The 144,179-nt window shown below is 44.7% G+C and overlaps 1 protein-coding gene and 1 non-coding gene across 3 annotated transcripts; one reads left to right on the forward strand and one right to left on the reverse strand.

Annotated features, from left to right (window-relative positions):
• Nucleotides 1–11,417: 11,417 nt before the first annotated feature.
• HUNK (hormonally up-regulated Neu-associated kinase) lies at nucleotides 11,418–116,793 on the reverse strand. Of its 2 annotated transcripts, none has more exons than XM_017662664.3 (11): nucleotides 114,599–116,793; nucleotides 68,437–68,729; nucleotides 56,773–56,828; nucleotides 51,178–51,313; nucleotides 38,929–39,056; nucleotides 33,321–33,456; nucleotides 28,274–28,436; nucleotides 24,738–24,821; nucleotides 20,966–21,013; nucleotides 17,062–17,242; nucleotides 11,418–14,661 (listed from the first exon to the last, which is right to left on the reverse strand). In XM_017662664.3, the coding sequence occupies exons 1-11, from the start codon at nucleotides 114,857–114,859 to the stop codon at nucleotides 14,003–14,005; spliced, it is 2,145 nt and encodes a 714-aa protein (XP_017518153.3). In that variant the 5' UTR covers nucleotides 114,860–116,793; the 3' UTR covers nucleotides 11,418–14,002. The 2 variants fall into 2 exon arrangements, with proteins under 2 accessions (XP_017518153.3, XP_036870705.2); XM_037014810.2 differs by lacking the exon at nucleotides 114,599–116,793 and adding an exon at nucleotides 92,231–92,318.
• A 25,474-nt stretch (nucleotides 116,794–142,267) lies between these two features.
• Nucleotides 142,268–142,374, forward strand: LOC118971768 (U6 spliceosomal RNA). Its single transcript, XR_005060423.1, has one exon. It is a non-coding gene; the product is annotated as a U6 spliceosomal RNA (small nuclear RNA).
• The last annotated feature ends 1,805 nt before the right edge of the window (nucleotides 142,375–144,179 follow it).

Consider the following 144,179-nt stretch of genomic DNA (forward strand, 5'->3'; position numbering starts at 1 on the left):
ACGACATACAAATGGACAATGGGCAGATCATCTAGGAAAATACAACTCTGATGCTCAGCCTCTATAGCAATTAGTGCAGATGGTCAGGGCTTGGTCAGTGACTGACAACTTCCCTAGTTTTGCCCTTTGCCTTCCCTACCTTCCAACTCAGAACCAATCAGAAAAGGCCAAATATGCTCCCCTCACCAATCACATAGAACATCCTGCTTCTGTTTAGCCTGCCTCCAGCTCTCCCAATTCCTCCGCCTGAGACAGGACCCTTTGCCTCCACCAGCACCTCCCTCCCACGTGTGCAGACCACCACCTGAAACCTCCCTTTGCTCACCATAAGGCTGTCCCACCTCTCTGCCTGCCATTGAGTCTCTGCCAAATTCAAGTGATGGTTCTAACTCCTTTGCTACAACAAGCACTCATAAGTAGCCTCTGATTTTCCTTGCTGGAATGTCTTCCTTATTTCCACACCTGGGATTTGTGGGTATATTACTTTGCTAAGGCTGCCATTACAAAATGCCACAGATTGGGTGGCTTAAACAGAAATGAATTCTCTCACCGTTCTGGAGGCTGGAAGTCCCAGATCCAGGTGCCTGCAGGACTGGTTTCTCCTGAGGCCTCTCCCTGTGGCTTGCAGACAGCCACCTTCTCCCTGGGTCCTCACGTGGTCTTCCCTCTGTGCTCGAGCATCTCTGGTGTCTCTCTGTGGGTCAAATTCCCTTTTATAAGGACACCAGTCAGCGTGGATTAGGGCCATCCCTAATTACCTTTTTAAAAGCCCTGTCTCCAAACACAGTCGCATTCTGAGATGCAGTGGGGAATAGAGTGGGTCAGCTGGGTAAGACAGAGTTGTGTGAATGCCATCTTGACGAGCCATGTCTCTCCCTTGTAAAAATGTGTTACCCGTTTATAGATTTTAAATGGTTTGTTTGCATCAGAGCTGGGAGGTTAGGGTGACAAGATGTGAAAGTGGGGATAATGGGGTATTTCCAAGTCAGTATTAGGATGCAGAGAAGAGTCTGGGCCTTGGGATATGGCCTAGTAAACCATGTGCTGAGGGAGAGTGGGCCAGGTAACTGTCCCAGCTTCTTGTATAGCTGTCGCATTTTCTTGCCAAATTTGTAAGGTTATCACAGAAAAGTTGTCAAATGGACATACATATATTTGATAAACAGGACAGTGGCTTTGCCATGCAACCAAATTCCATGATCACTTGTTTCCAGGGTGGTGAATGGACCTAGAGGAGGAGGCAGTGGTCTGGTTGCCTTCTGTGAAGGATGTTGGCACCCAATGTTACAGCCCTATTTATTTCCCAAGCCCTCCATTTTTATGTTTAGAATGTACTTGAGGGCTTATATTCAAGATTAGGGGAGTGATTTTCCTTTCTTTTGGTGCCCTGCAGCCTTCCACTGGTCTAATAATCAGTACTTACTCTCAGTGCTATTCATTCATCAGTCTCCCCACCCACCCAGCCATCTCCTCCCATTCACCTACCTAAACATGCGGCTATCCATCCATTTGTGTGTTTAGATCGTGGTGTAAATACACAGGTAACACAGCACCCCAAAGCCCTGGAAGACACAGCAATGTGTTAACAATTACCACACAGCGTACTCAGCACAACACATAGAGCTAGTACTCAAGAGGATGGGATGAATCACGCTTGGGAAGGTGGAAAGCACATACCCTCTTCCTTCAAATACTCCTCACAGATCAATTTCCTTCTTTCTAGTATGATCATCACCATGCCCCTCTCCCTGTGGCCCAACGTCTAAAAAGGGGGGTTAATAGACCCCAGACACCCCTGAGCAACCCCAGGCCCTGCCTTAAGACCGGGCTCTTCGTCTGGGGTGGCAGGAAGAGAACTGACCATAGGAGCAGATGTTGCCGCTGCCAAGTTGTGACCTCTCCAGGGCCTTGTTTCTCCCTTCTGGCCTCAAATCCATCATCTAGAAATGAGGGAGGTTGACCCTGAACTCTGCCCCATAAAATTATTCCCTGAAATGTCCAAAGCAGAGAGGACAATGAAGACTAGACTCCGAAGAGTCACTCCGATTTTGCATCTGAATACATAACATGCTAGTTTTAAGTAATAAAGTTTTTAAAAATTAACAGTGAGTTATAAAAACTCTGCCCCAAGAAGCTGCTTCATGCTTATTCTAAGACCTGGTGTTTCTCATTGCTCTTTGTAGACTGCCAAACTCTCGAGGGACTGAGCCCAGGGCTGAGTGACCCCCACGGTTCCTGTGGTTCTGTGACTTGGTCCTGAATGCTCTGAACGTGAAGATGGCTCATGTAATTGAAGTGGCTGTGGATGGGAAGGACTCTGAATGGGCTCATCGCGGCTCTATGACTGAAGTGGCACAACTCATTTTCAGTGCAGGGGACATTTGTCCAATTTGTGGTGACACTGGGTCACTCAAGTATGAGTAATGGTGATGATTTGTCTACAAGGCATCACTCAGCTTCACGTCCGCTCTAGATTTAGATTTGTTCCCTAGGACTTTGAATAAGCTCTTTTTATAAGCAAGAGCCCATTTTTGAGGCCATTCACAAAGAGCAACAGGGAACGTCTCGAATGGAAAATGATTTGCACACCAGGGCCGTGCTCTGTTCTCTACAAATGCAGGCAGGGGTGAGTTCCAGAGTAGGGACTAAATGCGAGCAACAGACTCACAACTGGGTCGGCTCTCCTGAAGCGCTGCCATGTCCAAGGATGGCAACCAAGCCTGGAAACCTACCAAAAGCAATACAGGAGCAGCTAAGAGAAAGGCCAGGGTCTCTCCCCGCCTCCCAACTCCCCTCAGCTAAATCCTCTCCCTAGCCCTCAGTTAGTTCATCACAATGATCAACGGACTCTTTCTGAGCACCCACCAGCCCAGGGAACACAAAAGGTGCTCTTTTCTCTTTTTTCAGGGTCTGAATTCCTAAAATGAACATTTGTACTGTGTGACTGAGAAGTCCTGGTGTGCCACTTGGGCCAGTTACGCAAAGTCACCTGCAAAATAGAGCCAACATGGCCCCTTCACAGGGCTTGTGGGAAGATTAGCATGCCCACCAGGTAAGAATGGTTTCCATTTTTAAAAGGTTGCAATCAAACAAAAAGACTGCAAACACAAACAGGACAGGTTGCATGGTAGTCTGCTAAGCATAAAACATTTACTATCTGGCCCTTCAGACAAAGTTTGCAGATCTCTGGCTGAATTCAAGGAAGAGAGATACTTGGAAATTACTGGCACACAGCCTCACACATGGGGGCCACTTTGAAAAAGTGAGACTTCATTCCAAAAAAGACAACTTTTGGGGGGTAACATAGTAGTAAGACAAGGGCAAATGAGATTCAGCATATGAGATGAAATTTGTAAGATTTATAGAATATATAAATATTTCTATTTGACCTCCCCCATGTCAGTCTGTGAGGGCTGTCGTCACAAAATACCACAGACTTAGAGGCTTCAACTCCAGATATTTCTACAGTTCTGGAAGTTGAAGTCAAAGATCCAGGTGCTGGCAGGTTTGGCCCCGAGGCCTCACTCCTCGGTGTGTAGACAGTCTTCTCACTGTGTCCTCACCTGGCCTTTCCTCTGTCTGTGTCCCTCTGTTTATCCAGGTCTCCTCTGCTTATAAGAATATCAGAGTCAACACAAATCAACATAATCAGAAATGAGAATGGAAAAATCACGACAGACTCCACAGAAATACAAAGAATTATTAAAGACTACTATGAAAACCTATATGCCAACAAGCTGGAAAACCTAGAAGAAATGGACAACTTCCTAGAAAAATACAACCTCCCAAGACTGACCAAGGAAGAAACACAAAAGTTAAACAAACCAATTACAAGCAAAGAAATTGAAACAGTAATCAAAAAACTACCCAAGAACAAAACCCCGGGGCCGGACGGATTTACCTCGGAATTTTATCAGACACACAGAGAAGACATAATACCCATTCTCCTTAAAGTGTTCCACAAAATAGAAGAAGAGGGAATACTCCCAAACTCATTCTATGAAGCCAACATCACCCTAATACCAAAACCAGGAAAAGACCCCACCAAAAAAGAAAATTACAGACCAATATCCCTGATGAATGTAGATGCAAAAATACTCAATAAAATATTAGCAAACAGAATTCAACAGTATATCAAAAGGATCATACACCATGACCAAGTGGGCTTCATCCCAGGGATGCAAGGATGGTACAACATTCGAAAATCCATCAACATCATCCACCACATCAACAAAAAGAAAGACAAAAACCACATGATCATCTCCATAGATGCTGAAAAAGCATTTGACAAAATTCAACATCCATTCATGATAAAAACTCTCAGCAAAATGGGAATAGAGGGCAAGTACCTCAACATAATAAAGGCCATATATGATAAACCCACAGCCAGCATTATACTGAACAGCGAGAAGCTGAAAGCATTTCCACTGAGATCGGGAACCAGACAGGGATGCCCACTCTCCCCACTGTTATTTAACATAGTACTGGAGGTCCTAGCCATGGCAATCAGACAAAACAAAGAAATACAAGGAATCCAGATTGGTAAAGAAGAAGTTAAACTGTCACTATTTGCAGATGATATGATACTGTACATAAAAAACCCTAAAGACTCCACTCCAAAACTACTAGAACTGATATCGGAATACAGCAAAGTTGCAGGATACAAAATTAACACACAGAAATCTGTAGCTTTCCTATACACTAACAACGAATCAATAGAAAGAGAAATCAGGAAAACAATTCCATTCACCGTTGCATCAAAAAGAATAAAATACCTAGGAATAAACCTAACCAAAGAAGTGAAAGACTTATACTCTGAAAACTACAAGTCACTCTTAAGAGAAATTAAAGGGGACACTAATAAATGGAAACTCATCCCATGCTCATGGCTAGGAAGAATTAATATCGTCAAAATGGCCATCCTGCCGAAAGCAATATACAAATTTGATGCAATCCCTCTCAAATTACCAGCAACATTCTTCAATGAATTGGAACAAATAATTCAAAAATTCATATGGAAACACCAAAGACCCCGAATAGCCAAAGCAATCCTGAAAAAGAAGAATAAAGTAGGGGGGATCTCACTCCCCAACTTCAAGCTCTACTACAAAGCCATAGTAATCAAGACAATTTGGTACTGGCACAAGAACAGAGCCACAGACCAGTGGAACAGATTAGAGACTCCAGAAATTAACCCAAACATATATGGTCAATTAATATTTGATAAAGGAGCCATGGACATACAATGGCAAAATGACAGTCTCTTCAACAGATGGTGCTGGCAAAACTGGACAGCTACATGTAGGAGAATGAAACTGGACCATTGTCTAACCCCATATACAAAGGTAAACTCAAAATGGATCAAAGACCTGAATGTAAGTCACGAAACCATTAAACTCTTGGAAAAAAACATAGGCAAAAACCTCTTAGACATAAACATGAGTGATCTCTTCTTGAACATATCTCCCCGGGCAAGGAAAACAACAGCAAAAATGAGCAAGTGGGACTACATTAAGCTGAAAAGCTTCTGTACAGCGAAAGACACCATCAATAGAACAAAAAGGAACCCTACAGTATGGGAGAATATATTTGAAAATGACACATACGATAAAGGCTTGACGTCCAGAATATATAAAGAGCTCACACGCCTCAACAAACAAAAAACAAATAACCCAATTAAAAAATGGGCAGAGGAACTGAACAGACAGTTCTCCAAAAAAGAAATACAGATGGCCAAGAGACACATGAAAAGATGCTCCACATCGCTAATTATCAGAGAAATGCAAATTAAAACTACAATGAGGTATCACCTCACACCAGTAAGGATAGCTGCCATCCAAAAGACAAACAACAACAAATGTTGGCGAGGCTGTGGAGAAAAGGGAACCCTCCTACACTGCTGGTGGGAATGTAAATTAGTTCAACCATTGTGGAAAGCAGTATGGAGGTGCATCAAAATGCTCAAAACAGACCTACCATTTGACCCAGGAATTCCACTCCTAGGAATTTACCCTAAGAACGCAGCAATCAAGTTTGAGAAAGACAGATGCACTCCTATGTTTATCGCAGCACTATTTACAATAGCCAAGAATTGGAAGCAACCTAAATGTCCATCTGTAGATGAATGGATAAAGAAGATGTGGTACATATACACAATGGAATACTACTCAGCCATAAGAAGTGGAAAAATCCAACCATTTGCAGCAACATGGATGGAGCTGGAGAGTATTATGCTCAGTGAAATAAGCCAGGCGGAGAAAGAGAAATACCAAATGATTTCACTCATCTGAGGAGTATAGGAACAAAGGAAAAACTGAAGGAACAAAACAGCAGCAGAATTACAGAACCCAAAAATGGACTAACAGGTACCAAAGGGAAAGGAACTGGGGAGGATGGGTGGGCAGGGAGGGATAAGGGGGGGGAAGAAGAAGGGGGGTATTAAGATTAGCATGCATGGGGGGGAGGGAGAAAGGGGAGGGTGGGCTGCACAACAGAGAGGACAAGTAGTGACTCTACCACATTTTGCTAAGCTGATGGACAGTAACCGTAATGTGGTTGTTAGGGGGGACCTGATATAGGGGAGAGCATAGTAAACATAGTATTCTTCAGGTAAGTGTAGATTAAAAATTTAAAAAAAAAAAAAAGAAAGAAAGAAAGAAAAGGGGGATTACTCCTTAACAGGATAAAACTATTGGTAAATCAAAGACCAACGCATGCTTTAAATATCCTTAATGTTGATCACTTAAAGGGTGTCAGATGATCAGCTATGGAGGTACTCTTTTCTGATAATATTCCTTTCTCTTAATTAAAAAAAAAAAAAAAAAAAAAGCAGTTACTGTGTGCTGACCTCCAATGAGTTCTGCACAGTGGTATAGAGGGCATGTCAAAGTGTGGGCAAAGGGTCTGTTTGTTTCTACGCAGAAGATCAAGGCCTAGCTTGGATACCCAGAAAATGAACTAAGATACGATATGAGGAGGAGCTTCCGGCATCAGCACTCTCTGGAGGACTCGTGCCGGGGGATGATCATCAAAAAGCCTCCACAGGGATCCGGACGATGCTGCGGTTGTGGCTGCATCCAGCCCACCGTCTCCTGGACTTGCCATAGGAATGAGGAGGGAGATGTCTAGGCTGGCATGTGTATACAGTGAGACAACGAATTTGACCGGATCTGTACTGTTGGAACTCAACCAGGAGTTGGGAGGAGTGCAAGTTGTAGCACCCCAAAATCTCATGACTATAGACTTTCTATGGTTAAAAGAACATATGGGATGTGAACAGATCCCAGAAATGGGCTGCTTTAATTTGTCTGATGGTTCAAGTACAGTTGGAAAATATCCATCATATCATAGATAAATTTTCACAAATGCCTAGGGTGCCTAAATGGTTTTCTTGGCTTCACTGGAGATGGCTGGTAATTATAGATTTGCTTTGTTTATGTCACCGTATTCCTATTATGTTAATATGTGTGTGCAAATTAGTTAGTAGTTTAAAACCTATACATACTTAAGGTACTATACAAGAAGATATGTCAAAGAAATAATCAATCCTCCCAAGTTTCCTTCATATGCTACATCTATAGCTTTTCTTCTTCCTTCCTAATTACAAACCTTAAATAGAATTCGTGCCTCATATCGAATTTACCGAGTATCATAATTCCTCCAGGTGGTAAAGATACCTCGAGACAAGTGCTGGGCATAGAAGCCACAGGGCATAAATCTGCAAAGAAGTAAAAAGCTAACCTTTGCAAACAATATGGCTTCTCTCTCACTTACCAACTTTACATTTCCCTGTATGGCCCCGGAAGATGACTGGTTAGCCAGAGACGGGTAAGATTCCTCAAGGGAGGAACAACCTAAGACAGGCACAGTCGCAGGGGGGCCATCAGGTGAGAATTTGGGGATCAACAGAGGTGAGGCTCAGAACCTCACCCCCCCTGCTTTGAGAGAAATCTTCTGCATCCGTGGATGTCTTGCTGCCCTTGTCTAGCCTGGATTAATACTTAGTCCATAGGCACACACCTGATCATCTGATCATCTACATTTGCCTTCTTACAGCACTAAACTATGTTTTCTACCTTTATCTTGCATCTACCTACCACTTCAGCATTTTATTAAAAATAAAAATAATAATAATAATAGGAGAAATGTGGGATCAACATATAAATCAAGTACAAAAATCAAATGAATATTCATATTTGACCTGATGGTTTATAGGTCATATTGCATGATCAAAACCGAAAGTTTCTGTGATGAATGCCCTTGTACAGTTCACCATGTAAGAATTTATTCACTCTGTAAGAATTCGTTCACCATGTAAGAACTTGTTCGTTATGCTTCAGAAGATTGGAGACTGACGAGAATTAGGCTTGAGATGGATTAATGATTGTACATTGAGCATTGACCCCCCTATACTGAATTTTATTGTTGTTAACAACCATTTGATCAATAAATATGAGAGATGCCCTCTCAAAAAAAAAAAAAAAAAAAAAAAAAAGCAGAATCTGTACGCATGTCCCGGCTTTAAAATGTCCAGCAATATATACCCAAAAGGATTGGAAATAAAGACTCAAACAGATATTTGTAAAAAAAAAAAAAAAAAAAAAGGAACAGGTTATGTTGGTGTTCAAAATTCACCTGAGAAATGCTATTGTTTAGATTTTTGCTTCTGGCATTAGTAAAAGGATAATTTCAGTGTCCACTTCATGTATTGTGATCTCTTTTTACTGCAGGGTTTCATAGAATGAGAAATGGATCGGTAGGGAAGTCTGAAGCTTGTATTAAAGGTTTAATTCACTGAAAAGTCAAGACAATTCTGGGTGAGGAAAAGAAAGAATATTTTCCTCAATAAACTTTTCCTTACAAAAAGGAAAAAAAAAAAAAAAAAGAATATCAATCAGATTGAGTTAAGGCTCACCTGCCGGTGACTTTAACTTACCTCTTTAAAGGCCCCATCTCCAAACACAGTCACATTCTGTAGTACTGGGCTTTAGGGCTTCAACATATGAATTTGGAGTGGAGGGACACAATTTAGCTCATAATACCCACCCTTAAATTAAAAATTAACAATGCTTATCCCTTTACTCAGAGCAAATAATCCTTATATATTAAGAGGAGCCATAATTGTGTTACAATGGGAAAGGCCAGCCCAGTTTTTGTACCTTCTCCATGAAACATTAACTGTAACCCAAATATCCATACCCCCCTCCCCCATTTCTCAGTCTCTTACTCATATAGGCCAAGACCATAGGGACTAGTTTCAGGCCTCAAAGAGCACTCAGGAGCCAGTGGAAAACTCTTCAGCTTACCCTTTCTTTGCCATAACAGCCAGAGCAGCTTAGTTTTTAGTGGATGGAGCCAGAAGCCTGAATCCCAGAGTCACCATGTGGAAGACAGCTGCTCTGGAGTCAGTTGAACTGCACAAAAAATGGTGTAAGAAATAAACCTTTATTGGGCAAGTCACAGAGATCTGGGGTTTAATTTATCATCACAGCCAAGCTTAATCCATCTAACACCCTACGTGGCAGAGAGGAGATGAAACCTGAGGGTGGGGTGGTGGGAGGCATTCTCTTCTCAGACCTGCCATGAATTCACTGCCTGACTTTGGATGAGAAGCTTTGCTCCAGACCCAGGCTTGCATCCTGCCCTATTCCAGCTGGTTATGGTAACAAGGCCTAGAAAGAATAAATTTTTGTTATTCCTCAGGGTTTAGCATAATTAGCCAAAGGCTTTCTCTTCAAAATAGCTTTTGAGCCATCTTCTAAGCAAAGAATATGTGTGTAAATAGCTCAGGCCCTTAAGTCAGCCACAGATAATGCAGCTTCCTGGCACTGTTCTCCCTGAATATGCCTTGGTTAGTTCTACATCGCTCAGTTGATCTCTGAGTTTGCTCTACATTCAAGCTACACTACACTCCCAGAGCTGGTTCCCCCAAATGCTCCTTATCTGCACACCAGCTCAGACATGGATACACCTGCGGAAAGAGCATTTCATGGGCTGAAATGCTCCCTCACCCCCAATCCCTTGATGCCACAAACATCCAAGCTCAGATATAACTGTGTGTCCTGAAAACAGGTCCACAGAAAACAAGCACAAATGTATACTCCATTTGTCTTTGGAACCAGATGTCTGAAAACCTCCCTTGACAAAAAAACTGCCACAAATAATACACTCATTTACTACTCAGGAAATATACTCCTTTCATTGAAAAGTGATGACATTAAGTTGAACCAGCTCCCAGAACTGCTCTGAATTATTCTTACAGTGCCTGTAGCACACACAGGGTCCTACAAAGAAAACAAACATAGTAACTAAGGGCTTCCAGAGCCCCCTAAAAACATCAGGCTTGCATTCTTTCTGAACTTGTTTTACTTTCCAACATGGCTATATAGAAAATGTTTTATTGGTTTAATCTAGTAAAACCCAACAGCCTTTTCACAGCTGAAGTAAATAACAAGGCTACCCAGGGGTTGCTGCTTACTTGGGAGAACTGGTGAGAAAGTCTTTCTCCAGCTTCAAGAGTCGGTAGTACACAGAGGAAAGCACAGAATGCTCAGTCTCAGGAAGTGACACAACTTCGAGAATGACTTAAAAATGCAAAAGACCTGGCCCATGTGGGGACCTTAAAGATATCTATTGTAGAAATGGCTGGATCTATTGTGGACTCTCCCCTCTGTCCAAAGCAGCCACACACTCTGATTTCTCCATGTTTTAGGGTCCTGCACCCCAGACCTGCTCTGGGGCCAGCTCGCTCAGGGACACTAGGGAGTCCTCAAATCACTTTCTGTTCTAAAAAGTTCTGACTGCGAAAAGAAAACATCGTCATCAAAATTAGATATTCATTCTTGCCACCCACCCCCTGGCAAACTTCGGAGAGAGCTTCATGTTGTGGAAACTGTGGACCTCTCACTACCTACCATGCCAGTCTCTAAGCCACACTGTACAGGGAGAAACAAGGGTTTAAGTGAGGTGACATGTATGAAAACCTTTTTGTGAATAGTTACGATGTCGGAACTGGGACAATCCGACAGCCTGACCCTCCCATTCCGCCTCCTCTCCCCTCCCCCACCCCCACCGAAGCCTAAAACAACAAATCTAGGAGTAATGTTCACAGATGTCATCCTTTATGTGCCATTTTCAGAGTCTCCATAGGAGACGCTGATCCCCCCATAAAAGAAAAATGCTGCTACGTCCTGAACTGCCATGTGCCATGTGTCAGTCAGACCGACTTCCACAGACGCACTTGTTGCCAAGTGACATGAAGCAGGGATCCTGGAGCAGAAAATGCCCTCAAATACCCCAGTACGCGATTTCCACTTGTATCCTGTCCATTGCTGGGCCAAGACCTACACAGAAAATGGTATGACTCTTTGTAACATACTCAAAACTTTTAAGATGTATCAGCAAAATAAATGAAGCAGTCACAGTGAGGGAAAAGTGTATTTCACAGTCATTATAAAAGTACATATACTTAATAATGGTGACATAGATACAGTCCTTACTTATGACCAAATCATACAATTAAAGTTGACTTTTCCTCCCGATTTCAGACGATGATAGCTCAGAAACTTCCGTCAGTTACTACAGACTGACTGAGATCATGGGCACAGATGGATGACACACTCGGGGTTCAAACAGACAACACGCTTCATACTTACCAAAGGGATAGTCAAGTTTTCCATATAAATATAATAAAATAATAAAGAATTTAACACTTATTCTTTCACTCAATTTCATAGATTTGTCAGGTGCTCACATACAAAAAATACAGTTTACCCCCCTTCCTCACTGCCCTCATCTCTCACTGGGTTGGGAATAAACCTGAGTTCACAGTTCAAGTTACCAGTGGCAACGTGGTCAGTTAGTTGTTCGACGGTCTGCAGCTGTTCTTGAAGCATGCGAGGAATGAGAAACATGTCCCAGTGAGCTAACAGCACTACAGAAACACTCATGTTCTCAAGTGAAGTTGGATACGAGAGACAGACATAAAGGCCTAGAAATTCACAAGGCACAGGCACACGAGCCTACGGAGCGGGATGCTTACAGCGGGCCACCGTCTTCACCAATCGAAAGCCAAATGTTTCATGTCAAATGGAGAGAGGGGGTCTTTTTCAGAGGGGGTCCTTTTCAGAGGCTTCTTTTCTTCTCTGTACTTAAACAGCTCTATGTTAAATGGAAAGCTCCAGAACCCTGTCGGAAGCCAGACATAAGAGTAACACCAACAGCCAAGAGCCTGAGTCCCGTCTAAGAGGCTCTAGAGCTGGGATGATCCCATCCAGGGGGAAGCATTAGCTCTAGGACCTTACCAAGGTTGGCCACCTGAGCGTGGCAGTGCTTCAGGAATCAGCCCGAGATCGGCTGTCTCCTTGCTCGGTCAGAGACTGGTAGGGAAGAGGAGGTCACCACCAGTAAACGAGGAAGATGAAGAACCACCCCACTGCTCACTGGTACAAGCTGTCTGCCAGTGGAGACGAAGGTGGGCTTTGTAATTCTCATGGGCCATGGTCTGTTTCAGAATCAGTGGACTGAGAGGACCAGCCCTGGGGTGGCTACGGTGGTGGTTTCTGGTCACACCTGCACTGTCAAGAGCTGAAGACTCCAAGCTGCTGTATAACCTGTGTTTTGAGCTAACCACTATCCAACCTGTGCTAAGTATTCTTCTCTTTCTAATCCTGCTCATGACTGAGCAGTCCCCACTAAGTGCCAGGGCCCATGTGGAGACAGCCACCCTGCAGGCTCCAGCTAGACACAGTCAGACAACACTGAGGTCCACAAAACGTGTACACAGGGACACAACCGGAGACGCATCTTTGGTTCGATCCTTGGCAAAAGGTGTGAAAACAGAACATAGGCTCAAAGCCTGTTTGAGGAACACTGCTTTGCTCAAAGAAGACATGGTACTGTATTTTTAACATGATCACCATCAGGCAAGCCTGCTCACAGCTCACAGCAAACTTCCAGATGCATCAAAATTCAACCCAAACATTTGCTTTTTTTCTAAATAACCAGTTGTAACTCTGCTCAACGCCTTCTGGAAGGATGGGGCTATGTTGATAGGATGGAAAGAACACAGGGTGTCTATCATCATGCCCCTCCTACAGGCTATCGTGGGCCACAAGCTACTAAAAACATTAGTTGGTGAGCTGTCATGTATTCCATGCTCAGTCGCTCATGAAAACACAAGTTTGATGGAATCACTTCTTGTCTCTCCTACCAGGTTTTAAAAAATTGTTACTTCAATCGAAAAGCATCAGACAAAGGAAAATCATCTTTGGAGAAGATAATTCCACCATTAGTAGGTATCAACCAAAAAAGAAAGAAATCTGTCAAAACCTTGCTTGGCAAATGAGTGTCCCCTGTGATCTTTCCTTTCATCTGGGTCCCCACCATTTGGAGCAGTCTTTGTCCAGCCACCCCTGTCTGCTCAGAGGGGTGGTGCTGGTGGTAAAGTCTTCTGCCTAGCTTCCTCTGAGGTTCCTGGGGTCTAGTGCAGTGGGTCACCAGCTCTCACCAGCCTGTAGGGATTCATCTACAGGAAAGAAGGAGAGCAGGGCCTGCAGGAGCCACTCTATGACGCCACCGTCAGTCCCCATGACTGTCGCCAACTGCTAAAAAGAGAACAATTCCATGAGAAGCACATATAAAGCCTGAAGTGAAGAAAGATCTGGAAACAGTCTGTAATCTGAGTAGCCCAGAGGTGGATATGTAGTTTTCAATCCCAAGCCCAGCAGAGGGACGTGAGCGGAGAACCAGTGAGTGGGTGGCAGGAAGAGGACATGAATGACTGAAATTTCTGCATCTCCAGAGGTCCCTACGACAGACTGGGCTGCACAGACTTGGGTCCATGGATTCAGCTGGGACACTGCATGGCAGGAGGAGATGAGGCCAGGAAGGACACTCCACACTGTAGGCTGCAGGCCTTTGAATCCTCACACCCTCATGGATGTGTGGAGCTCTGTTTGGTTGCTTTCCTTAGAAACACCCAGAATCCCGCCAGGGGCCCAGGTTAGCATTGGCCCTTGACCCCATCTGCCATGTCAAAGGGGAGGCTCACAGGGGCCATGGGCTGCAGCGGAGGCATGCTGGCCTCCAGGGGCCTGTCCACGGAGGGCTGCAGGCTCTGGTGCCGCTTCCTCAACATCTGTCCGATGCCCATCATGGGGAATCTGCCTCGGCTTTTCACACAATTTGGGCTCCCCAGGGGCTGTGTGGTGCTGATACTGGGAACCGCAGGTGGGGAGCACACACCCTCCTCTTTTGGGGGGCTGTTCTTGTCTTCATGAGCAAAAGACACCAGAGTGGGATGCAAAGGAGTTTGGAGAGGTGATAGGCCTCCAGCCAGCAGGACTGGGGAGAGTGCCCGCTCACCCAGACTTCCACGAGCCAAGCCCCCGGGTGAGTTTAGAATCCTGCAATGATGGGTCGGGGAGAGCAGGTCTGTGTGGTCCTCACGGTCCACAGACTCGAAGGAGCGTGCCATGTCCAGTAGCAGGGGGTCTTCCCTGGCGGGGATGCCGGTGCTCCCAGGCCCCTGCTGAGGGGGCTCCAGTCTCTTGACAATCCTGGGGGTCCTGGGCGGTGGGATGGGTATGAACTCCATGGAAGAAGAGGCCACACAATTGGTGTCTGAGGTTTTGCGGAAAATATTGCGGCAGCCAAAGGAATCTGCACCCAGGAAAGCAAAGGAAGTCATAAGGATAGCCCCATGGACAGTGTGCCCTTCTCCTGCCTGCTCCTCCCTCCAGCTCAGCTGAGACGGCGCCGTGCCCAGGGAGCTCGGAGGAACTGGAAGCAAATGGCTTCAGCACCTGACTATCCCCGCAGAGGACCAGAGAGTCTCCCTGGAGTGGAGGGGAGAGAAGGTTGGGACAGGAAGTCTCCTGGGTCCCCATTACCTCGTGGTACCACTGAACACCTGCCCTTCTTTTGGTTGCTCCAAGAGCCGAGAGCCTTTGGATGAAAAAGGTACGTGGCTTAACAGAACAACACAAAACTGCCAGAGGCCACTGCCCAGCTTCCTGAGACCTGCAGATTTGGCCCTCAGATCACCCACATCGGAGGCGTGTATCCCTCATGACTTTCTTTTAATCTTAAAAAATACATAACGTAAATGTACTGTCTAGAACCACTTTTAAGTGTGCAGTTCAGAAGTGTTAAGTATATTCACTCTGTTGGGAATCAGACCTCTTTATCTAGCAAATCTAAAACTCTGTGCCCACTAAACACTAATCCCCAGCCCCCCTCCCTCTGCCCCTGGCCACTGCCCTTCTCCCTTCTGTCTCTGGAGTTGACCACACTAGGTGCCTCATGTCACAGGCATCCACAGCACCTGTCCTCTTGTGGCTGGCTCCCAAAAAGGCTCCCTCATGACCTTGGTCTCACCAGAGCCTCTTCCAATTCTGAACAGCAGTGAAACTCTCTTCGTCTATATACTTAAGGCAACAAGCCAGTCCCCACGGTTTCCATCCCAAGTTGGCACAGACTGGAATCCAGGTTTGCAGTCTGTGCCAGAAAATAAAGGGATACCCCCACAAATTTGGAGCTGAGGGAAATCAAGCTGAATTCCTTGGGAACAAGCTCTGTCTTAGCTTCCTTTTTATGCCATCACATTTTACAGGCCCCCATGGGGGCCCAGCTGCAGGAACAAGCTGTTGTCCACCACAGTGATTTTGGGAGCAGCCGAAGGTGCTGGGAATCCTCTTCCCCTTATATAAATAAATACACAGATGCCGAAATAAATCTCTTCCCTAGGCCAGCACAGTGCCTGAGATTCACCAGCAGAAAAAAGTAAAATTCCATTAACAGCTAATGTCTCCAGGGTTCCAGCTGGCATGTATGTATCCCCTCCCTTCCAGGGGTTGGCTGCCTGCTCCCAACCTGTACCGAAACCTCTTCCCTGCCCGGTCCTGCGCCCTCCACTTCCTCAGAGGTGTGCATCCTGAAAGGATACCTCCCACATGCGCCTGCCAATCTCCATCTCCCATCAGCCCCCAGGCCCCTGACCTGGACACTGTACTGGTCGCCAGCCTAACCTTGTGAGCACACATACCAGCTCCTCTCCATCCCACCATCTGGAAGGCAGCAGCTACACTGGTCAGGACAGAGCCAGGCTGCCTGGTTGGAAATCTGGATTCTACCACTTACCAAGCTCTCTGACTTTGGACAACTCTGTGCCTATTTCCTCCTCTCTGAAAATGGGGGTGAAATAAACTCATGGGGTGGAGAAGAGCTTGAAACAGTGCCTGCCACATAGTGAAAGGCATATGTTAGCCATTATCTAAGCTCCAGGAGCTTCTAAGAAAGTATGCTTTCAAATCCCAGGATGAAGGAAAAATGCAAAGGAACAAGTGACAGCTGGCCCAGGAAAGTACCAAGGAACTAACTCCACCTCTGGGGTGGCAGTTACCCAAAAATGTACAGTGCCAGCCCAGACTCCCTTGGTGATAGCCAGAGGGTGCCACTGTTAAGGGCCCCAATTTGCTGCTGATTACAAAGCCAGAAAGGAGGCTCCACCTACTAAGGAGGACCAGCAGAGTCGCTGCAGTGGGGCTGTTCTCCTGGCGAGAACCAGGTCTCCCCTAGTGTAAGCCCTTTTCCTATTTAAAACAGAGAGACTGAAGACTGAACTCCACAATCTCTCCCATCCCCCTGCAGAAATAAGAACCTCTCCTCTACCCCACGGTTCAGCTGCAGGACACCCCTGGCTCCCTGGGCCCCCTCTCCTATTCCTCATGGCATAAGCCTAGACGGTGCTTCCTTCCCGCATCCCTCAGTGTTCGTCCCAGGGGAGGGATACTCGGTTGTCAGTTCCTGATGCACTGGACACTGACCCAGCCAATGTGTCTCCCTCCTTTAATCCACCAAATAGCTCTGACAGACAGGCTTCCCTTCCCAAGTGAGGGAACCAGTCAGTATCCTCGGAGGGTAAGGAGCCTGGGCCACAACAGGCCACGGAGCCCCACAGCAGAGCCCAGCCTCCGTCAGTCACACCCCAGTGCCTCTCAGGGTCCCAGCGACCACACAGCTTGACACGAGCAGCCTGGAGGGGACCCCGTGCTGACCCACCTTTGTCGGGGAAGCCGGACCTGGGGGCCTTGCGGTCCTTGAGCAGGGCTTTGGCGCTCTGAATCTGCGAGGCGAGCGAGGCCGAGGGCTGTTTGTGTGAGGGCGGGTTCTTGTCGAACTTCTTGGAAAATGGCCGATGAAGAAAATCCCCTCTTCTCTCTTGTTCTTTGGGCTTTTCATCCTTTAAATCAGAAGCAAACGTATGTACTCAGATGCACACGATAGTTAGTGAAGTAGATGTGAGAAAGCCCAGCTTCTCAAAACTCTGCTCTCAGCGCTGAACAAGAGAGGAACCGAGGCCCAGCAGATGCTCCAGGGCACCTGCCTCCCTGTCCCTGGGCTGCGAGCGGGCTCAGGGCGTCCCCAGCAACCTGAGCCACGCCGCTTCAGGTTTCCAGCAAGAGCAAGGTCATCCCTAGGAGGTCAATCATTCTAGAACAGGCTGCATGAACAAGCAGAGGAGGACTTCTGGAAATCTGCCATCTTAGTTAAAGTTGGGCCCTAAGATGCTGCCCAGGGTTTGGTTTGGTAGAGGCAATTTTACAAAGAACACTGTAACCACTCCATCTTCACTTCAGTTTTCGCATTTTCAGTCAAGCCGAGGAGGTAGACAACAAACTCACGGAGCCCTGAGCACCCTGGTGAGTTTCTGACCCTTTTCCACCCTCTGGTCACATGAACCCTTGCTTGTGTACTTAAGACTGGCGCTATTCAGCCATGCTTGCTGTAAGCCTTGCCTTATTGAACTCGATTATGATTCCTCTGGCGGGAATGAATTTGGCTCTTTTATATATCTTCAACCCCACAGCCTCTGGCATAAAGCCAGACATGTAAAGACAGTTTAACAAACAGTTACTGAAATGCTAAAAAAGAAAAACAAAAAGCCAGTGGAAAATTAACAGATTTAAATTGAGTTCAAGCTTCTGGGAAGAGTAAAAGTTCTTTTTCTGGCCCTAAACACTGTGTTTGATGTTTCTTGTTCAACAGGCAACTGAATCCCTGGCCTCACCTCAAATGAGGGAGAAAAAAAACAGATTTTTGCATTTTTGCCTTAAACTTTAAGAGCATTTCCAACTCGAGAGAGCTCATCCATTTTTCACTGATGTTGAGAGGCTTCTCAGGGAAACATCTCATTGTGCCGGTCCAGCCCTTTCTAAGGAGGATTTCAAAGCCTTTCCGAGTTGGAGTTCATTATGTCCTGGTTCTGAGCGGGAGGAAATGGGATGTGGTCATGCCCAGCCAGGCCTTGAGTGTCACTGTGAGGGTAACAGCTCCCTGTGGTCTGTACCCTGGCTGAGGTGGCTCGTCCCCGGTGGAGGTGAGGCAGGAAAAAGTGGAGGCCAAGTTTCTGCAAAGTCCTTCCCCAACAGCTGAACAGCTGCCACCAGCCTTTCCTGAGGACACTGGGAGCCAGACACTGCACCAAGGGCATGACCCACAGTGGGGCAAATCCTGCTATCCCCTCTTACGGAGGAGGGAATGCCCAGAGAGGTTAAATAATTCACCCAGGAGCTGATGTTCTTAACCCTTGCCTCCTGGCCACCCTCTGGAAGCCTGGCACAGGGCCAGGCGAACCCAGCAGCAGAGAGAAAGGTCGACACAGCAGTGGCCAGGGGCAGGGAGCAGGCTGCAGCTGTGGGGCTCCAGGTCGGTATCTGGGAAGCCACAGAGGAGGCCATGCGCTCCAGGTCATTGTATGGATGCTAAGAGGCAGGAAAAGGGGCTTGGTCAAGGCCAATCATAGGGCACCACCTCTCCCTGCTTCTGTGAAACCTCCCCGGGACCCCACTCTCTAAGGCAAAGGAGAGCCAGCTTCCACACACTCTCTATCCCAAGCCTCAAAGGGGACCATGCCAGGCCTGTCCTGAAAAGTCTGGCAGAATCTCCTCCTTTTGCCCCTTTCTCTCTATCTCTGTTCTTATGAGAAAAGCCACCAATTCTACCTATTAACACCCTAAATAGAGAAAGAAAAAATCAAATGCACTTTTGCGATACACTGTCAAACAGTATTTAGAAGAAAAGATGAAACTGCAGTTCCCCCCTTTCCAGGATTTTAGAACGAAGCCCACTGCCTCCTCTGGGCTGCTCGGTGAGCCTGCGCTTGGCACTGCAGGCGGCCTCACAGGCTCACCTCCTCTCCACTCCACTCTTCCAGGTTCTCTAACACTAAAGGACCAGGACGTAAAACTTCTGGGGCCAGTGTTTCCACCCAGAAGACTTCATTAGCGTCAAGAGGCATACACGGTATGTGAGTTTTCTGCAGAAAGAGACCAATGCTGACCCTAAAAATCTCTCCTGTAACTGACCAAGGGGTATTTGGCAAGGAGCAGCCCACTGTGGGGCAGAAGAAAAGGAAAATAGGCCGAGGACTGGCAACTCAAGGAAACCCTGCTAAGGCCACCCTGTTCAGCTTAGGTCCCAGGGTTCTGCACCTTGGTGTTTCCTTCAACCTCCTCTTCCCCCTGCAGAATGCCTTCCCCCAGCCTAGAAGAATGGGTGATTTCATAGTGCCCAGGTTCTAGGGGGATGCCATGAATTCGCCACCTGACCACTCTCCACTGGGTCGGTCCACAGGGAAGGGTCAACAGCCCACAGGAACCATGTTTGTTCACAACCAGCCAATCACAGTGCCTTCCACACACAGGTCACCAAATACAACCTGCCCTCCAATTGTACCTTTTCCTTTGCACAGCCTATTTCTCCAAGAGATTTCCTAGGAAGCAGGATGTTAAATTGCCTTATATAACAGAAACAGATCTTCAGAGGGACTGATTATGCTCCCTTTTCAACATGCCTGCTCCCACTCCCACGCTCCCCTCCCAGCAGAGCTGCTGCCCGCCAGGCCTCCCCGGCTTCCTTCTGATTCACTGGGGCAATGCCCCCACACCCATGTGTGCCTGAAGGTGGTGAAAGAACTGAAGCTGTGTCCGCAGGTCCTCTTTGCATTCTCAGGCCAGTTCCAGACTCTCAAGGCAGACCAGACAGGGGCCCACAGAAGGCCTCAGAAGCAAGCCCTACACAGAACAACTCCCTATTTTCTTTAAACCATTTCCTACCCACTGCACATGTGCATGGACAATCACCAAACTGGACACTTTGAAAATGTGGCCTGTAAAGGAGTATGTACCCTTTAAAAACTGTGGACTCTTTGATGTAGGAGAGGAAGAAGCCAGTGAGTGGTGACCCACTGGGCTTCTGGAGGGAGATGTCTGCAGGTCCCACAGCCAGCGGGAGAAGGAAGCTGGTCCTTGACAGGAGACCTGCAACACTGTTTGCTGTGACTCCAGGCTCCTGCCTTCCAAAGAGCCACACCTCACTCCCTTCTTTCCTGGGCTTGCTCATTAGGGTGTGGCAGGGTGACCTGCAGCAAGTCACATGCAGAGCCAAGCACGTAGTTACAGCAGGACAATAAAAAAAAGTCAGCTAAACATGGAAAGCACTGATCTGATCTGAGGGAATTCCAATAAACCCACCCACAACAGGAATCTGCATGTTTTAACTCAGGACAAGGACAGGGGTGTGCAGAGTCCAGAGCCCTGGGCAGATATCCACCAACCTTTAAGGCCGTATGTGAAAGTTAACTTCATGTGTCAATTTGGCTAGGCCATGGTACCCAGTGTTTGGTCAAGCCCCAGTCTAGATATTGCTGTGAAGGTATTTTTGAGATGGGATTAAAATTTAAGTCAGTAGGCTCTGTGTAAAGCAGACTACCCTCCACAATGTGCAATCAGTTGAAAGCTTTAAGAGCAAAGATTGGTGTCCTGAGGAAGAAGAAATTCTGCCTGTAGGCCGCCTGTCAGCTCTTCCCTGGATGTCCAAGCATGAGACTCACACACACCACCCCCCTTTGGTTCTGTTTCTCTGAGAGCTCTGACTAATCCATCGTAACCCCCCGAGTTCTTACCTGCACAACATGGAATTCAAGGTCTCTCGTCCAAGTGTCCAGGGAGGCCTGTGAAAAGCAGCATTTTTCAACAACTCAAGAAACTGCACCTGCTGTTGATTCCCTAAACTCTCTCTCCTACCACTTGCAGCTCTGAGAATTATTCATTTCAATGTTTATAGACAAGAAACCAAACTACTACACTGTCATGGAAGCAGACAGCAGATGTCCTTATTCATGCACTAAATAGACATTCTAGGTAAGCTTTTTATTAAGAAGTCTAAGACATGTAAGGAGAAGTGCTCCACTGATGAGTGAGCAGTTCAGTTTATCTTCTCCAACAGCAAAAACACACATGGAAACAGCACCCAGATTGTGAAACAGAACCCAGCGGGCATGAAAGTCCCTCCCACCCCCACCAGTGTTACCTCCCAGTCCCCAAAGGTAACTTCCATTCTGATCTCTAACAGCACAGATTCTTTCACCTGATTCCAAACTTCATTTTTAAAAGTTATATAGATTTTGAAATGAGATAGAAAGTAAACATTCTACTATTTTACCTTTAAATTTATAGTCCTTATTGCAGGTTGAACTCTATTCCCTCAAAATTCCCACTGTGGAGTCCTAACCCCCAGAAACTCAGAATGTGACCTAATTTAAAGACAAGGCCAGAAAGGCCCCTCCTGCCCTCCTTGAAGCCTTGAGGTCAGGGGAGTGTGAAAGCCTACTCTCCCATACCTCAGAGAAGTGGCCTGTTGGTGACCTCTATAGAGGTCACTGGGTTAAGATGGGGCCATTGGGGCGGACTCTAGCGCAAAGTGACTGGTGTTAGGGGGAAGGCCATGTGAAGATGCAGGCAGAGATCGGGGTACTGCTTCTCTGAGCCAAAGAACGCCAAACATTGCCAGCAACCAGCAACAGCTGGGGAGAGGCCTGGAGCAGGTTCCCTCTCATAGCCTAGGGGGACCCAGCCCTGCTCACACCTTCCACTCAGATTTCCAGCCTCCAGAGCCATGAGACAAATACACTTCTCAGCCCCCAGGTTTGTGATGCTTTGTTACATCAGCCCTAGCAAACCGACCGCATGACTTTTCTTCCAAATTAGTTTCATTTTACATTCTCCTACAAATTAACATTATTTTTAAAAACTTTGAACATAGGAGCCATGGCTCCTATGGCTATAAGAAGACAGTTTAAAAATGATAACTGCCTTGCCTTGAGCCCTCAGTCCTCAAGGGCTTCTTTTTTTGGAAGAGATGTCCCAGGGGCACATGCCTGAGGTGTTTTAGATGAGAAGCTGTCCCACTTCTACAGACACATTCCCTGCCTTGTTCAGGAAGAAGTGATAGAAAATGCGGTAAAGGTGTAAAATCATAGCACTGCAACCCCCAGAGGGAAGTTTTTTTCAACTTAATTCAGCTCCTCTGTCTCCTAGGAGAGAAAGAACTGGAACTAAGAACAGGAGGTCTGCTTTCTGTGAGTGCAGGGGCACGGCCCTGGGCCACGCCCTGCCGGCTATGCACAGTTAGCACTCCCCTCCACCCCTGCCTCTCCCACCTGGGCAGTTTCCCTTCCTGCACCACCTGACGGCAGCCAGAGTGAAACCACAGAGTGGATGTACCTAGAAAACCTGGGTTCTTTCAGACTTTCTTAACACTTTTTCTAACTGGCCCCATTCTACTTCCTAGGTTCCAACAGGGACAAGTCAGATACTTCAGTAATAGCCTGTAACTGAATCAGCAGATGTATCATTTCAGTTTGGAGAAAACAAATGGATCATAGGAAATTGAAATGCTATTTTCCCATGAGTGTTCCCATTTAAACCCTAACTGTTAAATATTTCAACAAATGTTTAAAACGCTCACCATGTGTTTTTAGGCCAAAAGAAATAATTATCTAAGAAAAATAATCTGGATGAAAAAAGAGGGCCCTTTCCCACCACAGTTCTGAAACTTTCAAACACACAGTCGCAGGGGCACAGGTATGAGGGTATCCAAGGAGTTAGGCATCAGCAACGTGGCTTAGAGGCCATGGAGGGCACACACATGGGGGTACTAAGTGTGCCTCAGTTTGCATGATTACTTGAGGTCCTAAGAACCAAATGCAAACCAAGAGGCAGGGGGCCTCACAGTGAGTCTGTACCCCTGGACCCCAGCCAAGGTGACCACCTTCAGTACCACCTGGAATGGCCCTCTTTTCCCCAGTTGCTATCCCAGTTCTATCCATTTTCTGAGACTCAGGCCAGGATCCACTTGATTCTTCCCTTGTTCATTTAGCAAATATCTATTGAGCACCTACTTCATGCCAAGCATCCTGTAGGCTCTAGGGTTACTGGGAGGCGCAAAAGGGACACATTCCCTGGTCTTTGGAATTCACAGTCCAGCGGGGGAGAGAGACATTGAGAAAACAATCCCTGAACAAACAAAACACTGCAAAAGGGGTACAGTGAACCCCAGGATGCAGAATGTGGTGTGACAGCCTGTACTGGAGGGATGTGACCCAGGGGCAGAGGCCAGATAATGGCAGAGGACCACGAGAAACTGACCCTGCCATGGGATGTGGAAATTAACTCAGCAAAGAAGGATGGGGAGAACACTCTGGAAGAGGGAACAGGGTGTGCACAGCCCTGGCAGCCAAGAGAACATAGAAGTCTGAGAGGCCCGTAGATCTGAATACAAAGCAAGAAGCAGAGCTGTGTGTGCGGGTCTGGGGAACAAGGCTGGAGAAGTGAGCAGGAGCCGGTCCAGTTCATGACATGGTGGCCATGTCAGAGTTTGCCTTCCAGGTTAGGGAAGCCTTCCAAGATTTCGAGCAGGGAAGTGACATGATGCTGTTTGACTGCAAATAGCAGCTGTTATTGCCCAGGCCTCCCTACAGACTCACACTCAAGAAAAAGCCCCAAGAACTTCTTTCCTGGTGACATTCGGGGCTTATGGAATCAGAAGGAAGCCTAAGTAGGAAAAGGGAGGAGGGCACAGCAGCCCACTGGCCTCACACACGGGGAGTGGAGGGAGGATCCTTGGGTGTCCTGGGAGAGGCTCCAGTGGCAGGGGACATGGGGCACATGCATGTGGCTCCCGAGGGAAATGGACATAGGTCTCGGGGAAAATCACTGAGATGCAGAGGAGCCCCACTCGATGAAACAGCAAGTAGGAAGTCCAGGGACGGAAGAATCTGGAGTTCCCAGGCATAAGCTCTTTACGAGACTAACTTGGGGTGTGAATTTGGGGCAATATGCCAAATGACACTAGCATTTACTCTGAAATGAAAGAATCTTGGTATTTCCTCAAGGCATGTGCATGGGGGCATCAGGTTACCAGGGAGAGTTGCCTGGAAAAGCTTGCTTTCCTCCACAACTTTTTCCCATTCCTCCTCTGTCTTCTGATGCTTTGAGTTATGTTCACTTACATATTTTGAGCATATCATTTTCACCTTTTAGAGACCTGACAGTGGTTTCCAACCTTGTCTCCCCAACGGAATTGTCCAGGGAACTTTAAAAAAGAAAGACTGACCCCTGATTCCATACCCTGAGATGTGATGGGATCCGTCTGAGGGGCAGCTTGAGCCCGCAGACGTCTAAAGGCTTCCCAGTGATTCTAACGCGCAGCCACAGCGCGCTGAGTGGTGGTGTCTCCACGGCAAACCATCTCTCAGAGGCTCAGTTAAGTGAGTAGGCCTTTGCCTTCTCCTACTTCTGTGCCCCACAATAACTGGTTTCCTTTCCACTCTCCTCCCTAGATGGAAATCCATTCTCCCTAAGTGGTCCTGAGTTCTGCTTTGGGGAATCACTCACCTCATAGGGCTCCTTGGTGGGCCTGCCCTTTTCGATCTGGTACAGCTGGGTCTTGTAGTACATGCTGTCCTGGATGTCAGATTTCTACCAGGGGAGGACAGAAAACAAGCATGGCTTAACTCACAGGAAGCAGAGATGTCCATTAAGCAGCCATTAACTTTTAAAGCCAGTGCTCGGCTGACAGAGCGCCGACAGTGGTTGTCAAGCCGGTTAATCACAAGGCAAAGCCTCATCCGAGGCCGGCCTGCAGGCAGGACGCCCTGGACCCAGAGTCAGGTGACCTACTTCTGGTACTGGCTCTGCCCAGGCGACTCTGGGCAACGTCTCTGCTCCTTACTGGCCTCAGTTGATAAATCTGTGCAGTGAAGCCTACTCTAAGATGGGAAAGCAGAAACCAAGTGCACAAGTGAACAATAACTTATTCTACTCAACTACTAAATAGGATACCAGTCCTGCTTATTTGCTGATTTAAAAATAAAACCTTTCTCCCACTCCTCCTCTGTTGTCTGACACTTTGAGTTACACTCACTTGTATTTCTGAGCATCTCATTTCCACCTTTTGAAGACCTGACCGTGGTTTCCAACCTTGTCTGCTCAGTGGAATTATCAAGGGAACTTAAAAATAAAAAAAATGACCCTCCCCCAATAAAAGTCACAACAATTCATAATAGAGCTTAAAGAAGATGACAGACAACTGCACCTCAGATGACTCTGGTGTCTGACTGAGGTACAATCCCGCCTGGTGACAGGCAGAACTAAATGATTAATTAGTTGATCAACCAAAATATTCACAGAACCCCTTCCAGGCTCTCCAGTGTAAAATCCATGCTTTTTGGTATTAGAAGGAAGAAATCAGAACCAAGAGAGAAGGGGAGAAATGACCAACAATTAAGTATGCAATCTTACTTTTTTTAGTTCTACAGTTTCCATTTCAAAATGATAGATGGTTTGTTGGTAATTGGTTGATGAGATTAATAACTGGGAGAGTGTATATAGTGCAATTAAATTTGCCATGCATGGAAATTACTGTGCAGACCAGCTGTATGTCTGTGGGGATTAATTCACTCTAGTTAAAAGCAGCCATTGGCCTAGACCCTGGTTCTCAGACCAGGTACATCCTGTGACTTAAAGGTTAAGTGTTAAACATGACAAAATAAAAACCTTCTCCAGTTAGAACTACATTCACTGAGTTTCCAGGGAACAGTCTCAGTGGACAAAGCCCTGCTCAGCTTTAGCACATGTCAACATTTGCAGCCCTGATGCTGGGCAAAGAAGAGGGGCAGAAGCACAGCAGATAACAAGGTACCCAGACAAATCAAGACACAGCCTGAGCTTCCAGAAAAGTAAGGGTGTAACCAAAGTTTGTATCCATGGATGTAGAGGTAGACACAGGGCAAAAAGCATTTAAAAAACTAAAGTCCCTCCATCTTATTGGTCAGCATTAAGACCAATAACCAGTTCTGCCACAGGAAGAATGTTTGAATCTGAAAACTTAACTCAGGGGAACAGCAATGTCATCCTTTAAATATGTGAAATCATGAACTTCACAGTTAGTTTCGTGGGGACACTTTTTCAAAACTAACTTTTGAACAACATTCAAAATTTGAAAAAGAAATCAGTGTGTTGATCCTCTTTTCTTCCTTCTACCTGACAGCCATTTATATTCATAACTATTGTTCCTCTACCATGGTGGTCCCCAAATGGTGTGACCTTGAGTGACAAGTGAAAAAGTTGTATCTACAATATATGCATCTTTATTTATAAATTATAAGCATGTACCATTGTACTACTACATCGCACACTAGGAGTTTAAAAGGAAAAGGTAAGAAAGTGATGTGGGACATACGGTCTTATAAGAAAAATGAGAAACACCTTCAAGTACAATGTCCTAAGTTCAGTCATCATGGGAGAACAGAGAATCTCTGTGTGGTAAAAAATATTTTCTTAATCATTCCTTCTCACATAATAAAATGATATAAATACTATAGTATGTGTCAAAGGGCCTGTCTTTCTGGCCTCAACTTCTCTCCTGCAGTAGCTTCCCTGCAATCATGACACCATCTCTAAAATCTAGCCTCAAAGCTGAGTATTTGTCCTCAAGTGTCATCCCATCCCTGCTCACACAGAGCACATTTTTTCCCCATGAACACTGGTCTTATTTTTTAAAGCCTTTTACTGTTGAGAAGGCGCCTTCTCATGTACATCTTCCCTTTGGTGCATCACCAAAAAAAGTAGTTCTGTGGCTAATTTCCTGTTGAAGCAAAATCTAGCAATACCCTAAGCTGAATCAGCTTAGAAACATCTGTACTTTCACCCAACTGTTTAACAAACCTCCTGACAAGCTGCTCCATCCATTCAGCAATGCTTTCTAGATGTCTCCCAAATCCTTTTTGCTAAAGAGACACATTCTGACCACCTTGCCTTCTGGGCCTTATTTCGGTCATTTCTGCCATGGCAGGGAGAACATTGCGTCCCCAATTACAGGTGAATTTTCATCTCTAGCTCTAATATAGAAACCTCACAAAAGGTTTCTAAGCCTCTTGTTCAGCGGAATTTTGTGAAATAGTGGGTTGACTATCACATGACTTCTAATAGCACTGAAAAAACCCTAGAAGTCTGTCCTCATGTTCTGTTTCTGAAGCATCTTCCTATCAGTGATGACCCCATGCAATCAAATCAAGGCCTTCAACACAGGGTGAAGGTCATCCTTCATAACAGCGAATGCAAAATCAAACTTTAGAGAGGCTTCTTGGCAATTCTGAATTTCTCTGGCTGACTTCATTAGATCTTGTCAGCCTCCCCCATTCTGAGCAGGAAAAATAGGCGTGGTATACAGCATGCATACTGTTTTCTTCACATAATTATTTCTAAGCCATTGTCCATTTGGACAGAGATGATTTAGTCGAGACTAGATAAGGAAGTGTATAAATTCCCTTGCCCAGGCTCACGTATGAATTGCTTGTGGCAGAGGATGAGGAAACCAAGCTGTAAGGGTAGTGGGGTCCGCCCCAGGCTGAGGGACTCCCAGCTGTGACTCACATGTGACACACACCAAACACACCCACATCCAGGCTAAGAGGAGGGGCCGGGGTCAAGCTAGGGAAGCTCAATTCCATTCTTACTTCTGAACAAGTAATATCAACAGTGGCTTTCTCATATACCCTGCTTTAGGGATCAATGCCTGAGTGCTCCCCAACTTCTATACCAGAGAAGTCCCCAATGCCTCTAACATGGGGAACCTAAGGGGCTAAAAGACAGCAGACAGAAAAGCTAAGGGAAAAAGAAGGGGGGACTCTGTCACCGTGCTGACCAGGGGTAATGCCGTGGGAGAGTATCTGAAAAACATCTCAGGTGACAAGCATTGGCTACCTGAGAAGCAGCTTTTGCTACTATTTTCTCCCACATTCAGGAAACTCGGTCTCACTTTAGTTTAAATTGACAGCTTAGATCAAGTGTTGGTAATTGGGCAACACTCAGCATGGAGAGCTCGTTTCTCCACAGAGACCAGAGAAACCAGCCACGAGGGCCCCACTCACCCCTGACAGGTAGCGCTCAAGTTTCTTGTTCAAGAGGAAGTAGATGGCGAGGGTGTGGCAGGCACGGTTGGATAGCACAGTGTTGATCACGTCGCTGTTCTTGTAGCCCAGCTTCTCCGTCATGTGCAGCACCACACTTGGGCTCAGGTCCTCCAGGGAAATCCTGGAGCAGTGAGAGAGAGGACGGTCACCTCTCCATCTTCACGGAGAGGCCTGGGGCATCCCCGGGATGCTCATAAACACAGCGGCATGGAGCCCCTCACAGGCCCTCTGTAGACAGTCAGGGACATGCATCCATTCACTTAGCTTTTGTATGGAAAATTTTGCAAATACAGAAAAGTAAAGGGCACAGTATCATTACCCTCTGCAGTGTATACTCCCAACACCTGGACACGCCAGTTGTGAATGCTTTGCTGCACTTGCTTCATTTACCATTAGTATTTTTTGCTTAAGTATTTTAAGTCACAGACATCATGATATCTCATTCCTAAACATTTCAGTGTGCATCTTTAGAAACCAAGGACATCTCCAGCAGAGCCACGATACCACCGACACACACAACATTTTAATAATCTCCTAATATTCTCTAGTATCTGGACTATATTCACATTTACCCAATTTTCTTTACAATTTGACATTCTTTCTGGGTACTCAGGAGTCAGTCCAGACCTTGTTTAAAGGAATAGTGTGAACTCACAGAGAGCAGGTTAAAGCTTCTTCACAGGAGGACTATGATGATAAATTCCTTGGGATAAAACGGCAAAGATGTGAATGCCAGACATTCATTTATCCACTCACTCATTCATTCAACAAGTCCCTGCCTCACAGAGTTTAGATTTCAGTGGGAAGAGAAATTCATTTAGTCTTTATGACAATCTCATGAGCACGTACCATTATTACCACGTTTTACTGTGGCCCACAGCAGTGAAGTCACCTGCTCAGGGTCACACAGGCAGGAAGCAGCAGCCCCAGATTCAAAGCCATTCAGGCAGCTCACAGTCTAGATGCTAAACCTCTACACTCACTGCCTCTCAAATAAACAGACATGTAGACTGGCTGCGGAGAAGAAAGCTGAGGAGTATGTATGTGTGTTGGCAGCGGGGATATGTCATCAGACAGGCCCTTCTAAACCCCTTAAGAGAGACACAAATAGGGCATCTACAAGCAGAAGTAAGTACCTCTGGCTGCAGAACTCTACAGCCCTAAAAGGTCTGAAGACATTTTGGATGGAACCTCAGAACCCTAACCACACACTACAACCTCACCATGGTACAGAGGAGGAAAGTGACTTGCCGAGATCACACAGGCCTGCTGGTAAGGCTGGCAAGGCCGACCTGGGTCTGCTGACTGACTTCCACCGTCAGCGTACCTGTATCTGCTCTCCCTGCACTGACCCTAAAGTGTGGCCACGAAACACACGTCCAGAGACCATGAAATCTGCCTTCCTCTCTCCTGTTGGCCACAGAATCCAGCTGGGGGGTAGGTGGGGGTGTTGGATAACTAGTGGTAAAAAACTATAGTGTTTGTTGAAAAAGCATACAATGGCCTGACTTTGCCAGAACACTCAACACAGAAAAGGGCTGTTTGACACTACCTGGTAACTAATGAGTGTGGGAGTGGCCATGCCCCTGGCCAGTCAGACCACAGCCTCATGGCCTTGTCACCGGCTCATCAGATCAGGACCTTACGACCCTGGCCCTAGCAGATCAGCTCCGGGTTCCCCCAGACGGCCCATCCCTGAGGAGCGGGTCCCGGGAGGAAGAGTGCTCCAGGCGTGGGTGCCACCAGGCAGGGCTGAGGAGGAGGTGAGAGGAGGGAAGTGAGCAGGCGCAGACACCCCATCCCTGCCCTTCATGTTCGTTGTCTTCAAACACAGGAGAACTCTGCCAAAGTACAGACCGCAGACTGACGCTCAACTGAGAAGAATGTTTTAAACATTTTCAATAAGCAAAGCCTATACTTGGTCCCCTCCCGTATCAGCTATTGAATTCGTATTATCACTCCTCATTTGAATGATACAGACAATAGTTAAATGTTCCAGAACACTAGGTATAATTCTGAGTACATTCATATTATGGTTTTAGACCATTCTGCCCTAATTCTGTCCTGTCTTCCTAATGGCCTCCTTCCCCTCCCACCCATCCCCAGGGCTGAGCGGAGTGGTGAGAGACTGTCCGGGCCCCAGTGGGGAGCCGGGGGGGAAGCAGCCAAGGTGTGCTCTGTCAGACGGTCTGCTCTCAGAACAGTGAGGCAAGCCCAGCACACAGCACACAGCTACTGACTGACTGGCGTGAACATTTATATAAAAAGTCTACTTTTAAAGACATTTTCCTCTTGCCTTTTGGAGATCAACTTGGGAGGCCCAAATGACCTAACAGAAGGCTTTACAGAAGAGTGATATGAAACACAGGACCTTTAGAATCTCTTTCCCAAAAGTAAAACATTGACAACATCCAAAATAACTAGATCTGGGGCTAGGTGTGCTGGGAAGCCATAAAATACACATTATAAAGAAAATGTTTCTTTCCCTGGTCACATGTTCTTAGCCCGCTTATCTGTGTGCTGTTAAAACCAGAAAAATAATTACCAAAAGTGTATTTTTTCTTTTTTTGGCTTTAAACATTTTTCAAAATAAAGACTATAACTAACATGTGCCCTCCACCAACAGTTTAGATTCTGGTTTTGTCACTTAAAATCTGAACACTGATTTGCCTCTGGTATAAAATGAGTTACGGGCCTTGTATACACAGAAGACATGTAGCTGCTGTTTCCTTTAACGTACAAGATCTTGACCATTTTTACTGCCTTCCTAACCAGCTCATGTGCAGCCTTTATGCTTCTGACCAACCTAAATGCAAAAATTACTAATCTGACAAAACCAGAGTAGGATACTTGACTTGAAGATTTAATCTACAAAAGCCTGTCTACACCTGCGGAAAAGCTACAGCCGGAGACAGCCCAGCACGTGTCTTTGTGAATGAAGATGTGGGCCAGCAAGGAGGCGGAGGCTGTTTCTACTACCAGCTCCTCTTCCTTCCGCAGCTGCCACCTTGAGTGGCTTGATGATACCCATTTAGGCAGTGATTACATTAGCTTAGGGCCCCATCTGGCTGCCACCAACAGCCCCTCCCTTAACAGAAAGCATGCCTGTGTGCTATCCATATGAGCGCTGGCAATGAGGCATGGCCCCTCAGCCTTGCTTTCTGTCTCGCTGTTAGGGTAGTATTTCTGGTGTCTGTTTCAGATCCTGGCCTAAATCAAGCCAGTGTTGGAAACCAGCAGTCTATTTCCAGGTTCCCTTGGTAACCTAAGTAACCTAGACTTTGTGTAGATGACCTCCCATGAGTAATTCAAATGCTAGAATTCTAGATGGCAACTGAGTTGAAAACACCTCATCTTTGGCCACTGCAAGTGTAAACTTGGCCCAGTGGCGTGGATGCCGATCCCAGAATGTCCACCCACACCCCGCTAAGTTCTTCTAGAACTTCCTCCCCAAGACAGAGCTCTGTCTGTTCCATCTCATTTGGAAAACGCAGCAGTGCAGCTTCCGTAAGGCATGTAGATGATTCCAGACTCCTGGGCATTTTGAAAATACAATCACAGAGAATGCCTCTTTCCCTGCCATCAGTCCCCATTCTCAGTGGTTTTCTTGTCCTCGGCTGAGCTTCAGACTTAGAGTGTGCAGGCCACTCTAGGTCCTGAGGAAGAAGTGGGTCCTAGTCCTGGAAGGCATTTTACCCATGTGGTCTTCAAGTTTGCTCTAAAGTCACCAAGGTGAGGGTCCTCATGCCCTCCCTCCAGTCAACAATATGTCAAATGAGTAGGAAAGAAGTATAGGGAGATGTTCTCCTAGCTTGGTTTCAAATCTGTAGTCAGCAGCCCAGCATGCAGATGTGTGGGTCATCGAGAGCAGCCCCCGTGATTCTGTGCCATGGAGTCCTGCCTGGAGGCCTTCCTTAAAGCCTTGTCCTTGTGGAAAGCGCTACAGTGAAGCCCTCACAGAATCCACAGGGATGCATGGCTGGCCGGAAGCAAGCGACTTCTTCTCTTGCCTCTTCTTCCTGCCCCTGACACTTCCGGTGGTGTGAAAAACACCAGAGCAAAGATGCAGCAGAAGAGGAGCCCAAGGGGGGGTTTCTAGGCAAAGAGGGGGAAATTCCACCACCTCCTGCCTGATGCTGGCAGGAGAGCTCAGGAGTGGATCTCATGTATGTTTGCTCATGCACACACACTCACACACACACTTACAGACATGTACACAACAGACACACACTCATGCTCACATACACACAGACACACCATTAATATATACACACACAAATACACTCACAGACATACACACGGCACACACACACTCACATACATATAACATACACTCAGACATATACACAACAGACACAGACACATAACATACATACACTCATAGACATACATGACAAACATGCTCACAGACACATAACACATTAACATATACACACATAGACATATACATGACAGACATGCTCATACACACATATACAACACACTCACATACACGTAACACATACCTACACACACTCATATAAACACACATACACGCTCACAGGCATATAACACACACTCATAGACATATACACAACAGATACACATGCTCACATAGACATATAACATATACATACACACACACACACCCTCTCTCTCTCTCTCTCTCAGGACATAGCTAGTGTAAAGGGTACCTGTGTGTGAATTAGAAAGAGGCACGACTCTGGGAAGATGCAGGCCTTCAGGAGTGGGTTTAACAAGGGGAGTGTGGTCTCCACCAGCCCCCTCAGCTGGCACCCCCTGCAGGGTGCCCTCTGCATAACCACATGGGTCGGTCCAGTCTCCACTTTCTCCTGCGCACTGAGGTGGGCCTACCTGTGCGTGTGTGGGTATGGAGGACGGAGGGCAGCCAAAAGAAGACACAACTTTTCCTTGAATCATGTACAGCTTCCCATCCAGAATTCTTCAGGGCTAGTAGGCAGGCCCCACAGGGCCCATGAAGGGGCCCCTGCATGCACTTGATTACCTGTTGGGATGGGTGACGGTGCATGGCACTTTGCCAGTGTAATTCTCATTAAGCCAGCGATTCGCCAGTGCTTGCTGAATATTGGGCCTCTTCACAGGGTCTGGCTCCAGGAGAGAGCGCAGGAAGTTGACGGCTCCTGTGAAGACATTGGGCAAACACACCCTTATTACAAGCTGAACACAGATGCCACTGACACTCGGGGCAGGTGGCCTGCCACCTCTCCTCAGCCACTGCCAACCTAGATCTACTTTCTGGACCCCTGGGTGCCACAAGTCCAAGGGGTCTAAGATATCTGTCCAAGGGATGCAACGGGTACATGGTAAAGCAAGAACCAATTCAGGTCTCCCCATGCACTTGCCAGAACAACCTGTGGTCTTTTCTTGTGGTCCACCTGTGAAGGTGAGTGAAGGGGTTCTACTACAGGCTTGAATGGATGAGAGAAAGTGAAGAGAAAATACTTTCTCAACCACTCAGAAAGGAACCAGAGGGTAAAGGCATCCTGACTTAGACCCTCTAACTCGGAGAAAAAAACATTAGTGAGAATGTCTGGTATCTTAGTCTAGGTGATGATTACACAGGTCAAAATGCATCTAGCTGTATACTAAGATGTGTACATTTTACTGTATACCCCTCAATTAAAAAGAAAAGTAAAAGTAAATTCAGACCAACTGTAGACATGTTTGGGAGAGTCTACTACTCCCAGAGGAGACCAGGGATGGTAGAAATCTACTGATATCTCTGAGGGAACAAGGATCCAGATCAATAGAAAATAAGAGGGACAATACCAGCAGAGGTCAGGCACAAGTGTTCAGTGGGTACAGCATGGCTTCCGGGTGTGAGAAAAAAAAAAGAAAGAGAGAAAGAAATCAGACCCTCTAACTTGGCCTTCACCATGTGGCACCCAGGGTGTCTCAAGCAGCCAGAGAGGTCCTGCTTTCTTTCTGGTCCTTTCTTTTAAAGCCATTCTCCATGGCCACTCACAGACTCAGGGACTGTGATATTTTCTTATTCTATATCCTGTTTTAATAGAGCATCATCATACTGTCTTTGCAATATACAAAATATTTTGGTGTGTAGGTTTGTACACAATATCCAGTTTCCATAATACCAAGTTTCCAAATCCTTCTCTCCAAAGTTATTTTTTCAGTTTTCTAAAATAACCTTTCAAGAAAAAAAACAAAAAAACAAATCTCTCACTTTCTCATAGGCTTCAGTTGTCACTTTAACACTGTTCTTTACAAAATGATGGGTGTCATTTCTGTCAACCCATTTTTTGCGGGGTAAAAAATGAAGCTATCAAAAGAGGGGCTGATGGTGATGCCAGAATCAACCCAAAAGAAAAATCTTCTGCTTGGTCAGGCCCCCAGGTCACCCCTCTAGGTGGGTGTCTGTACAATTGATGAGATCACCAGAAGGTCATTTCCCTTTAAGAGTGTAGTGGGTAAAAATACACATGTAGATGCCAGAGCAGTCATGAGGTACATTTCATACTCTAAGTTTTATAGCCAGGTCTCCCAGTAAAACATTCCTAAAATATTCCTCCATGATCTGAAAAGCAAACAGATCATCAAAAAGAGGTGCCTCTTTTTGGAAACTCTATCTCCCTTCTCTTGACTTCCCTACATTCTAAGAGTCATCTGGATGCTTACTCCAGGGCATCTATTGATCAAAGAAAGATGTGGACTTAAAGAATTGAAACATGGAGCTGTGAGTTAATGATGTTTCTGAGGCGCCCCTGTCACTTACCCTCAAAGGATATGAACAAGCCAGGCTACTGCCAGGCATTTTCAGATATGACTAACCAGAAGAGCTAACAACAGTCTGGATGCGTGTTTTTGTTCTATTTTCAGAACTCTGCATCTTCATAAATTGCTGATGAGCACAAGTAATTTTAGTTAGAATCTCTACTGACATATTTTATTTCTTTGAACATCAAGAACATTGCATTACTATCCAAAAAGGACTTTGAAAACACCCTTAGAGCTCTTCAAAGTTTGTGTTAGAGTCTTGAGCATCCCTATATCTCATGAACAAAGTGGCTTAAAGTATTTTCACTGTCCCAGAAAGCATGGTGTGCATGGTCACCCTTCTAAGCTAGCAACTGGGATCTCCATTCAAGCCTAAGGGCAGAGATGACCCACATGGGGTGCTCCCTCTCCATGCTCCATATCACACACAGTACACATGCCTCTGGTGCAAAACCTAGTTTCCTCCGTGAAGCACTAGCTTTGCAAAGTCTGGACTGGCTTGTGCAAATATCAGGACACTGAGCTTAGGGACAGGACCAGAGGACACAGCCAGAGCCATGGGACTTTTTGCATTAGTATAGCCTACTGGATACAAGTGAGGTCCTATCCCCACATGAGGCCCGTTCCCTCATCACCTCCTAGGCAAAAGCACCGAGAGTTACCTAACAGTCGAACCTCCTCAGAGATCTTTATTGACACTGGTTCACCCCCAACAAATGCCAACATTTAACCTTCAGCTTCACTTCAGCAACTTCACGGTGCAAAAACCTCCTGATATGAAGTGACTGTTTGAAATGTATTGTAAGTGCTATCACTGAGGTGTAGAGATGGAAAGGTAAGCTGTCTGAAAAATGTGTAGAAGTCATGAAAGGCATTTGCAACTCTCTGATATGCAAGTGCCAACAAGCAGAAAGAGACAGTCTAGAAGTGAGAATTGAAAAGGTCCCAAAAACTTAGTTTCAAACTACATAGTAGAGACGAGTGGAAATTCTTCAAATGCATGCACAATGGACTCACAAGGGCAATAACATTGTTTTTTTTCCAACTCAAATTGACAAAAATTCTTCCAATTTAATCTAAAAAAAGAGTAGTATTATACAATAGACAGAGATCATTACAAATATGAGTGACAGAATCATTAAATGAATACAGATGAGTTAGTGAGACACTTAATGACATTGGCATATTTTCAATTTGGACATTTCAGTTTTGACATTACTCAAAACATAAGGACAACAGATAATACCCCCAAATCTGGGTGAGGGGGAGCATCTTATACTAAACAAAATAAGGAAAGGGAGAGAAGCAGCCCAGCATAGTAGGAAAATACAGGTTTGGGGTCAAGCAAATATGAATTCAAAAACAGGAAAGCTCATCATCTGAGGGTCAGTTCCATTATTGATAAATTAGGAATAATAGTTCTTACCTTAGACGGTTGTTATGGGAACAAAGGATAACATGAAAAGCACTTATACATGGCCACTCGATAAATGGCATCTACTCTTGTTACTGTTAAGCTAATATTTGGGGATATAAACAAGAAGGTACCATCCAGTATCACGGTTGATGGTGGGCCAGGCTGGCTGGAAGGGAGAAGTGGTCAAGTTGGTGAGGTGCATATTGGAGAAACAGGGGCCTGTCAGAGGGCAATGACTGGTCCCCAAAACTGAAGTCGTTCACTCAGTAAACACAAAATGATGACCTGGGCCTCCTCAATGGCAGGCCTACAGCTCCAGGCCCCATCACCCCAGAGCAGTCAAGTGAATCCACAGGTTGCCTTGCCAGGCCACATACTTTAACACAGAGTCAGCAACCTAGATTCCCTGAGCATTTATTATGCGCAAATGCTATGCTTGCTACCTGGCACCAAGGGTTAAAGCCTTATTTGAGGAAAAATATGTATGTATCTAATAGTTAAAAAAAAAAAGTAGCAAGGAGACGGACCCTAGATTTCTTAACTGGAAAAGCAGATAGAGAATTGCAATTCATGCTTGTTCATGTTTGACGAGTCAGGACAACAAAGTCCTGTAGGAATGTGAGGATCTTAACAAGCACACACAGAGCCAAAGGCCAAAGTCAGAGCTGCCTGCTCAGAGCAGGAGCTGCGCAGGGTTGGGCGCCGACTCCAGGGATGCTGAGTTGCAGAGGACATTTCTAATGTATCTGCTTAGAAATTTCCTTTTGACTATTTTTTAACATCTTCAGAAGTGTAACTTTCACTTATTGAGGGGCAAATTTAATCTTCACAATCAGAAAAGACTTCCAGCTCAGCCTACTAAGGCTGTATAATATTACTAGGTTTAAAACAGGTTGGTTCTAAAGCAATGAGACTGATTTCTGGTGGTGTTGATCTACCACCCACGCCCTGCTACCCAAACCAATCCAGGGACAATGTAAGCTGAACTGCCTGCTCCTCCCCCAACAGCCTGTGACTCAATAGATATATCTGGCTTTCTGCCATCTAGACACACAGTAGGATTGCTTCCCCACCCCCTTAGGTTGGTTGAACCCATGTGACATGTTTTAGAAAGTTAGGAACAAGGAGTGGAATGTTGATGAGACACTTAATTGCCGATGAGAAATCACCCATAGTTCTATTTCCCTCTGCATGGACCGGATATGTTTGAAGTGGTGGCTCCTCCATCAGTCTGGGACCCTGACTGACTAGCATGGACAGAACCCTTCGAAACCTTGATCCAACTCTCAATAGATATGTGGCATGAATAAGAAATTAATTTTTGTTACCATAAGCCTCTGAGATTTGGGGGCTGTTTATTACTGTAGCAAAACCTGGCCTATCCTGACTAATACAATGAGAAGCAGTATTCCAGCTCCTCAGAGTCTTGGCTGGGATTCAAAGGGAGCACTGTCTGCCTTTTCTAGGCATGAGGGTACAAGAGACTTCCATGCTCCCTAGCAAAGGTGGACATATGAATCAAATTAGGTAATTACATGCAAGAATGTATGCATTTCAGTTTGGATTCCACTTGGCAAGCATAAATCTAGGGTCAGTTTCATGGATGGCTTTATAAACACAAAAGAAAAAACATATAACAGTAGTAAAATTAAAATGCTATGTTTTAATCGTAAGTAGAAATTAAGTAATTACTTTTTGTGTATGTATGGTCACATGCCTTATCTCAGTGAAGCTGAGTTTATTTTAAAGAGCCAATTAAATAATCAAGACCAAGCTGAAGCCAGGAACTTGAAGTGAATTGGGATCCAAACAAAACAACAAATTGTACTAGTTTACTGGCTCTGAAACCAAACCTTAAAATGAACTGTTCACTGAAATGTGAACCAGCTAAAGTTTGAACGGACTTTCCAGACACACCTGATGATTCAGTCTAACCAAGTAATTGAACCTTTATGTTTTTAAAAGCTTTTGAACAGGTTCAAAAATACAAATAGCAAAACAAATCAGAGACCAAACTGGGAAGAAACTAGTATTTCCTTACAGAAAATTGACTAAGGAAGACACAATAGAAATGTAATTATAAACGTTCTTTTCGAAGTCAACATCGTAATATGGTGAGTTTTAAAACAATCAAAACTACTATTTTTCCACTAAAGAACAGATCCTTTTCATACGTGGGTTCTGTGCAGGAGGAGGGAGGAGAAAGGAGGAAGTCAGGAGTTCAGTATTATAATGGAAAAGGAAAGGATCAAGATGAGATGAGGGGAGTGGCTACCTAGGGATGGGAAACCCGACCACTCTGAAGTATTAGATTTAATACAAGAAGAGACCTGACATGGGGAGTCCTAACACCACTGCAGCAAAACAAACACTGCTTTACAGATGAAGCAAGTCTGGTGGGAGCCCAAGTCCTGAACCGAGTCCAGAGAGGCAGGTGTGTTACCTGTGGAGAGCTGGGTGGGGAGAGGGTTCATTTCCTTGTCCACCATCTTCTGGTACAAAGCCCTCAGGCTAAAAGGCTCCACTGTGAAAGGCAGGGTTCCAGTCAACATGGCATACATGTTCACACCTCTGAAAAGAGAGACACAAAACATGAGACCAGAATAAGGCCCCCAGAGGGCAAGACAAAGGGCGCCCAGGCTTGTGATGCTTCAATCCTGTCACCTTTGGGCTCACCTCAAGAGGCCTTCTCTCTGGAACCCTCAGCACCCCACTGAAGTGGCAGAAGTGAAAGGCATGGCTTAAAGCACACTTGTGAAGGCTGGGACAAGGGACTATGGGGAGAAGAGGAATCTAAAGAGCGTCAGGAGCTGCCCATCTAAGGAGGGGCAACTATGCTTCTTCTGGAAACAAGTCCATACCAAATTATGTGAAAAATTTCAGACGGAAGTTAGAAGCCTCGAATAAAAGTAGTCTTGCCATTATGTGGTTTTCCAGGTATGGTTTACAAGGTGGAGACTGGAGGAGGCCAGACCTAAAAAGACAGACCAAGACCCTGCATGGGAGGGCAAGTCACAGCCTAACCAGCATGCTCTGGGGGCCGCTCAGCCCTTCAAAGCAAAAATCTCCTACACCAAACTGGCACTGTCCTTCCCTTGAACTGTTTTGTCCTGTAACTAGAGAAAACCCTTGGGGGGAGATGTTGCCTTCCCCCTCTCATTTTCTTCGTTATTGTTTATTGTGAGATTCTGCCACCCAGCCTTGACCCAATTTATCAGATGTGCTCGAGATACTTTCTGAAAGGGCTTACCTACTTACATCCAAAGCCAATTGAGAGAACAGCAACATCTTCTTGGAGGATTTTTATTTTCCTGATGTGCAAACCTAACAGCATTTTGATGAGATTTCCTGATGGGAATGAAATGCCTGCCTGCCAAGAAGTCTCAAGTGTTCAAAAGCACCCAAGGGAATATGTTTTTAAACAGGCAATAGGATTTCCAGTCAAAACAAATCCAGGGAGACTGATTGAAATTAAGACCCATGAGGCCCAATTCCCCTGAGCTGCCTCTGAATTACAGTGCTCCAGATCATGACAGGTACAGAGCCCACCAGCTCCAGCTAGAAATCATTCTCAAAACTGCAGACATGTTAAGACTCTGTTCCTGCTCTGTAACTCACAGTCGAGTTAGGGAGACTAGGTAAGCATTCAGCCCACAAATCCTTGTTGGCTGGCTCTCTGCCCCGAGCATGGTGCTGGGCAGGGTTGCAGTGACCCAGACAAGGACCTGCCATCTTGACCATTCTGGCCAGGACCAGAATGACGGTCAACAGGTTAACAAATGAACAAGCACAATTCTTTGAAGTGGTGATGAGGGCAGAGGGGATAAGAAAATGCCTACCTGTGTTGCTTTGGACCACAGTGGAGTTCAATTAAGGGAGAAAGAGGTCTATCATAAGTACTGGGAGACAGGAGGCCTCTCCGGTGGTGAGTACTTGTGTGTGAGCTTATGTTTTTGGCTGGTTGTGAGGCTGGGGAACAGAAACCCCACCGAGTAAGAAATGCAGACAAGAATGAACCAGGCATACATGGAGCTGTTCAGAGCAGCATTTCTCCAAGTGCGGTTAGTGGAACACGTTCCCAAGGACAAGAATAGATGTTGGCTGAATAAAAGTTCTAGGGCCAAATAATGTGGGGAGTAGCCATCTGGTATTAAATGGATGAAAGGGGTCCCAAATGAGAATCAGGAGAAGGGCAGGAAATCCACACACTGGCAGCAGTGGAAGAAGAAAGGTTGACGGGCAACAGAGATGTTCAGAGGGGGTGTGCCAGGTACCAAGTTGGAAAGCCGGACCACCGGTGGTAACAGTGAGAGAACTGAGGAAGCTGGGCAGGAGAGCCAGTCTGGGGTGGAGGGAAGGAACAGGAGCTCGCAACACGTCTGAGACTCACAGGCCCCCTTTTGGAGAGGGCTGAGATAGAGCTAACCATCCCCGCTTGAGGACCCTCGGAGACTGTAAGAGAGAATGCTAAGAAGGTCCCCAAATTGTCAAATTGTTGCATTCGAAAGGGTCTTGGACATGTGGCTTTTATGGACGGGAATCCCCTCGAACACCCCACAGAGTTGTTGGGGACCCCTTAGCAGTCTTCAGGACAAGCTGTCTCCCACATTCCTAATGTTGCTCATTCCATTCAGGCAACCCTGTGCACAAGGAAAGGTCCCCAGTACTAAGCCAGCCTCCACCTTCTACACAACAGTGTGGGACACAACCAGTGACTGTTCCTGCTCACCTGTGCCCAAAATCTCAGTCTGACTTCACACTCAAAGCTGAAGAGCCAGGTACTTACACAGTATTATTTTTTGCCACAGGTAAGTGTTTTATAATCCCCAACCTGTATGACGTTCTGAAACTGAGGTACATGGACGCACATTCAGGGGTCCAGCAGCTCTCCTTTTGATCTTCTTCTGGTGATCAATTAAAATCTTCTACAAAGCCTGGCCAGGGACATCAGCCATCACCATGTAACCAAGTGTACCCTTTGTGGCACATACTCAATTTCAGTGCCTACTTTTGCATTTGTCTTTACCAACATACAAATTCTGCCGAAGTACATCACTTCTATTGTCACAGGCTAATGAGAAAGGAGCAGAGGTGGACTTAATGTGTCAACGATGTTTCCATCTGTGGCAGAGAGTGTCCTGACGATCTGAATGGTGCAGGGGTTCCCAGAGTGGTCCTCAGACCAGCAGCTGCAGGTAGGAACTCACTGGAAATTCACATTCTTGGGCCCCACCCAGACCTACTGAATCAGGCACTGTGGGAGTGGGACCCACAAGGGTTTTCACAAGCCCATCAGGTGCTCTGGATGCTCGCTCAAGTTTGAAAGCCCCTGTAGGACTGAAAAGTGGTGGGTGAGCTGATGATCACAAAAGGGCTGAGCAGCTAGAAAGCCTGTGCCCAGCAGTAAGAACTACACTCTGACTGCACATCACTTCGCCTCTCACAAACCACAGCCATGCATGTAACTGAGGTTGCCAATTTGAATATGTGGGGTTTTTTCTAGTCTTGGTTATATTTAACTTATAAGTTAGCCTTCGTTTTTTACTTGTACAGGGCCACAAATAAAAGGTGTTCAATTTTACATTTATGCACATTAAGTAAAATTTCAATAAAAATAACTTAAGTCAACACGAGGGGTTACCAAGAAGGTTCTTCCTTTGCAAGAAGGCTGCCCTATGACCTTTGATATTTCCCTTTACCTTTAGGGGACACAGGGCTTCCAGTCACAGGTGGGATGCATAAAACACGGCAGAATGCTTCAGGAGGGAAGACATTATGGTAATGAGAGAAGAATCCAGCGGAACAAGTTTGCTGAATGTAATATGTGGCCAGAGGACTGACTCCAAAACTTTCATGAAAGTTTCTTTCTTCAAGGAGTCTTTGAGACATCAAACTGCTCATCTCCTTGTCACGAACTGGCTTGGTGACAGAAGTCTCCAGTTACTGCCTTTTCCATTATCTGGCTGGGATGGACTGCAGATAAAGGGTACAGATGCTTATCTTAAAGCTGGTGCCGGCAAACCAGCAGAGAGTGGTCCCAGCAAGAAAAGCAAGCAGGTTTTATAATGAAGTATTTTACCAAACCTCCACAATTTCATTTCTCTTCAGGAAGTTTATCAAGAAAAACATTCATACATCCTTACCGAGGATCCAGCTCTCTTATCCAGAGTCTCTCATCTGTGAAATGTGGACAGTAACAGTACCTCCCTCTCCAGCTGCAGGAGGGTCAAACAAACTAAGCCACAGAAAGTGCTGGGTGCTGTGCCTGGCATCAATTCAGTTCCTGATAAACGCAATCTACCGTTTCATCACAAAACACTTTAAAACGACAGACAAAGCTACAATTACGTTTGTATCTCACTGCCAAATAATAACGGAAACTTACATTAACAATCATTCAGTCCTAGGAGAGTTTACATGGGAAACCAGATAGAGCATTGTAATTCCTCTCCCCCAGAGTTTTCTTACATGTTTAATATCAGATCAAGAGAAATCTAGTCCCTTTGCCATTTCAGAAGTATGTGAGAATACCACAGGGAAAAAAGTGGAATGCAGTGTATAAACCTCTGTAATCTCACAGAATTAGTACGAGTTTCAAAACATGTTCAGAATTTCCTGATGTGTCTTTTGAAATATGGCCCTGGGGCTTTCTAGTATCTCCATGGCAGGCATGGGGCTCCCAAGAATCACAGATAGTTTTAAAGAAACAAGTGAGAGACAGGATGAATGCGCATGATTTGGGTTTTTCACAGCAGGAAGAAAGACAGACAAGTCATGATCGGGTAGAGGAAAACCCAAAGGTGGACACGGTGGAATATTCTGTATCAAAAGAGAGGAAAAAAAATGACACCAAAGGGCAGCTGGAAGAGGAGAGGATGGGGCCCGACAAAGTACCCCATAAATGGGGTATCTTTGGGATTAAGTCTGGAGCCAACTGGTGGTCCTGATATTTAGTCTAGTAACAAAACATTCCCTGGAGGAAAAGCTAGACTCTCGCCTGCCATCCAAAACAAGGAAGACAGCAAGTCACGCCTCCAGTTAATTAACAAGAATGCAGGGGACAAAGGAATTGACAGAGCAATGCTGGCAGGTAGAGGATCTGATACCTCCTTCTCACTGGGCCACTAGGTGGGATCCTCAGAAACTGCCCAGTTTATACCAGCTGCACTGAGGGAGACATTAGAGGACGCACATGGCTTCTATGTGAGTCTTCAAGAAAGAAACTGCCACTGAAAAATGAAAAATAACTCTCCACCTAAATGAAATATCCTTCCATCTTTCAGTATCAGTGTTCAATACTACTTCCAATTTAAGGTCTTGAAAGTAGGGGGGAACAGATCCATCCATTTGGAAAATCTCAACCTTCACAACCACTCCATGAAATGGTCTGTGTCCCTGCAAGAAATTATCTTCTTGTGGATTTTAAGCCTTTTTTTCCTTTTCCTTTCTTCCTTCCCTTCTTCTATTTTAAATGCACATGATAGCTACAAAAAAAAAGTCTCAGATTTATCACTGAAAAACCTCAGAGGCTAAAGGAAGCTTCGCTCTTGAAAACTGAAAGTCCTTAACCAAACAAAAGGAGTCACATGTCTCCACTTTCCACCTCCTTCTCCTGCCTTCATTCATATTGAAGAGGACTGGTTGGAGAGAAAATGCTGTCCTTCCGTGTTTGAGCCCTGGCAGTAGTTGATAATGTCTTGGTAGTACTTTTACAAAACAATCTGAGGCCCAGAAGAACTTTTCCAACTCTCCCTGCTGAATGCTCAGGTCCCCACGGGATGGTTGGGCTGGCCCCCTCAGCCAACGTGCTGACCCAAAGGGACAGTGCTGTAGACAGAGATTTCTCCCACTGAGACTGGGATAGTGGTCTGGGTGTTGTGCATGACTCTCCACTAGGCACCAGGTCTTCACACAAATGCTTCCCCCACCCCAGGAGTCTCTATGAGATCAAAGAGCATTTTTTTGCCTGAAAAAATGTTGCATCCTTAATCTTTTGGTGATAGAACTCTCCATTTCCACTTTCCTTACCCTTAGAGAGTCATCAGAGTTCTCAAAAGAGCACTGTAATCTGAAAATTAAGTTAATTTTGATTCTTTTCATTTAAGAAGTATATCTGCATTAAAGCTCTTTTGAACAAGCATGTATGCCACTCTAAGGAAAAGTCAGTTAACAGTAAAAAAGCTTCACTGTACCAGAATAATCATTTTTGGCTTTCTGTCTGAAATCTCAAAGTTCATTGGTGATATAGATAGAAATACAGATATTACAGTCATCAGGATTAAAAGAAAGAAGTGAATGATTTTAAAGATATTTATACATGGTCCATTTATGAAAATAAGGACCATTGAAAATGATGGTAAAGCCCCAGGGGAGCACGCACCATTTCCCATTTACACGGCTAATTCCTGATTCCCTAGAGAAGGAAGATCCTGGGGGCCTCATTTGTAGAGAAGAGCTTTCATTGCCAAGGTTTCCTTGAATGACTGGTTTTCTTCCTCAGCCAATCTCAGAAGTCTTGGAGAAAGGCTCCATCCACCTGTCAAGGTCCAAAACCTCCAGAGAGGGAAGTTTGCTTTTGATTTTGGAAGTGAACTCTTCATTCTATTGTTTCAGAACAATAAAAAGGGTTGTTCTCTAACAACAGTGTCTGGCCCAGGGAGACACTGGTCCCATTTTCACATTTTTAAACAGCCTTTTAAATTACATTTTCTTTGGGCTTTCCATTTCCAGTTCTGCCAACAAAGTCATGGGCACCAAACAGAAACCTAACTGTATCTCACACAACACACCCTAACGCAACGGAAAATTTACCTCTTTAAAGAAGGCTCTCAAGTTTTTCATTTTCTCCACAATTAAGAGTGCGTAATCAGATATTCAGTCTTCCTGGCTTTTGCATATGTTGTTCCCACTGCCTGGAAAGTCTCTCCCCTGCTTCTCCACCTGGCGAGTTCTCCTCTGATGCCTTCTAGAATTGACCCAGCTGTATAGCCTCGTTCATGCTCTGCACTGAGCCTCCTGACATGCTGTGTTTGTTTACAGGTAAGACTTGTTGGTGAGTGGGTGTCTTATTCAACGGTGGCTGCCATATAACAAAATACCACACACTGGGTGGCTTAACCAGTTCTGAGGGCTGAAGAGCACCAGCATGGTGGGGTTCTGGTAAGAGCTCTCTTCCTGGCTTGCTGTTGGCCACCTTCGTGCTTCGCCTTCACACGCAGGGGCGGAAGCAAGCTCTCCAGAGTCTCTTCGTATAAGAGCACAAATCCCATCTTGGGGGCTCCACCCTCATGACCTCCCAGAGAACCCTCCTCCAGAAACCATTACGCGGGGAGGTCAGGGCTTCAACTTATGAGCTGGGTGGGGACAAAAGTCAGTCCACAGCAGTGGGAAAGTGTGTTAGATTAAAAAAAGAAAAAAAAAGCCACAAATTCATTGCTACTCCCCATGCCAAGGGTGGGATCTGTCTCTTAACTCCGGGCTTGGCCATGCAACCTGCTCTGCCCAATGAGACTTTAACAAATGAGATACAGAAACATCCTGAAAAGTGCTTATGAACTAGAGCCTGGCCTCCCTTCCTCCAGGGGACTCTTCCTCCCCCATGCAGATGAAACTCTACATATTCTGTGGCTTTGTTTCTGGTTTTCATGCAGCCAATAATTTACCATCTATAGGTACCAGCCATGAATGAGAATTTGGTTTTATAACCTGACCATTTGGTGACCTCTGCTGGGTGGGAGCTGACGGAGGCTTGCGCGGTTGGGTAAGGGTTGGCCAAGAATTCAGTCTCCTCCATTTGTCTATTAGTGAACTCGATTCAATAAAGGAATTATTTCATGCTGACTAGTAGGGAGAATGTTCCTGGGATCCACAGGAGTGAGCTCTTACTCATCAGTTTACTTTCACCATTTCCTGAAGTTTCAGAGCTTAAACAACAAAAATATCTTGGCTCACAGCTCAGGAGGCTGGAAGTCTGAAATCAAGGTGTCAGCAGGGTTGGTCCCTCCTGGGGCTGTGCAGGAGAATCTGTCCCGTGCCTCTCCCTGAGCTTCAGGGGGGTTGCTGGCTTTCTTCAGCATTTCTTGGCGTGTAGGCACATCACTCTGATCTCTGCCTTCATCCTCACGTGGCCTCCCATGTCTCTCTGGGTCCAAATTTCCCCCTTTATAAAGACACCAGTCACACTGGCTTTTACGACCTCATTTTAACTTGATTACCTCTGTGAAGACCCTATTTCCAAATAAGATCACATTCTGAGATACTAGGGGTTAGGACTCCAACATGTCTTTTGGGAGGGGGACACAATTCAACCTATAACATTCTGTTACAATTTCCCAGTGGCCTCTCACTACCCTTAGAATAAATCCAAACCCTTTGCCCACATGCCCACCCCACAGCCTTCCCACATCCTGTCTCTCTGCCTAGAGCCTTCCACCCTGACTCCTCCTTCTTCCCACACTGGACTTCTTCTCATCTTTAGGATTTGGCTTTGAGGTCCCCCTGTCAAGAGGCCTCCCCACTCTTGTTCCTGTGCCCCACCTGCTTCCGGCACAGCAGTTACTACACTCTGCTCACAGCTTGTTAAAAAATTGTCTGTCTGCCCCACTAGAATATACACCCTACAAGAAGAAGTACAATGGAATAGAAGCAGCAGAGGGTGGTAATTAGAGGCTGACTCTAGAGTGAAACCACCCAGTCAAATGCCGGCTCTATCACGAACTGGCTGTGCTATCTGGGCCTAAGGTGCTTCATGCCTTAGTTCCCTCATCTGCAAAATGGGGGCAACTAAGCATTCCCTTCATAATTTTTAGGTAGATGAGGTGAGTGAACACATGCAAAGCCCTTGGAAAGCGTCACAGAGTCAAAGGTACATGGGGGTTACTGATGGGCACTGCAGGAACAGGACCTGCCAAGGCTGGTTCACTCACATTGTGTGCTCAGAACTCGGCACAGTGCCTGGCTCAACAAATATGTGCCGAATGAACACATCTCTACTAAGCCAGATATTATTCACACAGCTTCTTTTTGTCTTTTAAGCTTTACCAACAGCTTCTAAAAAGGGCCTAATTTCTGCCATCCCCATGAATTAGGCATAGGTCATGAGGCCTCATATCCTAGGGAATGTTACAGAGAGTCAGCTAACACAGAGCTGCTCCAGGGGAACCTCATGTGTAAGAACGAACAAAATGTGGTCCTTCGTGGCTGAGCAAGAGTGAGAATCTCCACCTCAACAACCCCGCATGGGGCACCAGAACACGGACGTGCAGGCTGCAGTTCCTGGTCCACCCGGAGGTCCCCTTGGTCCCCAGAGCCATGTCACAGATAACTGAAGGGCCCGTGTCCGTCTGGGGCATCACCATTTATAAAAAGCTTTCACATACATTACTTTATGGCACCAGGATTAAGAATGAGGCCTGACAGCGCTTTTCAAAAGACCTTCAGTTAGCCAGCTCCACAGACAGCCTGACCACACCAGCAGCTAGGGTGGTGGAGGGAAGTGTCTTGGGTCGTGTCCATCCCTCCTTTGATGCCACCATTACTCCTGGGTGGAACTGCTGCTCTAGTTAGTGGACAGGGATGCAAAAGGGGGCCACCCAGCATGTTCCTTTATTAAACTGAGAAACAGAGCATCTGTGGCCACTAAATGTGGGTTCCTTTCCCACATCAAGCAACTTGGTGGAAGGGACGGGAACAAAGTCTGAGATGGTGCTGCCCCAGGCAGCCAGTGCTTTTCATCTTCCATTGTATTTCCCCAGAAGGGACAAATGACTTGTTCCGATCTTACAGTCAGCACAAGGGGGTGAGGGGCCCCAGGCTGCCTGAATGGGCCGGGCACTCTCCTACAGCTCTGATAATCCACGAGGCTCTTCCTTCTGCCAGCATTTCTAGACTCTGGGGAGATGCCTACTTTACCAGTCATGGACTGGAAAGGGTCCCCCATTTTCAGGCTGAGCCTCATCACCATGACAAGCGGTGACAACACCGTCCCCTAGAAAGCAGGACCTCAGAAGCACACCGTCACCTGCTCTCCAGCCTACCAACGTCTCTTACCCTTTGGTCACTACATCTCCCGCCTCCTTCCCTGTCCCCACAGCTACAGGGCAACCCTGGATCTCTTGGTCTTTCAGCCTCCCCATTCTCCAAAACCTTCATTTATTTTGGCACAAATTGTCCTTTTCATATCTTTCATTAACATAAATGAGTTCTATAACTGTTAAGAAGGTGATCATAGATTCAAACATTCATATTCATCCATTAATAAATTTTTACTGAGAGCAGATTATATGCCAGACACTTCTGAGAATCCTTAAGCATTGGAAGAGACCAAGGAAGGATTTCATCTCAGGTATTGACTCTGATGCCCTGGGAGTGGCTTCCGGATGGCTGTGTTGGGAAGGACTTGGAGGCCCGTCCGGCACAGTGCAGTCCACATTCTCCCTCTGCAGCCTCTGCCTCACCTCCTCTCGAGAGGTCGGAAGAGAAACCTGGAGATCAGGCCTGTGTGCAAAGCACAGCCCCACGGCTCACAAGCTGTGTGTGCCTCTCTGCGCCACACCAACCACTGAGCTCTCTCCTGCCTGTGTGAAGCTGGGAGGAGACATGCCTCAGAGGCTGTGCAGAGGACCAAAGGCGAAAATTAGCCCCGAACACTCAGCCTGCCCAGGAAGGCAGCTGATCCCTGAACGTGTTTCGTTCCCTGGCAGACCCAGCATCTGGGCTCCTGGGAAAGTTGGCCCCTTCGGGAAAAGCTCAGGGAATTCTGCTGTGCTCAGAATCTCACTCTGGTCTCTGGTTCCTCTCCTCTCCAACCAGAACTTCCTGAATTTCCTCACTCCTAGGCCCTTGCACTGGGTCACATTCCTCTGTCTGCTTCCTCTGCCAACTATTGTCCCAACCCTGTAGCTTCTGTTCACAGGGATGAAATGTCTGTCCCTCCCTTCCCCGCCCACTCCCGCCCTCCCTTCCTTCCTTGTCCCTAGCTCAGGCTTCAGAGACCAGGCTTCAGGCCCGATGCTGAGGAACCCGTGGAGCAAGTCGGTGGTCCCTGCCCCTTGGCCTGTGGTCCAGGGGTTTCCAGCAAGTGAGCAATGACCACAGGGTGAGGACCTGGGAGCAGGGGGCAGGGACAAGAGGTGATGCCAGGGGCCTCAAAGCCTCCCTGAAGGAGACAGGGAGGATGGGTGCCCAAGGGAACTGGCATCCAGCAAAACAAAAAGGAAAGGGAGAGTACAGGACCAGGAGAAAGAACTCCTGGCAGAAGGAACTGTGCTGTGAAGGCTGGTACCTAGAAGGAGGCAGGCTGAGTTTGAGGGACAGGATGCAAAGTGGAGTTAGCTAGGGAGAATGGCAGGGTTGGGGGAGAGAATGGCTTCTGACAGGGTAGCAGGACCAAGCAAGGGCTGCGTGTGTCATGTTCAAAACTCAGTACTTTACCTTGAGACCCTGGAGACTGCCTGGTTCAAATCCCAACTCCACTACTTAGTAGCTCTGTGACCTGGGGAAATTTTATTAATTTCTCTTATGAATAGTTTCCTTTCCCATAAAATGGAGGATAATGGAGAGTTAAAGTTTCACTGGGTCACCATGAAAATTAAACAGCACAGTGCCTGCCATACACCCAACAATAGCTTCTCTCCAACATCGACAACAGAAGCGAGTGAAGATGGAGAGAAGTGGGAGAGTCCAGAAATGTTTTGCATGAACACACTCTTGGTTCAGGTGAATCCCTCTCATCTCTTTAATCAGGGGCCCACTCTCTGTCTAGAGTCTGTTTCCCCATGGCAAGGAATTTAGTCCCTACCTCAGAACCCAGGACTCTGCATGGCTCCCTGTGCCATTCACGTATTATGATGAGGGCCTCGCTCAGCATGGGCACCAGCAGGGACCTGGATTCGGGGACCAGGGCCCTGCAGCAACCCGTGCCTCATTCCTTCAACTATTTATTGAGTTTTCGCTGAGTGGCCAACACTGTCTTGACACTGGTGAAGCCGACCAACCAGGTCCCTACCCTCGGGTGGCCTCCCTTCTGGCTGAGGAGACAAGCAATGAACAGATTAGCAAACAAGAAAAGGACAGGATGGATGTGGGTGCTAGAGAGGAAATTAAAAGGGGTAGGAGACAGAGTCACAGGGGACCCTTTTGACATGGGACTCAGAGATGGTGTCCACAGTGGTGACCCTGGATTACAACTGGAATATGGGAATGGACAGGCCATTTGAAGGACTGGGAAATGGCATTCCAGGTGATGGAAATAGGGAGTGCAGAGCCCAGAAGTGGGAGAGACTAAGATGTGAGCAGAGGAGTACAGCAGGTGGAGTCCGGGGGAATTCTGGAAAGGGGCAGGGTGGGGCCCCCAGGTTGATTTTATGCTGATGCTGATGGAAGCTGTGGGAGCATTGTAAGAGGGAAAAGATAGGAGTGACTCATGAAACCACACCATAAGGCCTATGAGTGCACAACTGTTTTCCTGTCTCCCCAGCACCTAAATGAATGTCAGTCAAGTCCTCTCTAGCAGTTTGTGGAGAAAAGGCCAGAAAAAACAGAGGTGGAAAGCCAGGCCCCAAAAAATCACTAAATATATATCCCACAGCCTATAATATAATACATTCTCATCAACACTCATATGTTATTTCACAGGAAAGGGACAGCATAGACAGTGGGAGGGAGCATTCACATTATAAGCTCAGTAACTCACATGGACCAGACATCGATTTTGGGGCCATATTTCTTCCTGGCCAGAAGTTCAGGGGCGGCATAGGCTGGACTGCCACACTGAGTGCTGAACGGGTCCGAGTGGCCCAGGATTCCTGCACAGTTGCTCAAGCCGAAGTCTGCAAAGAAGGTCCATGTTAGTAAACTGTGGAAATGAAGAAGGGGGTGGGGGGAAAGGCAGCAGAAATGGAAACATTCTGTCAGGCTCACACATCATTTAGCGTCCAAAACAAAAACCAGAGACTGTGAACCATGACCTCTGGGTGCAGGATTCAAGGCAAAAGAATGTCAGGTGGTGGTTCCCTGGCCTAATGGCCATGTTTCTATCAGGCCTCACTGCACAATCTGACTAGAGCTAAAACTATGTTGAACCAAAGCATATTTTCATCAAACCTTGGAAATGAGTCATCCAGGAAAAGGAGAGGCTTCGCTTCCTAGGACTAAGGCAGAAAGAAAGAACAAGTGGAGCACCCTGGAGTCAGTGACCTGGCTTCCCAGTGACCAATAGGGGAAAAGCTAAAGGGAGGTTGATTTTTTCCTGGCTGGTATCGGTGTCACCCTAGGTGACATGGGATCCCACCATTTAAGGTTGACTTTTTCAGCTCCATGTTCTCATTTCATGTAAGTCTCTTAAAAATGCTCCCAATGCATATGGGCAACATATGGTGATTTGAAGAGGGGAAAAAAATACACCCAATGGTTTAGACGACGCTGAATGTTGGCTGGAAACATAACACCAGAAAGACTGCAACGGGAACTGCTGGGCAAGGGGATCTCCTAGCACTGCTGTGTCCTTGGATGAGTAAGGCGGCCGGAAGGAGCACCGAAGAGCCCAGTATGTCTAAAGCTGCGCTGTTACTTCTGATCTAAAGATATTGCAACTGACAGGTCAGCAGGGCGCTATTAGCGCCCTGTCCTCGGCTGAGAGCTCTCCTCCACCTCTGCGGATCGCAGAATTAAGCTCACAGTTCCTCCTTTGAATGTAATATTTAGGGTTCTGGCTCCTGCACAGAAGGCTCCGCCCACAGGGCTCCATCAGAAAGGGGCTGCGGTCACAGACAGGCTCCACTAACAAATTCTTCTTACCTTCTCAGCCGACAGGATTTACATCTAATTTCATTACTGAGTTTTCTCCTTGACTCACGTGTCCCCACCTGCAAAGCACACGACTACCGGGAAAGGTGCAGCAAGCTCAGGAAAGGCACAACACGAGTGGGGAGGCTGTGCGGGCTCACAGAGGTCCTCACACGCCGTGGGCCAAGACGCACTCCTAAAAACTCTCCCAAGAGTCGCTGGGTCATGCTGTGTGATGAGACAGTGTTTCCAAACAGAACCCTGTCCTGGCAGAGCTCAGAAGACACTTCCAGGCTCCATGGGTTGCCCAGGCACTGCAGCTCAGGGGTGGAGATTCGGGAAGAATCAGAGCCTACACCAGACACTAGCAAACCAGCCCGGATGCTGCATGTGCACAGACTTAACTCTTTTGGAATTTTTGTTTTTTAATGATTCTATTTTTTCCTCATAACCTCCTTTCTCCTCTCTTCCACCTGCAACCTCCCTGGCCCCCATTTTCCTTCCCACAGCCCAGCCAGCACCAGTAGGCCCCACAGCACCTGCTCACCAAGGCCCTCCAGGAGCCCCCAGGCTCCAGGATTCCTCTCTTGTGCAAAGGATCTGAGGCATCCTGTTCTCAGACACCAGCCTTTGTCATCAGTGAGCAGGGGAAGAGGGTAGGAATATTTGTTTAAGAAAAAAATGACAGCATGCTTGAAACTGGATGGTTGTTTAAATGCTTTGGATTTGAAAATCAACCTAAAAGAACTTGTAACAAAAAAATGCATTAAGAGCACCCGATCTGGGCTCTTTGGAAATGGAAACAGCACCAGGGAATAAAGATTATATTATCTGGGGTAACATTTTAAGCAAAGCTTCATAAGCAATCCTATTAGAAGTACAATCCCTTAGGAGTCCCAGAAAATGTATTACTAGATTTCTGAGATCAAAGAAAAAGACTCCCTTCCTAATCTCAGTGGGGTCCCATCAATGAAAGGACAGCCTCTCTCAGCTGTTAAGAAGCACAGGACACAGAGAAGGTAGGGGACAAGGCCCCTCTGCCACCAGGCAAGCTTGAGAACACAGTTTTACTTCTGTCTTAAGCAGTTTCAAGAAGATAAAGTAGCAAAGGATTTGAGGAGTGGAGGAGACAAATCTGCATTCTAAGAGACTTAATGTTGACCTAGCCGTAATGGTTTAATTTAAAATACATTGTAGAGAAATAACCACTACATTTTATATTCATAACTGTTAGGATCTTACACACATGCCTGTCATTAGAATGGTGGAACTAAAGAGAAGTCCACCTCCCAGGGATGTCCCCCAGGTCTGCCTCAATTCCACCGGGGGAATACATAAGCCAATTATCACTCGGTTCTCTGAGAGCTGCAAAATGATTCAGAAAACATGCCCAAGTGAGCATTGCTTTGGAAAAGTGAAGTGCAAAATTGTTCTAAGCTGTGGCTCTTACATTTTAAGATTACACTAAACTATCACACAACAGACTGCTTTTTGTAGAAAGGGGGGGGGAAAACCTGATTAAATCAAATGTTATAATCCATTAGTTCTAGTTAATTTGAAACATGGCTTACAAGGCTTAAGTACATTTATTTAAATCAAATTATTTCAAAGAAAGAGACACTATTAAGAGGAAATGGTTATAGCTATAATCAACTTTTGAAAACAAGGAGGTAATTCCTTTGAAGAAAATGTCCAAAAGGCTTTCAAGTTGCAGAAAGACAGTGGTAGAAATATTTGATTCAAATTGCCTAACCTTGGGCCACTAAAACCCACAAGACACTGGCCCTCCTTCCCTCCAGGACCTACCCTTTCCCCTCGCAAGAAAAAATGAGGAAATGCAGATTCTAAATCCCAGTTGCCTTTTGGATAGTTGAGTGTCTCTTGATTACAGGTGTGACTTGGGCTCTTTTGTTTCAGCTGGTCAGGAGAGAGTGGAGAGTTCTAACAGGGAAATCTAATTATCAGAGCCTCCTTTCCAGCAGTTTTGGGAACTCTGGCTTCTGACAGGGCCCATTTTGTCTGGATGAGCTGAAATGCTTGGGTGCCAATCCAGTGGTTGCCAAGCTGAGACGTGATGACTGAGGCATTTGAATAAAACGGTGTCTAAATTAACTACCATCCCACTCACCCCAAGGGGAGCCGTGGGCTCTCATTTCGGTATAACCTATCCGCATGGTGATTATACAGGTCTCCTCTAAGATGGTTTGCTGGGCAGCCAAGGTGTGAGCTATTTAGAAATGCATCCACTGTTTATAGAGATTGCTTCTTCCAGAATCTTGAGAGCAAACTGCTAACCAAGAAAAACATCTGTGCTCTTGTGGATAAAATGAGAGTTCCTGTGGCCAAGATTCTCACCTGGCCCTGGTTGACTAGCTCACTGCACACCTGTGGGCAATACATGGCTGTTTGGTTGACTGTATAAAAAGAGCTCCACCCAGGGCTCTGGGTGCGAGACGGTGGCAGGGCTGCAAGACTGCAGGAGAGCAGAGCAGAGGCTGGAGTGGTGGCAGCGCTGAGGACAGAGGCCCAGAGGATGGCTGTGTGGGACAACTGTGCAGAGAGGCCGAGGATGGCTGTGTGGGACGACTATGCAGAGAAGCCCAGAGGACGGCTGTGTGGACCGAGGGGCTCAGAGGCAGAGACTGGCTTGCTGCATACAGACTCACTCTGAGTGAATGGGATTCTAGTGACTGACCTGCCAGCTAGAAATAAAGTTGGGTATAACCCTTTCACCCCAAAGAACGTTTTGCTGTCAATTTCTTTGGTCAAACTGAATCCACACTGAACTTGCCCAGGGCTGAAACCCATTGGCAAGACAGCTCTCAACAGTGCTTATTCCACGTATATTTCTACTTTTATATTTAGTCATCTAGGGCTATGGGGAGAGAATGGAGAGAAAGCATGCAGAGAGGCAGAAAGGAGGCAAAACCAAAGGAAAGGAACAGGATAGGTCATGTTGGATTGGGAGACAGAAATCATCCACCCACAGATGAATGGCATTTTGCTAGAATCACCAGCCTTGGTCTGGACCACACACAGTGGAAACGAATTACTCTAACTTTTCCTGTAATGTACATCCAGCCTTCACAGAGCCTGTTTTCTTACAATTTCCACAGCTGTTAGAGCAATTCTGTCCCATCACCTCCATATTTTCTGAAGACAATTTACAGGTCAGACTGCCAGGGTACGTAAAAAACAATCTCCTTTCCTCCATTCCTTACCCCTCAACAGGTCAGTTCTTTGTTTAATGCCACAGATCCTGGAGACCAGGACCAGAAAGACACCTGATAGGCATTTCAACATCTGCCTTGTTTAATGTTTATGAATTTGGCCTTCAGGACAACTGAAATGCAATAGTGAAACAATACGACAAAAAAGAAAATTCTTTGAATTGTCCAAGAATCTTCTAAGAGTACATTCTTTAAAATCTCTGGGGCAGAGGCAGAGGAACTAGTTTCTTCTTATTAATCTTTTAATCGTGGGTGTTATCAGCCAGCGGAGGGGTCTGGAATCCCTCCAGCCCCATGCCTGTTTCTGGGTTGGGAGTCAACAGTAATTCCAAAGAATCTAATTGGTCATTTGAATGATTTGTTTTAGAGGGTCTTGAGATGGTTTTCAGCATTTGCCAAACAAAATTTCTTCCCTGGGTATGATGTTAAGTTTGCAAAGTTCTATTGATCCTTCTCCTTTCTCCTAATATAAAATCTTTTTAAGGCCATTGAAACAGAAGAAATTACTTGTACCTGAGGTGGGAAAAGAAAGAAAGGAAAGGAATAAAGATGGTGTGAACATCTGGGTATAAAAATGATGCCCCAAGATCTTGCCAAGAGCAACCACACAGGCAAACAAAAACGGAATTCTTCTAGAGAATAAGTCACAGAGTGAATTCGTTTATGGACCCTGAATTATGAACCAATTATGACTCACCTATCCTGGACCTTCCTTCTGATTACCCTCTGATTACTTTCTGATTACTTTCCTTCTAACTTATCCCTTGGTGGGGATTCCTCTCTGCACTACCACCATTGTACTACTGGGTGTGGAGAAAGATTATATTAGAAAGAGAGTGTGAGTTAGACATGACCAAGTTAAGGGTAGTACTTCTGACCCAAATCATTTTCCACCACTTTCAGTAAGTTTAATTATTAACACAAACTTTGAAAAGTCTAAAAAGTTCAGACCCACCTGAATTTATAGAGAGGCTCATGTTTGAATAAATCAAAAAAGAAGAAACTAATAGATTTTTATTTGTGGCTGCAAAATTCATTTTATCTTCTGTTTAAACTATTTTTACCTTTCTAATTATGTTTATTATTAATTTGTTTTTTCAGTTTCAAAACCATTATTAAATATTTGGAGGTAAAAGAGGGCAGTCTAGAAGTAGTGTCTGGGGACTAGAAATAGACCGTGGATAATTTCAATGTTAGTAATCCAGAAATAAGTAACTGAGAATTGACAACACAACACTTAAAGGATAATCTTGCTGGAGAAAAAAAAGTCATACCAATCAGCTTGATATTATTGTCTTCATCTAGTAGCAAATTTTCTATCTTCAAATCTCTGAAATAAACAAAAGCACAGACCATTTCAGATAGGCATTTGAAAGAATAGAATAACAGTTTGTTCTGAAAGCAAACTAAGGGTGTTAGAGCCACTTTGAACCACCCCACAAGCTTTCTGCCAAAACTCACACAATCAATAAGTAAATATTTATAAAACATGACATTATTAATTGCTGCAGACTAAAAAAACCTAAGGATTTCAGAGAAAACAGAGAGCATTGAGGGCAGAACAAATCACAAAATGTTTTGGGAAGAAGTGGAACCAAAGCTGAAACTTGGAATTTAAACAGAAATGGGTTTGGGAGAAAGTGGAAGGCATTAGTCAGGACAGGCGCTGCCTGAGCAGGCAGGGACATACAAATGTGTCGGTGAGCTGGTGAGCAACACCAGCCACAGTAAGGAACGGATCTGGGGAAGCAGTTACAAAAACATGGAAAGTTGACGTTATTTATCAGTCTAATGACAAACTCCATGCTTGGAGCCCAAGCATCATCCACAAACTGGCAGGTGATGAGAAATTAATCTGTTTAGCAAGCTGATATTACGGTGGGGATCAAAACAGACTCCAAAGATATCAGGGCCCTAATCCCTGGTATTATGCCAGGATATATATTAATGTTACATGACCCAAGGAAATTAGGTTTGCAGATAGAATGGAGATTGCTAATCAGTTCATGGGTGAGTCTGATCATGGTGATTGGACGAGGTGGGAGACATGCACTCAGGGTCCTGCTGAGTGCAAGGAGCCTGTAATATTGGGGATAGCCTGACAGGAAGCTCCTAAGGCAGGAAACATTATCTGCCTTGCTAACCACTGTACCTCAGTGCCTTTGCACACCCCAGGTTTAGTAAGTACCAATGAACCTACACCACCAAAATGATTGTTTGGGATTTCAGAAGAGAAAAGTGTGGGTAAAAGTATTATTGGGTTTTCAAACCATCTAGGCCAATGACTATAAGCATCTTAAGTTATAGCCTGTCAGCTCAGACACACCTTGGGTTATGAGTAAGAATATTCTTCTCTTCTACACACACACACCATAACAGTGTTATTTTCCATTGTTTTGAAACACATAGCCTTCTTAGTCCAGCTTTATTTTCCCACTTTTAAACAGAGACATGGGCAAAAGAAATATTTTTTTCTCTTTTAGCTCTATCATAAGGAATAGAATAGCATAATCATGATAGGCAAAAATGGCAACTGATAATACTACATCAAAGTCCCGAGACAAAGGGAGCAGTGGCTAGGACTGAGGTAAACAGGAGAGCAGTGCCCCATTTAAAGGGGACAGTCACTCACAGATCAGTCCCAGCACAGCCAGCATACCCCATTTTACACGACCAGCTAGAAATCTGGGTCTGATCTCAATTTTTCAAAGTTGGTGACAAATTCACATTTAAAACACTAACAACCATACTGCATGGGCCAGCCTTGCAGGCAAGGTAAGGCCTGCAGACTACCAATTTTCAACCTCCATAGGAGTGGAAGCTGAGCCTTGGAAGGACAGAAGATTGTGGGGGGAGAAGGTACAGAATCAGAGGGAGAAAAGACCAAGGACAGCACATGGGTGGGAAGCTCCGACCTTCAGAGCCAAATGGGGGGGACCAGTCAGGGATGCTGTTGTCATGGGGACACAAGGGGTAACATTTCAAGATGGGATGAAGAGTGAAGGAGCCAAGTGTAGAGGTGAGTCTAAAAAGTGTCTAATGAATTTCAAGATTGGAAGATGGTGGGTAGCCTTAGGGTTGGACACTTGGATGAGAAGGGAGATCCTTGTTGAAACCTGTAGCCAGGGAATATGGATATTCCCCAACCCATGGCCACCCACCATAGAAGAACTATACCTTTCACTTCAATTCAAATGAAACAATACACAGCCTTTAAAACTGTCAGCCTTTGAAAGATAGCACATATGTCCAAATGCAGGGTGACCCCAAATACATAGGTTGATCCCCCCTAACACATACACACCATTTTTCCAACAGGAAGATCCTGTTCCTCAGAAAAAGGTTTTTGGAAAATATAAATACATAATTTTTGGAAACACAATGGAATTATCAAACAACTATTTACCTATGAAGCCGCACCATTATATTTAAGAGCATATACTATCATGTTAGTTAATTTTAGAAATTTTAGAAAATTTAGAAATAGTGTCCCCACACCCTCATATGTCATGAAGCAATTTTATTAAAACTTGTCACAGGCAGGACTGGGATGACAGTCCTTGTGTGGTGCTCCCAGTGAACTGTGATATTTAGGTTGACTGGATGTTTGTATACAGCCCTTTGTGAAACTGTGTATGATACACTTGCTGGAAATCTTATTCCAAGCCATTTAAATAATAAGCGCCACTTAAAATCTCTGTAAGTTAACCACCCAGTACATTGTTTTTAGAGTAGTCTCACAAACCCTTGCAGGTGTTGAGGTCCTATCCCTACAAGCTATGATAACAACGTAAAGGGTCTCTGGTCTCCCTTTCTACCGGTTTCCTGGGGTGATTTCTAGAGCTCCCAGGGTCATCAGTGAGTCAGGTCTGGTTAATGTGTCTTCTCCAACTAGTGCTTTGTTGTTGGAAACAAAATAATTGAGATCATGCCCCTGTAATAAGCGAGACTTTGCAAGGGCTGTGTAAGGCACTTGTCTTTTCTGAAGATAATTAGGATGTCGTAATAACAATCTGACCTTATATTCAAGCATATATGGTAATTCCAAAACACAGGCATCCACCATGCCAGCAGTAGCCCAAACTGTGCTTCTGTGAACACTGATTATAAAGCAGCAGCACTATTTAAATCTCAAGGAAGTCCACAGTTTGCTTCCAACAAAACTAAAACTCCCTGGAAAAATGGAACCCACACTAAGGCGTTAAAGGGGAAATTTGGCTCAGAACAAATACTGTGGAGAAAAACAGCTTAAAGGAGTGAGAGGTAAAAGGAAGTAATTGCCAAGAATAATAAAACTAAGCTGGATAACTTGGGCCACAAAAGCCTAGAGAACAACCACAATGATTAAAAGAATGATATAAATGGAAGACAAAATATAGGAAATGCCCACTTCTAAAAATCAGGACAATGTCACAAAACCAGGGCAAGAAGTATAAGAATGTAATTAATTATTAGGCAAACTAAGAAAAAGGAAATCAGTTTTCAAATTCACCCACTGCATCCCGTAGTAATCCACACCAGCCCCTAGGAAAAATGTGCAGAACAACTTTGATTAACCAGTTGTTTACCCAAATATTACCTTTTTGCCAAGGTTTTTAAAAGATTTCAGCAATAAACAATCTTAACTACCTAAAGGTTCCCGTGGGTGGTTAATGGAAAGGTGAGCTACATTCGTCTTGGTCCAGGAGATCACTGTACCTAATCTACCCAAATTAAAGAAACATTCAGCGTCTTTTGTTTATTTATTTCTACCTCCTGCCTTGTCTTTTGAAACGTATCTAGAAAAGACAGGGAAAATATTTTTCTTCAAACCCTTTAGGAAAATACCCCCTAAAATAAAATTTTTTTAAGTATCCTTTGCCTAGGTATTTACCCAAACAAGTTGAAAACTTATGGACATGAATGTTGACATCAGCTTTATTCACAATTGTCAAAACTTGGAAGCAACCATGTCATTCAGTAGGTGATGGATAAACAGGCTGTAGTGCATCCAGACAATGCAATATTCTTCAGAGACGAGAAGAAATAAGCTATCAAGTCTTGAAAAGACATGCAGGAAACTAAAATGCCTATTACTAAGTGGGAAAAAAAACAATTTAAAAAGACTACATACTGTATGATTCCAACTGAATGAATTTCTGGAAAAAGCAAACTATGGAGACAATAAAGAGGTCAGTGGTTGCCAGAGGCTTGAAGAGGATGAGGAGGATGCAAAAATACATCTTTTTTGAGGGTGGTGAAATCATTCTGTATGATACTATAATGGTGGTTACCTGACATCATGCATTTGTCAAAATTCACAGGAATGTACAACACAGAAAGAACCCTAATGTAAACTACGGACCTTGGTTAATAATTATGTATTAGTATTGCTTCATCAGTTGTACCACACTATCACAAGATATTAGTAATAGGGAAAAAACAATGTGGAAGGAAGTATTTGAGAACTCTGTAGTTTATCGTTTTTCTACAAACCTAAAATTGCCCTAAAAAATAAACTCTATCAATTTTTTATATAGCTTCTGGATATCTTTTCCTTTCCTGAGAGATCAGTGCCAGGAATGCTATGGCTACAACCAAGCCTCACTCAGAATGTTCACTGCGGAGCATCCTTACCACATGAAATTAATTACAAGTCCATTTGGGACAGTGGGCCACTAGGACCCTCCACCCAGCTACTCAACTGTAACCAAAGAAGCCACAAATGATCCCGAGAGACCACAAAATTGAAAGGCATCTTCCTGAATAGAAGAAGGATGGGTTTATTCATAAGGTTTTAATGTTTGTGTATTACAAAGTACCTTTATGGTAGGCCTCAGTTATCCAGAAAATCGCCCTGTGGTCCATGTGAAAAGCATGATGCTTACTCTAGCTCCATCTCCAAGATCAAAATATTTGTCTCTTTTAAGTGTCAGATTTACCATGTGGGAAGGTTCTGACAGCTGTCTGGCCTGTACTTGATGATGGATGTGGTGCTCAATTTCACATTAATTCTCTTTGATTGCATTAATCTCTTTGCAGGGTGGAGCGAGAAGCAGATGACCCTTCCTGTGTTCAGGCAGTGTGAGGAGTTCCTCCCAGCAGCAGAAAACTAGAAGCTTAATGTGAACTCGTAACTGAGAACAAAAGGAAGAGAAGAAAATGGCCCTTGGATGGAAAGGAAATAGTTTTTCCTTGGCCAAAGGGGCTCCAAAGATGAGTTAGGACAAGGAAGAAAGGGGACAGGCATGCCCTAAAATAAGGGGCACCTGGAGAATGGTTATCAAGACAGTTTGGGGGGTGGGGCAGCACAAAGGAATCACCATGGAGCCCAGCCCAGAAGAGGCCACCAAGGGCTCAGGCACAGAGGCTTCTGGACCTTCTCTGGCAACTGGTGCATTTCCAGGGAGAGATGCCCAATGAGGCTCATCATCACAGTGCTCCAAGACCTGACTCTGGGCCCCATCTCTACCGCAGCTTGGAGGGGTTGGGGACAGAAGGCAGGGGTGGGGGTTGTTTCTGCAGGCATTGGGGAAGGGCTCAAGGGAAGAGCCACAATCACCAGCCCTTTGTTCTAGGTTATTTCCAAAGAACAAGCTCAAACAGGCCTTGACGAACAATTCCAAGTTCACCCACAGGCTACCAAGCACTCCCCTGGCCCCCACCTCCACCCACCCACCCACCCAGACTCACCTGATACTTCTTTAAAGACGGTAATATCTAAGGTTTGGAAGCAGGCCAGGGTGAACTCCAGTCACTGCCCTGCCAGATGGAGGGGCATGAGTCAGGGAGACCCCTGTGGCCATAACAAACATACAGGGCCTGGTGCCCAGTCACTGGAGGCAGGATAAGCAGCTGCTGGGACAGGAGCAGTACTGAGGAGGTGGGAGCAGGGGTGTGTGCATGTGTGTGTGAGAGAGGCACTTGAATGTGAGCACATGTGTATGTGTATGTGCACACATCCGGACACGAGAGTGCACGCATGTGAGAATGTGTGTTGTGTGCATGCCCAACCATATGTGTGAGCACACACACGTTCATGTGTACATGTGCACACACACAGATCCAGAATACTGGGATGGGAATGAAGGAAGTTTCTCCCCTGGGCCTCACCAGGCCATGTCCAGTCCCACAGAGAAGATCAAAGGCCAGGCTTCCAAGAAACCTTAGGCCCAGACTGAGGGCAGGAACCAGAGAGAGCCCTGCCCCTCAGCATTAAGACCAAAGGTAGAAGTGAAAAGAATGGCATAAAAGAGAAGCCACTAGGATTCAAGGACGGGAGGGAAGGGCAGAGAAGGCTGCTGAGGACCCAGGGCAGAGTGGCTAAGAAAGCCACACAGCATGGGGGGCATGGGGAAGGGGAGAAAGACATGCTCTGGGGTCTGGACCTCCACCCAACCCACTGACCAGCCCTGGGCAAGTCATTTAAACTCCCTGAGCAGATTCATCTTTGAAAAATGGCATCATAAAAAGGGGCTACCGAGTAGGACCATTAGTGGGGCCTCCGTGGTTTGCAGACCACCCCAAGGCTAACCGAACACTAACAGGTAAAAGGCAAGAGGCTGGAGGTGAGAAGAACAACGTTAAAGATTCTAGGATGACGTGCAGGGGAAAAGCCCAGACAGGACTAAAAAGGGATGATTAATGTGGTGATAAGTAAACAGTATGGGGGGCATCCACCCTCAAATGAAAGGCCAGGGTGGGGAGTGGGCTCTACCAAACCCATACAGGACTGGGTCTGAGGGAGAAACCTTCGCCTGTGGAATGGCCCCACGATGGATTTTAGTAACAAGCTAAGAATAAAACATCACAAAAAGCACCTAACTCCCCAAGGCATGTCACAGGGAACAAGGGTTTTTCTTGGTTGAGCTTTATCTTCAAAAGCACTGGATTAAAACCAATTGATTTTTTAATCTTTGACACACAATATGGGCATTTTGGTAAAGCACAAGAATAATTTGGTAAGCATGGACCTGATTTATTTATCCAAAATGAAACCTTTATTGAATTCCTGCCATGCTCCAGAAATGACCTCTGTTTATAAAATGAAAAAAACTCTTCATTCACGAAAAAGATGCCACTCTACAAACTGTGACCTGAAAAACAAAACAAATTTGTACAAAATCAAGGAAGAAAGTCCCTTGAAATTCCCGGGACAATATGGAATATTCCAAAAGGAACATGGAACTGGCTACCAGAATGTGCTACCTCTGACACTAGCTATACTCATTCAATTTCTCTTCATTCATTCAACAAAGTCGTACTGTGTGCCCCTTGGGCTGGCTGCCAGGCTAGGTTGTGGCCTGTGCAGAAGACAGACATCAAACAAGTAAGTTATCTTGTGAAGAGTATTTTGGAAAGCAAAGTAGAAAGGCCTTGGGAGTTGATGCCCAGGAGGCCTTGCCTGGAGGGCTTCCTGGAAGAGGGGAGCTCAGAGCTGGGACCTGAAGGGTGAGCAGGACTTGGCTAGAGATGGCAGAGTCAGTACTCTGTGGGGCCTCATGCACACAGACCTCCGAGCCTCAGTTTCCCAAGTACAAAATGAATGAGGCAGACCCAGTACTAATTAGAGCACGCAGGTACTCAGCACTTACTAAGTGTCTTGGTTTCCAGCACTTAATTGAATTGACTCATTTAATCCTCTCAACAGCCACGTGGAGTGGATCACCCATCGTCCCTATTGTGTAGATGCGGAAAGAGAGGCAGCAAAGCCTGGGAGACATGCCCAGTGCAGCTTTTAAAGGGCAGAGCCGGCCCGTGGCTGAAGCGGTCTTGCTCTGCAGTCAACAACATCGCTGAGCACTGCACATTCCACTCCACAAAGTTGTTGAATTAGAGCTTTGTAAAATCTCCTATTTCCAATCATATTTTTTACTGCAATTAAACACAAGAACTTTGATATACATAACCAGCACCTCCAGCTCTGAGCTCGCTCTCTGCGGAAGGCCCTGGGATCCAAACAGCTCCTGGATGTGAGCACGTTACTCTCTCATTTGCCTCCCTTCCTTTCCCACCCCAAGGAAACCTAAGTGTTAAAAGGACTTCTTCATAGCCCACCAGTACAGGTCGTGCCTGCTTCTTGTCAGGCCACGGCAACAAAGGAGGGTCCCTTCTTGTCCCCTGCATTCCTCTTGAGTGCGGAGGGCCCTTTCCCAGTACTGATGAATGGGTAAGGTCAGGGCCCGGGAGCCGCTGCGCTGACGCACATCCAAGCACAGGCTCGCGCCCCTTTGATCATGCCTCTGTCTCTGTCCTGCAGGCACCTCCTGACCTGTCTCTTCCTGCTTAGGGACAGCAGGATTGTTACCCTGTTATGTTTTGTCTGTAGAGTTTGATTGGACTCTGTTATTTTGAATGAACAGAAGAATCTCAAATTAGCCTTGCAGCCGAATCAGACTTCTTGCTGAATGATGTTAAGAGCCAATGCTGTAGATATAGTAGGCAAATCATGAGATTTTAGCATCCTGCTGGGTGAGCACGCTGAGAAAAAGAAAAAAATACTCCTTATATTTTCAATGGGGAGTATATCTCAGGCAACCCTAACACGGAATGATAAAGAAGTTAGATCATATTCTGCCTGTGTAAGACTTAACCACAGCCCTATTGTTAAAAAACACAAACATATTGGCAGATCCAAGTTGACACCGAAGTTCTCTTCTAGCAAAGGGAATACACAGGCGATTAGAGGGTTAGTGTCCTTTTTTTCTTTCTATTTGTAGTATTAACATGATTTTTAAAGATTTGCTTCCTTAAAGGGATATTTAAATAGTTTTGAGTAAATAATTAAACATTTAGATTTAATATCGCAGGCAATGAGGGCTGTGCAAGCATTAAGTTGATGACGACATAACAATATAGTATCAGCGTAATTAGAAACTGCGTTTTGAAAGCACCCTCTGACACACTTAACTAAAAAGCCCTTTAAATCATTGTATAAATGTTGCCACCAAAATTCATCCTGTGTCCTCCTGAATGATCCAATCCACGTGCTCAGAAATCTTCCCATGAGGGACTCCAGGCCATCTCTGAAATGCTATCCTCTTATTCATCTGAAAACGCGAACCTCAAAATAATTTATGAAAATTCATTCCACGTTTGCAGCACATAGGAGAAAATTCTCCACCATAGGAAAGGGCTAGAGTAAATAGTATGTCAGTGGTGAGCTAGATGAGGTTTGCTAAAATTGATATTATATAATTTTTGCAAGTCAAGACATTCAGTTAAAGCCACCCATGAACATATTCTGCACAAATACTTTCATGTGACATCTCGACCATCTAGTCACCTACGTCTGTGCACGCTGAGACTCATGATTTCCAGAGAGAAAAATGGAGAACTTTTCCTCTTCATACCTCTACTTCCAGTCTTCCCTAACTTTAAAAGATCTGAACCTCTGCCATTACTAGCTTGTGAATATAGTTCCGAGGCAAGGGGAAGAAGCAGAGCGCTGGAGATCAGAGAAAGAAAAAGCACCATGTCTTTGCTATCAAAACATTATTAAATTCATTCCTTTGACATTCTGACAGTAATTGTGCCGAGCGGGATTGATTTTGTTGAAATTACTTTAAAAGGGTTGTTGAGAATTTCCTGCGGGAGCAACCGTGAGCAATGCACAGCTTCTGCCTGCTTCTCCTTTGTTGTTGGTGAAATCCTGCGAAGCTCCGTGCTCATCTGATTTCTGACAGCATGAAACCCTTGTAATAACACCCCGAGTTCCACAGAAATCTCCGCCCCCGGTTCCATTTTCCGCTGTGACCAAAGGAATGGGTAATCCAAGCTGATTCATTACTGAGCTTTCTGCCTTTGTCATCTCCATAAGCAAAGATAGAACCAGGCACACTTACAACCATCATTTTCCTAATAATGGCAGAGCTATGACACGGCAGGCTACACAGGAGTATTGTTGGGCAGAGCCAAAAATAGCATTATTCACTTAAAATTTCTGAATGTTCCTTTCCTTGCTGATCTCGCCTCAAAGAGGTCTAGAGAAGCATGATTTCATGACAACATGTGTGACTAAAAATATGTCCATAAAGAGATCCTCTCACCTCAGTGAGGAAATGATCCACCCACATGCCTGGCCAAGGATGGCTCCAGGAAAGCCCTGAACCGGGGGACCTCCCCCAAAGTGTCCCTAGGTTTCAGCACAACAGGGTAGACCGGCAGAGCATTCCCATGCCAATCCTATTAGTAAGGAAATGCCCATCTCCATCTTCAAAGCCTACATGTTCTAACTAAAGGCCTAGAACTGCTTTTTTTTCTGATCAGAATATGAATGGCTTTCAAACAGATAAAAGTCACCATTAGAAGTTGAATTTTTTAAAACATGTTTCCTTAAAAAGTTCAACATGGAGTTGCCATATGACAACAATTCTAAGAGGGGTATTCTCAGAGACATGAAAATATATGTTCATGCTGTAGCTCAGACACAAATGTTCACAGCAATCTTATTCATAAAAGCCAAAAGGTAGAAACAACCCAAATGTCCATCAACTGATGACTAGATAAACAAAATGTGGTCTATCCATACAATGGAATACTATTCAGCCACAAAAAGGAATGAAGCATGGATAGATGCTAGAGCAGGGATGAATCTTACAAACATTATGCTAAGAAGCCAGCCATGAAAGATCACATACTGCTTTTCTCCATTTACATGAAATGTCCAGAATAGGCAAATCCACTGAACCAGACAGTAGATTAGTGGATGTGAGGGCATGGCAGGAGGGGGGGATGGAGAGTGACTGACAATGAACACAGGGTTACTTTTCTGAGATGATGAAATATTCTAAAATTAGATAGCAATGAAGGTTATACAACTCTGTGAATACTTAAAATGACTGAATTGTACACTTTAAATGGTGGATTTTATGGTATGTGAACTGTATCTCAGTGTAAAAGATTTTAAATATATTATAAATTTTAAATATAAATTATTAATATATAAATTTAAATGTATATATACACACACACATTTCATGCTTTGATCTTGCTTGTTTAAATGATAGTCAATTGAACATGATATTTTTCTTCTTAACAACCCATAAGTAATTATTGATTGTCATTCCATGAAGAAAGAACTATGTATTTCTGGGTGAGGTCAACACTTTCTTCAGAGAAAAAGAGGGCATTTAAAAAAAATTTATTCTATTTTAATGTAGCATTAAAAGTAGGCGCCCACCCCCCCATGGCAACATTGAGAGGAATGCTGTTTTCATTCACGTTCCTTGTGGGAACTCCTCCTCAGGAGGGAACTGGCTGGTAAAAAAAAAAAATTAGATTTTCATAATAATTTGCAAGGTTTGTTTAGCTTATGGGGAACACCCCTCACTTTCAAGACCAAATTCACAATTCAAATGAAGATTCAATTCAATTGAATAAAACAGCTAAAAGCGACTACAATATGTAATGAAAATACAATGAAAGCACCATCCCCAGCACTTGGCTAAAAAAGGCAATCTCATACTTTCTTAACATTGATTCTTGATTCTTCTTTTGGGTACCTGAGCAACTGATCTCGTTATTTTACAAATAAGAAGATAAATCGCCAACATTTACATGGTCCTTGCTAGGTACCAAGCCCTTTTCCAAGCACTTCATGCATATTACTCATTGCACTCTACATATTAGCCCTTACACCAACTGTAAGATAACTATCATTACTATTCCCATTTTACAGAAGAAGAGACTGAGGTTCAGAATGGTTAAATAACTTTCCGAGAATTACATAACTGTTAAAGTGCAGGGCTAGGATGCAAACCGAGACACTCGGGCTTCAGGCACCACTCTTTTAACCCCCACACTGGCAGTAAGTCAGCTCACAAAATAACTCCATGGACAAAAATGTAGAAGTATTGTAAAACATGCCACAGTGATACAGCCTTGCTTAGAGTGCCCTAAAGCATGGTGCAGTCCAATCAGCATTAGTTGGTAATCCTCCCCTCTGGCATGGCCCTTACCTGTGGACTACACCAGCCCGGTGCAGGTGCTCCACTGCCGAGATGAGCTGCCTGATGTACCTGCGGGCTTCAGATTCCTCCAGCCGCTTCTTCTCATATATCTTGTGCATCAGGTTGCCCCCAGGACACAGCTCCATGACCAGGTAGTAGCTGTTTTCCGTTTCTAAGATATCAAGAAGCTGGGTAATGTTGGGGTGGCGGATCATTTGCTGGATCTGCCCCTCTCGCCGAAGGTTTTTGGTGACATAAGTGTCCTTTTTGGCTCTCTTCTTGTCGATGACTTTTATGGCCACCTAAGGAGACACCAAGAACATGGTCGTTGTCAGACATCGCAGGCAAAGGTTAGTCCTGACTATTCACAAGAACCCTAGGAAAATACACAGCTACTTCTCTACATTAGGAGAAAAACTTTATCTAAAATAGCACCAAGGGAGAAAAATAAGAACATAGCATCAGGAAAGACCAAAAGTTTCAATTATTAAGGAAGAGAATGAAATCTACATAAGCAAACTTGAATGGTCCTCTGGAAGGCTGGGTGATGGATCAAAGTGGGGTCTCAACAGAATGAAATACCAAGTTCTACTCCAGCCAAGGGCTTCTCCCCATATCTCCCAGGACTTGCCATCATCCCTCCAGCTGTGCCTCCACTAACGAAACAGCCAAACCTGCCCCCATCTTCAGTTCTAGGGCGTCATTAGGGGGCTGGGGGATGCAGTGCCCAACGACGGGGAACCCATCCTTCCTCCGTGCCCTTTCTCTGTCCGGCACCAGCCCTCTGGCTGGGCTGCCACTGGCCTCCGGTGACCAGCTCGTTCCTGTGGCGAGTTACTGTGCAGGTTAACTCTTGGCCCTGTGCTAGGCACCAGCCGGTTACAGTTCCAGGCTTGTGACTCAGCAACCCACGGGTGCTCCTCCTGGGTCATGCCCCCACAATCCGCTTGTCACATGTGTGAACTCCCCCCCCCCCCCCCGCCAACTTTACATAAAGTTGGGTGGGAGGGAGGGCGGGCAAGGGAAGATTATCGTTTCCACCTTGATCTGTGCCCTTTCCCTCCCCTCTCCTTCGGTGACAGCCACCTTGCCGTTCACCAGGCCCTGAACTGTTCCACCCTGTTCTTCCCTTAGGCCTCCCCTCCTCTCCCCCCTGTGACCAGCCACCGACATCATCACGAGCCCTCCCTGTGAAGCCCCCTCACTTTGCCTTCCTCTCTGCCCCCTCACCACCAGCTGGGCTCTCTCAGGGCAATGCCCCCCAGTGCCCAGACACACTGTCTCTAAGGAGGACTCAGGCAACCAAGGGGCAGGCTCGTGCAAGGCTGGGGGTGCAGGGCGAAAAGAGGGGACCCTCCATTTCTATCTATTTCCTTCTTTTATAATTACAGCTTGTAATTATTTCAGGATACACTCAGTATATTAGCACATAGATATAGATCAAAAAATAAATGACATATTTGTAGTGAGGAACTCAAACGTTATTTTCTTGACACAAATTTGTGGTTAAAAAATAAAATAAAATACAAGTCTGGCTACTACTAGCCCTGACGATGACATCAGTGTCATACCACTCTGCCCTGCTGCCCTCCTAGCCTCTTGGAGTCACTCTATACTCCACATGGAACAGCCGGTCTGGAACTCTGACTTCTTGCTTAAAGCCCTTCAGGGGCTCACCGCTGCCCACAGGACAAGATCCACACTCCCTGGCCTGGAGCTGGGGCTTCTCCTCCATTAGATGCACCCCTGGGGGCATCTCCTCACTCTCCCGCAACAGGTTTGGTTACTTTCCAAGCTCACTCCACCCCCACTCAAACTCCCAGTCCTTCCTTCAGCTACTATGTCAAATCCCACCTCCCTCCCAGAGTTCCTTTAACTTTCCTTCCCTAATGCCCACCACACCTGCCACCTGTGAACCCGAAGCACCCCTAAGGCAGGGACCCTCCCCTCTTCACCACACACAACACTGTATAGATAATAAGGGCCAGTAACAGCCCCAGAGACTACTACCCCAGAGAATCATTGAACCAGTTCTTTTTTTTAATCATTAAAGCAAAAATAGCTGTAAAGAGCTTAATCTATTATGCCTTCTGGAGAGCAGAGTCCCATTTTTTTAAACTGAGACATAACTGACACATAATATTGTATTAATTTTAGGTGTACAACATAGTGGTTTGATTAAGTGTACATACTGCAAAATGAATTACAACAGTAAGTTAACATCCATCACACAATTACAACTTGTATGTGTGTTGTAAGAATTTTTAAGATCTTCTGTCGTAGCAACTTTCAAATAGACTATACAGTATTGTTAAATATAGTCATCAAGCTGGACTCACATCTCCAGGACTTATTTGTAACTGGAAGTTTGTAACTTTTGACTGTCTTCACCCATTTTAAAATGGGGCATTTTCAGGCATTGATCCAAAGATATGACTAAAAAGGGACAATCGGCCAATGGAACAGACAGGCTGGAGGCCTGCATTATCCCAAGTCAATCTGAGGCTGGTACTGTCTGCTCAGAAAAAGTTACGCTCTGGCTGTAGTTTGGCCCCAACTAGTTCAATAGCTGCTAGACTGACTGAAAGCTTTAAAAGCTGTAATTATTTGTTAGCAAAAACATATATATACAAATACACACATATACATATACATACATATATACATATATACCTATGTATATTCATTGTCTTCTAGTGGTGAGAACAAAGAGGGATGCTGTAACATACAATTAGATTCTGTCTTTCCTTGAGTCTGTGTTGTAATGTTTTAAAAATTACACCCTCTGGCAATGAAATTCTTAAAAGTCTATGAATAAACAACAGTCTAAAATCCTGGCAGTAATATGATCTGCCTTTTTTAACAAAGCACACAATTATTACTAGAACAATTTAGCTTCTTAATTGCTGTAGTAGGTTATATAATGGTCATCCAAAGATATTAATTCCTAATCCCTGGAATGTGTGAATGTGACCTTATTTGGAAAAAGTGAAGGATTTTGAGATGAGATGAGATTAACTTGGATTATCCAGGTGGGCCCTCAATATCATTACAAGTGTCCTTACAAAACAGAGGGAGTGGGACGTTTCACAAACACACAGAGGAGAAGGCTGTGTGAAGCAGGAAGCAGAGCTGGCAGTGATGGGCCACAGGCCAAGGAATGCCTCTGCCTCTAGGAGCTGTAAGAGGACAAGGACGGATGCCCCCTAGAGCCGTCAGAAGGGGCATGGCCCTGTCAACACCTTGATTTTGGTCCAGTAAAGTTGATTTTGGACATCTGGCCTTCAGAACTGTGAGAAAATACATTTCTGTTGTTCTAAGCCACCAAGTTTGTCATAATTTGCTAGAACAGATAGGTGTGTGCTCCACCATCATTTGGTGTATTGGTTGCCAAGTTCTGCGTTCTGAGAGTCCCTCCATGAAAGCCACCTCACTGGACCTTTCCTATAAAGCCCCCTCTCCATTTCCAAATACCAGCTCATCACCAGGCTTCTAAACATATAAACTCTGCATTAACAATACTGAAAATGGAAAGCCATTCTTGCCTACACAAAACCATTTAATCAACTTCTCCTGTAACAGCTGAAGTGGGAATCACTGAATAGGAAATTAAGGAAAAGGCAATCAATGATCAGCAAAGGGAGGCATCTAATTTGATGTGATTTGCCGGCAGAGGAGACCTAACACCGATTCTACCAGGTTGAAGCCTGGCATGACGATGGGTCTCTAGCTGCAAAGATAAACTGCTTTGGTCTAATTTTATAGACTCTTTAATATCACAAAAACATGCATACATGTTTTACCCATTGCACAGATTCACTGAGGACCAAGTCCAAGGACCAGATTGGCAGTGTGCTGGGGCGAGGGGGTGAGGTGCCATCAGGAGAATGTCTAAGCCTGGATGTTGTCCTGAGCTAATCAAGAAAATCAATTTTGCTGTGAAAGGTCAATAAAAGGAAGATCCACCCAAGATGCAATGCCTCCCAAAACGTAACAAAGGAATCCCTTTTTCAAAGACTGCCCCCATTTCCAAGATAAGTAGCTGTGGATAAAGTGAAGGTTCCTGTGGTCAGCTAGCTCAATACACAGGTGTGGGCAATATTGTCACTGACTTTATATAAAGAGCTCCACAGGGCTGCAAGGCTGCGGGAGAGCAGAGAGGGGACTGGAGTTGTGGCCGCACCGAGGTAGAGAGGCCCAGAGGCAGAGACCGTCTTGCTGCATGCAGACTTGCTCATAAGAAAAGGAATCCCCCAACACAAAAAAGAAAAAGAAAGAAGGAGTAGATCTAAGATGACTAGGCAGCAGCTATGAGTGGGGTGGAGAAACAGAAGATACAGGAGAGGAGCAGTGTCTGCAGGCCAGGGGACCCTGAGGAAGGAAAGGAAGACAGGTGGTGGGTCTGCTCCTCAGGGAAAGGGAAAACCACTCGCTCCAACCAGGAAGGAGGAGCAGCAGCAGCACGTGGATCCCATTCATCAGGAGTGGGATCAGTTGTAGAAAGGAATTCATGCTTAATGGCCATTATGTATTAGGAGAAAATATTCCATGTAGAGTTTTACTTAGAATGAGGATGCACAAAAATATATGGCCCCAGTCGCGGCACACGCTTTCTTAAACTCAGTGGTACCTAAGATAATGTATGGAAAGCCCTTGGCACTATGTCTGGCACATGGTAAATCTCCTTAAACTGACACTTGTTACCATTTACGTTCATGAAGCAACATGTGGAAAAGGTGAAAAAGCATTCAAGCTTAGTTCAGCTAAGAAAAAATATACTTTCCCTTGACCAGCCATTTTAGCATATTAAAAACTGTACCACATGTCAGCGTTTGGAACTCTCTGGAATACAGTTGCTTTTAAATCCCAAGGCAGTGGTTTAATACCAGTCTAGTCTCTCATCTTCTCTAAATATTGACTTAGCTGAGACTGTCTACATAAGATCAGAGTTAACAGGATTTAAAATTCATCCCTTCATCCTCAATCACCTTTCACCACCTTTAAAATTCATTACTCTGAAACATTATCAAGAATTGTTGATGTACCCAATCTCCAAAATGAAAAGTCAGATATAAAATTGATTTTCCATATGACTGAGAGGAAGAAAGAAGGTTTCACATGAAAAAACAATGTGGTTACTACATTTACCCATATTATCAAGTCCCCACCCATACCCCAATGCAGTCACTGTCCATCAGTGCAGGAAGATGCCACAGATCCACTATGTGCCTTCTCTGTGCTGATCAGAGAAATGACTCTTGAATATCACAAAAACATACATATGTGTTTTACCCATTATACAAGGTATGCTGTGTTTTCCAAAGTTCATAGTCTTTCTTTAATCTAAGAGCTTTTATACCATATTTTTAAAAATTTTTTTATTAAGGTATGATTGATACACACTCTTCTGAAGGTTTCACATGAAAAAACAATGTGATTACTACATTTACCCATGTTATCAAGCCCCACCCATACCTCAGTGCAGTCACTGTCTAACAGTGTAGTAAGATGCCACAGATCCACTATGTACCTTCTCTGTGCTACACTGTTCTCTCCGTGATCCCCCACACCATGTGTACTAAACATAATACCCCTCAGTCCCCTTCTTCCTCCCTCCCTACCTGCCCTCCCACACCCCTCCCCTTTGGTAACCACTAGTTCATTCTTGGAGTCTCTGACTCTGCTGCCATTTTGTTCTTATACTCCACAAATGAGGGAAATCATTTGGCATTTGTCTTTCTCCGCCTAGCTTATTTCACTGAGCATAATGTCCACCAGTTCCATCCATGTTGGTGCAAATGTATACCATAATGTTTTAAGTGACCAGAATGCACAGGGAATAAGAGGCCCTGGTCAACCAAATTTTCTTTTTACATGGAAATTAGCCAAAAAGAGCTTTCTTTCCAGGATGATTAGTTTCTAAATGAATAATCTTTGTTAAGCTCAAATGAATCATTTCTTCTTCAGCAAACATTTATTAGGCACCTAAACTATACTCAACACTATTCTACATGCCAAGTGTATAGTATGAAAAAGACGTGGCTTTTCAGGTCCATTTCTCAGATTCTTTCTAGTGCCTCAAAAGTTTACCATTTGTTCTGGACTGACTTGTGTCCCCCACAAAATTCAAACGTTGAAGCCCTAACCCCCAACCTGAATGTATTTGAAGGTAAGGCCTGACAGGGGTGTCCTAATCGGATAGGACTGGTGTCCATATAAGAAGAGAAAGACATACCAGACAACTCTCTCTGCACATGTACAGAGGAAAGGCCATGTGAGGACACAGCAAGAGGATGGCCACCTACAGACCAAGGAGAGAGGTCTCACCAGAAAACAACCCTACTGCCACCTTGATGTTGGACATCCAGCCTCCAGAGCTGTGAGAAAAGTGTGCAGTGTGCTGCTTAAGCCACCCAGTCTGTGGTCTTTGGTTATAGCAGGGCAGGTGGACTCAGCCCATCTGAGCATCACACAGTCCCGTAGGATTCCCTTATCGTGCAGAAGAATGGAAATGTAAGGGCTTGTGTGCATTCACCAGCACTGGGCAGGACTTTCGAGTGCCTTTCCTGGGCTCTCCCTGCCTTCCGTACTCTGGCAGTCCAAAGGGTAGCCCAGCAGAGCAGCTGGCAGGAGGACACCGCAGCCAGGTGCCTTGACTTCAAAGCCTCTCTATGCCACCTGGTAGCCTGGACCTAAGTCTTAGTTTCCTCACTTCTTTTAAAAAATGGAGGGGAGATAACAGTGCAAACAGTTAAAATAGTGGAAACAGAAGCCAGGTAGGTTCCCTCCCCACCACTCCCTGAAATCCTCACCACCCCATCCAGGAGGCCGTGCTGCCTCCTGCACTCCAAGGTACACCTCCTGCTTTTCCTCCCAGCCCAGCCTAACGGTGCTTCCTTCTGCCCAGGCCACCCCCTCCTCACCTTAGGAACGTGCCTCCATCTCCTCCATTGCCGTGACTCGAATGACTGTCCAAACTCCTGGACTGCTCACACCTGTCTCCTGAGCTGTGACGTGTCTGTGGACATCAACCTCCTCTCTGACCTGGACTGGGCCTCTCTGCTCCCCTCCCTGCCTCATCTCCCCCACCACCCCACCCTGGCCTGGAATTCCCCCCCACACAGCCACTTTGCCCTCTGAGCCCATGAACTCTGAATCCCTCTCCTCCCTGACCTCAGACGACAGTTTGCTTCTCCACCGCAGACTGGCTCAGGCCATGCACGCTTAACTGGGACACACTCCACTGTGATTCCCAGGAAGTCAAGCCTGACCCCTGCTTGTCTCTGCAGCTCCTCATACAGGGCTTGGCTCCTCGGAGTAGACAAGGGAGAGGAAGCCTGGAGGGAGGTCTCCCCAGCCTGCCGCAGCCTCCCCATGGTGAGTTCCTGGTCATCCTGCTCACCCTTGGGTAAATCCGACCAATAGAGTCCTTGCTCAGCTACAACACAGGCACCCAAATCTTCCTTCAACCACTAAACTGTAAGATGTGGTGCCGCCTGTGAATGTGATTTTAGCAGGTGCATGACTGTGACAGACATAGACCCCCCTCTTTGAGCAATGTCACTGTGGGTAAAATTGTAATTTATCCAGAATATCTCGCCTGGCTTTAGTACATATGCATATCAACAGGAGCTCAAAGGTGGAGAGAAGTATGGCTTTAGTAGATTTGCATAATTCCTCAGGGGTGGAGAGAAGTTCACCTCCATATCAATGGGCAATGGAGGGCTTATCTGTACCTGAAAGGCGAGGGGAGGGCCAGTTTTGCTGCTGCTGGAGCAGGACAGAGAGATGGGCTGGACTGCAGTTTGTAAGCAATAAACGGGTTTTAAACTTTATTACTCCCTTTGACCGATTTCGGTTTTTAGAGGTATTTTGCCCTGGGATTTCCCTTTCCCTTTTCCCGGACTTACATCTGGAGCAGTCAGTAGGATTTCTCTGAACCTGAAATCTGTCATAATGGGTGCGATCTTTGGGAGGGCCGCCCCTAGAAATGATGGGGAGAAGTGGCGCTTGCACCAAGGGTCATGTGTCTACACTCATGTGATCGTGGAGGCACCACCACTACTGCTGGCTATGCTGACCCCAGCCGATGGCCCTAGCCTAAGGCTACTGCTTCTGCCACTGCTGCTGCTTCTGCTGTCGGCTGCAGCCTGTCACAACTATGGAAAGGCGCAGAGGTCTGGTACATCTTCGTAGAGAAGCAACTGGCTGCTGCGTACCACGCCTTGTTGACTATGGAGCCTATCGCCAGAAAAGCTCCAACCAAGGTAATAACCACCTATCCCATCATGGGGTGGGTGAGAGATTGGACCCAAAGGCCACAGGGTGGTGTGGCACAGACACCTACCGTATATCATGTGACCACTTGCCTTTGGCATTCCCAGGGAATGGTGAAGCAGACGCATTGACCCAGGTACACTGGCTAGAAGGAAAGCCTGCCTCTGACATGGCTCAGTGGCTACATCAGTGTTTGTTGCATGTGGGGTAAAAGACAATGTGGGCTGTAGTCTGTCAGTGGGGCTTGCCATTGATCTTTGGAGAAGTCAGCCAATCCCGGAAGGAGTGCCCTGCACGTTGTGCAGATCAGCAAACCACCAAGAGGGGCCTAGCGCACCTCTTTGCAGCCTATAGCCCATCACCAGTGATTGAGAGCAATCAAGGCACCCACTTTATTGGACATGCATTGCAAGGATAGGTGCAGCAATTAGGAATAGAATGGACATGGCCCTGGACATTTTGATACATGGACCAGTGGTTGTTGGCTCTTCTGGCACCTTGGGGAAAAGGCCTGGAAGCTGGCCTCCTTTGTATTCCTGGAATAACAGCAAAGTGGTCCCCCACAATCATAGTTATTTGCTTCTACAGTCCTTGTGCCCTGGATGCGCCCCCTGGCTGCAACTGCCACGTGATGGCTGGAATTGATGAGCTTTGAACTTAATCTGCAAGGGATTTTGAACCTAGCTGAATCCTCTGGCTTAAGAATCATGATTGTGTTGCTTAAAAGAGAGACCTGACTTTGTCTAATGTTTGGTAAAGTTTTGTGAGTAAGTTAGGAATGAATAAACAAGTGTAGAAACATATTTTGTGCTTAGTGAGAGACTGTGCTGTAAAGTACATCTATTTAATCTGCATAGGCTGAATCCTCTAGTTTGAGGATTATCATGATTTTATTGCTGTTGCTATTGTTTGTCATTAGTTTGGTCGGAAGAGGGGGAAGGAGTCAATTGTAAAGTGAGATTTCTAAGGGGTGGCCTGTGGGTAAAACTGTTATTTATCCAGAATATCTCACCTGGCTTTAGTACATATGCATATCAACAGGAGCTCAAGGGTGGAGAGAAGTATGGCTTTAGTGGGTTTACATAATTCCTCAGGGGTGGAGAGAAGTTCAGTGGGTAATTACCTGGGCAATGGAAGGCTTATCTGTACCTGAGAGGCGAGGGGAGGGCCGGTTTTGCTGCTGCTGGAGCAGGACAGAGAGACGGGCCAGACTGCAGTTTGTAAGCAATAAACGGGTTTTAAACTTTATTTCTCCCTTTGACCGATTTCAGTTTTTAGAGGTATTTTGTCCTGGGATTTCCTTTCCCCAGACTAACAGTCACCTTCTCAGAGAGGCTTCCCGGACCAGCCTCATCATGCTGCACATCACGGTGCACCCACTGCCCGCACGACACCGTGGCACCCACAGTACCACACTTCCCCTCTTGTGTTTTCTTGCTGGGCTATGATACGGCATTTCCTTCACAGCACAAACTTCTCATACCTCCAGATCCCCTCCCAGACTCTGGGATCAGCCCTGCTGGCCCGTTCTCACCTTTTTTCAAGCCTCATCCTTTCTCTAGAACACTATTCTAGAACCCTCTCCCTGGCACCAATCCCCCTTGTCACTTCCAATGGTGGCTCACCCTTGCATGCCCAGTGCCAAGCCCAGAGTAAGAAACAGAGAAGGGCCCAGTAAACATGTGCTAGACAGTGACACAGCCGATGCACGTATGTGCGAGTTAGGAGAGAAGAAGGAAGAGAGGGAGGGAGGCAGGACGGATGGCCAGAGCCTGCCCCACTGGCCTGCGACCCCACTTTGGACTTGGCAAAAGCCACACAACTTACACTAAATGCAAGCGCTAGAAAGCAGGTAAGGGGCCACTGAACAGAGGGCATACCTGGTGACCCTCTCTGGGTGACTCAGAGAGTATTTAGGATCACAGCCAAACAAAAGGCAGGGGACTGTCAGCCCCTGCTCACTGTGCATGGACCGGAACCGTCCCATCATCCCTGCAGAAAGCAGTTTCTGCCTGTTATGGCTGGGAGCTGGAAGAAGTTACTAGGGACAAAGGATGCTGGAGAGAATGCCACAACCAGCAACACAGCATAGTCTGGGCACCCTCATTCCCCATCAGCCACCCCCTCATGCTACCCCAAGTCCCTCTCACCTCAACAAACTCTGGGCTATGTACCTGCCAGGTACCTTTTCTCCATCCCAAACCTGTCTGGACCGTCTGTCACCTTCTCCAGAGCAGCTTATCTGGGCGGCAGGAAAGCTCCCCAGAAGTGAGGACCAACCAAATGCACCCAGAATCCCCGTTACGACTGGAGAGAGACCCAAGGTCCTGACTCTGTCTGCAGGCCCCCATCATGCAGCTGGCCCATCTCTGACCTCACCTCCCTGTCTCCCTCATTCCCTCAGCTCACCCTCTGACCTCCTCACAGTTCCTCAGATGTGACAGGTGTATTCCCACCTGGGGGCCGCGACTGCAGGCTCAAGCCCTCATCTCTAAGACTCTGCTGACGTGTCACCTCTCAGAGAGGCTTCCCTGACCCACCTATCACAGCTACACCTGCCTGGCACTCACAGTCCTCTTTGCTCCAGTCTGTTTCCCACAGCACCTGTCACCTCTTAAATCTCACAGAACTTACTGACTTGAGTGTGGAATCTGACTCTTGCAAGCAACAGAAGGGAGGGGACTGTCCTCTGTTTCCTTCATTGCCATGCTCTTGGTGTCCACAACAGTCCCTGGCAGACAGACAGCGAATATTTCCTGAATGAATGAATGAGTGAGTGAATACAAGTGCCACTGGAAGAAAAACACTCTATTAACTACATCAGAACCTGTAATGGATGTAATTGCATCTGTTCCCACCTCCCCCACCAAATTCTTATGTTGAAGATTTAACCCTCATGTGACTATGTGGAGACAAGGCCTCTAAAGAGGTAATTACAGTTAAATGAGAAAAACTGGGTGGAACCCTAATCCAATAGGACTGGTGTCCTTATAAGAAGAGGAAGAGACAGGGGATTCACTATACCTGAGGAGAAGCCAGCTGAGGACACGGGGAGAAAGTCTGCAAGCTGAGGACAGAGGTCTCAGGAGAAACATACCCTCCAACACCTGGACCTTGGACTTCCAGTCTCCAGAACTATGAGAAAGCTTTGTTTTTTAAGCCACCTAGTTGCAGTATTTTGTTATGGCAACCCTAGCAAAATAATACAGAAGCTTTAAGAAAATTATTAGTAATAATAGAATAGCTAACTTTGTAAATCTCATTGTAACAATAAGATCGAGGTGACAGCAATGGATAAAATGAACTGAATAGTGGGGAGTTGGAGGAGACGACTCAACGGACTCTGAGGCTCCAGCCCAAGCCTCAATTTGGTATAAAATGTCTGAAAACTGTGGTAATTAGCATGACACAGTGGGAAGTTTCGGAAATAAACTGGTTTAATGCCTTCTTCCCAGGAAAGGATATGTGTAAATGCATCAGAGTGGAACGTGCTCCTGGGTGGAGGAGACTTATTTAACAGAAAGCAGAAAATATCCTTTGCTGGCTTTATAATTAATTTCGGGCTTGCTCCAATTCAGAGAGACGATGCTAGACAGCAAACACACATTGCTGCCTTTTACAGAGGCCCATTAATTGCTGCTATTTACGTAGCAAAACGTGGCAGCTTCTGACCCCTGGCTCCCTGCCGCCGCCACCCGCTGCTGCCTGCTAAAAGCTGTCTTTTTGTAAAGGAGGGGAAAAGTTTCCTTCCCCAGTTTAAACAAGAGCTCATTAGAACTGATCTTGGTGATAACTGAACCGGGCCGGGTAAAGGCAAGAACTCTATTCTAGCTGAAGAAAAAAAATAAAGTCAGCTAACAAGGCAGGGCAGGGAGACCCTCCGCGTATACCCTGTGGGATCCTCTGCCTCCTGACTCCAGCTCCGATTCAGAAAGCAAATCACGTCCTGACACCCTGGAGATATGCTGCTGGTGGGAAACCAGAAACTGGGAGGAAAAAACGCAAAACGGAGGATTTTGAGATAGCAAGGTAGGCCGGCAGTATGTACATAAATGGTGGCAGTTGTGCAATTGTTGGAATTTTTATCAAAAATCTGGCTACTTAGTTTTGCGTGCTTTCCTTGTCGTCAAAATGTACTTATTATCTACAAGGATAAAAGTAACTCCAAATTCTCTGCCCAGTCACAATTCACCAAAACTCAGGAATCTTAAGGGGAGATGAGGTATGAATTACAACAGGTGATGATAAAGCCATTTATTTGTCTTTGGTTTGGGGAGAGTCAAAAGGCCCAGTTCAGTAACAGATTACAAGTCTTTCCAGACCATGTGTAATTCATCTGGGTATTCCCCACAATGCTTGGCTACAGAAGTGCCAAATATATTGAATCAATCAATATATAGGTAAAAAGCTCAATGCCCAGTTGTCTCAAATACCTTTCAATCTCCCAGTGGCCCCTCATGGCAACCCTGCACTTGCAATCTGGCCCCATTTTTAATCACCAGACTATAACTCTGTGACAAGAAAGGGGACACCTCAAATTACATCATATAAAAAGCAACTAGACCCATGGAACCCAAAAGATCATGGGTTGGTTAGGCAAGACTACCCTCAGCCAGCCATCACGGTCAATTCTCTGAAAAGACCAACTTCCCCACTGCCAGCTGGACACCCCACACAGTCAGCCTGCGCCTCAGCCCTCCCTACCCAGCATCTTCCAGATCACAGTCATCACTATTCCCCCAGGCTTCCGTCAGGAAGCCCCATCTTCCCCACATGTTGCCTGAGTGGTTGACTCCCCTCCCCTGTTCCCCTCCCAGAAACCAGTCACCAAGTCTCTTCTGGAAGGTTCCTTCCTCACCAACCCCAATGTTGTTAGCCAGCCTCCTATGGGCTTCCTGACTCCCTCAAGTATCTCCCGGTCTCCCTTCCCCACCCGAAGGCATTAGTTTTCTAAGGATGGTTATGACCATCTTCTATGGTTGGAAACCTTAAATACATTTAGTTGCTTGATGAGAAGTTAAAAATTCGTTATGAGGCAGCAAACCTCTTTACCTCTCCCCTCTGCTTTTCTTTAATTCATTTTCACTAGCTTACATTCTTTCAATTCTAATTTTGCACAGTTGCTTTCAGTCAACATTCTCAATCTTTAGTGAGACATGAAGCCTTTAAGTTTTTGTTTTTTGGGGGTTTTTCTGATGAAAGACAACTACCATAAAACAAACCATTAAGTAGTACATTCATACTGTTGTCCAATCATCACCACCATCTATCTCCAGAACTTTCCATCTTGCAGAATTAAAGCTCTGTCCCCATTAGACAAAAAAAAAATCCCATGCCCCGCCCCCTACTCAGCCTCCAGCCAGGACCATCCTACTTTGTTTTTTTATTCTCCCCTTTTCCCCCACGCCCCAGCTTCTGGTAATCACCTAATCAATCTACTCTGTTTCTATATGTCTGGCTTTTTTCCCCTTAATGCCATGGGTGAGATCATGCAATATTTGTCTGTATTTGGCTTATTTCACTTTACATAATGTCCTCAGGTTCATCCATATGATCAGAAATGGCAGTATTTTCTTCTTTTTTATGGCTGACTAATATCCATACATATATATCACATTTTATTATCCATTCATTCATCGATGGGACATTTGAGTTGCTTCTGTATCTTGGCTACTGTGAATAATTCTTTACTAGATATTTAACTTTTTTTTTCATACAACATCTTTGAAGTCTGATATGTATTTCACACTTACAGTACACCTCAATTTGGACCAGGCAAATCTCCAGTGTTCCAAAGCCACACGTGGTGAGTATCCACTGTGCTGGACAGCAGAGACCTGGCTCCATGGCATTGGCCACGTCACTTACTCTCTGAGCCCTGGACCCAGCATACTGCCTGACCGAGGGCACTCAACAGAAAATTCTAGTGAATGATTGAAGAAATACTCCATTATCTTATCTGCAAACTGCAAAGGAGATTACCAATCACACAAATGTATAGTGAGAATGAAATCATGCCTTTTGGAACCAAACCAAGGTCAGAGCCCCAGAATTGAGAAATGCCAGGCAAGAAACTCAACCGCAGCAAACCTCACGTTGCTCATCAGTAAACGGGGTAACAATGGTGGCCAAGGTACATCACGTAAAATGCTTGGCACACAGTGACCATTCATTCATTAGTTGCAGTTAAAACTGAGCAAATGACAGAGACAGCACAGTGGGGTAAGTGTACAACTCAGCTATGCAGATAGTGCTAATGGGGGAAAAAGAAAGTTCTGGGGGGAGGGGGAGAGGGATCTCATGGAAATCTTTGCAGAGGCAGGAGGTGCTGCTCAAGGTGGAAAAGAGTTCATGGCCCCCAAGAAAGCAGGGAAGGACAAAGGTCCACGGGAAGAAGAGATGTAATTCCAGCAAAGGACAGTCGAAATAATAGTTGTGCACTAACTGAGCACAGGAATCCTTATCAGCTCTCCCATATCCTGGCCTGGGGACAGCTGGTGACCCTTTCACACGGGGTCCCCCGTAAATGTCTGCAGATGGCTTCCCTACACCCCATGCACTCAAGGTTTCCTTCCTTTCCACTTAAATCACACATTAAATTTCAGGGCTAGCTCCCTGCGCCTGTGCTCATCAGAAAGGGAAGACAATGTCTTTTTTTCCACTCTGCTTGATTTACACACGTACATTTATGCTGTCAGTCTGTATGAGAGCAGAATTTGTGTTCTTGCAATGACACCATAAATCCTCCTGGCCTCCCTTCTACTGGCCGGGATTACTGAATGCTCTGCTTCCACTGACAGCACATAATGGCTCTCAGGAAGGGCAAGGAATTCACAAGTAGATAACAAGGCTACTCGGTGGGAGGTGTATGTGCATTTGCACTTACATGTGCATGGCACAGGGTGGTGGCTGCATGGAGAAGCCTGGGTGAAACCATTTAACACTGGAGCATTTGATTCTCTTCTTTTGTTTTTAATACAGGTTGTTCTTTCAGTTGTTTTAATTACTATCTCTCAGTGTATAGGTTTGCAAGCACTGCCTGCAGTAAGAAACTACCACAGACTGGGTGGCTTAAACAACACAAATGTTAATTTTCTCACAGTCCTGGGGGTTGGAATTCTGAGATCAAGGTGTCAGCAGGGTTGGTTTCTCCTAAGGCCTCTCTCTTCGGCTTGTAGAAAACCATGTTCCCCTGTGTCCTCACGTGGCCTTCCCTCTGTATCCCTGTGTCCCTATTTCCTCTTCACAAGGACACCAGTCAGACTGGATTAGGGTCCACCCTCATTTAAATTTAATTACCACTTTAAAGACCCTATCTCTAAATATAGTCATATTTGAGCTCCTGGGGGTTAGGGCTTCACAGTATGAATTTTGGAGGCAGACGGAACTCAGTCCTCAACACCCAGAAAAATCTCACAGCTTTTAGTAATAAGAGGAAGCAATATGACTTGAGCAAACTCATTTCCAACAATCACAGTACTCTTTCTTTTTATCTCTGACCTGCTTACAAATTTCAATATACTTCCTATTTTGTTAACTTTTCTACAAACAAGCGTACCTTTTGCATCTTAATTTTGCACACCTACTTCCTGTTTATCTTTGAGAGGAGGGCCACCTTCTTTTTATTTGCATTTGACACTGTGGATTTTCTTTTCTTTTTTTTACATCTGCTTTTAGTGCTGCACAAAGCTCTGCTTTCTACTCTTTACCACTGTCCATTTAAAGTTTAGCCAAAAGTAAACAGAGACAGAAAGGGGTCACATAAGTATACCCAGAAAGATTTCCTGAGCAAATCCACATCAAAAATCTGCCAGGATTTCAATATTTGAACATAAGAAAACAGTCCTGTAACTATAGGGAGAGGAAATCCTGGAGCAAAATACCTCTAAAACCTGAATCAGTCAAAGGGAGAAATAAAGTTTAAAACCCATTTATTGCTTACAAACTGCAGTCTGGGGCCGTCTCTTTCCTGCTCAGGCAGAAGCAAGCAAGACCTCCCCCTAACCTCTCAGGCTCAGATAAGCCCTAGGTTTCCCAGGTAATTACCCACTGATATGGAGATGAACTTCCATCTTTATCTCCCCCTGAGTAACGCCTGTTGATATGAAGATGCACTAAAGCCAGGTGAGATATTCTGGAAATATTACAGTTTTACCCATAAGTCCTTTGTGGTGAATAATCATGATTGGAATACTGGACAGAGATCTGTGTCTACATGCTTAGTTTGCAGGAAAAGGAGGTTTCAAGAAGGTTTTAAGAAGAAATAGAATTGGTTTGGGGCTCCATTCTCCTTAAAGAGGTCTTTGAAACTTTTGCCCTAAACAACTATTAGATCAAAAATTCACACCCATTCCCAAAGAAGCTATTTCTACCACTGATATTGTTTAGGTTTCTAAAGGTACCATGACTTACGATAACATCTAAATCAGCTATCAAAAGAAAAAAGAGAGGGAAACCAACCATTTTTAATCAGTATTGTTCACCCCACTCGATAAAATCTGAGTATGTTTTACAAAGACTTAAAATCAAAACATTTCTCTAAAACCTTTCTCATCTTGTGAAAGTACATTTTTCTTAGCACAATCCCCCTGAAAATGTGACCATTAAGAAAGCGCTGGGAGTTTAGTTTTGTTCCCATTAATGGAAGGGGGTAGACTGTATTTAATAGAGGCCCTGGAACTGGTCCAGGGTGACACAGAAAATGTGGCAGTTCCCAGACTGGAACACAATTATTCCAATCTACCCAGGAGACCAATGTTCAGAATTCTTTTGAAATATAGACTTTTTATTCATCATTTAGTCAACTGCCTGCTGTGAAGGTAATCGTTTTGGCAAGAATAAGTTCATCTGTTTTGCCAGGAATTAAAATTATTTTCAACTCAGTATTTTTATACCTAGGAAATATATTTTAGTATTCCAGTGGCAGAATAGTAACTAATGAAGCAATATTAAATGTACACATAGAGCAACATGAGGTTTACAAGGTCATGTCCAATAAAATAATTTCAAGAGAACAGACTACCACAGACTTCAGAGGCATTTCCCATTTAAAAGAAGGTGATCACTAATTATGAAAACACACTTCAAATTCTGAGATATCTTTTTAAAATCTTTGTGGAGGGGTACCAGTGATTGGAGTTACTATGCACAGTTTGTTATTTCCTATGCTATTGGGTCATACTGTGAATTTGAGTCAAGTGCCAGTTATCTATGTTTTCTCAAAATTAAGAGCTTTGTCAGGTCCAAATCAGGCTGGAAAGATTTTAATAGTATTTTTCACAGGAGACAAGATTTTCTGGTTGTAAAGCCCAGCTCTCACCCTCCACCAAGAAAAGAAAAAGGGGATGCTTTGATCATTATCATAGTTTTTAAAATAGATCTGTGATGATAATCTTATCATATCAAATACATTTTTCTCGTAACATAAAGAAAAGAATAACTGTGATGAATAGTATTAAAAATCATGTTGTAATTATGTATGGGTCTCTATGGTCCAAACAACGCAGGCAACTGTCTGAATAACTTAAACTATGTAAATATTTAAACTGGCTGGGGATCCATTTAGTGATCTAAATTACCTAGTTTAGCATCTATAAGCATAAAATTAATGAGCTATTTGGGCAATTGCCATTTCTTTGTTAACTGCTTAGTGTGAAAACAAGTAAAAAGGCACACAGGTAGATCACAGTCACCAAACCATATGAATCTCAGCCAGGGACTAGTCCCATTTTTAAGCACTTCACAAGTGATTGCAAGACACTTTGCATGCGTTGTCTCACATAACCCCCACAACTCTGTGAAGAAGATCCTATTGTTCTCCTTTTTCACAGAGGGGAAACCCTTAGTTTACACAGATGAAGACACTTGCATATAGGTCGCCCAGCTGGGACATGGGGCAGCCTGGATTTGCTGTCAACCCACAGCTAAGCTGTTTCTTGCCATGTAGAAGGACCATTTGACCTGGGTTGGGACCCAAGTGAGGCTACCCAGTGGGTTATTTGATTACTGTAAGCCACTAAACCAGTAATTCCAATGAAGCTAAGAAAAACAAAAACAACATATCTTACTATCCACACTGGGCACTTCAAGAGCAAAATTCCCAAACTTCTCCATCATTCCATTGCCTAAAGAGGCATCCAGTGCCGTCTTAGCATAGAGGAAGTAGTTTGATCACACCAATTATCAGAATTTGGTTAACAGAGGAAGAAACAGCACAGGTGGGACAGTAAACCGAAAAGGGTGAGTGACAAGTTTACACAGGATGCAGCTGGGGCTAGGTCCTAACTCTGAGATCTCACCATCCGTCCCTGCTAACCAGACCAAGCAGGGCTGACCACTGCCTCTATCCCCAGGTACCTCGTGCCACCAGCCTGAGGCCTCCACATGGAAGAACTGCTGGCCATGTCCCATCAGACAAGTATACATACCCACAGCTGTTTTCTCAGGGGCCAGAGGGGAGCGCTGTGGATGGAAATGGTCACCCCCTTCGCCTCCCTCCCACCTGGCAAACTTCAGTGTCTCACTGGTCACCCAGCAGACATGCCCCAGGCCCTGCGGGAGAACCAGAGCTTAGTACGCATTGCACAGAAAGCTGTGCTCCCTCCCCAAAAACTCATGCTGAGGTCCTCACCCCCAGCCCCTCAGAACGTGCCCTTCTTTGGAAACAGAGTTGCTGCAGGTGTAATTAGTTGAGATGAGGTCACTAGGGTAGGCCTCAATCTAATATGACCGGTGTCCTTATAAAAAGGGGAAATTTGGTGACTGAGATGCCCACAGGGAGAACACCATGAAGACCACAGTGAGGCTGCCACAGGCCAAGGAGCCATGGGATGCCAGGGAGAAGCTGAAACAACGCCTTCTCCAAGGCCCTCGGAGGGAGCGTGGCCCTGCCGACACCTTGAGTTTGGACTTGTGGCCTCCAGGGCTGTGGGAGGATGATTTCTGTTCTAAGCCACCCGGTTGTGGTTACAGCGTGACAGCAGCCCCAGGAAGCGACTGCAGAACTCTAGGCTGACAGCACTGGTCCGCCCTCAGACCCCTGGGAAATTCTTTCCAACTGCTCCACATCCAGTCCATCAGGAAGTTAAAAATAAACCACAATAAACTGACGGCTGACTTTGGATAAAGGCTTATTTCCAGAGTACTGATTAACTTAGGGCTCACACAGCGCTCGGCAGAGTGACGATGTCCAGAGCAAAGCTTTGGACCACGACAAAGCCTGGGGAGAGCGGCAGGGTTTCCACAGGCAGTCCGCCCCACTGAGCTGTCCAAGGACCACTGCTTGTGAAACGTCAGGAGAGGCACACGAGGTTTTTTTTTTTTTCTGGTTTTGTTTGTTTGTTTGTTTGTTTTATTTTATTTTATTTTATTTTTTGTTTGTTTTTTTTTCTGAGAGGGCATCTCTCATATTTATTGATCAAATGGTTGTTAACAACAATAAAATTCTGTATAGGGGAGTCAATTCTCAATGTACAATCATTAATCCACCCCCAGCCTAATTCTCATCAGTGTCCAATCTTCTGAAGCATAACGAACAAGTTCTTACATGGTGAACGAATTCTTACATAGTGAATAAGTTCTTACATGGTGAACAGTACAAGGGCATTCATCACAGAAACTTTCAGTTTTGATCACGCATTATGAACTATAAACAATCAGGTCAAATATGAATATTCATTTGATTTTTATACTTGATTTATATGCGGATCCCACATTTCTCCCTTTATTATTATTATTTTTTTTATTTTTAATAAAATGCTGAAGTGGTAGGTAGATGCAAGATAAGGTAGAAAACATAGTTTAGTGTTGTAAGAGAGCAAATGTAGATGATCAGGTGTGTGCCTGTAGACTATGTGTTAATCCAAGCTAGACAAGGGCATTAAAACATCCACGGATGCAGAAGATTTCTCTCAAAACAGGGGGGGTGAGGTTCTAAGCCTCACCACTGTTGATCCCCAATTTCTCACCTGATGGCCCCCCTGCGACTGTGCCTATCTTAGGTTGTTCCTCCCTTGAGGAATCTTACCTGTCTCTAGCTAACCAGTCATCTTCCAGGGCCATACAGGGAGATGTAAAGTTGGTAAGTGAGATGGTTTTTTTTTTAATGACTAAAATCTGGCTCTACCTAAATCATCCTACAAATTGGTCAGGAAGCAAAGACCCACTTCTAATGCCTAATACATCACATGGGAGCGTCAGACATGGGGAAGTAAGACAAAGAGGCAGGAGAAATTGCTTCAGGCTGGGTAGATCAGAGCAGGCTCCCGGGAAGAAGGACCATTCAGTGTGGCTAGAAGGCTGAGCAGAGGCTCACCAGCAGGCCCCCCACAAAGGGGATTCAGAGGACAGAGCACCCACTCGCATGGGCCAACACCAAGGGTGGTGGACAGAAATGAGAGCAAAGCTCGGGGACTGATCAGAGAGAGCCCCCAATGCAGGGGATGGAATTTGGAATTCACTCTGTAGGTAATAGAGGAGCCAATCAACCAAGGGAGGTTTAGCAAAGCCACAGCATGATCAGAGTCCATCTCTGGACAGTGAGGGTGGATTCAAGCCTTGAGGGCTATACCTGCATGGGGAAAAGGGACTGGTCAACAGGAGATGAAATGAAAAGCCACACAGCAGTGGAGCTCACATACAACCCAAGAGATGCTGCGATGGATGGAGGAAACCCGAGGCGCTACAACTCAGATCAGGAGCAGCAGAAAGGACAGATGGAAACTGGGAGCACGGTGGGAAGTGGCAGGGGACAAGCACTTATGTTTGCAGTGTGTTAGGGGTCTCAGTACCTGCAAGTGGGACCTTATTTGGAGCTAAGGTCATCAAGGATTAATTACTTAAGGCAAAATGAGGTCACAAAGGAGCAGGAAGGTGGATACACAGGAAGCTGGTGTCCTGAGGAGAGGAGGCGCCGGGAGAATGCCTCGTGAAGATGGACGGAGACAGAGTGATCACCTGCGAGCCCAGAAACACCAGAGACTGCAGGCAAACCCCCAGCAGCCAGGAAAGGGGCCAGGGAGGTGCAAATCTCAGGGGAAGCAGACCTGCCGACACCTGGATTTCAGACTTCTAGTCCCCAGAGCCGTGAGACGATGATTTTCTGTTGTTTTAAGCCACCTGTTTGTGGCACTGTTTAGACAGGCCCAGGAAATTAATACAGAATGTAGGAACAGAAGGTCTAAGTAAGGTTAGTTCAGCAGGAAATCACTGCCAGCTTTAAAATCACCAAGAGAAGCAAGCTTTTCCCTTGCGCATCCATTACCTACCTGCCCACCACAGTGGATGAGGATGAGAGCAACTTACAACCATTAAAACTGTTTCCACTCTAACATACAGGTTATAAAGGTTTGTAACATTATGCTACACAGAGAGTAAGTTCACAAATGGGATTCCTCAAGAGCTCCTAACAAACCCATTTAGGCATACTGACTGGATGCTTTGCAGATATGCAGGCTTCACTTTCAAATCAGACCCCTTTAGTGGTGGCAGAAACTGCCCTTTCTCTCAAACGTCCCTGAATCATGCCTCACACAGGGATAATCTGACATTAATCAGCCTCTCTTCACACATCTGGATGCCTCTCCCCAACCCTGACCTGTCCACCCCACCCACAGCAAAGTTTAATGCTAAGCCTCCCCTAAGGGCGCCCAGAGAAAGTCCAGGCCACCAGAGTCTAGAAGAGAAGACAGCTTGCAAAACGCACACATTCAATACCCAATACTTTTGCCCTAATAAAACCACAAAATATAAAGCTTGTCCTGATAATAACCATGAAACATAAAATGTCTTTGCCAGATGGGGATTCACAGGGGCAGGGGGCTGAACCAAAGGCTGAGAGGACTGCCTGAGTGGCTCACCTCTCTGCCTTCCCATGGAAGCCAGCCCACCCGGGGCGCTCGGTGCTCAAGCCTGCGTCCAGAGCCCAGGGGCTTCTCTACAGAACATTGGCATGACCATCTGCATTTCCACAATACCCCTGTTCCACCCAGCCTCCCACACTTCTCTCCCTGAGTTAACTGTCATGCCACAGTGAGCCCTGAGCACCCCTAACAATGACCTGCATCCCCGGGGTGGGGGGTGGGGGGAGGAGAAGCCAGCTGACGGAACCAGAAAGTCAGAACACAGGAACAGAGGTGAAGAAGCCTCTTGGAGGGTCCAGGCAGCTCCCCACCAGTAGCCCAGGGGACACCAATGCCCAGGCTGTGTATCTTTCAGCCCTGACCACCCCACATCCTTCACCCTCCTTGACCTTGCCTGTCTCTTGCTCTTTGCTTCAAGGGTCCCAGGACCTTTTCCTGGCTAGTGAGTGAATCAGACAAAATAAGGAGGAAAAAAATCCTAGCAGTATGTTTTGGGTTGAATTGTGTCCTCCTCCAAAGATACTGGAAGTCCTAACCCCAAGTACCTATGAATGTGACTTTATTTGCAGGTGATCAAGAGGAGGTCATTAGGGTGGGACTCTAATCTCACTGTGTCCTTACAAAAAGGGGATATTTGGCCCCAGAGACACACACAGGGAAGACAATAGGAAGATACAGGGAGAACACCTTCTACAAGCCAAGGATTGCCTGAGGCCACCAGGTGCTGGGAGAGAGGCCTGGGACAGATTCTCCCAAACCACCCTCAGAAGGACCCAACCCTGCAGATACCTGGATTTTAGGCTTCCAGCCTCCTGAGCTGTGAGAAAACACATTTCCATTGTTTCATCCACCCAGCCTGTGGTACTTGGTTAGGCAGCCCTGGGAAACTAACACGCATGACTAAATGCTATTAACGATAATAACATTTTCCATGCAAACAGTTTAAGAGGGGCACAAAATAGCCTTTTGGGTTCATGCAAATCATATGCAAATCATTCTCATATGCAAATTATTCCCAAGCCCCATGTCACTATCCTATAAACTAACAAAATAAAAGTACCTTTGTGGACTGTCCTCATGATTTCATATGCCTAAATGTGTCCCTTAAGAAACTACAGTAATTTAGAACACTTTATTCTTTTGAAGGCTGTAGAAATAAATACACCAGAAGATGCAAACACGACTGGGGCTAAATATTTTCAGAGGGATTGTTTGTTTATTTGTTTATTGTTGCTGTTCCTGCATGGAATCAGACAGCGAACAGCACTACAAAACAAGAATGAGTCAGAAGTTCAGTCAGCAATACCCATTTCCTTACTGAGAGAGGAGGCTCTTCCCAGGTGTTACAGTATCTGGACACAATGCAATTCACTACAGAGCAGAATTCAGCCAAGTATGATGTGTGAGAGGAAAAAAGCCCAGTTCCTTCCAAGAGGAAAGTTACCTGAAGACACACAAGGATCCCATTAGAAAGTGGTCTCAGTAACTGACCAAGGATCCCATTAGAAAGTGGTCTCAGTAACCGACCAAAGTTTCCTGGCATAACTCCTGAGGCTTTTGGGACCCCCACTGAATTTGGATACATAAATGTTATGTGTGCTTGATAGGGGATGCCCTCACAAAACACCACAGACTGGGTAGCTTAGGCAACCGAAATTATTTCTCACAGTTCTGGATGCTGGGAGTCCAAGTCAAGGTGTTGGCAGCCGTGGTTTCCCCTGAGTCCTGGATCCTTGGCCCGTAGTCTTTCTTCCTGGTGAGTGCCTGCATTCCAAGTCTCCTCCTCTTATAAGGACACCAGTCATACTGGAACAGAGCCGGCCCACGTGACCTCATTTTACCATAATGACCTCTTCAAAGGCCTTATCTCCAAGCACACACTGCCAGCTACTGGGGGTTAGGACTCCAGCCATGCATTTGGCGGGGACACAGTTGAGCCCATAAACAAAGACCTTAACAGAAGCAGAACCTGAGTGTCCGAATGAGGATGCTCAGGACAACACTGGCTTGACAACCACTGCGAACCACCAAGCACAGGCTTGCAAGCCCTTTCACAGGCCAAAGCCACGCTAAGCAACTATATTTAAAAGGTTGCTTATGCCTGGGCGCCAGTGGGGCATGGCCCACCTAGCTGTGTGTGATAAATCAGAAGTTACTTTCCTAATGTTGAGATTTTCCTCTGTCACACTGAGATGGATGAGCCTCTCAGATTACACACAGAGAAACCCCAAACCACCATGTTCCTTTCCCAAGGTGGGTGGGGGGAACCCTCTGTTTAAAGACATTTCATTCTCTCCACTTGCATGTAATTGTCACCTATCCCTTATTAAATTGTCACCTATCCCTTATTAAATTGTCACACTATTTACCCACCCAAGGAAGAGATTGTGCAGAAGGGGCTGATAGGCGATCAACACTTTGGGGGCATTTTTCTTTTTCAACATGCAGAGTGGGGTCCATCCAGTAGACGAACAGCAGATGAACAGCTGCTGCAGCTCTTCACACACAGGAAAGCTCAGCCCTGGGCCCCTCCATCAGTGAATGATGGCTCAGGAGACAGAGAGGGTCACAGGTCTTGAGGGGCCAGTGAAGGGATTTCCCCCAAGACCTTAACTGTTACATTTGCCACCATGCCTTGATTGTGACTCTGGCACCCAGGTTCCTTTGAGGGCAGATCGACTCCTCGTGCCTGTTCACAGTGCATTTGGTGCCTTACACGAAATATCCAGAAGATGGGGCCATTTGGGACAGAAATGCAGACCCCACTTGACTTGCCAACCTGTGTGCCCTGGAGGAAAGGGTATTTTTTTTCTTCCCAAAATGCTGTCTGCTTGCCAAACCATACATTATGGAGCTGCAACCACTCCAAAAAGGAAACACCTTTTTCCAACTGGTCTACCCAGAGGGGATGCCTTTTTCTAAACTGTCTACCTTGAAATACCTTTTCTAATTCATACCAAAGCCCGTAACAGTTACCAGCAACTCTGCATACAGAAGGCAGTTAATACATGTTTGAATGAAAAAACACGTGATCATCTCCAACGGCCAAGTAAAGATTATGCTTAAAAAAAAAACGAAACTGATTGTAACTGGAAAATTTATCTATTTGGACCTCAGAGTATATCTAGTAAACAGCTTTAGATTAAGGAATCAATAAAAAAGAAAGGGTACTATAAAAATGGGAAGGTTTTCCATGAGTGTGGATGGAATTATTTAGCAAAAGGAAGTCATTAGCTGTTTTCTATTTTCCCTCTTCTTTCCTCCTTCCCTTCCCTTCCCCTCGGCCCTGGATGACCTTCCCTGCTGCAACAATGAGGTCTTAGCCATGCTTTCTTCAAACTCTGACATTTAATACTTTCAACTCCAAAATTAGCCTTAATTCAAGAAGCATTCCTGACCCACAGGCAACAGGAAACAATCAGCACTCTCTTCTCACATCTTAAGTCCATGGGCGGCCAAATGTAGCTAAAAAGGTACAAGAATAAAGTAGCTTTGAGGCAGGGGAGAAGGTCTGGGGCACCACAGGAACTGACGATACAGAAACTTGGGCAATAAGAATAATCCAAGACTAAATTTGCAGCCCCATCCGGGGAACCTAGAGATCCTAGGTACACTGGAAATAATGGAACTTCAGCAGAGGGCCAGTTAACAGATGCAGCAGCACACACCCAAAACCACCAATACAGGAGAAATCATTAACCCCTAAACGTTTTGCTGAGTGTTATGGGAAGACTTGGCTACCAAACGAAAACATGGGGAATTAGATTGTCCAGTAAATTTTTGCACATCCATCTGGTAACTCATGGGGAATCACCTATAAATTTACTCTTTCTTCTACTGTTAAAGAATATTCAGTGCCGAGAGGGTAACAAGAAGGTAAGGCCAGTAAGGATTCCTAGCACTATGTCACCCATCTACGAAATGTAAGGGAACCAAGAAATACAGAGAGCTGAGAGTAAAGACCAGAAAGCAGAGAAGCCAGCAGTAGTGAGAAGCTGTGAGACAGAGAGGAGGGCAGACAGGAGTGTTCTCTAAGAGCCACGGAAGCTGCCAGAAGTTCCTGGCAGAGGCAGAGAGGAGGGAAGTGGAATTCGTGGAATGCAGACAGCTAGGCCCCCTGGGTGAGCTGTCCCCACAGGGCCTTCCAGTCTTCAGGGAGTTGTTGGGTTCAGAGGTGAGAGGTACAGCCATAATCTCCTTTACCTCCTCTTTATTCCTAAAATAACTCCATCACGCCTTAGAATTTAATCAAATTCCCATTGAATACCTCTTCCTATGTGAAAGAGCCTAATTAACACATACCTTTAAAGGTTAAATATGAACATGAAAGTCTGAGAGAATAACTAACAGCTTTTGTTCACAAACACAATATTGAAAATATTCTCAGGCTAACTATGCATTTTACACATACATATATACATGCACATATGGATATATAACATACATGTATATTATATATATATACGTTTTTATACCTATGCACATATTTAATCAAATTCCCATTGAATACCCATATGGTATTACTGTCATCATTCTACAGAATCAGAAACTAAAGTTTAGTGTGTTTCAGTAACTTGCCCAAGATCACACAGCTACTAAGTAAGTAGCAGAAAGGTGACAGGAACCCAAGGCTGTCAGCCCCTAAGCCTGTGCTTTAAGTACATGACACCGTTAGGTTAGATCATTCCACAACATGTTAGAAAAGACAGTCAAAACCCACCCCATCCAAAGATTTTTCCACAGACAACAATGAAACACTAGCATGAACTGATAATTCATAAAGCAAGACCAATAACAAACCCTCTAGTTTACTTAAGCATAAAAAATAAGACTAAAAAGACTAATTGATTTAACTAGACAAAATATAAAATTACTATGTGTGTCCCCCCTGCAAAAAAAAAGAAGACACAAACTTAATCAAAAGACAAATGACTAACTGGGAGAAAATGTTTGCAACATATCAAAGATTAAGAGTTAATATCCTTAATTTGTGAAGAGTTTATACAAATCAATAAGACAAGTAGGAGGAAAATAGGGGGAAATCAGTAAGTTAATATGAAACACAAATTTTCAATCAAGTACACAAATTACCACTAACCCTAATTATCAAAATGCACTTTTAAAAAGCCACTTCCGATTTGGGGAGATGGGATTAAAGATGGCGGCATGAGAGGAGAGACAGAGGCTTCCTCCTAAAACTGGATACAATTAGAAAATTTAATTGGTGCAACTAATCCTGAGAGAGCAACAGGAAAGAGGACAGCATCAGACTGCACACACCTGGAGAAAAGAGCAGACCTCAGCCAACGGGCTAACGTACCAGAGCTGTGGCTCCACGGGACCCGAGCCCCTCCCCCACCCCAGCTCACTGGCGGGTGGAAGAGAAATGGAGCAGAGAGGGAGTGGAAGGCTTGGGACTGCTGAATACCTAGCCCCGGAGATCTGCTCTGGGAGCACAAACCTACATTTCATGGTTCTTTCATGAGACTCACATGACTACCGGGTTGGAAAGTTAATACAGGCAGAGTTCTTGGGGAGACTGGGATTCTGGCTGCTTGTGGAAAGCAGGGATCCATATCCGGCAGCTCTGGGACAAAAACTTATACCTGTGTGACCGGCCCACTGGCTCAGTCAGTGGAGACAGGCATAGCAGCCAGGAGGTGGGGAACAGCTCTTTCCTACCCCCAGGCACCAGTACCACTCCCCTGCAACCCCCAACATTGCTTCAGGGGTTCAGCAGCTCCAGAATAGAGCTTCTGGACACTAGAGGGTGCCATATACAAACATGACACGCCAAAGGAACCTTGTCCAGAGTAAAATTGTTAATACAACTCCCGAGAAAGATTTAAATGATATGGACCTCGTGACTCTTCGTGAAAGGGAGTTCAAAATAAAAATCAACATCCTAATGGAGGTAAGGAAAGACATCCAAGAACTCAGGACTGAATTCAGGTTAGAGATCCAATCATTAAAGAACACGATGGAGGGTATTAAAAGCAGGTTGGATACGATGGAGGAGACAATAAATGAAATAGAAACTAGAGAAGAGGAATACAAAGAAGCTGAGGCACAGAGAGAAAAAAGGATCTCTAAAAATGAAAGAATATTGAGAGAGCTGTGTGGCCAATCCAAGCGGAACAATATTCGCATTATAGGGATGCCAGAAGAAGAAGAGAGAGAGAAAGGGATAGAAAGTGTCTTTGAGGAGGTAGTTGCTGAAAACTTCCCCACTCTGGGGAAGGACATAGTCTGTCAGGCCATGGAGATCCACAGATTCCCCCAACACAAGGGATCCAAGGAAGACAACACCAAGACACATAGTAATTAAAATGGGAAAGATCAAGGATAAGGACAGACTGTTAAAAGCAGCCAGAGGCAGAAATAAGATCACATACAAAGGAAAGCCCATCAGACTAACATCAGACTTCTCAGCAGAAACCTTACAGGCCAGAAGGGAGTGGTATGATGTATAAAATGCCATGAAGCAGTAGGGCCTGGAACAAAGATTACTTTATCCAGCAGGATTATTTAAATTTGAAGGAGGGATTAAACAATTTCCAGATAAGCAAAAGCTGAGAGAGTTTACCTCCCACAAACTATCTCTGCAGACTACTTTGGAGGGACTGCTATAGATGGAAGTGTTCCTAGGGTTGGATAGCTGTCACCAGAGGTAGTAAAATCAGGGTAGGGAGGGTGGAGCAGCTGATTGTGAGGCAAATGCAAAATTAAATTGACTATCCCCAAAGTCAATCAAAGGATAGACAAAAAGTACAGAATTTGATACCTAATATATAAAGAATGAAGGAAGAAGAAAAAGGAGGAGAAATAGAAAAGAACCTTTAGATTGTGTTTGTAACAGCATACTAAGTGAGTTAAGTTAGACTCTTAGATAGTAAGGAAAGTAATCTGGAACCTTTGGTAACCACGAACCTAAAGCCTGAAATGGCAATAAGTACATACCTATCGATAATCACCCTAAATGTAAATGGCCTGAATGCACCAATCAAAAGACATAGAGTCACTGAATGGATAAAAAAAACAAGACCCATCTATTTGCTGCTTACAAGAGACCTCAAACCCAAAGACATGCACAGACTAAAAGTCAAGGGATGGAAAAAGATATTTCATGCAAACAATAGGGAGAAAAAAGCAGGTGTTGCAGTACTAGTATCAGACAAAATAGACTTCAAAACAAAGAAAGTAACAAGAGATAAAGAAGGACATTACATAATGATAAAGAGCTCAGTCCAACAAGAGGATATAACCATTATAAATATATATGCACCCAACACAGGAGCACCCCCATATGTGAAACAAATACTAACAGAACTAAAGGAGGAAATAGAATGCAATGCATTCATTTTAGGAGACTTCAACATACCATTCACTCCAAAGGACAGATCCACCAGACAGAAAATAAGTAAGGCCACAGAGGCACTGAACAACACACTAGAACAGATGGACCTAATAGACATTTATAGAACTCTACACCCAAAAGCAACAGGATACACATTCTTCTCAAGTGCACATGGAACACTCTCCAGAATAGACCACACATACTAGGCCACAAAAAGAGCCTCAGTAAATTCAAAAAGATTGAAATTCTACCAACCAACTTTTCAGACCACAAAGGTATAAAACTAGAAATAAATTGTACCAAGAAAGCAAAAAGGTTCACAAACACATGGAGGCTTAACAACATGCTTCTAAATAGTCAATGGATCAACGACCAAATTAAAATGGAGATCCAGCAATATGGAAATAAATGACAACAACAACACAAAGCCCCAACTTCTGTGGGACACAGCGAAAGCAGTCTTAAGAGGAAAGTATATAGCAATCCAGGCATATTTAAAGAAGGAAGAACAAACCCAAATGAATAGTCTAATGTCACAATTATCAAAATTGGAAAAAGAAGAAAAAATGAGACCTAAAGTCAGCAGGAGGAGGGACATAATAAAGATCAGAGAAGAAATAAATAAAATTGAGAAGAATAAAACAATAGAAAAAATCAACGAAACCAAGAGCTGGTTCTTTTAGAAAATAAACAAAATAGATAAGCCTCTAGCCAGACTTATTAAGAGAAAAAGAGAATCAACACACATCAACAGAATCAGAAATGAGAAAGGAAACATCATGACGGACCCAACAGAAATACAAAGAATCATTAGAGACTACTATGAAAACCTATATGCTAAGAAGCTGGAAAACCTAGAAGAAATGGACAACTTCCTAGAAAAATACAACCTTCCAAAACTGACCAAGGAAGAAACACAAAAGTTAAACAAACCAATTACCAGCAAATAAATTGAAGTGGTAATCAAAAAACTACCAAAGAAAAAAACACCCGGGCCAGATGGATTTACCTCAGAATTTTATCAGACATACAGAGAAGATATAATACCCATTCTCCTTAAAGTTTTCCAAAAAATAGAAGAGGAGGGAATACTCCCAAACTCATTCTATGAAGCCAACATCACCCTAATACCAAAACCAGGCAAAGACCCCACCAAAAAAGAAAATTACAGCCCAATGTCCTTGATGAACGTAGATGCAAAAATACTCAATAAAATATTAGCAAACCGAATTCAAAAATATATCAAAAGGATTGTACACCATGACCAAGTGGGATTCATTCCAGGGATGCAAGGATGGTACAACATTCGAAAGTCCATCAACATCATCCACCACATCAACAAAAAGAAAGACAAAAACCACATGATCATCTCCATAAATGCTGAAAAAGCATTTGACAAAATTAACATCCATTCATGATAAAAACTCTCAGCAAAATGGGAATAGAGGGCAAGTACCTCAACATAATAAAGGCCATTTATGATAAACCCACAGCCAACATTATATTGAACAGCGAGAAGCTGAAAGCTTTTCCTCTGAGATCGGGAACTAGACAGGGATGCCCACTCTCCCCACTGTTATTTAACATAGTACTGGAGGTCCTAGCCACGGCAATCAGACAAAACAAAGAAATACAAGGAATCCAGATTGTAAAGAAGTTAAACTGTCACTATTGGCAGATGATATGAGACTGTACATAAAAAACCCTAAAGACTCCACCCCAAAACTACTAGAACTGATATCGGAATACAGCAAAGTTGCAGGATACAAAATTAACACACAGAAATCTGTGGATTTCCTATACACTAACATGAGCCAATAGAAAGAGAAATCAGGAAAACAATTCCATTCACAATTACATCAAAAAGAATAAAATACCTAGGAATAAACCTAACCAAGGAAGTGAAAGACCTATACCCTGAAAACTGTAAGACACTCTTAAGAGAAATCAAAGAGGACACTAACAAATGGAAACTCATCCCATGCTCTTGGCTAGGAAGAATTAATATTGTCAAAATGGCCATCCTGCCCAAAGCAATATACAGATTTGATACAATCCCTATCAAATTACCAACAACATTCTTCAACGAACTGGAACAAATAGTTCAAAAATTCATATGGAAACACCAAAGACCCCAAATAGCCAAAGCAATCCTGAGAAAGAAGAATAAAGTGGCGGGGATCTCACTCCCCAACTTCAAGCTCTACTACAAAGCCATAGTAATCAAGACAGTTTGGTACTGGCACAAGAACAGAGCCACAGACCAGTGGAACAGATTAGAGACTCCAGACATTAACCCAAACATATATGGTCAACTAATATTCAATAAAGGAGCCATGGACATACAATGGGGAAATGACAGTCTCTTCAACAGATGGTGCTGGCAAAACTGGACAGCTACATGTAAGAGAATGAAACTGGACCACTGTCTAACCCCATACACAAAAGTAAATTCCAAATGTATCAAAGACCTGAATGTAAATCATGAAACCATAAAACTCTTAGAAAAAAGCATAGGCAAAAATCTCTTGGACATAAACATGAGTGACTTCTTCATGAATATAACTCCCCGGGCAAGGAAAACAAAAGCAAAAATGAACAAGTGGGACTATATCAAGCTGAAAAGCTTCTGTACAGCAAAGGACACCATCAATAGAACAAAAAGGTACCCTACAATATGGGAGAATATATTTGTAAATGACAGATCCAATAAAGGCTTGACATCCAAAATATATAAAGAGCTCACGCACCTCAACAAACAAAAAGCAAATAATCCAATTAAAAAATGGGCAGAGGAGCTGAACAGGCAGTTCTCCAATTAAAAAATTCAGATGGCCAACAGACACATGAAAAGATGCTCCACATCGCTAGTTATCAGAGAAATGCAAATTAAAACCACAAAGAGATATCACCTCACACCAGTAAGGATGGCTACCATCCAAAAGACAAACAACAACAAATGTTGGCAAGGTTGTGGAGAAAGGGGAACCCTCCTACACTGCTGGTGGGAACGTAAATTAGTTCAACCATTGTGGAAAGCAATATGGAGGTTCCTCAAAATGCTCAAAATAGACTTACCATTTAACCCAGGAATTCCACTTCTAGGAATTTACCCTAAGGATGCAGCACTCCAGTTTGAAAAAGACAGATGCTCTCCTATGTTTATCGCAGCACTATTTACAATAGCCAAGAAATGGAAGCACCTAAGTGTCCATCAGTAGATGAATGGATAAAGAAGAGGTGGTACATATACACAATGGAATATCATTCAGCCATAAGAAGAAAACAAATCCTACCATTTGCAACAACATGAATGGAGCTAGAGGGTATTATGCTCAGTGAAATAAGCCAAGCAGAGAAAGACAAATATCAAATGATTTCACTCATCTGTGGAGTATAAGAACAAAGAAAAACTGAAAGAACAAAACAGCAGCAGAATCACAGAACCCAAGAATGGACTAACAGTTACCAAAGGGAAAGAGACTGGGGAGGATGGGAGGGTAGGGAGGGATAAAGGTGGGGAAGAAGAAAGGGGGTATTATGATTAGCATGTATAATGTGGGGGGTGGGGGAAAGGGGAGGGCTTTGCAACACAGAGAAGACAAGTAGTGATTCTACAACATCTTACTATGCTGATGGACAGTGACTGTAATGGGGTTTGTTGGGGGGACTTGGGGTAGGGGAGAGCTTAGTAAACATAATGTTCTTCATGTAATTGTAGATTAATGATAACAAAATAAAATTTTTTTAAAAAACCACTTTCATACACCACTGTGTCATCTGGCATAATCTTTGTGAAGTGCAACTTGGCAATATGTCACAGATCTTTTAAGTATTTATTCTAAGGGATGGCTCAGAGATGTACATACAAGGGTAGTAATAGCTATATTAATGTTGGGAAAATCTTAAAATCACATAACCTCAATGGTCTAGAGTTAGGTACTAGTGTTTAAAATTTAAGTAACTCCAAATAATAGAATACTATTTATGATCAAAAATAAAATTTTAAAAGAATACTTAACAACATAGGAAAATGTTCTCTGCATGTTAAGATGGGGAAAAAGTTAAGGTCAAAATAAATATTGTGGTCTCAATTTTGTAACATATGGCTTCAAAGGGGAAAAATCAACTATATGGATATGGACATATGTACCTGTTTTATATGTGCCCAGACCAAACACCTAAATATTCACAGTGATTAATGCTGGGTTGTGTGATTACAGGTAATTTGTACTTTCTCTTTGTCTTTATTTTCCACAAGGAGCCAGGGCTAAAAAAAAAATCATGTTTAATTAATCAGAATAGGAAGGGGCAATTTTTTAAATGTATCTGAAATGGAAGGGGACTAGATAACGAAATGTGATTAATAAAGTGTGGTAGCAAGTGGCAGAGTTAATATTGAAAAGTATATGTGAGTCACTAACCTAGAGAAAAATATATGGCAATTAATAAATATTAGCCCAGTTACTCTGATTAATAACCTCAAATATTCTAGAAGTTCCTGTGACTAGACTGGTTTAGAGAATTTTAGAACACTAAATACTTGGTCAAAAATAGTTTTAAAATGTTTAAAATATTTACAGTTGATCATAAGAAAAGCACTGATTTATATCAGATGATTTGTATTTATGTTCAAATAAATATGCCCCTTTGAAATCTGGAAGATATCATTCTAAGCCTGATTATTAGAAACAAACTATTTGTTACTCCACATACTCTGAGGTACTTTAATTTAGTAGCCCTCTGATAAAAAGCTCATTCCTGATCTAGGAAAAAGCATTTCAGAGTAATAAATTAGGTAGGAGTACAATAGCCCTAGTACATTCCCTCCAGAGGGAAATTCAAGTTTCATTACATCACATTGGGCTTCAAATTCCAACTACTGCTCACAAATGTTAGTTTTTAATAGAATAAAATGTCATCCTGTGGGTATGACACTTTACAAACCTAGAGAAGTGTTTCCAAAACAAGGATTTTTTTTATATTACTAAATATAAATGTTCTACAGGGAACTGAGTCATAGACTAGTTTCTCTAATTAAATTTTTAAGCTGAACTAAAGAATGCACTTGGAAAGCTAGACTTCTACATGTGATGGGGGCAGTAATTCCAATTCAAAACCAGATTATATAACTGATAACACTTATCTTTATTTGGTTTCACTAAAGTAGGGCTCAGATAAAATGCTAGAATATTCTAATCCCAGACTCCACAGCCAACTTTCCTGGCACTTCCTCATTCCATTGGCCTCTGATGTCTCTTCTCAGCCCAATGGGGCTTGAAAAGCTGGGCCAGCTCCAGACATTGCATAATAAGCAAGGTGAAGGCACGGAGTGTTTGGGTTGGTTTTTAATAAATAATCTGTGTTCAGTTCTTGTAGGAAGGTGGTTTAACAAGGAGATTCTCAGAGACTGTTTGATATGCTACCTAAGACATGCACCTGCAGCCTCACCATTTGATTCAAAATCCTCTGTCCCCTCTGAGATTTTCCTCCCTCCAGGGCAAAAGGAAGGTACTAAGACTGCAAACTGGAGCTACTCAAAGTAGCTACCTGGCCCCCTGCTTCCTTCTTTAAGCCTGCTACCAAAAACATGTGTGTGTCATTTTTATATTTAGCTTAGTATTATATGGCTTATATTCACTAGTATATATATACACACACATATTCTTGTGCATATGTATGTGCACATATATATCCATACACACACAAGGCTCAGGTTTCTCATCTCATGGTAGGCTCGTAAAAGACGCCAGACCAATACACGCCTGGAGACTTGCAGTGCACTGTGACTCAAGCATATTGGAGAGAAGGGATAGGAGAAGCGCCTTCACCGCCAGGCACCACACAAGGAAGTTACCATCCACAGCAAGCATCCCAGTTATGCCGAGGGCTTTAGGCTTTGGTTCATTCATCGCTGACTCATGATCTGATTAGCTGCCCATTAATACTTTTATTTGAAAGCATTCAGTAGGATTCCAAACACTGAATTGTTTCCTTAAGTGAGTCTGGTTTTACCATTGTCTGAGGGGTTTCCCAAAGTGCAAGATTTCCAGTGCTAAACTTAAGAGGGTCCTGGGATCACAGGAATGGCTGGTCACCCTAATCTGCAAACTCGAGACGAGAGTACCTACCACCAAAGGCCACTGTATGGAATAAATTATATTGTGCAGCAAAGCATCTAGGACATAGCCTAGCAGATGGTACGAGATCCATAAATGTTCATTATAAACATTATCAGTATTACATTCTCATAGTCAAAGCAAAGAGCAAGCACTCCTTTCTTTCCTGTAGGTGTTTGGTGATTTGAGATGTGTTGAAATCTTCATTCTGCTCCTGGTAGAGAAAGGAATCACTGGGATTCTGAACTTCGTCCTCTCATCCTTACACGGAGATCCTTAACTCAGTAAAGGATCAAAATGGCAAAGTAATGCAAGGAGGGAAATGAGAATGAATGAAATGGCTCCAAGAATGGGTGAGAGAAGCAAGCAGGACTGCAAAATATTTTGGCAGCAACTTGGCTTAGGAGACTGATAAACTTATTAAAAAATTATAGGCAAAGAGATAGATCCAAACCTCCATATATCTCCATGGGAAACTTCCAAAAAAATGTATGTTTGCAAATAGCAACTTTGGCCATCTGTTGCAGTATTGGTACATTTTTCTCTGGAAAGAGCTGAGGGTCCATTAACAGTCCCATGTCACTGCAAAATATTTTTCTGCTTGTGTCTGGTCACCTGTCACTCTGATACCGAGGTACCTTCCTTAACAAATCCCTGCAGAAGGCTCAGCTGTTCCAGGGCTGGGATTTTTCCCAAAGCGTGACAGCTAAACAACCTGCTCAATGTACTCACAGTCAGACAGGCATACCCAGGAGCTGCAAGGGAGTGTGAGGGACAGCCCTTGAGAATTATTCCCAGCCAACTTGCACATTGTCATCCAGAAGGCTGTTGTCATGTCCTGGGAAGATTAAAGCATTCTCTGATCCACTCACTAAATACTTACTGAGCACCTTCTCTGTCCCAGCTACTACTCTAGACACTGGGTGTACAGCAGTGAACTCTTCCTCATGAGGCTTACAGTCCAGTGGGGAGCTGAACAATGAACAAATACATCAGCACATAAAATTACATCAGGGCTTGGGTGATGTTATGAGTGGAATTGCATACCCCCAAAAGTTATATGTTTAAGTCTTATCTTAGTCCATTTAGATTGTTATAACAAAAGACCAGAGACTGGGTGCCTATAAACACCAGACATTGTTTCGTCACAGTTCTGAAGGCTGGAAGCCCCAAGATCAAGGCACCAAGCAGATTTGGCATCTGGTGAGAGCTCACCCCTGGTTCATAGAAAACCATCATTTTGCTGTGTCCTCACAAGAGTCAAAGGAGCTCTCTGGGGTTTATTTTATAAAACCACATAACCTCTTCTCTGCCCTCACATCTAAGCACCTCCCAAAGGCCCCACCTCCAAATACCATCAAGTTGGGTATTAGGTGATAACATATGAATTTGGGGGGACATATTCAGACTATAGCAAGTTCTAACCCCAGTACCTCACAACGTGACTTTATTTGGAGACGTGGTCTGTACCGAAGTAGCCAAATTATAGTGAGGTCATTAGGATGGGCCCTGATTTAATATGATTGGGTCCTCATAAAAAGGGGAAATGCAGATACAGAGATGGACAACATAGATGGAAGATAACATAAGAGACACAGGGAGAAGACAGCCATCTACACACCAAGGAAGGCAGCCTGGAATAGATCCTTGCTTCACAGCCCTCAGAAGGAACCAACCCTAACACCACCTTGATTTTGGACTTCTGGCCTCCAGAGCTGTGAGACAAATCTCTCTGTCCCCATTTGCAGCACTTTGTTATAACAACCCTAGCAAACTATTACAGCACTTTGAGGAATGACAAGGCAGTGAAGGGGCAGAGTGTGATGGGGACAGGAGCATTTTAGAGAAGGTCATCAGGGCGAGGCCATGCTGACCCAGTTTCAAACAGCAGGGCCCAGTTGCTCACTGCACCAGCACCCTCTTCAGAGGGCTCCTTGGGTGGACAGAAGAGCTGGGAGGGTCCCAGGGCATATCTTCACACATGCACTCACACTTGACTTAGTACATTTAGATCCAAGTTAAATGGCTGCACTTCCCTAAAAGGTTTCATCTCCCTTGACATTCCCCTTTCTCTTTCTTCTCAACCACCCACCACAAATTTTATCTATCGCTTTCCTGTGAAGAGATGATGGGACATGGAGAGAGCTGTCCCAGCAAGAGCAAGGTTTTCGAAAATCTATCTACACTCTAATATGCCCATGCCCGCATGACCCAAGTCCAAGGTCATGGATGCAGAACCAGCCTGACTAGCCTGAGTGTAATCTGCAATTTTAGCCCAATTAGCACAGGTGTTAACATACACACATGACCCAAATCTTCATTCCAATAATGTACAAATCTCCATTAGGTCAGCAGAACTGACAGGGTAGGTAATGAAGCACTGTCTGTTAACATTTTGGGGGTAAACAACTCCTTTTAGAATCTCATGAATGTCATGGACCTTCTCCCCAGAAATATAATTATATACATACAATTTGTAGGGGTTCATGGACCTGCAAAGCTCATCTATAGTCCCTTCCCAGTTAGTGGAATCTAGGAAAATAATCTCTGCAATGGCAACAATGACTAGGAAACAAAGACAAAGAATAAACAGACAGCAGGGGAAGATGAAAGAGGCTGCAAAATATACCAGTGAAAGAGGACTGATTTCCTTAATACATAAAAAGTGCCTATAAATCAATATGAAAAAGGTCAAAATCCCAGGAGAAAAATGGACATAACAATAACAGAAATAATATTCAAGTTGTTGTTGAACAAAAATATGCTCAACTCTCTCTAAATAAGGGAAACTATAAATAAAACGAGATACCATGTTTAATCTACCAGATTGGCAAAGATAAAAAATTTTGAGTACCTTGTATTGACAAAGATGTGGAAAGATAACCCCCTGCCAGGTAGATGTGAGTATAAACTGGGACAACCTCGACGGAAGGCAATTTGGCAATATTTATCAACAGTTAATACAGTCATGCTCTTCAACATAAGGCTAGGATTTTATCCCTCAGATATACTTGAAACAAAAATGTTCAAAATGATAAATGGGCACAGATACTTAACTGCAGCACAGCATGGGAATAACAAAAAATTACAAAAACAAAAATTCTTAATTGTCTTTAATTATTTAATTAGTGTCTAGTGACTTAAGCAGCATGGAATAGGTGAGTGAATATGCTACCTCCACACACTGAATACTATATGCTAATTTACAAGGACGAGGCAAGCCTGTAGTTTTGAGGAAAGATGTTCAAAACATATTGCTAAGTGAAGAAATATCCTGAACAGCATGTACAGTATAAAAATGTCTCTCTATGCCCATACATTTGCAAACATCTATATGCACTTGTATGCATACAGAATGTCTCTGAAAGGTGACACAGGAAACTAGAAGCAGGGATTGCCTCTGAGGAGAGGAACCGGCAGCTGAGGCACACAGGTGAGGGGCAGAATTACCTCTTCATTACAAACCATCTTGAAAACTTTGAGTTTTTTTCAACATAGTGATTCAACAATTATATACATCACAAATGTGCACCAAGGTAAGGATAGTCACATTTTTCAACACACAAAGATATTACATGTTATTGACTATATTCTTATGTTGTACTTGTCATGCCTGTCATTTATTTTATATTTGATATCTGTACCTCTTTATACCCTTCCCCTATTTCACCCATCCCCCCATACCCCTTCCCTATGGCAACCACCAGTTTGTTCTTTGTGTTCAAGTCTATTTCTGTTTGGTTTATATTTTATATTTCACATATAAGTGAAATCATATGGTATTCATCTTTATCTGACTTATTTCACTTAGCATAATACCCTCTAGGTCCATCCATGTTGTCACAAATGGTGAGATTTCATTCTTTTTTATGGCTGAATAATATTCTACTGTGTATAGATGCCACTTCTTCTTTATTGATTCATCTATCAAAGCACACTTAGGATGCTTCCATACCTTGGCTATTGCAAATAATGCTGAGGTAAACATAGGCGTGCATGTTTCTTTCTGAATTAGTGATTTTGTTTTCTTTGGGTAAATTCCCAGAAATGGAATTACTGGGTTGTATGGTATTTCTATTTTTAGTTTTTTGAGAAACCTCCATACTGTTTTCCATCACATATTTACATTCCCAACAACTGTGGCTGCACCAATTACTTTCCCACCAAGAGCATACAAGGGTTCCCTTTTCTCCACATCCCTGCCAACAATTGAAACCTGTGAATATTAGACCATGTATCTGTATTAACTACATCAAAATTTAAATGAATCCTAAAACACACAGAAATGATTAAAAACCAAAAAAAAGAAAAAGAAAAATGCAGTAATTAGAAATTGCATAGCAAGGTAGGGGAGAGCAGGCACGGTGGAGGTGGTAAGGGGCTGTTCAGAGACGTCTCTGAGCCAGGTAGTCTTCCTGCCCTGCTCAATGTCCCAAGTCATTACTCCAGTGGACAATCATCCAATTTCCCACAATTCCTGCGACAGATCTTTCCCACAGCTCAGGAGTGATGGGGGAGGGACACAGGTTGACAAGTTAGAACTTTGTGTTGGCACAAAGTTCTCCAGAGAAAGCACATAAAACACATAAGAGTATCCTGAAATTACCCACAAACACAACAGAGAGCTCCAAGAAGAGAAACATGATCCTAGAATATTCTCAGGTCACCAAGGGTGCCTGGAACACAGATTCTGCTGGTATGACCCCATTTCAGGTTGAGAGGATGCACAACTGGGTCCGCAAGGTGGGGTGGGGAAGCTGCCCACTTTCTTTACAGAACCAGCCTGGACTCAGACCCCATCCGACCCTGTCACCCAGATTCCCCTTCAAGGCTGAAGAACTTCCTCCCCTGGCTGCTGCCACTGGCTCTCGTCTGTGAGGTGGCTGCAGGAACTGCCCTCAGCAAGTGTCTGAGGCCAAGACCCCTCCCAGGGCGGCCCCCATCCAACAGCAGGTCCACACTGAGGTTTAAAGGCCAGTCCCCCCACCCCCACTTGGGCACCTCTGAAGGGCCATCTCAGCTCCAGAGCTATCCGTGGCACGGCAGGCACCCCAGTGGAGACTGCATGGGAGCTCAGCTTCTGCTCTGCCCAGTGCTTTGCCCCTGTGCCCCCAGAAGCACTGGCCCTGAGTATATACTCCCTAAGACCACACTGGTCTCCCGTCCAAGGCCTGCTTCTCAGGAAATCACCTGCCACACAATCCTAACAGTAAGAAGGTGTTGTGGGTTAAGTGTGTCCCAGAAAAAGATACATTCAGGTCCTAATCCTTGGTACCTGGGAATGTCACCTTATTGGACATGGGGCCTTTGCAGATGGAATCAAATTAAGATGAGGTCCTACTGGATGAGAGTCCACCCTTGATCCAAAGTCTGGTGTCCTTATCAAGAAAGGGAGATTTGGGGACAGAGGTAACACTTGGAGGGAAGGCCAAGTGGAAACACAGGCAGACTGGACTGCTGCAGCAGCTATATGACAGGGCCTGCCAAGAAGTACCAGAGCTGCAAGAGGCAGGGAGGATTCTCCCTAGAGCCTTCAAAGGGGGTGTGGCTCTGCTGACACCTTGATCTTGGACTTCTGGCCTCCAGCTCTGAAAGAACGAATTTCCATTGTTTGAGGCCTCCCAGTTTGTGGTCATTTGTTACATAGACAACTTGTTAGCTATAGAGAAGTGAAGGTGGGGGGAAAACTTAGGGCATTCCTCCACTTAGTTCACGTGACCAGAGGTTGTCACCTGCCCAGGGTGGCTGAAAGCATCTGGGAAGTAATGCATGAAAGACCCTGAATAAGCCACAGAATACTACACCACTGAGAGGTCTTATGATAAAGGACATGCAATCACCTTCTCCACCCTGGTACAGGTATCAGCCAGTCAGGTACTGTTCAGACCACACGGTTCACCCCTCTCCTACTGGTCACCTTACCAGCCAGCAGCACCCCATAAGAGAGGGTGAAATTCAATTCGGATCAGCACTTGACAGAGGCCAGAGCCAGACTAAGCAGAGGAAGAGGTTTCACCACCTCTCGGCTACAAGTAAGGCCGAGAGAGTAGGTCGCCGGGCTACCATAAATAATTGAGAGGAGGTGTATATCCCCAAGGTAAATGATACTTTGTGCCCAAACCACCTTCCCACAGAGGACGCCGGCCTGCCCACCTCCCAGGGCAGACACAGCTGCCACTCCCCACATGTTCTAGGATGATAAGCACTGGGTGGAGGGCTGCCAGGCAGCATGTGGAACTGAACTCAGCCAGGTCGGGTGCCTTAATCCCTGCAGAGAAAATTGAGGGTTGGACTTCTCTTCATGGACACCATTCAGCACTGTTGTGCCGACTCAAAGCACCCTTTGAAGTCCACGGGACCTGTGTATCAATGCGCACTTAGAACCAAGCCCAACGTGCCAATTTCCATCATTCACAAGTACTTCAAAAAGATGAGCCTGGGCAGGAAGTTCAAAAAGAACGCGTCCACAGCTGCAGCATGCAATCTGGGAAATTATAGGCACTGCCTTGTCACACATGACATACTGAGCAGGTGCTTTTGCCAAACACTTCCTTCTTGCCAAGAAATTCCTGCTGAGGATTAATAGGAATTTCCAGTTCTTTAAGCATTTCTTGTTCTGCAGACTTATTACCCCTAAATTTCTAGCACTTAAAAAATACAGGATTCAGCACCTGTTTGTTTCAGAAATACTTGCTAAAAACAGATCTGCCAAAAGGCCACCTCTAAAATTAGTCATATTTCCTGCTTTGCAAAACATAGTAAATTGTATTTTTAGTAACTCCTTCAACTCCAGGTATCTGGCGCTGTGTGCTCAATGCATAATTATTGGCAACTTACTAAGCAGGCAACCCTTATTTTTAGCCCCAAAATAGCTCCAACAAAGTGAGAAACAGGCTTACTTTTTTAAACCAAGAGTTAGAACAAGATTCTTAAACATCCTAACTAATCATTTTATGTACCCAGCTGTGTACCTTCGAGCCTTAATCACAAAAGAAGGTAAATGCGTCATCAACTATTTTCCCCTTTTTTACAGTTTTGCCTGCCTATGAAACCTGCTCTGTACCTGAGGTACACTTGTGCTTTACTCTCTGAGCCATCAACTACATTTTATCAGTTTTTTTAAAAATGTAAAATAACCTATTACGAGCCAGAGACTGCGCTTCTTAGTATCAGGGAACAAGGCGAGGGGCAGCAAGCACAATCCATGGGTCTTTCCAAGTCAGTACTTGGTATTCCTGCTCAGCAACTTTGCTCTTTGTCTTCAACTGACAGAGAATACTTTTCAAAATCTGATTCTGTGATCATTTCATCTCCTGCAATCATCAGCTTACACTTAGTCAAACACACTCAGGTGACTAAGAATCTACTAATTAAGAGCTTCATGCAACCTTGTGAATTATTTTTCAAGCCACGTTCACAGAGATTGCATCAACTACAAGCCAAAGCAAGACAGAAGTAGGTCTCACCCAAAGCCATCTTTTCTTTCCAAGCAGTAAAAGGGCCATCTAGATTCAAATGACTTTCAAACAAACTTGCAGAGGAAAGGCAGGCAAAATACTGTCCTGCAGGCAGTGGTGGGGAAAGAAGCCTGTTGGTAAGATAGGACTGAAGCCTAGAATGAAAGTCAGGAAAAAGTGGGGGTTTTCTCATCTGGACTTAACAGTAATTCCCAGCAAGCCATGGAGGATTTCACCCAAATGTGCAGTGAGTCAAGGCACAGCACACACAACTGTAAAGCAGGCCAAACCTGGGAACCCCGTCTTCTTCCCTTTCTCCATGCACCCCTTCAGCTTTTTCATGAACTGATTCCCACTACAAACTCTCCTGGATCCTTCCATTCAGGGCATGGCATGAGGGGACATATATTTCTTAGTATTTCTTACTGCAGTATTCATGACTTAATTCCCCTCCCACTGTGGTCTGTGTCCTTTAAAAAAGAAGAAAGTATGCACCCAAAAAGGTAGGAGGAAGTACTGAGGGGCCTTGCTGGGGAACTCAGATCACCTACTGTGGGGGACACTTCATTTCCCTCCCACCAGGTCCTGTCACCGCACCGTCTTTCCTTGCTCTGCTAACCATTTAAAGAGTAGAAAAGGCTGCAGATAGCGTAAGGTGGACTTCACCTTTGTTTTGGCCTCAGTAAAACAATATCCAGACTGTGAGTGGGGATGGGGACTCCTGAACTCAGCAGTCCTCAGGCAAAGCCATGCATGTGCGCCCGCGCGCACACACACATACTTTAATCTCTACAATCTGCCAAAACCCAAGTCCATTAGTTAAAAGCATTAAAGGTGTTGGATTTGGGAGATAAAAGCTATGAATGACACCCATTATTTCTTTAAAGCGGGCAATTAAATCAACTAAAACCCAGATTTCTCCTGATAACGGCACTCCCGGAGCACTGACTCTCACGGCTGGAGAAGAGCTCATCAGAAAAATTTCTTCAACCTCATCCCCCCAATAACTAGATTCAACGAATTAGTCCAGCACAATAACTTTACATCCAAATAGTTCCCATTGCTGAGATAAAGTGAGATTCATCACTCAAGAGAGATAAGATGGGAGAGCAACGGCCACGAACTCCAACGAGTGCAAGGGGCTCCACATTTGGACCCCTTTGGGGCAAGAACTCGCTGCATCCCAGTGTGCCCTGTGCGCCCAACACAGAGCTCCAGAACCCCAGCACCCAGAAGGGGCTGAGCTCTGAGTGCATCCTGCACTTTCAAACATGCACTGGTGAGGAGGGCAGACACAGCAGCACGAGGGAAACTGGAGAGAAGCTGCAGCACTTGAGAAGCAGGGCAGGTGACCCAAATATGCTCCTTATGTTGGCCATTACGCTGTCGATATAAAAACTGGTCTCTTTTTGCTAAGTTTCCAGAGGAAACAAACACAACCAGGATGAATCAAAGTTCTACCACCCATGCCAATGGGAATTTACACAGGGACAGAAAAGTGAGGGCCCTGCAATTAGCAGGCTGGCCTCCGGCACCCAGCGCCCTGGCCCACTGTATAAGAGGGCCAGCCCACTGAGAGCCCCAGGAGTAAAGTGCACCACGCTCCCTCTGCACTAGAATGAGGTTAGTTTTTTTTCTTATTTGTAGAGTTACTCAATTAGTGAGTTCATCCTGAACTCTCCCTTTTAACATGGAAATTCAAGCAAGAGGCACTTTTTCAACTCCTCACTCTAAACCCACTTACCGAAACAAAGGGGTATCCAGCCCAGAACAGCTGTAGGAATAGAGGACAAATGAAGCCCTGCACTCAAATGCAAGGGGCTCCAGCAGACGCTGGGGAAACCAGGAGGGAAACTAAAGCCAGGTAGCTGAGGCAGGGGACGGGAGAAAGGACAGCGCACCCTGCAACCTGAGGTCCCACAGCAGAGCACTTCCAGGAGCTCCAGGCTGGGCCGAAGGGCAGACAGGAAGCCTGGAGCTTCCGTGTCCCTCCCTTGCTGCTGGTATCACCGCTGCCAATGGCCCACAAAAAGGGGCTACTCCCCTCCAGCGCTGACAGCCCCCAAGCCTGCGGGGAGCCTTGAGGCGGAAACGACCATGAGTTTGAGACTGAAGCAGTTCCAAGCTTAGGGCAGCTCGCAAGCTGGGCAGCCTCACTGCCTGGGGCGAACCAGTGTCCGGCCCCTCCCCTCCAGAGTAAGTCCTCTAGGCTTGCGTTTCTTCTCCCAAAGTACAGCTACTCGTGTCTCACCTGGCCAGGGTTCACAACCACCTAGCTTCTCACAGGCTGAAGAGGGTGCCCCACCAGGTTTCTGGGGGTCTCCCTTTGCTTTCCCTTCTTCCAGAAAAACATGGCATCGCTCACTCTCCAAAGTCTGAGGGTATCAGCGTGTAGTTCTGTACCTGCCAGAGCAGGGTCCTTACTGCAGCTCCCCTCGAGGGGCTGAGATGAATGGGGTAGGGCGTGAGAGGGGCAAAGAGGATGGGAATGAATGGCGTGGAGGGGTGCGTTATATCGGGAAGCAGAGCGGCGGGCGCGTGAAAACCCTCCTCTGAGCACGAAAAATTTCCCCAGCAGCCCCAGTCCGCAAGTGGAGAATTCCCTGGGGTCCCGCCCCCCCCCCCCCCCCTCTTCTTAGCAGAGCACAGGATGGGGGGGAACTCAGACTGCAAGCTCTGCGAGCGGCTCTCCCACCCTCCCAGTAAGGCCCACGCACGCAGCCCTGGGTCCAGCCTCTCCGCTAATCCGCCGTCCCTACGCGCCCCGAGACCAGAACCGCCACCCACCCGCGCTGGTGACCGCCAGGCGGCGCCCTTCGAGAAGCAAAACGGTCGCGGAGGGGTAGCTAATAAACTGGCCGCCCGCCACCCCACCTTCTGCCCCCAGAGAACTGGCCCCAGACCTCCCCTCGGGAAAGGCCAGTAAACCAGCTGCCGGGGCCTGCGCGCGCGTTTGGCTCGACCCCTTTCAACCCGAGAGGAAAGGCAGGCGGAGGGGCTCAGGCAGCCGGACTCCCAGCGCAGTGCTCTCGGCAGCTCCCCGCCGCCCCTCCCGCCCCGACCCCCAAGCTCAGGGCCCGAGCCGGGGCCCGGGCGGCTCACCTTCTCTCCGGTCAGCACGTGCAGCCCCTCGCGCACCTTGGCGAAGGAGCCCTCGCCCAGCTTCCTGCTGCCGATGAGGTAGTTGCCCACGCGCTTGTGGTGCTGGAAGTCCCGGAGCCGCTCGCGGGGAACGCCGCTCACCCAGGCAGGCAGGAAACTTCCCTCGCCGGCCGCCGCCGGCCTGGCCGCGTCCTCGGCGCCACCGCCGCCCCCGGGCGCCGCCGGCTCCCCCAGGAGCCCGTCCCCCGCCGCCGCCGGCATCGCGCTCGCCCGCGGCCCGCGCGACTCCGGCCCGACTCCCGCGCTCGCAGCTCCTCCTCCTCCCCGGCCGCCGGGCGCCCCCGGCTCCGCCCGCCGCCGCCCTGGGCCCGGCCCCGTCTCCCGCGCCCCTGGCCGCCGCAGAGCGCTGCGCGCAGACAATAGCGGCCGCCCAGGCGCCGGGGTGCCGGGGACCCGCCCCCAAGAAGTTCTTCGGAGGGTCGCCCGGGCCCCTTTCCGGACACCGGGAGCCCGCCCCGGATCCCGTCCGGGTGCCTGATGACAGTCGCCCCGCTCGGGTGCGCGGGCAGCCGCGCTAGCCGGGGAGGGGCGGCGGGGGGCGCGGTCCGGAGCCGGGGTCCCGGGGCCGGGCGCGTCCGCAGCCTCCGCTCCGGCCGCCGCCTGCTGGCCCGCGCGGGCTCGGGTCCGGCTCGCTCGATCCTAGCCCAGCGCCGGGCGGTCGCTCCTGCCCGAGAGCAGCGCGCAGCGAGCGGCAGGCGCCCTCTGGAAGGCAGCAGAAGAAAGCCCCATTCAGTTTGAATTCGCAGAAATTTAATCCGGTCGCGGGCGGCGGGAACAGATGCGAGCTCCACTCCACAGCCTGTGCACTTTCAAATTCCTCGTAGCCCCTCCTTCCCCGCGCGCAACAGCCAAACTCGACCCTCGCTGGAGAGGGGAGGGCCTCGGGAGGGGAGCGGCGGAGCCACCTGAGCGCCGGACAGGGGGCCCCGCGCAGCCTCCGAGACGCGCGCTCCCGGCCTGCGCCTCTCGCCTGGGTTCTGGACTTGGGCTTTCTGGACCGTTCGGCGATGAAATCCCCCGTCAGCCGCACCCACCTGGTGCAGCAGGGAGGGAGGGAGGCGCCCTCGAACCAGGGGACTGTGGGCTAGGTGCCGGGTGTCCAGCCCAGGGCCTGGCACACAGTAGGGCCTACGGACAGTGGATGCACTGATAGATGGACGGATGGACGGAAGGATGGGGAGGTGGCGGAGCGTCTGCCCGGGCTCGCACGCAGACCGGGTTGCTGTGTTGGAGAAGAAGCACCCTCAACAATAATAGTAGCAGCTGCCGCGTAGGAACTGGGGCGTCTGCTGCCTCTGCCTGTGCGTGTACACCTTCGTCGCCTTCCATTGAAATGCCGGTGATTGCAGGAGGTGGATCAGCGCTCCCTGCTCCTGAAGGCTTTTGTTCTGTGCGCTCAGTGACTGTGCGCATCCCTCATAAACAAGTGCAGCTGCCCTGACGACTCGGATCTTCCCCAGGATCCCCAGTGTCTCCTCAAACCAAAAATAAAGAATCTCGCGAGGGAGACGCTAGGGGGTAGGTAGGGAGAGGCATTTACAAAATTCTACCTGTTGAGCAGCCAGATAAAAGGCGCCGGCGTTTAGTGCATACTTAACCCCTGGTATTAAAACATCAGAGTTGAAAGAGAAGATTCGCCCGCCCTCACCAAGTTCCTTTCATTATGGACTCCTCAGTAAACAAGTGTGGCGCCATTCCCATCAAGGTTCTGAGATGGGGAAAGGGGCAGGGGGAGGTACACAGCTGTCTTTAATCCAATGTCTTAGAGGCTCTCTGACCCATCTTAAAAGTGACCCAGAGAAACGCCTATTTTAAATAGATCCAAATTTAAATGTGCTATAATCAACGTCGCCAGTCTAGTTATTGTTGTGATTGCTTTGTTTGCTACAGTCTGCTCATTGTTCCCATTTTCCAATGTTAAAGATACACTTTCAAGTGTTTTTCTTGCTGTATGTACTTAAAGGATTTCTTTGCCATCCTACCCCCACGGTTTTTGCAAGGCCAATTCGATCGCTCTAATATCTCTGATTCAAGAATCAAGTTTTAACATGGTAACATGTATGACCAGCACAAGGCCTGAGGGGCGAATGTTCAACAAATGTTTAAGGAATGAGAAATAGGGAACTCAGCAGTCATAACCATTCTGAATCTTCTATCAGAAAAGCTTTTGCAATTTTCGTAGTGTTATATTTATTAATAGAGTATGACTTTTTTAAATTTTAGGACTATTAGCTTTATCTGAAAATGTAAAATTCCTTTACTATGGTGTAAGGCAAATTTCAGAGACTGTTCATCAGCCTAACTTTACTGCAAAAAAAAAAAAGCTTGGGGCACAAAAATGGTGGAAGACATTTACAATGAAATAGAGATTTTTTTTTTCCTTTAATAATCCTCCCAGGGTGGAGGTCAGGAAAGGGGTGAACAAGACAGAAAATCCAGGCCCCTTAAATCTTTTTCAAGCCTGATGCCTGGGTTTGATTCAAGTTCACTGCTAATTCCATCAGCTGGGATGAATGCCAAAGAGAAGTCCAAATCCTAAACCTCGCTGGGCTTAGTAACTGTTTTTGAACTACAGGTCCTATTCTCTGAAACAGCCATGTTTAATGAGGTATAACTCCAGAAACACCTTTATGCAAAGACAAATCAGTACGTAAAACAAAATTGTCCTCATAATAGATATGCAGAAAACATCTGGTTGAAAAGCAGGAGTCCAGCATTGAAGATTCTCTACTAATCATCCTAAACTATATTTCTTATTCTTCTGTGGGGTCTGTCTGGGCACTACACTTCAGCTCTTCCTCCAGGATTGGGCTTCCTTGCCTCTGACCTTTGCATATGCCACACTCACTCCTAATCTGCTGCCTCAGACCCATATTGATCAAGGACAGATGTTTTCCTGTCCCAAACAGCACCCCCCATTCAAAGAGCTACAAGAAGCTGATTGCTCCTCCATTCTCTCTCACTGTATATCATTCATTTCACATTCTCTTAGGTCCCATATTACTATGAATGTCTTCTCTTTTATGGTCATTGATAACCAGAGCTGTGTCTTATTTTATATTTTATTTGTCCTAGAGCACTTAGCACAATGCCCAAGACATATCATCGTTCAGTAAATATTTGTTGAACAAATGATGAAAGTGGTTGTTCACTGATTCTCCACTGAGTGGAATTTCATTGTTTCTGACATCGACCCCACTTGTCCTGGGGGAGGACATTTCTCATACCTTTCTAAAAGCATTTGCAGTTAGGTTGTTAGCTGCCTTTGAGGGTCAACAAATAAAACCATTTGTCTTGTCAAAGACAGCTACCCTCTAACTTGGATGAGTTAACCCTTTAAACAGCATTATCAATTACAGTGGGCTGGAAAGTTTGCAAAAAGCTTTCTCAGTTGACTTGTACCAGCTGCCTCCTTCCTCCCCATCTCCTTCCCCATCTCCTCCCTCCATATGGCTGGGAGACTGTCTATGTGCTCCCACAGAATGCCAGCTAAGGAACCCAGCTGGAGGCAGTCAAAGACAATTAGAAGTAATCAGGCTGGCATGGCCAGGAAATGAAACTTGGCGAGAGGGGGTTAGGCTGGCAGAAGCTGACTAGTGCCTGGAAAAGGAATGCATAGCAGAGCAAAGAGAGCAGACAGGAATAAACTTTGCCCGGACAACATTCTGTGAACTTTTCTCATTAATTCTCCCCAAACAAAGCTCCCAGTAAGCAGGACTTACACCCAGGTCCCCAGAATCCACCACTGTCCTTGCCCAATACCCAGCTGTTGTGTGTGTACGAAGGAAAGGCTGAGGCAGGGAGGATTGCTTGGTCATAAGGACTGCGTGCTGCAGCAGCCTGGCCTGGGGCTGGAGGCAGACTTCTGCAACACCCCGGAATGAAGTGCTTCTCTAAAACTGAGTCCTGACTCATCACCTCTCTCTGCCTCAGTTTCCTTCATCTGTAAAACCGGGATATTAAGGAAGTATGTGGATTACCTGAGCTACGCACATAAACCCAGCAGCCCGGTGCCCGGCGCTCACAAGGTCAAGTGAATTTTAGCTCTCACTCCTGTCGGTGCTCTAGCCATCACAACCCTGAGAGCAGTCACTGGAGAGTGAGTGCCGCAGGAGTCCACAAACACAACCGTCCCTGGTATGCACACCACCCCTGCTCCTTTCCTAGGGCTTCACCCAAAGTCACCCCAAAATCTAAGAGTCACCCTTTCCTTCCTCTGCTTCCTGATCCTCAGATTCAACCCCTCAGCAAGTCCTACAGGCTCTACCTTCACAATACACCTGAATGTAACCACTGCTTGCCACCCCCACCTCTGTCACCTTCTTCAAGCCACCATCCTCTCTCAAGGCCTAACTGGTGTCCCTCGCTTCCACAAGAAAGTCAAAATCATCTCTTAAAAATGGGAGTCAGATCATATCACTTCCCTGCCCCAAGGTGTGTAGCAGACCACCACCTCAAGAACATAGGCTCCATCCTCATCCCTGAGACCGGCGATACCTCCCTCACGCTCTTCCTGCCAGCCGCCAAGCTCTTTCCCACTTCACAGCCTCGCCCTTGCTGTTCCCTCCTCCAGGAGCACACCTCTGGAACCTGTGTGGTCTGTCCCTCACCTCATTCAGGGCTCTGCTCTCTCTCAGAGCTGTCCTCTCCCCACACACCCTGCTCGACCTTCCCTCCTGCCGTTCATCAGTAGCACAGAGGACTACACAGTAGTTTATGTGTACACTGTCGGCCTCCCTAGAATTTAAGGTCCACGAAGCAAGGACTTTGTATCCCAGCCCCTGTGCACACCTGGCATACAGTGGGTACTCAGCAGTGCCTGTGGAACCTCACTCATCTCAACTCCTGCTCCTCCCCGGGCGGGAGGGGAAAGAGTCTACAGGCTTCGTGTGGCGTGGCACCTGGAGAGTGATGGAGTGTGGATGGTGGCATTGAGCCTGCCCTCCTGCGACTGCTTCCTTGCAGCCCTGAGCTGATGTCCAGGAAGAGAAATATGCATTCTGCAAGCAAGAGGCTGATGGCGGCCCCAGGAAAGGCAAACTCTTATCATGGTTGTAGATAGACCCCAAGAGCCAAATGGCATGTGTTCCCCACCTCCCAGCCACAGGGGAGCCCAGGGCTTTAGGACTCCACATCTTGGGGTTTGGACCCTTCTTCCAAATTCCAGATCGAGGCTATTGAAAGAATGGAAGTGAAAATATTCTATAGCAAAAGGCCTCACACTTACTCCTCTGGACTGTTTCTCCTTGAATGCATTTGTCATTTGGAAGCAGCTTCCCACCTTATGTCAAGTCACACCAACATCATCCCTGTGGCCTATGAGGCATCTCACCCTATGAGGGACCTGTGCCCCTTCCCTTTTCTGCTTCACTTCTGTGAGCTCATTTCCTCTATCCACCCAGCCATGCTGGCCTGCCTGCTGCTCCCCCATGTGCCCGGCCTGCTGCCACAGCAGGCACCATGTCATCAGTTCCCTGGAATAGCATTCTCCCAAATATCTGCACAACTCCCTCCCTGCTGATTTTGGGGTCTTGCTGCCACCCTCCTTGTGAGTCTATGTCTGATCTTTTCACTTAGAATGCAAACTTCCCCCAGACTACCACCCCTCCCAAACTCCCTATGCCCCTTCTCTGCTTTGTTTTTCTTCACAGCACTTAACACCACATGACAAATCATATATTCTCCTTATTTATTTTGTTTACTGTCTCTCTCCCTCCCTAAAATGGAGGATCCATGAGGGTAGGATTTTTGTTAAGTGCTCTGTGCATGGCGCCCAGCGCACAGAAGTACTCAATACACATTTGTTGTTGAATGAAGTTGTCAGTCACAGGGTCTCCCATTGCAGAAGAGGGGACCATAATAAATGAGAACATAGGAAAAAGAAACCCAACAAAACTGGGTTCTGCTGGAGGAAGCATGCATCATAAAGACATATTTGAAAAAAGCTATCGATATTCCTGCCACAAAGATAAACTTCTATAATAAGCTCCACTTTTGCATTATGGCCGAAAGGGAAAGTTTATTATTAACGCTAAGATTTGAAATGTTTTGGTTCCGTTTATGGGTGCTGACGCCTGTCCATTTCTTGCCGGGGACTGGGCAGACTTGATCTACACTGGGACCTGCAGTGTGAGCATATGCAATGGGCAACGCCAAAACGTGACCAGTGGGTGGGGATATGGCAAGAGGAAGGCCACTCTGTGATGGACCTTACTCAGCAGTCCCAGGGCCGGGCCTCAGGCAGCCTGGTGGCAGAAGCCTGCTCTGGGCTTCAGGTGGCCTGACTTAAACAAGAAGAGGCCGGCACCCTGTGCTGCTTGACTGGGCTCTGCTTTCCCTCCCCTAAGGAGATGGGGCCCCAGAAACCACAGACAAGAAGCCAGTCTGGAAACCAGAACCTCCCTCACCAGCTGGCTCCGTGACCCTGAGCGGGGCGTGCATCACCCTTGAGCATCAGTTTCTCTCCATCTGTAGACGGAATGACTCCTCTCTGTCACCCTGGTTCCCAGGACCGTTGCCAGGATAAAATGAGGCAAATATACACGAATGTGCCCCAAAATAGAAACTATTTTTTTCATTGTTGTCTTAAGTCAAAATGGAAAGTGTCTGGGACATAAATTAGAAAACTATGAATTGAAAATAAAATGAAAAGTGAATGGCTGAAATATGTCACTGCTCAGTGCCTCTTCCATTTCAAGGTGAAGGCTTTCTGGTGAGCACTGAAATGGGTATATATATCCTTACACTTTTGTGCCCTCTGTCATAGGCCCATCCACATGCCCCTGCCCCAGGCCTCCTGAACCCTGATGGTCCAATATTTCTCCTTCCAGACCCCTGACAAGCCATTTGTTACTGCCAGTGAGTGTGTGTCCATAGACAGATGGGTGGATAGATGATAGAAGTTCTCCACCTGGACCGGGGGACAGTCAGGTGCCCCACTGCAGCTCCCCTCCCCCTCCACGAAGGAATCCCCGTCACCGTTTGCTGTCTTTAAAGCCAATCCTGTGGCAGCTGTGCACAGTCACTGTCTGTTTTGGGCTTGTACCCACAGACCCCATCCAGGAACCAAGCTCAGGCTTTTCCTCTTCCAGCAGTGTGTCATCAGGGACCCCTTTCCAAATGTGGCCACGGGTGTGAGCTGATAGAAAAGGTGCTGGCACAGCAAAGATGCAGGTCATGGAGTCTGAGCTACCTGCTTGGAGGGCGGGCTTGGGCTCTCGGGCCCTCTTCATGTTCAGTCCCAGAGGCAGGGCTTTGTCCTGCAGTGGATGCTGCCCAGCCAGTCTCTGACTGGATCCAGCCTACAGTGAACAGTTCCGGAGGTACGGCCACTTGGCATCCGTGCCCAGGTGCTCTCTCTCTATCAGGGTCTCAGCACCACGAGCTCTTTTTCAAAGAACGTGAAGTTCTCCACTGCAAACACCATGGCCTTCCTCCAGAATGGCTTTATGATTCTCCCTCTGGGACTCACTGTAAACTGCACATGGCGGTCTTTGCCCACCGCGAGCCACCACTGTCTCTAGTGACCAAAGGTCTGCTGGCTCATGTGAACTAAGCAGCAGAGACACTTGCACTACAGCCTGGCTCTCCCCTCAAATCCCCCTCTGGACCTTACAGCCTGCAGCCTTCTGTGTAACCCAATGTATGTGTCAGGAAAGTATTCCCACGTATGGATTATGCCACCTCAGAAACTGTAGGGCCTACCAGCATTGTGCTTCCCTCGTCATGGTGGGAGATGTGAGATGCAGTCATTTGTCCTTGGTTTTGGAGGGCATGCTCTAGCATGCCTCAGACCCCTAGACCCCTCTAACGATGTGGCAGGCCTCTGCACAGGGGTTTATGTCCCACGATCTGGAGCCCATGTGTCTCACAGATGCCTCCTGGACACTGGCTGCTTCTTCCTCATCCATGTGATTGGCGCCATTCTGCAGGATGTCCAGCTGGTCCATTTCTCTTCAGATTATAGAGAGCAGGAGAGTTAATATAGCCCAGAGGGAATCTGTAAATATTGCCTGTTCTAAGTGAAGGCAAATGGTTTCTTTTACTCCTTTCTTAGTGTGATGGAAAAGAAAACAGATCAAGGAGCACATACCATGTACTAAAGCTCTGTTCATCTGCTTGAGTGAAAATACTGTACCAGAATACCATACAGTACCGGTACAGTAATTTGTGTTGCTTCTGGCAGAGTTTGTGGTGATCCACTGTCGTTGTCCAGGACCCAGTGGCTTTTGCGGGGGCCAGGCTGGTGAATTACATAGAGATATGCTGGGGACGTCATATCTGCATCCTTTAAGCCCTTAATGGTGGAACTCATCTCTAGTATTCTCCCTGGGGTGCACAGGTGTCTCTCAGTTTTAGGGCCTTCCACTCGGCCTTCTTTACAATATCTCTCACCCCACAGGCCAAATAATGCAAGGGCTGTGAAAGGTACTGGATGTCCATTTTAATCATACATTTGGGAACTGTGGAAACATCACTACATGTGTCTGTGGACATGGTGGACCCACTGTGAACTTGACCTGGGCCAAGGCTGCTTTTATTATCTTGTCCCCACATGACCCCACAGCAGCAGGCAGCCATGATGAAGCTTTAGGTTTCTGGATATTAATTCAGACCTAAACAGTCATTGATGTGTTTGGTATTTCCCTGTATTAGTTATATATTACTGTGCAACAAATTACCCTAAAACAGTGGCCTAAAATAGCAAAAATATTCATTTATCTTACAGAGTTTCTGTGGATCGAGAATTTGGGAGTGGCTTACCTGGGAGATGCTAGCTCAGTGTTTCTCATGAGGTTACAGTCAAGATATGGGCTGGGGCTACAGTCAGCTGAAGATGAAGTTGGAAGATCCCATCCCGAGATGCATTGCTGGGAAGTTCATGCTGGCTATTGGCAGGAGGTCTCAGTTCTTTGCCACATGGAGCTCTCCGAAGGGTGGCTTGAATGTCCTCATGACCAGGCAATGGGATTCCCCCAGATGCAGTTGTCTTTAAGGAAGGACAAGGCAAAGCTTCAATATCTTCCACAGTTTTATTGAGTTTTAATTGACAATTAAAAATTGTATATATTTAATGGATACAACTCAATAATTTGATATATGTATACATTGTGAAATATTTACCACAATCAAGTTAATTAACATATCCCTCCCCTCACATAGTTATTTTGTGCTGTGTGTGGTTGAAAACACCTAAAATCTACCTTTTTAGCAAATTTCAAGTATACAATACAATATTGTTAACCATAGTCACAATGTTGTACATTAGATCTCCAGAACTTATCTTGCATAACTGAAACTTCGTACCATTTGACCAACATCTCCCCATTTTTCCCTCCTCCCAAACCCTGGTAAGCACCATTCTGCTTTCTGTTTTTTATGAGTTTGACAGTTTTAGATTCCACATATAAATGAGATCATACAGTGTTTGTCTTTCTGTATGTGGCTTACCTCACTTAACATAATGTCTTCCAGGTTCAGCCATGATGTCACAAATAGCAAGATTTCCTTCTTGTTTATGGCTAAATAATATTTCATTGTTTATGGATGAAGTAATGCAACAAATAATGAAAATACATTTTCTTTATGGCTAAATAGTATTTCATTGCTTATGGATGAGGAAATACAATAAATAATGAAAATACATTTTCTTTATTCATTCATGGATAGACATTAAGGTTATTTCTATATCTTGGCTAATGCTAATACTGTTGAAATGAACATGGGGGTACAGATATCTCTTCAAGATAATCATTTCACTTCCTCTAGATATAACCCAGAAGTGGAATTGCTGGATCATGAGGTATTTCTATTTTTAATTTTTTGAGGAACTCCCATACTGTTTTCCATTGTGGCTGCACCAATTCACATTCCTATCAACAGCTCACAGGGTTCCCTTTTTTCCACATCCTCACCAGCACTTGTTATCTTTTGTCTTCTTGATACTTGCCATTCTAACAGGTGTGAGGTGATATGTCATTGCAGTTTTGATTTGCATTTCCCTGATGATTAGTGAAACTGATAGCCTTTAATTTCATATGCCTGTTGGCCATTTGCATATCTTCTTTTGAGAAATGTCTATTTAGGCCCTTTGCCTATTTTTTAATTGGATTATCCGAGGGGTTTTTGGCTACTTCATTGCTAGAGCTCCTTTTATATTTTGAAGATTAACCCCTTATCAGATACATGGCTTGCAAATATTTCTGCCCATTCTGTAGGTTGCCTTTTCATTTGTTTATTGTTTTTGTGCTGTGCAGAGGCTTTTTAGTTTGAGTCAATCCCATTTGTCTGTATTTTGCTTTTGTTGCCTGTGCTTTTGATGTCAGATGCAAAAAATCATTGCCCAGCATGTTATACCCTATTTCCCAGGGGAGCACTCCCAAACTGCTAGGCAGTTGCTTATCCAACTTCATGTTCTATTCCCCCTGATCCAGCACCTGAGAATTCTTTTGATCCAGCTCCTTCCATTCTTCTTTTGGCTCTGCCACGATGTAAGCTAGGTCCTGTAGCTCCTTCAGCATGTGGTCTCATTGCTCCCCTACTCAGACCAGCACTTCACCAGCTGTGTTATACTACGACTTAACCCTAGCTACCAGACTCTTGGCCAAGAGGGGACATTGGTCCAAGGCCTCTCTATCATCCTCAAGCAAGAAGAAGATGCTAGCCCTAAACAGGGAGATGACACAGCAATAGTAAAGATAACTGAGTCCTCCATCACCATGATGGATGTGAAAAGTAAAAGAAATGTGAAAACTGAATGCTGTTTCCAAAATTCAAAATACCAACTAATCTCAAAAGAGAGTCACTAAATAAGCACACTGAAGCTTATACAAACAAATCTAAATGCATAATAGCAAATTCAGAGTCCAAACTTGCACCAAAAATGTACTAAAGATTTCCAAGAGGTCTGCCTTAATTAAAGTCAAAATTATAGCTTTTTGATGATGCAGGACACAGTACAAAAGAAAACAGGCACAAAATAAAGCTTTGGTGACTGATCAATGGTGTGCATTCACCTCTAAGAGAATGATGAAGACTGCCAAGGACAAAAAACCCAAACACCAAGGTAAAAACAAAAACTAGATGAAAATATGCTAAGAGGAAACACTGGGCTTTTTAATTTTTTTGGCCATTTAATCCTCAGGAGAAAAGAAATGTGAGGAGAAGTTATTCATAAGTTGAAGTAGTGGAGTATTTCTATTTCAATTTATTTTTGCTGTCCATGAGTTTCTGGGCTTTCTGGAATTTTAATGAAGAATAAAGATCCCTTAGAAATATTTTTCACAATTTCTGCAAACTCTGAACAGGATCAGACAACTCTGATGTGGACCTGAGACCTTGTGTGAGGATTATGGAAACATCTGGAACTTTCCACAGGTGGCAGGAGACTGAGTCACAGTGTTTCATGGTATTATGTGTTATGTATATTACCTATCAGTAACAGGGTAAACTTCCTTCCAAAGGGACTTCTGGACCCCATGAAAATGTCAGAAAATAATACAAATACTCCTAGAGGCAAATAAGGAAGCAAGATTTGAGCCCATTATCACAAACTAAAGCATGTAAAGCTGTGCCTGGACCATGATTCAAACTATTTCAAGGAATTCCTCATGATGCCAGAGGTCACGTAACTGACACACAAAGAAGACATGTTAAAAGGGCAAGAACTTAGAAAGGAAACCCCTACTGAACAAAGATCTCAATACTATTCATTAAAGGCTGGCATCAGTAATAGTGACAGCATCATTGAAAATGAACCCTGCTACAAGGTAGTAATCTGCTGCTGTTATAGTACCACCAAAGAAAATTACTATAGATCATCTCAATAGATGCATAAAAAGCGCATGAAAAAATTCAACATCCGTTTGTGACAAAAACTCTCAACAAACTGGGTATAAAGAGAATGTATTTCAACATAATAAGGGCCATATGACAAGGCCACAGCTGATACCATACTCAATGGTAAAAACTAAAAGCTTTTCCTTTAAGATCAGAAGCAAGACAAGGATCCCCACCCTCACCACTTTTATTCAACATAGTATTGGAATATAATACTAGCCAGAATAATAAGCAGGAAAAGAAAAGCATCCAAATCAGAAAGTAAGAGGTAAAACTGTCTCTATTTGCAGATGGCATGATACTCTATGTAGAAAATCCTAAAGGCCCCTCCAAAAAACTGTTAGAACTACTAAACAAATTTAGTAAACTTGCAGGATACCAAATCAATATATAAAAATCAGTTTCATTTCTACATACTAACAAACTATCAGAAAGAGAAATTAAGAAAATCCCATCTACAATTGCATCAAAAAGAATAAATAGCTAGGAATAAATTTAACCACAAAGTGAATGATTTGTACATTGAAAACTCTGACACTAATGAAAGAAATTGAAGATGACATAAATTAATGGACTTACAGTCCATTTGGATTGGAAGAATTAATATTATTAAAATGTCTATATTTGCCAAAGGAATCTACAATTCAATGCAGTCCCTATCAAAATTCCAATGCCATTTTTCACAGAGATAGAAAACAATTCTAAAATTTGTATAGAACCACAAAAAATCCAAATAGATAAAGGCAACTTGAGAAAAAGAACAAAGACAGAGGTATCACACTCTGAGATTTCAAACTATATTACAAAACTATAGTGATCAAAACAGTATGGTATTGTCATAAAAGCAGGTACATAGATTAGTGGAATAGAATAGAAAGCTCAGAAATAAACCCATGCATGTATTGTCAATTATGGAAAGGAGCTAAGAATATGTAATGGGGAAAGGATAGTCTCTTTGATAAATGGTGTTGGAAAAAGTAGACAGCTACATGCAAAAGAATGAAACTGGACCTCTTAGTTTACACCATATACAAAAATCAATTCAAAATGGATTAAAGACTTGAACATAAAATCTGAAACTATAAAACTTCTAGAAGAAAATGTAAATGGTAAGCTCCACTTACCACTGAAATCAGTCTTGGCAATGATTTCTTCAATTTGACACCAAAAAACAAAGGCAATAAGAGCAAAACATAGACAAATGGGACTACAGCAAACCAAAAATCTTCTCTAAAGCAAAGGAAACTATCAACAAAATGCAAAGCAACCTATGAAATGGGAGAAAATATTTGCAATCATATAATCTGATAAGTATAATATATCTAAAATACATAAATAACTCATACAACTGAATAGAAAAGAAAAAGCCAATCTGATTTAAAAATGGGCAGAGGCAGAACTAAATAGGCATTTTTTTCCAAGGAAGACATACAAATGGCCAAGAAGTGCATGGAAAGATGCTCAATATCGCTAATCATCAGGAGAATGCAAATCAAAACCACTACCTTATGATCCAACAATTCAACTTCTGGGTGAAATGAGTATCTTGAATATACATCTCCACCCCCATGTTCATTGAAGCATTATTTACAAAACCAAAGGCATTACAGTACCAAGACATATACATGTATATATAATCATATAAATGTGATATATAATACTTTATCACATCAACATTATATATGATATATTATACATCACATATATATATGTATATATTGTGTGTGTGTATGTATACACATATATATATATATGTAATGGAATATTATTCATCCATAAAAAGAAGGAAATTTTGCCATTTGGGACAACACAGATGGACCTTGAGGGCATTATGCTTAGTGAAATAAGTCAGAGAAGACAACTGTAGGATCTCACTTACGTGAAATCTAATAAAACTAAACTCAGAAACAGATAATAAACTGGTGGTTACCAGAGGTAGGGGGTAGATAGATGGGTGAAGGTGGTCAGATGATATAACCTTTCAGTTATAAGATATATAAGTTCTGGGATATAATGTACAGCATGCTGATTCTATGTTTGAAAGTTATATGATATATATTTGAAAGTTACTGTACAATATATTTGAAAGTTGCCAAGAGAGATCTCAAAAATTCTCATCACAAGAGAAATATATATAACTATATGAGATGATATAATTAAACTTTTTATGTAACTTTTTATATATATGAGGTAATATAATTAAACTTTATATATAACTATATGAGGTAATATTAACTAAACTTTTTGTGGTAATCATTTCACAGTATATACATAGGTCAAATCACTATGTTGTACACCTTAAACTAAATAATATGTCAATTATATCTCAATAAATTGGAGAAAAAAATTTACTATAAGTCACTTTATTTTCAATCTAACACCTTGGAACCTTTAGCACTTTATTTCACTGGTACATCATTTTCTCTATTGGAGATAGACAACAAATACATGAATGTTTTACAGGTCATCTTCCTGGTACAGTTATAGTAAACATCTCACTGGCTAAACTAAATACTAGATACCATGAAACCAACTGATTTATAGAATGTACAACTTTAAACACATAGAACTTACAATGCAAGTTTAGGGAGAGCTTGGTTACACATAGATGGTGAACTGTACATGCGGCTATAGTTGCATTAAATGACATGATGAGATGTGATATGAAACGATATTTGACAGCATGCTTCCTGACTGCAATTTTAGACTCTAAAAGTTAGATTATGCATCATAACACCCATCATTAATATAACTAAAGATACGTAAACATGAGAGACAGGATGGTCTCTAATGAGACTAAAACTCTTAGAATACTACCATGTTCTAACAGATAAAGTGTCATATCACCATCACGAAACTAAGAACTTGAATTTTCTCTTTGTTTACATCTAGGCTCAGGGCTTTTGTTCAGGCAAGTTTGCAAGTCATGGGTAATGTGCTACAGTCACGCCTCTCACTGAGCAATTTTCTTTGCTCCTTAGTGCTGAAATGAATTAGTTTGCAGAGGGATTCAATTACTAGGAACACATTTTACTTTCAAATCTGAACATTTTTGCAAAGATGTTATATTTTTAGAAAGCCTCCTAATATTTCTTTTCAGAAGCCCTACTGATTTTATTGAAATACCAGTTATACAAAAGAAAGCCATAAAGACTAAACATTTAGAATAAATGAAAATACATGTATGCTTTATTTTTTTAAAGAAAACAAATCTAATTTTAAAATATGCAAGAATGATTTTGATAAATATTCAGTTCTGAATCCTCAGAAGTGAGAAAATCATATCGTATGACTATATGTCAAAGATCTTGGAAATACACATACCTTCTGACCCAGCAATTTTAATTCTAGGAATTTATCCTTAACAGAATTTCTAGAAAAGTATGCAAAGACCTGCACATGAATAATTACTTAGAGCAAAATACTGGGAAAAATTTAGTTGTCTAACTGCAGGGGGACAAATAAATAATTTCTCCAAAACTGCAACTACACGGCCATATTGTGGTGCAAAAGAATATTTATGGAATGAAAAAATTATAAGTTCAAGTGAGAAATAAAATGCTCATGGTACTTACAGAATTAATCTTTAAGTAAAAGGACAAAATGAGTACACAATCCATGCAATGAAAATGTAATAGAAGCACATTTTAATAGTGATTATCTCTGGATAGTAGAATAAGTGTAATATTTATTTTGTTTGGCTTGGGCATTTCTGTTGATGCAATCAACAAACACTTGATGAGTATCTTCCATGGGCTAAACACTGTGTTAGTTGCCAAGCATGTGAGATGGCTTGAAAACAGTGCATAAAATTTTTTTCCAGCTTTATTGAGATACGTTTGACATATAACATTGTGTAAGTTTAAGGTGTACAATGTGATGATTTGATACATGCATAATAGTGAAATAATTGCTGCAATAAGGTAAGTTAACACAGCTATCACCTTGGTTACCTTGTGCGTGTGTGTGGAGAGAATTTAAGATCCATTCTCTTACCAACCTTCTAGTATACAGCATGGTATTGTTAATTACAGTCACCATGCTGAACATTAGGTCCCAAGAACTCAACTCATAACAGGACTTCTGTATGCTTTGACCACCAACACCCATTTCCCCCAAATCCTAACCCCTGTCAACCACCTACTATTTCTGAAGTTCCATATATAAGTGACATATAGCATTTTCATTCTCTGTCTGACTTATTTCACTTAGCACAGTGCCCTGAAGGTCCATCCATGTTGTCCCAAATGGCAGAATTTTCTTCTTTTTTAGGGCTAAGTAATGTTCATGTGTGTGTGTGTGTGTGTGTGTGTGTGAAATTTTCTTTATCTATTTTTTGACTCTCTTCCAGTTGTGAGATCTCTGTCCCTTTCTCTTGAATCTGGGCTGATGACTTCATGACTGTTTTCACCAACAGATCATGGCAGAGGTAATGTGATGTGACTTTTGAGATAAGGTCATAAAAGACCAAGCAACTTCTGCCGGGCTCTTTCAGAACACTCACTGTCCGAAGACCCCCACACCTTTGGAAAGGTCCTTATCTGAACCCAGTTACCAGGCTGTAAGATACCCAAGTCACACAGGAGGCCATGTGTAGGCACTGCTGTCAAAAGCCTCACTTGAGCCCATTCTTCAGCCACTTCAGCCCAGGCACCAGGTGGATGAGTGAAGCCATCTGAGAAGGGGCTGAAATGAGCAGCCTCAGTGCTTTCAACCCCCAGCCTCGAGTCTTGCCAACTGAGGCCAACACTTCATGGAGTGGAGAACACTTACCTCTACTGTTCCCTTTCCAAATTCCTCATCCACAGAATGTGTGAGCCCAATAAAATGGTTGCTGTTTAATCCACTGTGTTTGTTACACAGCAGAGATAACCAGAACAGCATGTCATAGTGAGAAATACCCTGGTAGACAGCAAAACAGGTACCAGGCAAGATAGTCACAGACAGTTGCAATGAAGGAAATAAATAAGGATATGGGTTTTTCTGTGTCATATTTATCACTACTTGCTGCACTACATAATTTATTTTACTGACTTATCTATCACATTAATCAGGATTCTCCAGAGAAACAAAACCAGTAAGATGTGTATATTATCTTATTCTCCAGAGAAACAAAACCAATAGGTATATGTACATACATATATGGGTGGGTGTGATGAGGTCATGACAGTACATGTATATATACCTATAAAAAGAGAGATTTATTTTAAGGAATTGGCTCACATGGTTGTGGAGGTTTGGCAAGCCGAAAATCTGTAGTTCAGACCAGCAGGCTAGAGAACCACAGAAGAGTTGCAATCTGAGGTCAGGCTGGTGGCAGAATTCCTTCCTCCTTGGGGAACCATAGTCTGTTTTCATAGGTCTTCAACTGATTGGATGAGGCCCACCAACATGATAGAGGGTAATCTGCTTTACTCAATACCTACTGATTTCAATGTTAACCACATCTTAAAAATACCTGCACAGCTACATGTAGACTGGTATTTGATCAAACATCTGGGCACCATGGTCCAGCCAAGTTGACACATGAAGGTAACCATCACATCTACTGACTCACACCACTAAAAAGTAACCTCCACGTGAACAGGAATTCTTGACTGTTTGATTCACGGTTCCAACATATAGAACAATGCCTGACACGTGATAAGTATTCATTAAATATTTGTGGACTCACTAAATAGGTGTGTGAATTGGCTGAGGTAGTCACCGTATTAGAGTGGTCAGGGCATACCTCTCTGAGGAGGCAATATTTGCACAGGGACCCAAAGACTGAGAATGGGTAGGGCATGTGAAGAGCATTCAAGACAGAAAGACCCCCCAACTACCGCAGTGCAGAGGGGGAATGAGCATGTCTGCAGAAGGAAGAAGCAGCTCGCTTTGGCTGGAGCACTGGAAACACGGGGAACAGCAAGGAGAGAGGCTGGAGAGCAGCAGCCAGGCTGCTGGAGCATTGCAGGCAGGGCCCCGGCACCCAAAACGGAGAAAGATGTTCTCTCCACAGAGCAGAGGTTCACCTGCTCCAAGAGGGTGAGTACTGATCCACACTTTAAAAGCATGACAGCGACCTTTTGGGAAAAGACCTTGAAAAGGCTCCTGTACAGCTGAACAACAAAGGCCCCCTTGGGTGAGTGGCATGGCTGCAGTATGGAGAGAGGGGGACAATTTGATGTGTATTTGGAAGCTGGACTGACAGGACATGACTGTGGGTTGGGTAATAGAAACAGGGAAGAGGAAGTAATGGAAAAAATAGTTGCCAGTGACTCTACATGTGGGGCTCAGGCAGCTGGGTGGGTAGGGTGGGGTACCATGACAATGATAGGCCAGCTTGCTGAGGAATGGGGGTTCAGGTGGAGGGAGATCAGGAACTCCATCACACACCAGATGGACATAATAACTAGGCTCTTGGACATACAAAGCTAGCACTCGGAAGGCTGGACGAGGACGTAGGTTTGGGAGTTCACAACACACATGGATTCGAAGCTCTGGGCCTTTGTGGGGTCCCCTAGGGAGGAGGATAGAGCAGAGAAGAGATGACGCTTTTCTGCACTGTGCCTCTAATTTCCAAGTGTTCTGCACTAAGCATAAATTTGAATTATTAAATAAATAAATACCGTCTTCTAAAATATAAAAGTGCGTCACATTGAGCTTTCTTCCCACTGGAACAGATGGTTTATGGGGAAGGGAAAATGGAAGATAATTCAATGAAGGGCAACTATCAATAAGTGTGGGCCGCATTGAGGGAGCCCATCAAGGAAGGGAAGCCTCTGAGGCTCCTGAAAGGAAGAAAATCTCCCACCCTGGGCTTGGAAGAGGGAGGGGAGGGAGGAGGGTGAGCTGAGGCCCCCTGGGCCACACACAGGTAACTGCGACCATGCCACACACAGCCCCCAGCAGGGAGGCCTCTGGGGGACATGCTCCCACCTCTCCCCCTGCCCATCGCAACTCTGGCAGGGGCCTCGCTGGAACCCAGTGCCAATCTGGCAGACAAGGAGCCAGGCTGCTGCCATTTGTGAGGCCCAGAGGAGAGTGGGGAGCACCGAGGGCAGCCTCGGGGGGAGGTGGAGAGAACCACTCGTTGCAGCCACCTCCCCAGGCCTCAGGGAGCAGCCAGCTCGCCACCACATTTTGAGTTTAAGGATTTTCTGTCATGAGTCAAACACCAGTGTCCCCCAGCCATGGGGTATAGGGAAAGAGCTCTCTGGGTGGCCCCACGGGAGCTCCTTTCTTGGCAAGGACGGTACACACCCGAAAATCCTTTCGGGGCGGAGACTCTTGAGTTCACCATCAACCTTCTCCGAGGAAAATTCTTTGCTACCTTGGATGTTCATTTACACACCCTATATTTTTGAGGGGCTAAGGGTGACAAAGTCCGTCCTGAGACGCCTTCCGCCAGCCCTTAACGGCGCTCCTACGTGGTACGTGAGACGGGGCATCTGCTCTGAGGACCTGAGTCAAGGAAGACCAGAGCAGCTTGTTGTCCCTTGTTGTCACCATGTGCAGATGGAAGCTTGGTATTTGACACCAGAAGAATTTAAATCAGAAAGGAAAGGACCAGCCATTCCAAAGTGGTCATGGGACATGCGATTATCAACCATGGGGAAAAATTCAGTCCCCACTTCACACCATTAATACAAATAAATTGTATCAGGATGAAAGCCCCATTTTTCAAGTATTAGCTGGAATTAGAAGGTAATATGTTCATCCTCAGCGTTCTTAAGAGACAAATAGCGAAAACCACACACACATAAAAAAAAAAGATACATGCGACCACATCTGTGAGGCTGTTAGGTTGTGCCTCACAGACCTCCAACTACAGGGAGCCTAACACTGAGGCCCCGCCTACCGGGCTCCGAAACACAGCTCTGAGGCCATGCTTCGCAAAGGCTGCAGCCAGGCAGTGACTGCGCACAGCGGGGAGCCTAGGCCAGCCCATTCCCGGAGCAGGGCTGGCTTTCTGGGCACAGGACTCATGCAGTCGCTTGGAGCCCTGTTCTCAGAAGGGCCCCACGCTTGGTTTAATGCTCTGCGGTTAATAATTTTTTTAACATGGGGTCTTGCATATTCATTTCACACTGGGCCCAGCAAATTATGTAGCTGGTCGCTCCTGGCACACACCTGATTGCCAGGTGGATGCAAGGATTACCTTCCTTAAACTGTGTATCAGTCTGAGACATTTCTGCCCCGCCTTCCCTTCTTTCTCTCAAGGTCTGCTGGCTCTTCCGAATTTGCTCTGTTCCCTCTTCTCATTTTCCAATAGGCATTCGCCCTAATGAAATCCTAGCACGCTTAAACCCATTTCAACATACGCTTCTTGGAGGACCCACGCTGGCTGCAGTGGTGCTGAAAGAGGTCAGACAATACAGACAGAAAGGTGGGAATTTATGGTGCCCTTACCCACCACACAACAGGCAAAAAAGATGCCACCTGGGTTGGTACTGGGAAAAGGACAGGCCTGTCACGAGGTAACAGCTCATCTGCTAAAGATTTCACCCGTGGTGGCCTGGGGAAGTGTCCCAGTGGAAGAGAGTGTTGTGGCAGAGGCAATGACGTGGGCATTGAAAAATCGGCGGGGACAAAGCCTACAGAGACATCAGCACTGGCTGAGTGACACTAAGTCATGCTGACACCCTGCAGAAGGACAGTAAGAGGCCAGTGGCTTATAGCCAACAGCAAATGGCAGAGGGTCAGAGCTGGAGGACCTTGGTGGGAGCTCAGCAGAGGCCCAAATCAGCTGTCTGATACAGACACAGACCAGCAGCAGGCTAGAGACCTACTCTCTCTCTGGTAACTCCGGAGATGTTTGAATGTTCATCCAAGGCAGGTGTGTTGTGCAAATGGCAGGGCCCTGGGGAAGAAAACCTATATGGATGCAACCCAGCCTGTAGAATAAAGTCAAACAGAAACAAGGAAGGACAGAGACAGAAACCACACGATATTGCATGAGCCCCTGGATCCAGCCATACCAAAAGCCAGTACACCTCTGGGACATCCCAGCTTTGAGAACCAGTACTATTCCCTTATGCTAAAGATAGTTTAAGTCAAATTTCTGTCACTTGCATTACAGAGTCCAACCACAGCTTTCCTTCATATATCTTCTTGCACAGAGAAGCATCTTTTCTCTATGTAGGCCAGCTCTACCAAAATTTCTTTATGCTTTCCTTCGAACTTCTTGAGAAAAAGGGGAAATCATAGAGTCACAGAGAGCGTGATTCCATAAATTGGTCTTGTTTCAATCAAAAAAATCCTCACGATAGTCTGGAATCCATTTCATTCCTTCATACTCTCTAACCCTTTGAGGTTTCCTCTTGGCGGACAATTTGTTTTACATAGGATGACTCCAGATTGCTTTTTAAGCTCTGCTTTATACAATCTGGCTCTGGAACTAAGCTCTTCAACTCCTTGGGGTTTACAGCCTGGCTTTCTGCTGATGCAAATGTCTCCTTAATCCTTGGAAGTTCCAGACCTTTTTCCTTTTGATATTTTATAATGCACTTTGAGAAGGCAGATGAGATATGGGGGACTGGACATGGGTTTCTTTACCCGATGTTGAAGGGTAGTTGTTACTCAGTTGTGGTAAAACAAAATCTTGAGCCTATTTTACCCTGATTTCAGCTCTTACCACTATTCAAAAAAACACACAATCGTGGACGTCTACTCAGAGAGACTGGCTTATATAGCCAAGATTTGCATTGGTATATGATTATTTATTGTATAAACAAACTTTACATTCATTTATTATTATTGTATAAATAAATGATATTGCTTCACCAGTAAATATTTACTGAGTACTATAGTACTTTGCATTATCCTTCTCAAATATTTGCTGCCCCTCCTTATGGAAAGATTATATTTCCCTGCGTCAGTGACATCAGGCAAAGCCACAGAGCTTGACTTAGCAAACAGAAAGTGTGTAACAGTGACACGTGTAATTTCTAGGCAGAAGCGGTGAAGGACAAAGTAAGTTTTACCATGTTCTTCCTCCCATGATGGGCCAGATAGAGGCTGCTATGTCAGCTTGAGTCCCAAAGCAGGATGATATGTGAAGCAGAGCCACTGAAGATGTGTAATGCATGTAATGTGAGAAAGAAATAACCTTTCATGTTGTAAGTCACTGAGCGTTAGGGGTCATTCAGCAGCTGAATATAGTCACCCTGAATAATCTGCTATGTGCTCATCACTGTGCTGGAGGTCTAACTTATTTACACATACAACAGTTAGGCCATGGCTTCCAAATGGTTTTGTTTAATAGAAATTTCTTTTAAATCAGGGCACTGTGTCACAGAAGATTTCAAACTTTCTTTTAACAGCAGAACCCCCCTTACACAGAATGCCAACGGTAAAACAGATACTACAGAGCTGCTCTGGTGGAAAGAGTAGGGGCCAGAGACTTGGCAGTTCCAGCTCCCCAAAGACCATACGCAGCACAGTGCCAGACATCTGGCCGACACTCGGTGAGTATTTGTTGAATAAATAAACAGATTATATCCTGCAGGATTCTTTGAGGACTCTCTGGGGAACTCTATAGGTCCACAGAGCACAGTTTAAAATTCCCATGGTAACAGTATGTATGGTCCTATAGGAAGTTTCAGATTCAGTTGCCAAATTCATATATAGAGAATAAGAGGACAAGAGTAGAGAGGGTAAAGATTCAGATCTTATTTTAGCCATTGTTCTTACATCTTTCCAATCACAGTTCTATCAGAGATGTCAATGATTGTTTTTAAAAAGTCTTGTTAAGTGTTTTCTATGACATCTTTTTCTATGGCGAAGCCAACAGTAGAGATGCTCATACACAAGGAAGAGGGACAAAGATAAAAGATCTAATAATTCACACATTGGGTAATTAGTCCTAAAACAGTAATTTAACCTCCTGTTTCACACTGCATGTTAAGGAAGACACTAAAACACTGATAAGCCCTAGAGAATTACTCAAAATTATACTTTCAGTATAACAAGTCTCCTCCTTACTAAATCTGTCTCTCTTCCCATAAGTGTAGCCTGCTAGACAAAATGAGCTTAATGCTCCTACTACTCCAGTAACAGTGACCGCTTAACAAAAGACTTTTTAAAAACAATAATTGGGGGAGGGCAAGATAGCAGGCTAAGACAACACAAACCTCCCTCCATAAGCTCCTAAATACACTGCCTGATATATAGCTTTTAAAAAGTCTTTTAAAATTTATAGTCGAGCTCACAAGAAGATGATATCCCAGTGGTCATACAGAAGACAGAACTGGACACTGCCATGTGAGCTGTCACAGTAGATACATTGGGAGGCGGCTGCTGGTCTAAATGACCAAAGGACCTGGGTTTCAATGTCCATGTGGCAATGACTGCCCAATTCTGTGAATATGCTTTAATCTGTTGAACTGTACACTTTAAAAGGGCGAATTTTATATGTTAATTATATCTCAATTTTTTAAAAGGCCAAAAATTATAAATGGGGAAATAGACAACCCTAAATACAATTATGCTTTGATTAGAAAATAATGTCTTCCCAGAAAAGAAAGAGATTATAAACTAATTCTGATGTTTAACAAAGGCTTCCAGTTTTCAACTCAGATGAATACTGATTTTTGAAGAATGATAATCAGGACTGCCACTCTATGGTGGGACAAAACTGGAAAGAAATTATTCATTTTTAGGGCTGCTGCATGGAGCTAAGGCACTAGTAGGGGGAAAGAAACAAGCCATGGTGCCTGGAAGGAAAGGTAGAAAGTGATAAAGAAAGCCAAATTCATTCTGCTTCTACATCCAGCCTTCCACTGGCCAAACCCAGTGGAATCCAGAAGTCCAAGAAGTCCCCTGATGCAGTCTGTAATGATCAGCTTCCTGAGAGTCTGAGACGGGTTGGATGGCTGGAGAGCAGAACTGGAGAGACAAATGAGGAATGCCCAGCACCCATTCTTATGCCATTTCTCATAAGATTTAAAGTCAGAGGGGAAGCCAGGATTTGGACACAGTTCTCACCTCTGGAGTAGAAAAGGGCAGAGCATCTTGATTTGCTACCATTGTAGGACTTGAAGATGTACATTGAGATACTTTTAGGAAAACAAGGTGGCCTGGTTGCCAGACAATGTTGCCCCCCATGGACATCTTTTAGAACTTCGTTTTTAAAATTTCCCAACAACTGGTTATAACACAAAAATGAAAATGAAATAGATTATAAAACCAACTGGCTCCTGATGACCCTATCGATGAGTGATTAAAAAGGTGGTGAAAGGTAAAAATTAATCCTTGCAAACAGTGAGGAAGGAATCGCTTCTCTCCTCAGCCTGGCTCTGTAGTAATGTGTGATGGGTGATGGGGAGGAACTGACAACTCAAGTCTACGTCACAGAGTTGTACTTCTCAATGCCATCCCAGTGACACAGACACCCAGATCCTCTCTGTGAAGTATTGGAACTAAAGACATAGGAGATGGAGAAGAGAACTAAGGTTTCCTTCTGCAAGCTCCACTGGCAACTCTGAACCCAGCTCTGAGCATAGTGCCAGCTAATGACCCATTTGCCCCAGTCAGTAGCACCCTGATGGGTGTGAGCCCTGGCATGGCCTGGGACAGATGGAACTCTGTACCTCTGGTAGCACTGTGGCACCAAGGGCAGCATAAACAAGGTCCTGATAGTCGAATAGTCCTTGCTAGTGATTTCTAGACATTGCAAGCTTGATGCAGGTAGGAGCAGGCTAGATTGGTTGTTATCACATTGCCTTCCTTCATATCTCAACACAGACACAGAGACTCTTTATACAGGAGACAATCTTAAAGATAATAAACTGCTAACATTTGAGAGGTACTTACTACATGCCAGGCACTTTCTAAGGGCTTTTCATGAAATAATCACCCAACAGCTCCATTTTGCTGATCAGAAAGTGTAGCACACACTGATTAAAGTAATTTGTCTAGGATCCCTCAGCTAGTATACGGTTGAACCAAGATCAAAAGAGCCCTTGCTTTCTCCACCACATCACACTGCCTAGAGATAACCTAGTCCACATTAAACTCAAATGTCTAATGGGACAACTAAGGACCAGAGAGGAGAGTTGCCTGATGTCACTAAGCTGGTCACCGAGAAAATAGGAATTAAATGGTCTTCTGATTCAGTGAAGTATGTTTTCCATTACATGACAGGGAATGGGGAGAACTGCATCACCTCACAGTGGCCTGTGCTTCCCTTATGAAACGGAAGCAAGAGGAAAGGGTGGGTGAGGAACAGAAGAGAGCATCTAGCTGCATTGTACGTAAGTCTGATTCTGTGTCATTCCCCTTTTCCTTCTTTGGGGATGCTTGAGCAAAGCAGACATAAATAGCCCTCTGTGTTCTTCCAACACTGGAGGGCACAGTATAGAGCAATAAAAGTAGGTGCCATCAGAAACAGTATGCAAATTTGGATGTGAGGAAAACTCATTTGATTCTCCATCTGTCTCCTGTTTAATTACTTAGCCATAAATTAGCACTTTTTACAAGCTACATTCAGCAAATGTGATCAATTCACTGATTTTAATGTCAAATATGGAATATTTTTGACTTTCAAGTATTTAGCCTTTTAATTTACATTCACATTTTGAAATATGAATTAGCTATTGAAATCTACCCAAATACAATGCTGGAGAGACTTTTTCTATTTATCTTCTCACTAAGGCATTTCTTTGAATCTGGAAGAGGTGCTTTTTTAAAACATGGCTTTTTCCTCTAAAGGGCAAGAAAAGAAAGTGTTTTTAACATTTATAGGATATAATTAGAAAATGTGTCATGGATAGTATATATTAAGGCCTTAAAGACATAGAGCCTACAACCCTGCTCAAATTTGCTTACAGGCCGACAGGATGGCCATGTCCTGACTTCTCTACACTAACCACTCTACACTAACTTCATCAAATCATCAACAGAAGACCAACAGCACCTTCCAGCTCTCTTTTGCACATTCTCTCCTGAACAAGGCAACTTTTTTGTTTGACAGTTAATGAGATCACTGCATATTTATCAGGCACACACTATATGCCCAAACCATTATGTAGGCCCAGTAGGAAAATAAAGAGGGAGAGATGGCTTCTGGTATCCTTAGAATATCAGGGATGAGAACAAGCCCACAAGAGTTAAAAAGTGTTAAGGAAAAATAATAAAATAATTATATATATATGCATATGCATATGCTAGTACACTGATATCCTACTCCTTATTCCTTGCCCACAGAATCCCAGTTTTGTTTAGGAAGTTAATGTGCCCAGCTCCAGGATTGGCTGAAGCCAATCATGACAATCCTGTTGCCTAAATTCCCAACTCTTTTGAAACTACCAACAGCCATAGGACACAACTCTAACTAACAAAATACAATAGTAAGACCCCTATGGGCTTCTAGGAAAGCTTCTGTCTTCTTGATATAGGCTCTGGGGTGCCCCTCCCACCCTTTCCTGTTGTGAATATAGATGTGATATTTGGAGTGGTGAAGCCATCCTGAGATGATGCATGAAAGGCAAAAAGAACTGCAAAGATGCCGTGCCTTGAGTAATGTCAGAAGCCACCTACCTTCTGACTTTTTATTGTATGAGAAAAATAATCTTCTGCTATGTGCAACTTAATGCATTGCTAGCCAAAACATATATGAATTACAAAATATATTTAACTACAATGGCACTAAAATATAGTCACAAAAGGGGAAGAGTTATTGTAAAGCTAAGTGTTAATTCAATGTCTGCTTCCCAGTTAGCCTCAGAACATCCAGCTGGTCTAATTTCAGTTCCTCTATTGGGTACTGATTCATCAACCCACTAAGACAGTGGGTTCTAAAGTGTAGTCTCCAGTCTGGAACAAATGCAAGAGAGAGAGAGAGATGTGTTGGTGTTTTGAATGATACACTCAGCCAGTACTGGGAGAAAAGACAGGCACTGAATGTTCTGACTGACTCACTGCTCCACACTCACCATGGACAGAGTGCTGGGCAATTGCTAAATCTCTTGGCTAAGGGGGTCCAAGATTAGTCCTTCTGGAATGAGGTGAGAAGGCTTTTCAACAGCCCCAACAGCCCAAGGAAAAAGCAAGAGCTAGACCCAAAGTGATCTACAAATTCAATGTAATCCTTATCAAAATTCCGACATTCTTTTTTTTAAAAATGGAAAAATTTTATATGAAATGTCCAGAGGCTTGGAATAGCCAAAACAATCTTGAAAAAAAGAATAAAGTTGGAGTGCTCACACTTTCCAATTTCAAAACTTACTACAAAGTGAAAGTAATCAAAACAGTGTAGAACTGATATAAGGATAGACATAAAGAACAGTGGAATAGAACTGAGAGTCCAGAAATAAAGTCATACATATAGGGCCAATTGACTTTTGACAAGGATTCCAAGACCATTCAATGGGGAAAGAACTGTCTCTTCAACAAACAGTGCTGGGAAAGCTGTATTTCCACAGGCAAAAGAATGAGACTCGACCCTTACCTTACACCATACACAAAAATTAACTCAAATGGATCATTGACCTAAATGTAAGTGCTAGAAACCATAAAAATCTTAAAAGATTTAGGGGTAAATCTTCATGGCCTTGGATTTGGCAATGGAATCCTAGATGTAGCACCAAAGCACAAACCACAAAAGAAAACAGCTAAAATGGGTTTAATTGAGATGAAAAAGAAATTATCCATTAAAGGACAAAAAGACAACCTACAGAATCAAACAAAATATTTGCAAATGATATCTGATATGGGTTTAATATACACACTATATAAAGAACTCCTACAACTCAACAACAAACAACACAGTTAAAAAATGGGCAAAGGGTGCTCGCTTCGGCAGCACATATACTAAAATTGGAACAATACAGAGAAGATTAGCATGGCCCCTGTGCAAGGATGACATGCAAATTCGTGAAGCGTTCCATATTTTTAAGCTACAGCCGAATGGGCTATATGGATCCAAGAGAGAGAGACATGAGAATGGGTGGTGGAGGAGCGATGAACATGGGAGATCCCTATGGTTCAGGAGGCCAGAAATTTCCACCTCTAGGTGGTGGTGGTGGTGGCATAGGTTATGAAGCTAATCCTGGAGTTCCACCAGCAACCATGAGTGGTTCCATGATGGGAAGTGACATACGTACTGAGCACTTTGGGCAGGGAGGTGCAGGACCTGTGGGTGGACAGGGTCCTAGAGGAATGGGGCCTGGAACTCCAGCAGGATAGGGTAGAGGGAGAGAAGAGTATGAAGGCCCAAACAAAAAACCCCGATTTTAGATGTGATACCTAGGCTTTCATTCCAGTTTGTTTTTTGTCTTTTCTTGTTTGGATACCAATCTTTTAAATTCTTGCATTTTAGTAAGAAAGCTACCTTTTTATGGATGTTAGCAGTTTATTGACCTAATATTTGTAAATGGTCTGTTTGGGCAGGTAAAAATATGTAATGCAGTGTTTGAAACGGGAATTTATTTTTCCTTTCTTTTTCTTTTTTTAACTGTATAATGTCCCTCAAGTTATGGCAGTGTACCTTGTGCCACTGAATTTCCAAAGTGTACCAATTTTTTTTTTACTGTGCTTCAAATAAATAGAAAAAATAGTTACAATATTGATCTTCAACTTTGCCATTCATGCTTCTATGCACATTAGGCTAGGTATTCTATTTTGAAAGCATGAGAGTGTCAGGCCTTCCAATGGCATATGCCATTTCTGGGAAATGTATTTGTAGGCTAAATACTTCTTTCTATAAATAACTACCCCCTTATTTTAAAACGAAGAAATGTATATTGAAGTAGTTTCATGATTTGATTTGTTTGGCATTATAGGAAGCAAGCCGGTGTTAAGTATTTTAAATGGTTATGAAAGCAAAGCTGAACTGTAAATCTTCATTCAGGAATGTGTATTAAGGTCATGGAATGGGTGTAAGACTGTTAGCAGGAGAGAGTGGGTATGACTAAATGGATCTTTTATGGCCCTCTGATCTATCCTTTCCCTGAAAGTTTCTGAAGAAAAGTGGGAAGATTTTGTTGAATTCCTCTATTCTTGTTTTTAAAAGAACAAGTCCCAAGCCCTACAAATGGCTTGTATTGAACTTCACATTTGAATTAAAGATTGTTAAACATGAAAAAAAAAATGGGCAAAGGGCTTGAATAGACATTACTCCAAAGAAGGTATACAAATGGCCAATAAACACATGAAAAAGATGCTTGACATCATTAGTCATTAGGGAAATGCAAATTAAAACCCAATGAGATACCACTTCACACCTAATAGGATGACTATAATGATTTTTAAGAAAGGAAATTAACAAGTGGTGGCAAGGATGTAGAGAAATTGGAAGCCTCATACGCTGCTGTCAGGAGTGTATAAGGGTATGGCCACTGTGGAAAACAGTTTAGTAGTTCCTGAAAAGATGAACAATTACCATATGACCCAGTAATTCTGCTCTTATACCCAACAGAATTGAAAACAGACATTCAAACAGATACTTCTGTACCCATATTCATTGCATCATTATTCACAATAGTCAAAAGGTGGAAACAACCCAAGAGTCCCATCAACAGAAAAAAGAATAAGCAGCGTGTGGTCTATCCACACAATGGAATATTAGTCAACCATAAAAAAGGAATGAAGTTCTGATAGCTGCTACAACATGCTTGAACCTCAAAAACTTGTTTAGTGAAATAAGTCAGACACACAAGGACAAATAGTCTGTGACTTTATCTACATGAGGCACCTAGAA

This window comes from Manis javanica, chromosome 3, assembly GCF_040802235.1.
Source record: "Manis javanica isolate MJ-LG chromosome 3, MJ_LKY, whole genome shotgun sequence".
NCBI lineage: Eukaryota > Metazoa > Chordata > Mammalia > Pholidota > Manidae > Manis > Manis javanica.

Bases quoted from the DNA above. Each gene is read 5' to 3' on its own strand.
- HUNK (XM_017662664.3), bottom strand. From the start codon at position 114,859: ATGCCGGCGGCGGCGGGGGACGGGCTCCTGGGGGAGCCGGCGGCGCCC. The intron at 28,437-33,320 runs GTAATCAAGTGC...TCACTGCTCCAG, and splicing joins ACCGTCACCCATCCCAACAG to GATTTCCCTGGAGGACCTGA. The intron at 21,014-24,737 runs GTGAGTGATTCC...TGCTTTTCACAG, and splicing joins CCACCAAGGAGCCCTATGAG to GCCTCCCTGGACACTTGGAC.